Raw genomic sequence first — 144179 nt, forward strand, 5'->3', positions numbered from 1 at the left:
CAAATTAAGCTTGTTTGTGTCATTTTCCTTTGCCTGCAATTTTTTTTTTTACATTTTTTGTCATACGGAGAAAATGTAGGTGAAATTGAATCTTGTTTTATAAGAAATAGAAAAATTTAAGGAAAAATTTCAAGGAAATTTTAGAATTATGCTCATCAAAGCAAGAAAATTGTCTAGTTTTACTGTTACTTGGTTACAGCTTCTTTTGCAAAGGATTCAGGTTCTAGTTCTTATCCTGCCGGTAACCTCACTTATCAGCAGCTCATCATCTGATGATTCATCGCACTCTGTAACTGGCCGAAGATCGCGCACATGGCATCGGGTTCCATCAACAAGGACCGACTGCTGGCTGACCACTTACTTGAACTTGGTGGTGCACTGGATCTTGTATTTGTGATGACACTCCTCGTCGATTGGCTGGACAGTGTCACTCTCCTAATTGCATTCTTTGGTGCCTTTGGTACATTGCTTTCTGGCAGCAATTCTCTTGATGCTGCGATGGCCATGAGCACATCGCAGTCGTAGTCGGACCCCCCACTCAACTGCCGAACTTGGTGGCTACAAAAAGCAGCATCGTTGTCCGTCTTCAGTCGCACTTCGCTCCGAAAAGATGACAATTGGCGGACAACATTCGCCGCCACAACTCAAAACGAATGGGTAATATCCATCGCTATTCGTTGCCACAATTGCTCAGGTGCAGGATCGATAGACATGCCTGACATCTGCCCTTGTTACTGCGTTGGATTAACTGGAGTTGGATTAACACCTTACTGGCTGCGTCCCGAACACCCAGTGGTAGACGCAGAGAGAATCCGTGTACAAGTGCAACTTCTTTGACCCTTCACAACAGCATCCACTTCCTCCAGTGATGCTCAATATGTTTCAGCCAGCACGCGTCTTCAATTACCTTTCCACTGCGTTGGATTAACTGGAGTTGGATTAACACCTTCAATTACCTTTCCACTGCGTTGGATTAACTGGAGTTGGATTAACACCTTACTGGCTGCGTCCCGAACACCCAGTGGTAGACGCAGAGAGAATCCGTGTACAAGTGCAACTTCTTTGACCCTTCACAACAGCATCCACTTCCTCCAGTGATGCTCAATATGTTTCAGCCAGCACGCGTCTTCAATTACCTTTCCACATTGCTCCAATAACACTCCCAATGCCAAAAAAACTAGCGTTTCGCTGGTAAGTTTGTTCTCAGGTAAAATTTTATAACACTAGCCTAGTAAGTTAAAAATTTGGTGATATTTGGTCAAATATAGGAAAAAATATCACCAAATTTTTAAGCAAATCTTTAAATTAGGCTGGTTTCTCCAAGTTTTCCAACCACAGCAATGCTTGTTTGTGTAAATTACATCTGTCAATATTGTTTAGTAATTTTGTATGAAATTGTATGAAATTTTGCTTGTTTTGTCAGAAATAAAAAAATTTGGCTAGTTTTCAAATAGAATGAAATTAAATTCTTATGCTGGAATAAGAAAAAAAATTGGCTAGTGTTATTTTACCCAAATGGAATGTAAACTCTAGTTGGTTTAGAAATAGGAAAAAATTACACCAAATTTTTCAGCAAATTAAGTAATCTCCAACAATTAATTTTGTTTCTCCGTTTCCCTGCATATATATAATGAGGAAATGTAGTTTAAATTTTGCTTGTTTTATCAGAAATAGAAAAATTGTGCTAGGATGAAATTAAATTCTTTCACCAAGGAAATTAAATTCTTTCACAAGGAAATTTTAGAATTAAGCTTATCACAGCAAGAAAATTGGCTAGTGTAATTTTACAACCAAGTTCACTCTAGATAGTTTGGAAATAGGAGTCTGTAAAAGTGGATTGAAATAGTTTTACTCAATTTTCAAGCAAATTAAGCTTGTTTGTGTCATTTTCCTTTGCCTGCAATTTTTTTTTTTTTACAACTACAATTTTTTGTCATACGGAGAAAATGTAGGTGAAATTGAATCTTGTTTTAGAAAAATTTAAGGAAAAATTTCAAGGAAATTTTAGAATTATGCTCATCAAAGCAAGAAAATTGTCTAGTTTTACTGTTACTTGGTTACAGCTTCTTTTGCAAAGGATTCAGGTTCTAGATAGATAAGAATCCTGCCGGTGACCTCACTTATCAGCAGCTCATCATCTGATGATTCATCGCACTCTGTAACTGGCCGAAGATCGCGCACATGGCATCGGGTTCCATCAACAAGGACTGCTGGCTGACCACTTACTTGAACTTGGTGGTGCACTGGATCTTGTATTTGTGATGACACTCCTCGTCGATTGGCTGGACAGTGTCACTCTCCTAATTGCATTCTTTGGTGCCTCCGTAATGGTGCATTGCTTTCTGGCAGCAATTCTCTTGATGACCCTTCACAACAGCATCCACTTCCTCCAGTGATGCTCAATATGTTTCAGCCAGCACGCGTCTTCAATTACGTTTCTACATTGCTCCAATAACACTCCCAATGCCAAAGAAACTAGCGTTTCACTGGTAAGTGACCAATAAGGAAAACCACACAAGTAAAAGATAGTCCGTCGCGTTATGTTTAGGGATGTTTGGAATCTCACTGCCAAGCCTCCATCGTCCTCCGTGCTCCATCCCTCAGATAGAGCTAACTATTAATGTGCGACTTCATTGACGTACACATCGTAAATATAGGCCGATGTAGCGTTCTCAGTGGTATTCATGATTTGTGGTGCGACCAAAGCCAAGTCGAGTCAGGCAGGATCGATAGACAGTGCCTCGCAAAATACAGAGTTCTTTTGATACTTAGATGTCCACTCTTTGTATTTGGCATGGAATTATCCACACTGTCTGGGTACGGCCACAATATTTGTTCGTAAGTACTTTCTCAGGTAAAATTTTATAACACTAGCCCAAAAAAATTTGGTGTAATTTTTTCCTATTTCTAAACCAACTAGATTTTACATTCCATTTGGGTAAAATAACACTAGCCAATTTTTTTTCTAAAAATAAGAATTTAATTTCATTCTATTTGAAAACTAGCCAAATTTTGTTTATTTCTGACAAAACAAGCAAAATTTCATACAAAAACAATATTGACAGGTGTAATTTACAATGACACAAACAAGCACTGCTGTGGTTGGAAAACTTGGAGAAACCAGCCTAATTTGCCTAAAATTTGCTTAAACATTTGGTGATATTTTTTCCTATAGGAAATATTTTTGATATAGGTGATATTTTTGATATAGGTGATATTTTTAATATAGGAAAAAATATCACCAAATTTTTAACTTATTAATTTTTAAGCAAATCTTTAATTTACCAGCGTGTGGCTGGCCCCGAGCAGCTGTGGGCGTCATCAAACGCAGGGCAAACGCAGGTTGGGATGATGTATCTGATGATGCTCTTTTAACTCTGATTACGACGGAAACTCTAGAGAGGAGTTGATAAGGAGGACCTTGCCCGTGGAGAATGGTGGGTTGACGCTAGTTCTTTGGCATTGGGAGTGTTATTGGAGCAACGTGGGAACGTAATTGAAGATGCGTGCTGGCTGCGACCCGTGAATGATGCTCAACATATTGAGCATCACTGGCGGAACTGGATGCTGTTGTGAAGGGTCAAAGAAGTTGCACTTGTACACGGATTCTCTCTGCGTCTACCACTGGGTGTTCGGGACGAACGAGATTCCGCAGCCAGTGAGATGTTAATCCAACTCAAGTTAATCCAAACAGTAACAAGGGCAGATGTCAGGCACTGTCTATCGATCCTGCACCTGAGCAATTGGAGGTTGAGCATGTGTGGCAACGAATAGCGACGGATATTACCCATTGCAGTGGTAAGCCCTGTGGACCCACTCGTTTTGCGTTGTAGCAGCAAATGACCAGACAGCGAATGTTGTCCGCCAACTGTCATCTTTTCTGAGCGAGGTGCGACTGAAGAGACGGACAACGATGCTGCTTTTTGTAGCCACCAAGTTCGGCAGTTGTTGAATGAGTGGGGTGTCCGACAACGACTGCGATGTGCTCATGTGCCGCATTGCTGAGAGGAGCCATCAAGAGAATTGCTGCCAGAAAGCAATGCACCATTACGGAGGCATCACACCAAAGACACTAACAACAGCATCGGCCAATGCCATACACACATACTGTGTTAGGAGAATGACACTGTCCAGCCAATCGACGAGGAGAAGTCATGACAAGGTAGGGGATCCAGTGCACCACCAAGTTCAAGCGAGGATGAATATCTGGAGTGGTCAGCCAGCAGTCAGTCCTTGTTGATAGAACCCGACGCCATGTGCGCGATCTTCGCCCAGCTACAGAGAGCGATGAATCATCAGATGATGAGCTGCTGATAAGTGAGGTCACCGAGCAAGAGAGTGATAGTTGTAGTTCGTCTGATCTGGCAGGATCAGAACCACAACCAGAACCACAACCAGAACCTGAATCTGAGATTGTAAATACCACCCTTGGCAAAACAAGCAAAATTTCAATTACTATACTACAATTGACAGCAAACTAAGAGGCCACCCCCGTCATCAGACGCCCACGTGTTTGTGCCTTGTGTAGGCATGCGCGACAAGAAAAGCGGAAGTCTCCAGGCGCATGCGCAAGAGGAGGGATTGAGAGAGTGGTATAAAAGGCTGGTTGTGGTTGTTGTGGACGTTACAGTGACTCGTGCGTAGGCAGTTTATTAAGTTGGGTTTTTTTTGTGCACCTCGGTGAAAATGTAGTTTACAATCAAGGTAATGACACAAAGAAGCATTTTACAAGAATTGCTGTGGAGACTCCTATTTCTCATCAAGTAACAGTAAAACTTTTATAACACTAGCCAATTTTCTTGCTTTGATGAGCATAATTCTAAAATTTCCTTGAAATTTTTCCTTGAATTTTTTCAATAAAAAAATATAAAACAAGATCATTTTCACCTACATTTTCTCCGTATGACAAAAAATTGTAGTTGTAAAAAAAAAAATTATTTATCATTGCAGGCAAAGGAAAATGACACAAACATTTATTAAACAAGCTTAATTTGCTTGAAAATTGGGTAAAACTTTTTCAATCCACTTTTACAGACTATTTCTAAACTATCTAGAGTGAACTTGGTTGTAAAATTTACACTAGCCAATTTTCTTGCTGTGATAAGCTTAATTCTAAAATTTCCTTGTGAAAGAATTTAATTTCATCCTATTTGAAAACTAGCAAAATCTTTCTATTTCTGATAAAACAAGCAAAATTTAAACTACATTTCCTCAGTATGATTGATCAAACATTGCAGGGAAACGGAGAAACAAAATTAATTGTTGGAGAAACATCCTTAATTTTGTGAAAAATTTGGTGTAATTTTTTCCTATTTCTAAACCAACTAGATTTTACATTCCATTTGGGTAAAATAACACTAGCCAATTTTTTTTTCTTATTCCAGCATAAGAATTTAATTTCATTCTATTTGAAAACTAGCCAAATTTTTTTGTTTCTGACAAAACAAGCAAAATTTCATACAATTTCATACAAAATTACTAAACAATATTGACAGATGTAATTTACAATGACACAAACAAGCATTGCTGTGGTTGGAAAACTTTGAGAAACCAGCCAATTAGGAAAACCACACAAGGAAAAGATAGTCCGCCGCGTAATAACATCAGGGATGTTTGGAATCTCACTGCCACGCCTCCACCGTAAGGTACCGTCTTTCCGCAGACGTCCAATCCCTCTGTGCCTTCGTCCCTCAGACGTTCGGGACTCTAATAGAGCTAACTTTTAATGTGCGACGCAGATTGTATATCTTCATTGATTGATACATCGTAAATATAGGCCGATGTTGCGTTCTCAGTGGTCTTTTCCTGGGACAACACTGCATTTACAATGGTCTTCATGATTTGCGGTATTTGTCATGACTCTCCTCGTCGATTGGCTGGACAGTGTCATTCTCCAAACACAGTATGTGTGTATGACATTGGCCGGTGCTGTTGTTAGTGTCTTCCCATTCTTTGGTGTGATGCTTCTCGTAGCAATTCTCTTGATGCTGCGATGGCTCCTCTCAGCAATGCCATTCCCTGATGGCACATGAGCACATCGCAGTTGTAGTCGGGCACCCCACTCATTCAACAACTGAACTTGCAACGAAAAAGCAGCATCGTTGTCCGCACCTTGCTCAGAAAAGATAGATGACAGTTGGCGGACAACATTCGCTGAGTCCTGTCTGGTCATTTGCCGCCACACCGCAAAACGAGTGGGTCCACAGTCGATAAAATTACCGTTTCCCTCTACACTTGTCAGTGTTATAAAATTTTACTCAAGTGGTTTAGAAATAGGAAAAAATTACACCAAATTTTTCAGAAATCTTAAAATTAAGCTTGTTTCTCCAAGTTAAACCACACTTGTTTGTACCATTACCGTTTCCCTGCAATGATTGTAAACTACATGTCATACTGAGAAAATTTAGTTGAAATTGATCTTGATTTATAAGAAATAGAGAAATTTGGCTGGTTTTCAAATAGGATGAAATTTAATATTTTCAGCAAGTCAAATCAAGGAAATTTTAGAATTAACATCACAGCAAGAAAATTGGCTAAATTGGAAAATTTTACTCTTTAACCAAGTTGATTGTAAAATGTAGCTTATTTGTGTCATTACCGTTTCGCTGCAATGATTGTAAACTACATCTGTCAATTTTTTGTCATACTTAGGTAAATGTAGTTGAAATTTTGCTTGTTTTATCAGACATAGAAATATTTGGATGGTATTCACATGTGATGAAATTAAATTCTTTCACCAAGTCAAATCAAGGAAATTTTAGAATTAGCTTATCACAGCAAGAAAATTGACTAGTGTTATAGAATTTTACTGTTTAACCAAGTGGATTGTAAAATCTACATGGTTTAGAAATAGGAGTCTCCAAGACTTCTTTGTGTCATTACCGTTTCCCTGCAATGATTGCAAACTACATTTGCTATAATATAGTGTTATAAAATTTTACTGTGGATTGTAAAATCTAGACGGTTTTGAAATAGGAAAAAATTCGACCAAATTTTCAAGCAAGCATGTTTCTCCAAGTTAAACCATGCTTGTTTTCCGTAATGCAAGGATTGTAAACTACATTTGTCAATTCTTTGTCATACTGAGGAAATGTAGTTTAAATTTTGCTTGTTTTATCAGAAATAGAAAAATTTGGCTAGTTTTCAAATAGGATGAAAGTAAATTCTTTCACCAAGTCAAATCAACGAAATTTCAAAATTAAACTTATCACAGCAAGAAAATTGACTAGTGTTATGAAATTTTACTGTTTAACCAAGTGGATTGTAAACTCTAGATGGTTTAGAAATAGGAAAAAATTTGAAATTTTCAAGCAAATCTTTAAATTAAGCTTGTTTCTCCAAGTTAAACCACAGCAATGCTTGTTTGTGTCATGCAATGATTGTAAACTACATCTGTCAATTGTTTGTCATATTGAGAAAATTTAGTTGAAATTGATCTTGTTTTATAAAATCATACAAAAATATGGCAGGTTAGGATGAAATTAAGCTTATCACAAGCAAGAAAATTGGCTAGTGTTATAAAATTTTACTGTTTACCAAAGTGCATTGTAAAATCTAGATGGAATAGGAAAAAATTTCACGAAATTTTCAAGCAAATCTTTAAATTAAGCTTGTTTCTCCAAGTTAACTTAAACCACAGCAATGCTTGTAAAATACTTCTTTGTGTAAATAGAAAAATTTGGCTGGGTTTCAAATAGGATGAAATTAAATTCTTTCGCCAAGTAAAATCAAGGAAATTTTAGAATCTTAGTTTTGTGTATTTTATTCAAGGCTATAAAGTTATACGCTTAGTTCGAAAGTTGAGCATATTCGAAAACAATACTTCCTTTATAGAAGAACCATGAACCACATTAATTTTAAGCAAAGATTTTTATTAGTCTCCAAATTAATCTGTAAACATAGTTAATAAACTATGTTTACAGATTAATTTGGAGACTAATAAAAATCTTTGCTTAAAATTAATGTGGTTCATGGTTCTTCTATAAAGGAAGTATTGTTTTCGAATATGCTCAACTTTCGAACTAAGCGTATAATTGTTGATTTAAAAGTAAACAGCCAACAGTTGCTGCTTTTAAGTGAGTAATCAACTCAAATTGTTTACTTTCGTTGAAAAGGTGCTAATATTTTTTAGCAGAAAGAGTAATTTTTTAATTACCTTTGATGCAATAAATTGAAAAGAGAAATCAACACACAATAATAAGTTTAATGCATAAAAAAATAAAAGATTCATCTAGGGCACAAAATATATTTTTTTTAAATTATTCAATATTCATGTCTTATTTTTAAGACTTGTTTTTTCAGCATCTAAATTTGAAGATGTACGTGAGACAAAAATATGAAGATATAAATATTTAAATTTATGTTTATTTTTAAGACTTGTTTGTCTTAAAAATAAACATAAATTTAAATATTTATATCTTCATATTTTTGTCTCACGTACATCTTCAAATTTAGATGCTGAAAATTGCAAAATCTGACATAATTCTTGGTTTTCTAAAAGAATAAATTTATTTTTACATGTGTATTAATGCAAGCAAAAACAAATGGGACAGTTTATTTTGTGAGATTGATGTTTTTCCTGATTGTTTTCCAAATTTCATGATGAAATTCCTTATGGCACCATACCTTTAAAGAAACAGGGAATTCGTAGAAAAAATTACCAAAATTATTTATGCATGTGTATATTTTATTTATGCATATGCATATTTATTTTTGAAATGCTTTTGTTTTTAAAATATATTTTAGTAATACTACTTTCAAATCAAAAGCATTTTATGATTTCAACAGGAAAAATACATGCCCACAACATAATATTGAGACATCATAAAACACGTTTCGAAAGCAACATGTATTTTCATTTGGACAATTCTAAAAGAAATGTTTTCTTTATTTTACACTGTATTAATGAAAATTGCATTTCATATTTCGCAATTTTTTTCTAAATTAGATTATTAATGTCCAGCATCTATGTGAAATGTTAAAATAGGTAATGTTTTCATGCCTCTCCCCACCACACACTGGCACCATACATGAATCTTACCTGTTTTTAGTGTAACCTGCTAGGACCCTCACTGAATCTGATGATGTCAAGTTTTTAGGTGTATGTTGACTTCCTGCCAGACACACACAGGCACAGAAAATGTAACTTTCTTTTATTATAATAATAGATGAAAGATTTCACATAAAATGAATGTACATTGAAATTTATAAAAGAAAATAAATTAAAAATCAATAAATATCTTTTATAAAGAAATCTAAAATAAATATCCTGCCAGCATTAATCTAACACAAGCCAAAATGTAAAACGGACATTAATGATGATGAAAAATGTTAATTAGTTTCCAATTTACTTAGGTAGCTAGAAAACATACACTATCTTTGATATGTACAATAAAAAAATGATAATCTCACAAATCCTACATTTAAAAAAACATTGCATTCCTATATAACAATATTTCAAGCAGTAAAGCACATGTAGCATTTTGCATCAATAAACAACAGAGATCAATACTGGAAAAAAAAAATGAAAATAAAATTTCAAGAACAAAACTATTTTCTTTTACACAAAGTAAAAATTAATTCATTTTTTAATTTCTTTAACTAAATTATCACTTTTCTTAAAGGGGCATAGATGGCAAAAGTGTGTCTTGTGAATAGATAGTTAGGGTACATTCCCGCACTAAATCTAAGCTAACCTTAGAAAATGAACCTGTTTTTGAATGGAGGCAATCAGAAAAAATAAATCAAGTATACATTAAAATTTAAAGAGATGCAAAATTTGAACTCATGCAAAAATTGGGAACATTTAAGCTTATAAGTTATAAAATGTGCTACTCAAATATTTTTAGACAAAAATATTAAAAACAAAAAAATGAACATTACTGAAAATATTTCCTTAGAATTAATTTTGCTTTAAAACTGCTTGAAATCAATTTTATATTTCAATACAGTTAGGAAATAGTTAACTGATAGTTGATAAGAAAAACAAACACAAAACAGTAATTCTTAGGTCACTTTATCACTTTGGTTAAATATATGATGTTGGTATTACCAAATATTTTAGAGAAATTGTATTTACATTCACCTGGAAGGCTGTAGTTTCAAGTTGACTGAAAATGAATAATAAATAAATGATGAGAAATAATTTTTTTCAAGAATACAATTTGTAAGTTAGTTAAAATTTATATCAATGGAAGAATAGTATTCACAGAACTGGTTTCAGTTTTTGAAAAGTAGCTATTTGATGAAGTTGTATTTTGTAATCTTTGTACCATCTTCCTCCCTCAAGCTTTTTATTATTTATGACATCAGTCCAATGTCCACGTGGAAGGTAAATATTCCGAGATGTGTGACCTGGGTCCAAGATGGGAGCAACTAAGAGGTTATCACCAAGCAAAAATTCACAATCAATCCTTAGAGCAATCGGATCCTCAGGAGCAATCCACCAAATTGGCCGGATAATTGGAGCACCTGATCAAAGAAAAACAAATTTAGTTTCAATCAAAATTGCTTTTTGTTGTTTTTATTTTTACTTCTCTTTTAATCACTGATAACTTTGTTTTTTACTTTGTGAATATAAATATCATAGAAAAATGAACTTTTAATTAATAAACATTTAATTAATAAACGGATTTTCACAAAATTGGAATCCTTTTATATTAAATAAAGTTTCAGTTAAAAAAAAGTTAAGGAATTAGAATATGCTACTGAAAACCATCAGAAATTACTGATTTTCAAGTAATCTGCAGGAAATGCACATATGCAGCTGCAATACTTTAAAAGGTTTACATTCAAGAAAAGGCACAAATCCAGAGTTGAACCTGAAAAAAAATTTGGAGGGCTAACTGCTCTGAAAAGGTAAGAATAGCAAGAAAATGGGGTATCATTTTACATTAAATTTATATATGGAACTGATCTTGCTAATTCTAAATTTCAACTTAATCATTTTTGTTATCTTCTTTTTACCAAAACTTTGAAAGTGTTCACACAATCAGGTGAGTAAAGTAAAATTTGAAAAGTCAAATATATTTTTATAATAAAATAATAATAGTTGAAATATTATATAATAAAATGAAATATAAAATATAATACAATATATAAATTGTATTATATAAATATAAAAGCGAAAATGTGTGTATGTATGTTTGTATTGTTATAGAATGGATTGAGAGAGAGAGAGAGGTGAGTAAACGTTGAGTGTAGACACGTTTACCAGAACCGAGGGTCAGCTGACCAGATTACGTATGAGTGACGTGGTCAGGTTGGCTAGATCTGAGAGACTGGATTTGGGCTTTGAAGAAGACGGACGGATTAATAGCTGTTCCCTCCCCTTCACTGGGGGTGGGGGACGCTGACGTGTTCAAAGCAAGCAAGATTCACTTCCATATTCTGTGTCGACATCTGGAAGGAAAATAAAAAACTATAAAACCAATTCATCGTCTTGGAGTAATAAATCTTCGTCTAACAGGTACCAGTCTCCCTCCAAGAGAAGATGAATTCCAGATGGATCACCATCGACGACACATGAAGTAAGGTATGTCGAAGAAAATGTATGTAACACACACAAAAGCATATGAACAATTAAATATGAACACACACAACCGCATATGAAACTAGACGATCATACGCACACGGAATTCTTTTATGACACGCATAATCTCCTTTCATTCTAATAATAATCATTCCATGACAACAAATATAATTATGGTCCTCCCCTATTATGTTATACACCAAACGTCAATTTGGTGCCCCTCTATGATAACTCTAGTGATAACCTCAATCATAACACTATGTAACAAACGTTCAATTTGGTGCCGTAACTGACCAGACCACCTAGCAAGGGTGGGTTTAAAAGAAAAAAAAGAAAAAAAAGAACTTCAGTTACCACGGGGAAAAAAGGAAAAAAAAAAAAGGACAAGAAAAATACAATAAAATGTCTGGAAAAAAAAAAGAAAAAAAAAAAAGAAAGAACAGTAGTAAAAAAAAATACAAATCAACACACACACAACGTAGGGTCCATTAAAACACTAGGCAAATTAGAAAAATAATTAAGAAAAAAAAAAAAGAAAAGAAATACACATTTACACATGAAGAACCTCTTATAAAGAAAGAAAGAAATGGTTCTGAAGAAAAAAACAGACACATTAAAATTATATATAGATAGATTTATATGATAAATTAATAAGAATTAAGGGTAGAACGGTACGTTAAAAAGAAAAGAAAAGAAAAGAAAAAAAAAAGAACGTTTCTGTGTAGAAAAAAACAATAGAAGAAATTGAAAAAAAAAACGAAAACAGCTATGACGATAGACATACAGATAATAAATTGTAAATTTTTAATGAACAGCCAGTGAGTAAACCAGAAAGAAAAAAAAAAAGAAATAGAACATATGACTTTAGTAACAGTGTGGGTTAGGAATGAGCCTTTCAGCTTACCAAAAGATCACAAATATGTGTTATGAATATTTTTGTTGCATTTTTAAACTGTGAAACTAAGTGTAACTTTTAATGAAAAACATTATGTACTTTTGATGATAAGTGAGTCGTTTTATTTTATTTTAGAAACGACTATGTATTTTATTGTAAATGTCTAGGTATTTTTTGTAAACGACTGATTTTTCTTTAATTTTGAATTCTGTGGAATGGTAAAAGAGGATGCACTATGCAGCCGACCTCAGGAGTTGATGACGTGGTCAATTTTGGGTTTCCACGAATCTGTGTTTTGTTATTTGGAATTTTGTTATTAGTGAGATGGGACTTTGTGATTGCTTATAGGATATTTTTGTATTTTTTAATTTATTATTTTTATGTAATTGATGTGTTGTCAAACGGTATTGTGCAGAATTTTCTTGTTCTTTAACATGTATTTTTTTTCGCAGAATGGGGAGGTGGAATCTTTGCTTGTGGGGTCTATTGAAAGAATGATTAATAAAAGAAAGAATGTGTTGTTAATTAATTAATTAATTAATTAATAATCATAATAGTAATAATAAAATTGGGAAAAAGAGAAAGAAATAAGATTTAAACAGTGTAATAAATAATAATAATAATAATAATAATAATAAAAACACTACTGGGTTATGTATAAGGGATCAACTAGTTCTTAAGTTTCGGAAGAGTCAAAGGTTCAGTCGGTATTAATTTTCGAAATGTAGAATAAATGTTCTATTCGACATGAGTGACGTTTTGACCACATAAGTAAGGTAGAAAAAAAAAAGGATAAATATAGGGTTAAATAAACTAGATGAAGAAAGGAAAGAAAAAAGTGGGGCGTGAATGGAATTTAATTTCTGTGGCAAGCATGTTAGAATTTTGGAGAGGTGTTGAATTACATGGGTAGTTATTAATTTCATTATTCTCGAGAAGTGATTCAAATTTTTTTTTTTTATCGTGATTTCTATTAATTTCGAGTAGAATCAACATGGAGCAACTTTGAGTACTTCATGTGTGGAAATCCGATGTTTTCCGTGAAGCTATGTGTCTTCAAGGCAGGTTGCGCTTACCGACTTTGGAAAAAAAAAAGAAGTTTTTTCTGACATAGCAGTAAACGGAATGTATTCTGTCCAGCGTGAGCGGATCTAGTTGTAATCAACTTCAGGGAGCAAATGAAATTCCCTCTGACATGGCGTAAGGGGCAGAGGGGGTGCAATGGCTGACGTGGCCATTATGTTACGAATCGCTCAAGAGAAGATTAATGAAATATGTATGCAAGTACTTAGGAAAATAGAAGGCTACCCACCATAAGGAATGTTAAGAGGTTTTTTGTTTCCCACAAAATACTAGTAATAAGAGTAGGCTTATGATGAATAGGATAAGGCTTGGGATGGGAAAACTTTTTTTTTGTGTGCTACCTATGGGAAGAAAAGCTGATCTGTAAAGCCAAGGATGATGATAGTCCGTTTTGAAGAAGCAGATGGACCTCGATTTTATTATTCGGTTGATTGCCGAGAATTTATCGATCACGTGTAGTGTCGACGGGAGTAAAGGATGCTCCTGAAATTCTGATTTAAATTATGAAGAGACCATGGGGTCACAGGGAGTTGTTGACCTTCGAGGGCGCAAGGATAAGCGCCACATGGTATTATTTGTTGATATTATTTTACTTAGTATATTGAATAAAGGTATGACAGTTTTCTTTGCCAGTGGGGTGAGCATATATATCCCATTCTTAGTAAATGTGGGAAGTAGAATTTTCTACTTCCCACATTTACTAAGAATGGGATATATATGCTCACCCCACTGCCTTCGTGATACATTTTGATAAAAAGGGGGGGAAGGAATGTTATAGAATGGATTGAGAGAGAGAGAGAGAGAGAGAGAGAGAGGTGAGTAAACGTGGAGTGTAGACACGTTTACCAGAACCGAGGGTCAGCTGACCCGATTACGTATGAGTGACGTGGTCAGGTTGGCTAGATCTGAGAGACTGGATTTGGGCTTTGAAGAAGACGGACGGATTAATAGCTGTTCCCTCCCCTTCACTGGGGGTGGGGGACGCTGACGTGTTCAAAGCAAGCAAGATTCACTTCCATATTCTGTGTCGACATCTGGAAGGAAAATAAAAAACTATAAAACCAATTCATCGTCTTGGAGTGATAAATCTTCGTCTAACAGGTACCAGTCTCCCTCCAAGAGAAGATGAATTCCAGATGGATCACCATCGACGACACATGAAGTAAGGTATGTCGAAGAAAATGTATGTAACACACACACATAAAAGCATATGAACAATTAGATATGAACACACACAACCGCACATGAAACTAGACAATCATACGCACACGGAATTCTTTTATGACACGCATAATCTCCTTTCATTCTAATAATAATCATTCCATGACAACAAATATAACTATGGTCCTCCCCTATTATGTTATACACCAAACGTCAATTTAGTGCCCCTCTATGATAACTCTAGTGATAACCTCAATGATAAAGCTATGTAATAGTATGTCTCGCAAAAACTTTCGACATGGGGTCACGGATTTTTGCCAGATCGGTATCATTTTAAACTTCCAACCTTCACCCAACAAATATTGAAAAATTGGCCCAAAACGTTAATTCCTTCACCCTAAAATGATCAGTTTTCTACAGGGGGGGGCAGCAAAAACCGTCCTCTCATGACGATTCCGCTTCTACGCATGCGTCATACGATGTCGTAACCTGATTTCCTTTTCATTAACACCCCCCACTCCCGTCCGCCACACACACCCAAAAACATCCGGGCAACACCGGGTACCCCCCACTGGTTATTTAAGCCAGTGTTTTTTTTTTGTTTTTATTTTTCAGATTTTTTAAAGTTTTAACGTTTGTTTTTCTGTTTTCTTTTTCCCATTTTTACATTTAACATCGTTTGTTTGCCTTATGTTAGTTTTTTTTTACTTCGCTTATTCTTATGTTTTGATTAACACCCCCCACCCCCACCCGAGCACACACACCTCCAAACACCTGGGCAACGCTGGGTACCCTCTGCTAGTCTAATATATAAAAGTGAAAATGTGTGTGTATGTGTGTGTTTGTATGTCCGTCAAAACTTTTGACAGACAACCAAAATTGACAAATTTGGTATCATATTAAAGCTCCAACCTTCGGATGAAAAATATCAAAATTTTGCATCCAATGGTCAACTCTAAGTTGGTCAGCTGGCCGTTTTTATGCAGGACCCCCCCCCCACACACACACCAAAAAAGTGACATTTTAACATTAAATACTGCGTAATTCTTAAATTAAAATAGATTCTAATGTTACCTATATATATAAAAGCGAAAATGTTTGTGTGTCCGCTAAAAACTTTCGACAGACAACGAAAATTCACAAACTCGGTATCATATTGAAGCCCCATCCTTCGCACGAAAAATATCGAAAAATTGGCCAAAAACGTTATTTTTTTTTCACCCTGAAATCGACAATTTTCGACAAAAACAGTCTTCTCGTGACGATGACCGGTTCTACGCATGCGTCAGATGACGTCATGACCTGATTTACTAGTTAAAGAACTGACTAAATTTCAATTTGAATAGTTGAAGAACTGACTAAATTTCATATACGTCATGTTAGCTCAGTTGGTTAGCGCGTTGGTTCATTATCTAAACGTTTTGGGTTCGAATCGTGGTGTGAAATGTCTTTTCTTTTTTTTTCTTTTTTAAATTTAAATATTGAACCAGTGTTATTCAAGCCATTTTTCATGTAACATTCGTTTTTCTGTTTTTTTTTTACTTCGCTTATCACCCCCCCCCCCCGACCACACACCCAAAAACACCCTGGTACCCACCGATTTTTAAAATTTTAATATCAAAACAGGCTTATTTAAGCCATTTTTCACGTGTTCGTTTTTCTGTTTTCTTTTTTTTATTTTTACATTTAACATCGTTCATTTGCCTTACGTTAGTTCTTTTTGTGTTTTTTTTCGATGTTTTGATTACCCCACACCCCCGCTTAAGTTTTAACGTTCGTTTTTATGTTTTCTTTTTTTTTTTTTTACTTCGCTTATAACAAACAAACCTGGTCATTGACCTCATTTGCTGAATAGCTATTGCTTTCGTCTTAGTCGTAACGCTCTACGACTTCCATGCGGGCACCTGTCAATTTGGTTCTTACTTAAATAAATTCAAACATCTTTCAGTAACTCATTCTTGCTGGTTGAACGATCCATGTTTTTTTCACATTTTATCTTCAAACTTCGCCTCAGGGCTTTGGGTTCGATCCTACCAACTTTTACACCCCCCCTCCCGGTTTCTTTTTTATTTGAGCACATACACCTCCAAACACTCGAGCAACGCCAGGTACCCCCGCTAGTTTATACATAATTGAAAAAACGCTTAGTCATGTGATGTGATGTGACGTAAGCATGCTTTAATGGGAACGTTTATTGGTCAGTATCGTACAAATTAAAATATTAACTAACACGTTATGAAAATGTTACCAACGTGATTATCGGGTTAAAAATAGTAAAATACGAGAGTATAACGAAAAATGACGGAAAAATGATAAGGAAAAAAAAATTACACTTAAAAATATTTTGCAATGAAAGGAATGATTGCTATGTTTACACAACAAGAACAAATGGCCATTTTCTTTTAGTATTAGTAACACTATGATCTAACTGTTTAGCGGAATGGTGGGGGGGGGTCAAAAGATGAGACCGCATGAATTCTAAGAACAGATACTACATTTTGATCTTAGCCAAAAGACCAAGTAAACATATTATATAGCATAACTTCCTACAGAACATTATCTTCTATTAAAAAGAAAGATGCATATAATATCTTTATCGGTACTAAATTGAGACAAGATGTCATATTCCAAACATCACATCGCTAAACTTCTGATTCCAAATTCTGAAATAAAAACTTTATTATTTAGAAAGCCATTTTTAGTATTGAGAGGGGATGTTTTTATATAATCTTGAGTTAAGGACGAGGAGTATTAAAGTCAACTGAATGTTGGGACTGATACTACACTAAGGAATTCAAGTTAAAGCAATATGTACTAGTAGATTATCCGGCATCGCCAGGGATTGGATGACAAGATGGATATATGTACTAGCAGAATACCTGGCATAGCCCGGGATTGGATGAAATAGATGTACTAGCAAAATACCTGATGTCGCCCGAGATTGGATGACATAGGTGGATATATATACTAGCAGATTAACCAATGTGGCCTGTGATTGGATGAAATAGGTGGAATGTTTCCTAGCAGAATACCCGGCGTAGCCAGAGATTGGATGAAATAGGTGTATATGTACTAGCAAAATATATGGCATTGACCGGGATTGGATGACATAGCTGGATATACAGTGATGATCATATTTATTGGCACGGTAAAATAAAAGTTAAATTTTGTCTAATAAATTCTAAAAAAGGGATTAAATTAAAGAAAATAACAAAGTATATTATGTATTTTTAACTGGCCTTTCCGATGCAGCAATCGGATTTTAGAAAAAATAAATAACAAAGGAACAACAAACATAATTGCAAAAAACCCTTGTTCAAAATTATTGGCACGGCTTTGTTTTTCTTTTAGTATCAGTATAATATCAATCAATTTCCGGTTTACGTGCTTCCTGAACTTTTTTATAGCCATATTATGCTTGTTTAACGCTAATTCAGTGAATAATTTTTTTCAGATAATTTTTAGATAGCGATTTATTTAAACTATTATAGGTGACTAAATTATAATTTTCAATCGCTATGGTTAAAACTAAGGAACACAGCGAAGACGTCAGGAAGCTTGTTGTAGCATGCCATACCAATGGGGAGGGCTATGATAAGATTTCAAAGAAGCTAAACCTTCCCAAATCCACTGTTAGAGCCATAATAAACAAGTTCAAATCGCAAGGCCACGTTATGAGTTTAGAGGGTAGAGGAAGAAAAAGGATTCTTTCCCCAAGAGATGAACGGAAAATTGTTCGACAAGTAAAACAAAACCCAAGGATCTCTGTTAGGGAGATTGTTGATGAACAGAGCACCTCTGGAGTGAATGTATCTCGACATACAGTTGGTAGAGTTTTGAAGAGAGCTGGTTTAAAAGCATGTCGTCCGAGAAAGACTCCCTTATTGAAGCCTATGCACCTGAAAGCAAGGCTAGCCTTTGCAAAACGTCATATTGATAAAGATGTTGCATTCTGGAAACGTGTTCTATGGACTGACGAAACGAAAATAGAGTTATTTGGCCATAATAAAGTGTCTTATATTTACAGAAAATCTGGCGAAGCTTTCCTGCCTAAGAACACCATACCCACAGTGAAGCACGGTGGAGGCAGTTTGATGTTTTGGGGATCCTTTGCTGCCTCTGGACCAGGGCGACTTGTTAAGGTCACAGGTAGCATAAAAAAGGAAGATTGTGTTAAAACATTGGATGAAAACCTGAAAGACTCTGCTAAAGAGCTCTCACTTGGTCGTCGTTGGTGGTTCATGCAAGATAATGACCCAAAGCATTCGGCTAAACTGACTAAGAAATGGCTTGAGGACAATCATATTAATGTTTTGGAGTGGCCATCACAAAGCCCAGACCTTAATCCAATTTAAAATTTATGGAGAACATTAAAATTGAGGGTAATGCAAAGGAAGCCTAAGAATCTTATTCAATTGGAGGATTATTGTCAGGAAGAGTGGGCTAAAATTACTACTGAAGAGTGCAACAACTTGGTTGTAAACTATGAAAAGCGACTGAGGAAGGTAATCAAGGCCAAAGGCTATACAATTGATTATTAAATAAATCGTGCCAATAATTTTGAACAAGGGTTTTTTGCAATTATGTTTGTTGTTCCTTTGTTATTTATTTTTTCTAAAATCCGATTGCTGCATCGGAAAGGCCAGTTAAAAATACATAATATACTTTGTTATTTTCTTTAATTTAATCCCTTTTTTAGAATTTATTAGACAAAATTTAACTTTTATTTTACCGTGCCAATAAATATGATCATCACTGTATGTACTAGCAGAATAAACATCATTGCCCGGGATTAGATGAAATAGATGGAATGTTTCCTAGCAGAATACCCGGCGTCGCCTGGGATTAAATAACATAGGTGGATATTTATACTAGCAGAATGCCCGGCGTCACCAGGGATTGGATGACATAGGTGTATATATATATATATATATATATATATATATATATATATATATATATATATACTAGCAGAATATCCAGCGTCACCCGGGATTGGATGAAATAGGTGGATATATGTACTAGCAAAATACCCGGCGTCGCCCAGGATTGGATGAAATAGATGGAATGTTTTCTAGCATCACCTGGAATCACTGGGGATTGGATGAGATAGGTGGATATATGTACTTGCCGAATACCTGGCATCGCCTGGTATGTGATGAGATAGGTGGAAATATGTACAAGCAGAATACCTGGTGTCGCTTGCGTTTGGATTAGATAGGTGGAAATATATATTAACAGATTAACTGGCATCGCCCGGTATTGAATTACATAGGCGAAAATATATACAAACAGAATACCCGACGTCGCCCGGGATGTAATGAGATAGGTGGAATTATATACTAGGAGAATACCTGGCGCTGCCCAGGATTAAATGAGACAGGTGTTAATACATACTAGCAGAATACCCAGAATCGCCCTTGCACGTACGTGACATGGTCTGGGATTGAATAACCTTGCTGGAAATATATATTAGTATAATGTATCAAAGTTATTATTTTAATGTAGGTTAAATCATTTAAAATGATTGTCGAAATTAGTAACATATCCAAATATTTTAAAAAATGAGGAAATGAGAGTTATTTTATTGGTGTGTTTGCAATGAAATAACCAGTCTAGACAATGTATCAAAGTTATTATTTTAGTAAGAGGGGTCCCATAATGTGGGTTGAATTGTGGAAAATAATTGTCAAAATTAGTAACATATAAAAGAATTATGAAAAATGATGAAATGTGAGTTATTTGATTGGTGTGTTTTTAATGAAAAAAACAGCCCAGACAATATTTCAAATAATTATTTTAGTAATGGGGGGGGGCATCATGTGCGTTAAATCATGAAAAATGATTGTCTAAATTAGTAACATATCCAAGAATTATGAACAATTATTAAATGTGAGTTATTTGAGTAGTGTGTTTGTTATGACAATGTATCAAAGTTATTATTTTAGTAAGAGGGGGGCGAAATGTGGGTTAAATTATGAAAAATGATTTTTGAAATTAATAACATATCCAAGAATTATGGAATTCAATGAGATATGTAAAAATATATACTAGAAGATTACCCGGAGTCACTCAAGATTGAATGAGATACATGCAAATGTATGGAAGTAGAATATACGGCGCCTGGGATCCAATGAGATAGATGCAAATATATACTAACAGAATACCTGGCGTTGCCTTGGATTGAATGAGATTGATTGAAATATTTACTAACAGAATACCTAGTGTCGCCCAGGATGTAATGAGATTGAGATATATACTAGCCAAATACCCGGCATTTCCTGGGATTGAATGCAGTAGGTGAGAATATATACTAGCAAAATTTCCAGCGTCGCTTGGGATTGAATGCGATAGGTGGAAATATGTATTAGCAGAATACCCTTCATTGCCCCGGATTGAATAATATAGGCAGAAATATATAGAAGCAGAATACCAAGCATCGCCCAAGATTCAATAATGTGCAGGTGCAAATAAATATTAACAGAATACCTGTGTAACACTAAAGAGAGGCCACATCAGACCTGTAGGGTTGATGTGACGTTTATTTTGGTTAAAAGTAATTTTTTGTTCCCAGATGATGATCGGGTTGAAGTAATAAAAATTATTATTAATTTTTATTTGTGAATAAATTCTGAGCTAAGTCTGTTGTTGAAATAGCGGCGGCAAGAGTGCCTTTGTAGCGAAAAGTTGAATCACATTCTAGACATCAAAAGCAAAAAAGAATGCATAAAATATGTTAGCCAAAATACACAGGCGTTTGATCTCCAATGACCGAAATCATAGTGTACATGAGCCGAAGGGGTGGGGATTTCACACCCGCAATTGGCAAAACTGAGCCAAAGTTGACCTGTGAATTTGACAAGTTGAAAAGTCGGGTTGTTTTTGATCTAAGAGAAACACACGCAGTGACTCGGCATTATGTTTAGAACAGAGAAGTGAAGAACGGAAGAGAGTCAGAAGAAGAGAGATAAGTCTCGGCAGAATCACCTCTCTCTCTCTCTCCCCCTCGCTTGTTGCCTGATAACTCAACGCTTATAACGTGTAGATCACTTAACAAGAATTACGCAAAGTCCGCAATACCGACCAGGTATTTCAACAACAGAAGCTCAGTTGTAGAACTAACTGCTTGCTTGAATTAATTGTCAACTCTATGTATATGCTGTAAATACTTCTTTTATGAATTTCCGAAATATATATTATATTAACTAACCTCCGGAATTTTGTTGCTGATGTGCGTTGATCCGTATATATGTACATTCTTTATTTGCCAAATGTGACCACGGTTAAGGTAACACGTGCAAGGTCACATCTGTGGATATTTCGTTATTTGCCATTTGTGACACCGTATCCGTCAACGAACACCCAGGATAACTAGACGGTCCACGGAGGACAGGCCTTGAGGACCGAGCATCCGAGAAGAATCCCCAACGCCTTAACGAAGAACTCACTGGGTGACGCGACGTACTAACGGTTGGCAGACCTAGTTGCCCAGTCGGCATATCATAACTGTAACGACCAGGGTGCAGATCATAACTGGGCCGCGATCAGGGGTCAAGGGCGTGTAAGGCACACGTCGCAAAGGTCACATCTGGTGCCGTGACCAGGATTTGGACCCTGAAAGGCTTCTACGGCACATCAACCGTGAGGAAAAACTCAGCAGAAAAACCACGGCACAACGTTTTTGAAGGAAATCATAAACTACAGCGCAGCGTTATTGAATTGAAGGAGAAAACCAACCAGCCACCAAAAACTGCAACGGCTGCTTGCATTGAAGAACCAATCGACAACAAACACTACCACGGCACAACGTTTTTTGAAGGAAATCATAAACTACAGCGCAGCGTTATTGAGTTGAAGGAGAAAACCAACCAGCCACCAAAAAAACTGCAATGGCTGCTTGCATTGAAGAACCAATCGACAACAAACACTACCACGGCACAACGTCATTGAGGAGACAAACAAACAACAAGAAACTATGACAACGCGTCATTTGGAAGTTAAAGAAGAAAGAAGAAAAAGAAATCACAAACTGAACAGTATAGACTTTTTTCTTGCGCTCTGTGAGTGAGCGTGCAACCCCAAACTACGGGAACTCGACTCTCGGAACCTGAAGCGAAGCGGGATATAGGTGAGACCCTCTTGTTTTTTTTTGTGATTTTTTGACTTGGGTATTTTTTTTTCCGCAGTGGTTTGGGGGCGCCTGGAGGCATTACTTGTGGAAATAGTGAGAAAGGGATAGACAGGCGAATCCCCGTTTGACGAGAATGACGGAGCCGGTGGAACATAAGAGCGAGGCTTTAGGGGGAGCAGAGAGGGTGGTGATGGAGACTGGGACTGAGAGAGATTGGGCGAGGGAGTTACTCAGACTGTTACAGGAGGCAGCTGAGGAAGTGGTGGAACTGGCTGAGAGGGCAACTAAGGTGTTGTCGGAGGGTACCCTGGAAGAAAAAGGGGCCATCCAGGCTAGGCCGGCCAAGGTGCTAGAGAAGGGTAGCACAGAAGGGAAGATAAGGGCAGACAGAGCCCTATCAAACGGCCGAGAATGGACACTGATCCACGCCACATTATCGGGAGAGGCGAGCACACAAGGACCACCTCGGAGGAGGGGGTGCTCGGCCAAGCGGACCCGACAAACCCCGCCCCAGCCCGAAGTCGAGGAAGTTCGAGAGAGGAAGGTCTCGGATGTCCAACTTTGGGGGATCGAGGAGGATTGGGAGACAGAGGCGGAAGCTGATCCCAACATAAGAGAGTGGAGCCTCACGCATGGGTTTTTTCCACCCACTCCTGGCAGATATGGCTTGGTCTGTTGGACCTGCCAGGTTGAAGGGCACCGAGCTGTAGAGTGCCCCACGAGGTATGGGAGACCACCTCGCTCGTTGGGACCGAACGGTGGAAAAAACAGACAGTTCGGTCAAGAGAGCGGACGGTGCAGACCAACAGGGGGAGCGGAGTTGGGGAGCGCTGCAAGGGATGTGTCACTGCAGCCCCAGGAAAGAGGTACGAGGGCCAACAAGGGGCCCCAATCCGGCCTCTGTCAACCGACCCCTGATGAAGGTGAGTGGTATTGTTTCACTTACCACCCTGATGGGCACATAACGAAAGGATGTCCCACCAGGAAGGGGGAGCTGCCCGGGGCGGACCCCAGAGAAAATGTGCCGAGAACGGACGGATCCCAAGGAGGCCTATTGTTGCCGGCCCCTATGTCCGCGGCGGTGGCAGGATACAGGGAGGACCTCTGATAAGAGGGTGCCACTGGCTGAGGGCACTACTGGCAGTGCATCACGAGGCCAGTGTCCGGAGGAGAGTTGGGGGTGACAGGAAGTCGCGACACGCCAACTCTATAAGCACGAAGAGATGGATTAGAGAGAGAGAGCGCCCTAGGTCACGATGAAGACAGATTAGTTGGAACTAGGAATAGAACACTAGGGTAAGCTCTCGGACTAAATCTATTATAAGAGATATGAGAATAAGTCGACCGAAAGCACGAGTATCGGCCGCTTAGTTAAATGCTAGTTGTCTGGAATATGCATTAGTGGAAAGGAAAATCTAACAGGGATCGCATGTTAGGAAGAAGATAAGCACCCTTAACGTTTCAGAAGAAAAGCACAAGAAGGAAGAATTCCTCAGAATGTCTTCTCGTTAATTCGAAGGACGCCAACGGTAGTGGTGTGCACGGGCGGAGACAACCTTCTGTAGCCGTCATAATTGTTGACGGGAGAAACTATAAAATTCGGCAGAAAAGCCGGGAGGTCTCAGTCAAGAATGGTTGACTGGAGAATAAGTAGACTTGGAGGTCGATAGAGTGGGCGATAATACCTATGACAGGTAGGTCCTGAAAGAAGGAGGTGAAAAAAATTCGGCAGAAAAGCCGGGAGGTCTCAGTCAAAAATGGTTGACTGGAGAATAAGTAGACTTGGAGGTCGATAGAGTGGGCGATAATACCTATGACAGGTAGGCCCTGAAAGAAGGAAGTGAATAAAAATTCGGCAGAGAAGCCGGGAGGTATATCAGTCATAAAGGCTGACTATACAATCTAAGGGGACACAGGGTGTGCCCCTTTCCAAAATGCCACGGATGGGCATGCGCATTCTAGGGTTGAATGCCACAAACATCCTCAAGTGATTGAAGTCTGTTGTCTGACGGTCCGCAGTGCATGATTTGAACCCTACGAACCACGAACCAAAAGAGAAAGATTACGAGATTAGCCTATAGGGGTTAGAACTGAGGTAAATCCGAAAGAAGGTGCTCCTTAGAATAGTCGAAAAGGGACAGTTAAGACTAGAGTAGTCTATCGGAATCGGCTGGTTATGATTAGACAGCTTACAACGTCAGTTGGACCACATAATTAAGCAGGAGTCAACGAGCGACCCTCCTAACTTGGTGATGGTGGGGGGTCTGACGGGTGGAATAGGGGTTATAGCAGGGCTATTAGTGGTGGTGATGTGTTATTTGAAGAAGTGGATGTATGGAATTGAGTGTTCGAAATGCCTCTTGGCGACCCATGGCGCTGCGGGGAGCAGCCCTGGTCAGGAATCACAAAGGGTCCGCATTAACCTGGCGATGCTACAGACGAGCGACGAGGAACCCACCCCAAATCCACCCCTACGACAAGAAGCTGAACCTACAGAATATTTTTAAACACTATTAAGTGATAGGACTAATTGCATGCTTAATGTTCCAAAACGAAGAAAAAAAAAAAAAAGACACTTTTCATTATTATCGATTTTGTTACACGAACTTTGTGCTTATGAAACCACCACTACGAACTGTTATTGAACACTCTGAGTTAAGGCAGTAGCCATTTATATGAACTTTCAACTTTTGCATGTTTATTTGTTTTGCATGTAATTCAGCAAATTCTCGCTTTCAGAGTAGGCCAGAATTGTGTTATGAGATGAGAGAATCTCTTTGAGTGTTAACGGACATGGGGCGCCGTTATCCTGTGGAGAGCGTCGCCCCATGGGGGGCGAATGTAACACTAAAGAGAGGCCACATCAGACCTGTAGGGTTGATGTGACGTTTATTTTGGTTAAAAGTAATTTTTTGTTCCCGGACGATGATCGGGTTGAAGTAATAAAAATTATTATTAATTTTTATTTGTGAATAAATTCTGAGCTAAGTCTGTTGTTGAAATAGCGGCGGCAAGAGTGCCTTTGTAGCGAAAAGTTGAATCACATTCTAGACATCAAAAGCAAAAAAGAATGCATAAAATATGTTAGCCAAAATACACAGGCGTTTGATCTCCAATGACCGAAATCATAGTGTACATGAGCCGAAGGGGTGGGGATTTCACACCCGCAATTGGCAAAACTGAGCCAAAGTTGACCTGTGAATTTGACAAGTTGAAAAGTCGGGTTGTTTTTGATCTAAGAGAAACACACGCAGTGACTCGGCATTATGTTTAGAACAGAGAAGTGAAGAACGGAAGAGAGTCAGAAGAAGAGAGATAAGTCTCGGCAGAATCACCTCTCTCTCTCTCTCCCCCTCGCTTGTTGCCTGATAACTCAACGCTTATAACGTGTAGATCACTTAACAAGAATTACGCAAAGTCCGCAATACCGACCAGGTATTTCAACAACAGAAGCTCAGTTGTAGAACTAACTGCTTGCTTGAATTAATTATCAACTCTATGTATATGCTGTAAATACTTCTTTTATGAATTTCCGAAATATATATTATATTAACTAACCTCCAGAGTTTTGTTGCTGATGTGCGTTGATCCGTATATATGTACATTCTTTATTTGCCAAATTGACCACAGTTAAGGTCACACGTGCAAGGTCACATCTGTGGATATTTCGTTATTTGCCATTTGTGACACCGTATCCGTCAACGAACACCCAGGATAACTAGACGATCCAGGACCGAGCATCCGAGAAGAATCCCCAACGCCTTAACAAAGAACTCACTGGGTGACGTGACGTACTAACGGTTGGCAGACCTAGTTGCCCAGTCGACATATCATAACTGTACCGACCAGGGTGCAGATCATAACTGGGCCGCGATCAGGGGTCAAGGGCGTGTAAGCACATGTCCAAAGGTCACACCTGGCATCGCCTGGGGATGACTGAGATAGGTACAAATACGTCATCCTGGATTGTATTAGATAACTGTACATATACACTAGCAGAATACCCGGCGTTGCTCAAGATTGAATGAGATAGGTGAGAAAATTTACTAGCAATATCCTGGGCATCGCCTGGAATTGAAAGAAATTGATGGAAATATATATAAGGAAAATTTATGCCGTTGCTCAGGATTGAATGAGATAGAGGCAAATATATACTAGCAGAATAATCAGCGATGCTCTGGATTAAATGAGGGTGGCAGAATATAAAGTCTGTACCGTAAATGGCGTATCTCAAAATTACTTCATTTGTGAAGCGATTCCGGATATGACTTAAACAGTTTACGATCTCAAAATTAGATTAATACATATATATTGTTGGTTTTCTATGAAAATTAGATTAATACATATATATTGTTGGTTTTCTATGAAAATTAGATTAATACATATATATTGTTGGTTTTCTATGAAAATTAGATTAATACATATATATTGTTGGTTTTCTATGAAAATTAGATTAATACATATATATTGTTGGTTTTCTATGAAAATTAGATTAATATTGTTGGTTTTCTATGAAAGTTTACTAGGCCAGTTTCTTTAGGGAGTAATCTATATTTTTTTAATTTTTTATGTTATCAGGGAATGATGTGATGGTTGTAGTGGTGGGTAGAAAGAAGCATGATTATGTTAATTTTAAATGTGCTCTTGCGTTTTCTTTTGGGGGTTGGGTCGGAGAGAGTAATATCTGTTTTGAGGTAAAAAAAAAAAAGCATGTGAAATTGTTTCATATATGTATTTAAATTACCCGTCTTAGTGTAGGTAAAAATCATTTTAAGTATGTGTTGTATATTAACCTGTCCTTGCAAAGATAAAATTATTTAATATACATGCTGTAAATTACCTACCCTAGGTAAGATGCAATTATTTCATACGTGTAATACCCGTCCTAGGTAGATAAAATATTTTTTTGCTTACGGACATTTTTGCTCTCTTTGCAAAAAACCCTGCTAGGGGCAAGATGCTAAATTAAGTTTCTCCCTAAAAGGAACTGCCTCAAGGTCAACCATGCTTGGAGCTCCATTTCATTTTTTTCCTTTAACCAAGAACTTATTCCTATTGTGATTGGAATTTTTTTAGACGAATATCGTCTTCCCTAGAACTAAAATAGTTCGGCTCCATTAATGGAGTTTTATTCTTCCAGATACCATAAATAAATGGTTTCTGCTCCCTTATACTAGCTTCTCCAAAGACGTGAGAAATGGGCATATTTTTTGCAATCCTACCAAAGAAGACTGAAAATCATCACCTCAGATAAGGCTTGCTTTTATCCGTTGTCTTTTTTCTGCTCTGCCGAGTTCTAAAGCGTGTGAGGAAATTAATTCTCAGTTTAAATGTATGTATGTCTGCCTAAAACTTTCGACATAGGCGACGGATTTTTACAAAATCAGAATCCTTTTGAAGCTTGACCCTTTGGACGACAAATATCGAAAAATTGGCCAAATAGATGAATTCCTTCACTGGGCACTTTTCTACAAGGAGGGTTGGTTTTTTTGATGACATTTTTACAAGACATTCAAACCTTGTGTTGCATAAAACACGTTATTTCGACCGCCTATGATATCACAATCGCGATAGGTGCATCGCTTTTTCTTCAGGTACGTTACTGGTTCAGGCCCTGTTTACTACTCTTTTTTTTTTTTTTTTTTTTTTGTGCTCGCTATTTTTCTTTTTATTTGCTCAACCAACAGCCTTACACCTTTACTTTCTTTTCCACCTTCATGTCATAGCCTGCCTGCCTACTACAACTTTTTCTTTTTGCTCAACACAAACCTACAAACACTCGGGCAACACTAGGAATATATAAATTAAAATAATATTATATATATATATATCTTATATATATCTACCATAAATAAAATTACTTTCACATTAAAAAATTAAAATAGTATATAAGATACAATAAATTAAATTAATTTCACATTAGAAAGTGAAAATATCCTTATGTTTCTAGAGACTTTAAAACATAATTGACAATAGTATTATTTTTTTTTTATTGGTTCCAGAACGTTCCTGGAACCTTCTTCAGCATTTACTATAAAAAATAGGTTTGCCAAACCAGTTATTGATTCATACACCAAATGAAAGGGACACAAAATTGGAGGCGACCTTTTAGTAAAAATCAATTTACCTCCAGCCACAATCAAGAACTGAAATAATTTCTGGTCGTAACAAAAAAAGCAATGCCAAACAAACAACTACAAGCAAAAATAATAACCGCAAGCAATCCAAAGCCAAACAAACAACCGCAAGCAATCCAAAGCCAAACAAACAACCGCAAGCAATCCAAAGCCAAACAAACAACCGCAAGCAATCCAAAGCCAAACAAACAACCGCAAGCAATCCAAAGCCAAACAAACAACCGCAAGCAATCCATAGCAAAACAAACAACCGCAAACAATCAACAATGGACAACACATTGGAAAATAAAGATTTTCCTAAACTTTGATAATGACCAAAGCATAACATATCTGTGAAAGTTATTAAAGTATATCTAAGTATGAGAAAATATATCCAAAGAAAAACAAGTATATCCAAAGAAAAACAAGTATATCCAAAGAAAAACAAGTATATCCAAAGAAAAACAAGTATATCAAAAGAAAAACAAGTATATCAAAAGAAAAACAAGTATATTTCAAAAGAAAAAAAAGTATATTTCAAAAGAAAAAAAAGTATATTTCAAAAGAAAAAAAAGTATATTTCAAAAGAAAAAAAAGTATATCAAAAGAAAAAAGTATATCAAAAGAAAAAAGTATATCAAAAGAAAATATATATAAAAAAGAATATCAAAGACAAAAAAATATATCAAAATAAAATATATATCAAAGAAACAAGTATATCAAAAGAAAAAGTATATAAAAAAGTATATCAAAAGAAAAAAGTTTACAAAAAAGTATATCAAAAGAAAAAAGTTTACAAAAAAGTATATCAAAAGAAAAAAGTTTACAAAAAAGTATATCAAAAGAAAAAAGTTTACAAAAAAGTATATCAAAAGAAAAAAGTTTACAAAAAAGTATATAAAAAAAAAAAAGTTTACAAAAAAGTATATCAAAAGAAAAAAGTTTACAAAAAAGTATATCAAAAGAAAAAAGTTTACAAAAAAGTATATCAAAAGAAAAAAGTTTACAAAAAAGTATATCAAAAGAAAAAAGTTTACAAAAAAGTATATCAAAAGAAAAAAGTTTACAAAAAAGTATATCAAAAGAAAAAAAGTATATAAAAAAGTATATCAAAAAAGTATATTGCAAAAAAAAAAAGTATATCGAAAGAAAAAAAGTATATCGAAAGAAAAAAAGTATATCGAAAGAAAAAAAAGTATATTTCAAAAGAAAAAAAAGTATATTTCATAAGAAAACTAATGGAGAGTAGAAAACGCATTGTGGATGCGTTATCGGCAGCTCCTGTTACTCTCGCTTCTTCTTATTTGTCCCTCAGTCTTCATTTTTTAAATGAGTGATTTTTCGGACAAAGGGAGAAGAAAAAGCTGTTTTCTAGGTTGGCAGTATTTTTGCGAACAGTTGGCTGAGATGGCGGAAATTTTCTGTTTCTATGTCTATCCTTGTAGCCATGTCACTAGTAAGGGTGCTGGAGGTAAACGTTTTGTCTGGGCTGACGTTATCCGCCTGATAGTCAGGGACCCGAACCTTGGATTAACCACTAAGGAGGCTGTCCTATCAGCAGGTGCAAAGTACTGGGGCTGCTGTATTGCCATTTGGTGAATGGATTCTGGACCATGCAGTAGCTTCTGGTGGGGCCTCTCGATGCCATACTAGTGGGTAATTGTTACGGCTTTACCTTATCATTAGCTACAAATAAAAAAAAAAATTCTTCGTTTCTTTTTCTCTCTTAATTTCCCCTCTCTGTCCTGCTCTAAGTAAATCTGTCGACCTAGTCCACAAATTCCAAAATTTCATCATGACAAGTTTCAAGAAAAAATACACGATTAAACCCGGTTCTCCAACTTCCAACGTAGACCCCTACTACCATGTCTCCTTCTCCAACATCAGGGGTCTTCGTTCTAACCTTCCAGAGGTTGAAACCCAATTACAGGAGACTAAACCAGACCTTTTATTTTTAAGTGAAACTGGCATTGGACAGGCTATTTCCCTAGATGAGTTTGCAATTTCAGGATACTCTAACTTAACTTCTAAATCTGACCCCCAAGATCGCCATGGGCATGGAATATGTGCCTATATTAAAGATAGCTTTCCATGTGGTAGGGACATCTCCAGGGAAGATCCTAACTTACCCTATATGTGCTTCCGGGTTGCTTTAGCTCACACTACTGCATTTATATTTACTCTCTATCGCCCCCACAACAGCGGAGTTACTATCTTTCAAAGCATATCTGAGAAAATTGACCAAGTCCTTTCTACTTATCCTTCAGCTAACATTCACATATGTGGAGACTTCAATGTTCACAACGTCGAATGGTTGACCCACTCAAACAAGACCGATGATGAGGGGAGGTTCTGTCATGATTTCTCCATTGCCTATGACCTCACTCAGATTGTTCAGGAACCTACCCGTGTGCCCGATAATGACGGCCAGTATGCGAGCCTACTAGACCTTTTTCTCACAACTTGCCCTGAACTATGTTCAGTTTCTGTTCTGTCGCCTCTTGGATCTTCCGACCACTCTGTTGTATCAATCAAGATAAAAATGAAATGTAATAAGTCCCCAGACGTACCTCTTCATCGTACAGTATATCGATACACTAAGGCTGACTGGGATAGCTTCCGTACATTTATATCTGATCTACATCTGCATTCCATGTTTAAAAAGGATGTGTCCTCTATAGTATTAGACCTAACTGAATGGTTAATTGTAGGTATTGACCATTTCATACCCTCTAAAAAGTTTCAGCAAAAACCTAACAGCCAGCCATGGTTCTCTCCAGAATGTGCTGCTGCCATTGCGCACAGAAATCACTTTTTCCACTGCTTCAAACGTAATAGATGTATGGAAACTAAAGCAGTTTTCAGGACTGCCAGCAACCATTGTAAGTAAGTAATAAGGAACGCAAGAGTGTTGTATGCTCAATCTGTTAAGTCCAAAGTAGCTGAGCAGCGGCTTGGTTCCCACCAGTTTTGGCAAATAGCAAACAGAATCCTGAACAGAAGTGTGTGCTCCATCCCAACTATTATCAATGGACCTGAGGTAATCTCATCAGCATCAGACAAAGCCAAACTCTTTGTCAAGAACTTTGCAGCTAATTCTACCCTTTGCGACCAAGACCGCCAACCCCCAATATTTCCTCCTGTATCAGAAAACACGCTATGTGATATACGTATATCTGTATGTGATGTTGCGAAGCTAATCAAAAACCTTGATTCGAGTAAAGCAACTGGCCCTGACGGTATTCCAATTATAGTACTCAAAAAACATCAACCTGAATTAGCGCCCATACTTACAAAACTGTTTAAACGTTGTCTTAAGGAGAATAGTTTCCCATCTCCCTGGAAAATCTCATCAGTATGCCCTGTATTTAAGAATTCAGGTGATCGCTCATCCCCCTCTCAGTACAGGCCAATAAGTTTCCTGTGCGTCATGAGTAAGTTGCTAGAATCTGTGTTAAATACAGAAGTAATCAAACATCTCAGCAAAAATAACCTTCTTAGTGACACTCAATATGGTTTCCGTTCTGCTAGATCTACAGCAGATGTCCTTACAGTTATATCGCATAGGATTAGCAAATCTCTCGACGGTGGCAATCTTTCTAGGGCAATTGCTCTTGACATATCTAAAGCCTTTGATAGGGTATGGCATAAAGGTTTACTTCATAAGATCGCTAGCTATGGTATAGCTGGAAAAGTCTTCTCAATTATTAAATCATTTCTTTCTGATAGGTTCATAAGAGTAGTAGTTGAGGGGCAAAAATCAGAAGCTCACAGTATTAATGCCGGTGTCCCTCAGGGATCCATCCTGGGCCCAACTCTTTTCCTGATCTACATTAATGATCTTCCAAATCATATCCTTACATCATTTGTAGACATTTATGCTGACGACACTACCATTTATGGTAGCACATCTAAGACAGTAAACGACCAAGTTCTCTCCAATTCTCTCTCCTCTGATCTTGAGCACGTAGTACAATGGGGAAAGGAGTGGCTGGTTACTTTTAATGCATCTAAAACCAAGCTTCTCTCTTTATATCATCAACATTCTAATTCACATTTGTCATCAATTGAAATGAATGGCTCTCGTCTTCAGGAGGCCTCAAGTTTTGACAAGCTTCTGGGCTTGACCATTACTCCTGATCTTAAATGGAACACGTATATCAAATCTGTTGCCAAGGCCGCTGGAAAAATGGTGGGATCTTTCTATCGATCCAGTAGATATCTCACTGCTAATGCTATTCTCTACCTATATAAGAGCCAGGTACGTCCAGGGATGGAATACTGTTGCCACATCTGGGCAGGAGCTGCTAGAAAGGACTTGTCCTGCCTTGATAGAGTTCAAAATAGACTTCGTAGCCTCGTAGGAGATGTCCTTTTCTCCTCCTTGCAACCTCTATCTCACAGAAGAGATGTTGCGAGTTTGTCTCTGATGTATCGTTATTTTCATGGAAAGTGTTCAACTGAGCTTCAATCTATGGTCCCCCCTCGCCAAACTTTCACAAGAAACACTCGTCTAGCTGTAAACACTATCAATAATTTCCCCCACTCTTTATCTGTGCCTAAACCTAAACGTAGATTCCATGAACAAAGCTTCTTTCTTAGAACTGCACGCCTGTGGAATTGTCTTCCGTTTTCCTGCTTTCCGGCTGACTACAATATGGTTGTGTTCAAGTCTAAAGTAAATAAGTTCTTGATGAGCCGTTCCATATAAGTTATTAAATTTACCAAGTTTTCATTACTAATGATTACTATATTGACCAATTTCTACTGTACACTCTTTAACCCTTATCCTTGAGTGGCCTCTGGGCCTTGATAATGTGGTGACGCCTTTGTAAAAAAAAAACCCAAAAAAAAAAACAAAAAAAAAACAGTATATCAAAAGAAAACTAAAGTATATCAAAAGGGAAAAAAAGTATATCAAAAGGGAAAAAAAGTATATCAAAAGGGAAAAAAAGTATATCAAAAGGGAAAAAAAGTATATCAAAAGGGAAAAAAAGTATATCAAAAGGGAAAAAAAGTATATCAAAAGGGAAAAAAAGTATATCAAAAGGGGAAAAAAGTATATCAAAAGGGGAAAAAAGTATATCAAAAGGGAAAAAAAGTATATCAAAAGAAAGAAAGTATATCAAAAGAAACAAAGTACATCAAAAGAAAGAAAGTACATCAAAAGAAAGTATATCAAAAAAAAGTATATCAAAAGAAAGTATATCAAAAGAAAGAAAGTATATCAAAAGAAAGAAAGTATATCAAAAGAAAAAAAGTATATCAAAAGAAAAACATGTATATCAAAAGAAAAAAAGTATATCAAAAGAAAAACAAGTATATAAAAGAAAAACAAGTATATCAAAAGAAAAACAAGTATATCAAAAGAAAAACAAGTATATCAAAAGAAAAACAAGTATATCAAAAGGAAAAAAAAGTATATCAAAAGGAAAAAAAAGTATATCAAAAGGGAAAAAAAGTATATCAAAGGGAAAAAAAGTATATCAAAGGGAAAAAAAGTATATCAAAAGGGGAAAAAAGGTATATCAAAAGGGGAAAAAAAGTATATCAAAAGGGGAAAAAAGTATATCAAAAGGGAAAAAAAGTATATCAAAAGGAAAACAAAGTATATCAAAAGGAAAAAAAAGTATATCAAAAGGAAAAAAAAGTATATCAAAAGGAAAAAAAGTATATCAAAAGGAAAAAAAAGTATATCAAAAGGAAAAAAAAGTATATCAAAAGGAAAAAAAAGTATATCAAAAGGAAAAAAAAGTATATCAATAGGAAAAAAAAGTATATCAATAGGAAAAAAAAGTATATCAAAAGGGGAAAAAAGTATATCAAAAGGGAAAAAAAGTATATCAAAAGGGAAAAAAAGTATATCAAAAGGGAAAAAAGTATATCAAAAGGGAAAAAAGTATATCAAAAGGGGAAAAAAGTTCTATCAAAAGGGAAAAAAGTATATCAAAAGAAAGAAAGTATATCAAAAGAAAGAAAGTATATCAAAAGAAAGAAAGTATATCAAAAGAAAGAAAGTATATCAAAAGAAAGAAAGTATATCAAAAGAAAGTATATCAAAAGAAAGAAAGTATATCAAAAGAAAGAAAGTATATCAAAAGAAAAAAAGTATATCAAAAGAAAGAAAGTATATCAAAAGAAAGAAAGTATATCAAAAGAAAGAAAGTATATCAAAAGAAAGAAAGTATATCAAAAGAAAGAAAGTATATCAAAAGAAAGAAAGTATATCAAAAGAAAGAAAGTATATCAAAAGAAAGAAAGTATATCAAAAGAAAGAAAGTATATCAAAAGAAAGGAAGTATATCAAAAGAAAGAAAGTATATCAAAAGAAAGAAAGTATATAAAAAAAAAGAAAGTATATCAAAAGAAAGAAAGTATATCAAAAGAAAGAAAGTATATCAAAAGAAAGAAAGTATATCAAAAGAAAGAAAGTATATCAAAAGAAAAAAAGTATATCAAAAGAAAGAAAGTATATCAAAAGAAAGAAAGTATATCAAAAGAAAGAAAGTATATCAAAAGAAAGAAAGTATATCAAAAGAAAGAAAGTATATCAAAAGAAAGTATATCAAAAGAAAGTATATCAAAAGAAAGTATATCAAAAGAAAGTATATCAAAAGAAAGTATATCAAAAGAAAGTATATCAAAAGAAAGAAAGTATATCAAAAGAAAGAAAGTATATCAAAAGAAAGAAAGTATATCAAAAGAAAGAAAGTATATCAAAAGAAAGTATATCAAAAAAAAGTATATCAAAAGAAAGTATATCAAAAGAAAGTATATCAAAAGAAAAAGTATATCAAAAGAAAAAGTATATCAAAAGAAAAAGTATATCAAAAAGTATATCTAAAGAAAAAAGTATATCAAAAGAAAACTAAAGTATATCAAAAGAAAACTAAAGTATATCAAAAGAAAACTAAAGTATATCAAAAGAAAGAAGGTATATAAAAAAGTATATACAAAGAAAAAACAAGTATATCAAAATGTATATAAAAAAGTATATCAAAAGGAAAAAAATATACATCACAAGAAAAAAATATACATCACAAGAAAAAAATATACATCACAAGAAAAAAATATACATCACAAGAAAAAAAGTATATCAAAAGAAAAAAAAAGTATATCAAAAGAAAAAAAAAGTATATCAAAAGAAAAAAAAGTATATCAAAAGAAAAAAAAGTATATCAAAAGAAAAAAAAAGTATATCTAAAGAAAAAAAAAGTATATCTAAAGAAAAAAAAAGTATATCAAAAGAAAAAAAAAGTATATCAAAAGAAAAAAAAAGTATATCAAAAGGGAAAAAAAGTATATCAAAAGGGGAAAAAAGTATATCAAAAGGGAAAAAAAGTATATCAAAAGGGAAAAAAAGTATATCAAAAGAAAGAAAGTATATCAAAAGAAAGAAAGTATATCAAAAAAAAGTATATCAAAAGAAAGTATATCAAAAGAAAGAAAGTATATCAAAAGAAAAAAAGTATATCAAAAGAAAAACATGTATATCAAAAGAAAAAAAGTATATCAAAAGAAAAACAAGTATATAACAGAAAAACAAGTATATCAAAAGAAAAACAAGTATATCAAAAGAAAAACAAGTATATCAAAAGAAAAACAAGTATATCAAAAGGAAAAACAAGTATATCAAAAGGAAAAAAAAGTATATCAAAAGAAAAAAAGTATATCAAAAGAAAAACAAGTATATAAAAGAAAAACAAGTATATCAAAGGGAAAAAAAGTATATCAAAAGGGGAAAAAAGTATATCAAAAGGGGAAAAAAGTATATCAAAAGGGAAAAAAAGTATATCAAAAGGGAAAAAAAGTATATCGAAAGGGAAAAAAAGTATATCGAAAGGGAAAAAAAGTATATCGAAAGGGAAAAAAAGTATATCGAAAGGGAAAAAAAGTATATCGAAAGGGAAAAAAAGCATATCGAAAGGAAAAAAAAGTATATCAAAAGGAAAAAAAAGTATATCAAAAGGAAAAAAAAGTATATCAAAAGGAAAAAAAAGTATATCAAAAGGAAAACAAAGTATATCAAAAGGAAAAAAAAGTATATCAAAAGGAAAAAAAAGTATATCAAAAGGAAAAAAAGTATATCAAAAGGAAAAAAAAGTATATCAAAAGAAAAAAGTATATCAAAAGGAAAAAAAAGTATATCAAAAGGAAAAAAAAGTATATCAAAAGAAAAAAGTATATCAAAAGGAAAAAAAAGTATATCAAAAGGAAAAAAAAGTATATCAAAAGGGGAAAAAAGTATATCAAAAGGGAAAAAAAGTATATCAAAAGGGAAAAAAAGTATATCAAAAGGGAAAAAAAGTATATCAAAAGGGAAAAAAAGTATATCAAAAGAAAGAAAGTATATCAAAAGAAAGAAAGTATATCAAAAGAAAGAAAGTATATCAAAAGAAAGAAAGTATATCAAAAGAAAGAAACTATATCAAAAGAAAGAAACTATATCAAAAGAAAGAAAGTATATCAAAAGAAAGAAAGTATATCAAAAGAAAGAAAGTATATCAAAAGAAAGAAAGTATATCAAAAAAAAGTATATCAAAAGAAAGTATATCAAAAGAAAGTATATCAAAAGAAAGTATATCAAAAGAAAGAAAGTATATCAAAAGAAAGAAAGTATATCAAAAGAAAGAAAGTATATCAAAAGAAAAAAAGTATATCAAAAGAAAGAAAGTATATCAAAAGAAAAAAAGTATATCAAAAGAAAAAAAGTATATCAAAAGAAAGAAAGTATATCAAAAGAAAGAAAGTATATCAAAAGAAAGAAAGTATATCAAAAGAAAGAAAGTATATCAAAAGAAAGTATATCAAAAAAAAGTATATCAAAAAAAAGTATATCAAAAGAAAGTATATCAAAAGAAAGTATATCAAAAGAAAGTATATCAAAAGAAAGTATATCAAAAGAAAGAAAGAAAGTATATCAAAAGAAAGAAAGTATATCAAAAGAAAGAAAGTATATCAAAAGAAAGAAAGTATATCAAAAGAAAGAAAGTATATCAAAAGAAAGAAAGTATATCAAAAGAAAGAAAGTATATCAAAAGAAAGAAAGTATATCAAAAGAAAGAAAGTATATCAAAAGAAAGAAAGTATATCAAAAGAAAGAAAGTATATCAAAAGAAAGAAAGTATATCAAAAGAAAGAAAGTATATCAAAAGAAAGAAAGTATATCAAAAGAAAGAAAGTATATCAAAAGAAAGAAAGTATATCAAAAGAAAGAAAGTATATCAAAAAAAAGTATATCAAAAAAAAGTATATCAAAAGAAAGTATATCAAAAGAAAGTATATCAAAAGAAAGTATATCAAAAGAAAGTATATCAAAAGAAAGAAAGTATATCAAAAGAAAGAAAGTATATCAAAAGAAAGAAAGTATATCAAAAGAAAGAAAGTATATCAAAAGAAAGAAAGTATATCAAAAGAAAGAAAGTATATAAAAAAGTATATACAAAGAAAAAAAAAAGTATATCAAAAAGTATATAAAAAAGTATATCAAATGGAAAAAAATATACATCACAAGAAAAAAATATACATCACAAGAAAAAAAGTATATCAAAAGAAAAAAGTATATAAAAAAGTATATCTAAATAAAAAAAAAGTATATAAAAAAGTATATTAAAAGAAAAAAATATATATAAAAAAGTATATCAAAGAAAAAAAGTATATCAAAAGAAGAAAAAAGTATATCAAAAGAAAACTAAAGTATATCAAAAGAAAAAAAAAAGTATATCAAAAGAAAACAAAAGTATATCAAAAGAAAAAAAAAGTATATCAAAAGAAAACAAAAGTATATCAAAAGAAAACAAAAGTATATCAAAAGAAAACAAAAGTATATCAAAAGAAAACAAAAGTATATCAAAAGAAAACAAAAGTATATCAAAAGAAAAAAAAAGTATATGAAAAGAAAAAAAAAGTATATCAAAAGAAAAAAAAAGTATATCAAAAGAAAAAAAAAGTATATCAAAAGAAAAAAAAGTATATCAAAAGAAAAAAGTATATCAAAAGAAAAAGTATATCAAAAGAAAAAGTATATCAAAAGAAAAAGTATATCAAAAGAAAAAGTATATCAAAAGAAAAAGTATATCAAAAAGTATATCTAAAGAAAAAAGTATATCAAAAGAAAACTAAAGTATATCAAAAGAAAACTAAAGTATATCAAAAGAAAGAAAGTATATAAAAAAGTATATACAAAGAAAAAAAAAAGTATATCAAAAAGTATATAAAAAAGTATATCAAAAGGAAAAAAATATACATCACAAGAAAAAAAGTATATCAAAAGAAAAAAAAGTATATCAAAAGAAAAAAAAGTATATCAAAAGAAAAAAAAGTATATCAAAAGAAAAAAAAAGTATATCAAAAGAAAAAAAAGTATATCAAAAGAAAAAAAAGTATATCAAAAGAAAAAAAAGTATATCAAAAGAAAAAAAAGTATATCAAGAGAAAAAAAAAGTATATCAAGAGAAAAAAAAAGTATATCAAGAGAAAAAAAGTATATCAAGAGAAAAAAAGTATATCAAGAAAAAAAAGTATATCAAGAGAAAAAAAAAGTATATCAAGAGAAAAAAAAGTATATCAAAAGAAAAAAAAAGTATATCAAGAGAAAAAAAAAGTATATCAAGAGAAAAAAAAAGTATATCAAGAGTTTTCTCTTGATATACTTTTTTTTTCTCTTGATATACTTTTTTATATCAAAAGAAAAAAAAAGTATATCAAGAGAAAAAAAAAGTATATCGAGAGAAAAAAAAGTATATCAAGAGAAAAAAAAGTATATCCAAAGAAAATAAAGTATATCAAGAGAAAAAAAAGTATATCAAGAGAAAAAATGTATATCAAGAAAAAAAAAAGTATATCAAAAGAAAAAAAAAGTATATCAAGAGAAAAAAAAAGTATATCAAGAGAAAAAAAAGTATATCAAAAGAAAAAAAAGTATATCAAGAGAAAAAAAAGTATATCAAGAGAAAAAAAAGTATATCAAAAGAAAAAAAAGTATATCAAGAGAAAAAAAAAGTATATCAAGAGAAAAAAAAAGTATATCAAGAGAAAAAAAGTATATCAAGAGAAAAAAAAAGTATATCAAAAGGAAAAAAAAGTATATCAAAAGGAAAAAAAAGTATATCAAAAGGAAAAAAAGTATATTAAAAGAAAAAAAAAGTATATCAAGAGAAAAACAAAGTATATCAAAAGGAAAAAAAAGTATATCAAAAGGAAAAAAAAGTATATCAAAAGGAAAAAAAAGTATATCAAAAGGGGAAAAAAGTATATCAAAAGGGAAAAAAAGTATATCAAAAGGGAAAAAAAGTATATCAAAAGGGAAAAAAAGTATATCAAAAGGGAAAAAAAGTATATCAAAAGGGAAAAAAAGTATATCAAAAGGGGAAAAAAGTTCTATCAAAAGGGAAAAAAAGTATATCAAAAGAAAGAAAGTATATCAAAAGAAAGAAAGTATATCAAAAGAAAGAAAGTATATCAAAAGAAAGAAAGTATATCAAAAGAAAGAAAGTATATCAAAAGAAAGAAAGTATATCAAAAGAAAGAAAGTATATCAAAAGAAAGAAAGTATATCAAAAGAAAGAAAGTATATCAAAAGAAAGTATATCAAACGAAAGAAAGTATATCAAAAGAAAGAAAGTATATCAAAAGAAAGAAAGTATATCAAAAGAAAAAAAGTATATCAAAAGAAAGAAAGTATATCAAAAGAAAGAAACTATATCAAAAGAAAGTATATCAAAAAAAAGTATATCAAAAGAAAGTATATCAAAAGAAAGTATATCAAAAGAAAGTATATCAAAAGAAAGAAAGAAAGTATATCAAAAGAAAGAAAGTATATCAAAAGAAAGAAAGTATATCAAAAGAAAGAAAGTATATCAAAAGAAAGAAAGTATATCAAAAGAAAGAAAGTATATCAAAAGAAAGAAAGTATATCAAAAGAAAGAAAGTATATCAAAAGAAAGAAAGTATATCAAAAGAAAGAAAGTATATCAAAAGAAAGAAAGTATATCAAAAGAAAGAAAGTATATCAAAAGAAAGAAAGTATATCAAAAGAAAGAAAGTATATCAAAAAAAAGAAAGTATATCAAAAGAAAGAAAGTATATCAAAAGAAAGAAAGTATATCAAAAGAAAAAAAGTATATCAAAAGAAAGAAAGTATATCAAAAGAAAGAAAGTATATCAAAAGAAAGAAAGTATATCAAAAGAAAGAAAGTATATCAAAAGAAAGAAAGTATATCAAAAGAAAGAAAGTATATCAAAAAAAAGTATATAAAAAAAAAGTATATCAAAAGAAAGTATATCAAAAGAAAGTATATCAAAAGAAAGTATATCAAAAGAAAGTATATCAAAAGAAAGTATATCAAAAGAAAGAAAGTATATCAAAAGAAAGAAAGTATATCAAAAGAAAGAAAGTATATCAAAAGAAAGAAAGTATATCAAAAGAAAGAAAGTATATCAAAAGAAAAAAAAAGTATATCAAAAGAAAGAAAGTATATCAAAAGAAAGAAAGTATATCAAAAGAAAGAAAGTATATCAAAAGAAAGTATATCAAAAGAAAGTATATCAAAAAAAAGTATATCAAAAGAAAGTATATCAAAAGAAAGTATATCAAAAGAAAGTATATCAAAAGAAAGTATATCAAAAGAAAAAGTATATCAAAAGAAAAAGTATATCAAAAGAAAAAGTATATCAAAAGAAAAAGTATATCAAAAAGTATATCTAAAGAAAAAAGTATATCAAAAGAAAACTAAAGTATATCAAAAGAAAACTAAAGTATATCAAAAGAAAACTAAAGTATATCAAAAGAAAGAAAGTATATAAAAAAGTATATACAAAGAAAAAACAAGTATATCAAAATGTATATAAAAAAGTATATCAAAAGGAAAAAAATATACATCACAAGAAAAAAATATACATCACAAGAAAAAAAGTATATCAAAAGAAAAAAAAAGTATATCAAAAGAAAAAAAAAGTATATCAAAAGAAAAAAAAGTATATCAAAAGAAAAAAAAAGTATATCAAAAGAAAAAAAAAGTATATCTAAAGAAAAAAAAAAGTATATCAAAAGAAAAAAAAAGTATATCAAAAGAAAAAAAAAGTATATCAAAAGAAAAAAAAAGTATATCAAAAGGGAAAAAAAGTATATCAAAAGAAAGAAAGTATATCAAAAGAAAGAAAGTATATCAAAAGAAAGAAAGTATATCAAAAGAAAGAAAGTATATCAAAAGAAAGAAAGTATATCAAAAAAAAGTATATCAAAAGAAAGTATATCAAAAGAAAGTATATCAAAAGAAAGTATATCAAAAGAAAGAAAGTATATCAAAAGAAAAAAAGTATATCAAAAGAAAAACATGTATATCAAAAGAAAAACAAGTATATAAAAAGAAAAACAAGTATATAAAAGAAAAACAAGTATATCAAAAGAAAAACAAGTATATCAAAAGAAAAACAAGTATATCAAAAGAAAAACAAGTATATAAAAAGGAAAAACAAGTATATAAAAAGGAAAAACAAGTATATAAAAAGGAAAAAAAAGTATATCAAAAGGAAAAAAAAGTATATCAAAAGGAAAAAAAAGTATATCAAAAGGGAAAAAAAGTATATCAAAGGGAAAAAAAGTATATCAAAGGGAAAAAAAGTATATCAAAGGGAAAAAAAGTATATCAAAAGGGGAAAAAAGTATATCAAAAGGGAAAAAAAGTATATCAAAAGGGAAAAAAAGTATATCAAAAGGGAAAAAAAGTATATCGAAAGGGAAAAAAAGTATATCGAAAGGGAAAAAAAGTATATCGAAAGGGAAAAAAAGTATATCGAAAGGGAAAAAAAGTATATCGAAAGGGAAAAAAAGTATATCGAAAGGGAAAAAAAGTATATCGAAAGGAAAAAAAAGTATATCAAAAGGAAAAAAAAGTATATCAAAAGGAAAAAAAAGTATATCAAAAGGAAAAAAAAGTATATCAAAAGGAAAAAAAAAGTATATCAAAAGGAAAACAAAGTATATCAAAAGGAAAAAAAAGTATATCAAAAGGAAAAAAAAGTATATCAAAAGGAAAAAAAAGTATATCAAAAGGAAAAAAAAGTATATCAAAAGGAAAAAAAAGTATATCAAAAGGAAAAAAAAGTATATCAAAAGGGGAAAAAAGTATATCAAAAGGGAAAAAAAGTATATCAAAAGGGAAAAAAAGTATATCAAAAGGGGAAAAAAGTATATCAAAAGGGAAAAAAAGTATATCAAAAGGGGAAAAAAGTTCTATCAAAAGGGAAAAAAAGTATATCAAAAGAAAGAAAGTATATCAAAAGAAAGAAAGTATATCAAAAGAAAGAAAGTATATCAAAAGAAAGAAAGTATATCAAAAGAAAGAAAGTATATCAAAAGAAAGAAAGTATATCAAAAGAAAGAAAGTATATCAAAAGAAAGAAAGTATATCAAAAGAAAGAAAGTATATCAAAAGAAAGAAAGTATATCAAAAAAAAGTATATCAAAAGAAAGAAAGTATATCAAAAGAAAGAAAGTATATCAAAAGAAAGAAAGTATATCAAAAGAAAAAAAGTATATCAAAAGAAAGAAAGTATATCAAAAGAAAGAAAGTATATCAAAAGAAAAAAAGTATATCAAAAGAAAGAAAGTATATCAAAAGAAAGAAAGTATATCAAAAGAAAGAAAGTATATCAAAAGAAAGAAAGTATATCAAAAGAAAGTATATCAAAAGAAAGTATATCAAAAGAAAGTATATCAAAAGAAAGTATATCAAAAGAAAGTATATCAAAAGAAAGTATATCAAAAGAAAGTATATCAAAAGAAAGAAAGAAAGTATATCAAAAGAAAGAAAGAAAGTATATCAAAAGAAAGAAAGTATATCAAAAGAAAGAAAGTATATCAAAAGAAAGAAAGTATATCAAAAGAAAGAAAGTATATCAAAAGAAAGAAAGTATATCAAAAGAAAGAAAGTATATCAAAAGAAAGAAAGTATATCAAAAGAAAGAAAGTATATCAAAAGAAAGAAAGTATATCAAAAGAAAGAAAGTATATCAAAAGAAAGAAAGTATATCAAAAGAAAGAAAGTATATCAAAAGAAAGAAAGTATATCAAAAGAAAGAAAGTATATCAAAAGAAAGAAAGTATATCAAAAGAAAGAAAGTATATCAAAAGAAAGAAAGTATATCAAAAAAAAGTATATCAAAAAAAAGTATATCAAAAAAAAGTATATCAAAAGAAAGTATATCAAAAGAAAGTATATCAAAAGAAAGTATATCAAAAGAAAGAAAGTATATCAAAAGAAAGAAAGTATATCAAAAGAAAGAAAGTATATCAAAAGAAAGAAAGTATATCAAAAGAAAGTATATCAAAAGAAAGTATATCAAAAGAAAGTATATCAAAAGAAAGTATATCAAAAGAAAGTATATCAAAAGAAAGTATATCAAAAGAAAGTATATCAAAAGAAAGTATATCAAAAGAAAGTATATCAAAAGAAAGTATATCAAAAGAAAGTATATCAAAAGAAAGTATATCAAAAGAAAGTATATCAAAAGAAAAAGTATATCAAAAGAAAAAGTATATCAAAAGAAAAAGTATATCAAAAGAAAAAGTATATCAAAAGAAAAAGTATATCAAAAGAAAAAGTATATCAAAAGAAAAAGTATATCAAAAAAAAGTATATAAAAAAAAAGTATATCAAAAGAAAGTATATCAAAAGAAAGTATATCAAAAGAAAGTATATCAAAAGAAAGTATATCAAAAGAAAGAAAGTATATCAAAAGAAAGAAAGTATATCAAAAGAAAGAAAGTATATCAAAAGAAAGAAAGTATATCAAAAGAAAGAAAGTATATCAAAAGAAAGAAAGTATATCAAAAGAAAGAAAGTATATCAAAAGAAAGAAAGTATATCAAAAGAAAGAAAGTATATAAAAAAGTATATACAAAGAAAAAAAAAGTATATCAAAAAGTATATAAAAAAGTATATCAAATGGAAAAAAATATACATCACAAGAAAAAAATATACATCACAAGAAAAAAAGTATATCAAAAGAAAAAGTATATAAAAAAGTATATCTAAATAAAAAAAAAGTATATAAAAAAGTATATTAAAAGAAAAAAATATATATAAAAAAGTATATCAAAGAAAAAAAGTATATCAAAAGAAGAAAAAGTATATCAAAAGAAAAAAAAGTATATCAAAAGAAAAAAAAGTATATCAAAAGAAAAAAAAGTATATCAAAAGAAAAAAAAAGTATATCAAAAGAAAAAAAAGTATATCAAAAGAAAAAAAAGTATATCAAAAGAAAAAAAAGTATATCAAAAGAAAAAAAAGTATATCAAAAGAAAAAAAAGTATATCAAAAGAAAAAAAAGTATATCAAAAGAAAAAAAAGTATATCAAAAGAAAAAAAAGTATATCAAAAGAAAACTAAAGTATATCAAAAGAAAACTAAAGTATATCAAAAGAAAACTAAAGTATATCAAAAGAAAACTAAAGTATATCAAAAGAAAACTAAAGTATATCAAAAGAAAACTAAAGTATATCAAAAGAAAACTAAAGTATATCAAAAGAAAACTAAAGTATATCAAAAGAAAACTAAAGTATATCAAAAGAAAACTAAAGTATATCAAAAGAAAACTAAAGTATATCAAAAGAAAACTAAAGTATATCAAAAGAAAACTAAAGTATATCAAAAGAAAACTAAAGTATATCAAAAGAAAACTAAAGTATATCAAAAGAAAACTAAAGTATATAAAAGAAAAAAAAAGTATATAAAAGAAAAAAAAAGTATATCAAAAGAAAAAAAAGTATATCAAAAGAAAACTAAAGTATATCAAAAGAAAACTAAAGTATATCAAAAGAAAACTAAAGTATATCAAAAGAAAACTAAAGTATATCAAAAGAAAACTAAAGTATATCAAAAGAAAACTAAAGTATATCAAAAGAAAACTAAAGTATATCAAAAGAAAACTAAAGTATATCAAAAGAAAACTAAAGTATATCAAAAGAAAACTAAAGTATATCAAAAGAAAACTAAAGTATATAAAAAGAAAACTAAAGTATATCAAAAGAAAACTAAAGTATATCAAAAGAAAACTAAAGTATATAAAAGAAAAAAAAAGTATATCAAAAGAAAAAAGTATATCAAAAGAAAAAAGTATATCAAAAGAAAAAAGTATATCAAAAGAAAAAAGTATATCAAAAGAAAAAGTATATCAAAAGAAAAAGTATATCAAAAGAAAAAGTATATCAAAAGAAAAAGTATATCAAAAGAAAAAGTATATCAAAAGAAAAAGTATATCAAAAAGTATATCTAAAGAAAAAAGTATATCAAAAGAAAACTAAAGTATATCAAAAGAAAACTAAAGTATATCAAAAGAAAGAAAGTATATAAAAAAGTATATACAAAGAAAAAAAAAAGTATATCAAAAAGTATATAAAAAAGTATATCAAAAGGAAAAAAATATACATCACAAGAAAAAAAGTATATCAAAAGAAAAAAAAGTATATCAAAAGAAAAAAAAGTATATCAAAAGAAAAAAAAGTATATCAAAAGAAAAAAAAGTATATCAAAAGAAAAAAAAGTATATCAAAAGAAAAAAAAGTATATCAAAAGAAAAAAAAGTATATCAAAAGAAAAAAAAGTATATCAAAAGAAAAAAAAGTATATCAAAAGAAAAAAAAGTATATCAAAAGAAAAAAAAGTATATCAAAAGAAAAAAAAGTATATCAAAAGAAAAAAAAGTATATCAAAAGAAAAAAAAGTATATCAAAAGAAAAAAAAGTATATCAAAAGAAAAAAAAGTATATCAAAAGAAAAAAAAGTATATCAAAAGAAAACTAAAGTATATCAAAAGAAAACTAAAGTATATCAAAAGAAAACTAAAGTATATCAAAAGAAAACTAAAGTATATCAAAAGAAAACTAAAGTATATCAAAAGAAAACTAAAGTATATCAAAAGAAAACTAAAGTATATCAAAAGAAAACTAAAGTATATCAAAAGAAAACTAAAGTATATCAAAAGAAAACTAAAGTATATCAAAAGAAAACTAAAGTATATCAAAAGAAAACTAAAGTATATCAAAAGAAAACTAAAGTATATCAAAAGAAAACTAAAGTATATCAAAAGAAAACTAAAGTATATCAAAAGAAAACTAAAGTATATCAAAAGAAAACTAAAGTATATCAAAAGAAAACTAAAGTATATAAAAAGAAAACTAAAGTATATCAAAAGAAAACTAAAGTATATCAAAAGAAAACTAAAGTATATCAAAAGAAAACTAAAGTATATCAAAAGAAAACTAAAGTATATCAAAAGAAAACTAAAGTATATAAAAAGAAAACTAAAGTATATCAAGAGAAAAAAAAGTATATCAAAAGAAAAAAAAGTATATCAAAAGAAAAAAAAGTATATCAAAAGAAAAAAAAGTATATCAAGAGAAAAAAAAAGTATATCAAGAGAAAAAAAAAGTATATCAAAAGAAAAAAAAGTATATCAAGAGAAAAAAAAAGTATATCAAGAGAAAAAAAAGTATATCAAGAGAAAAAAAAGTATATCAAAAGAAAAAAAAGTATATCAAGAGAAAAAAAAGTATATCAAGAGAAAAAAAAGTATATCAAGAGAAAAAAAAAGTATATCAAGAGAAAAAAAGTATATCAAAAGAAAAAAAAAGTATATCAAGAGAAAAAAAAAGTATATCAAGAGAAAAAAAAGTATATCAAGAGAAAAAAAAGTATATCCAAAGAAAATAAAGTATATCAAGAGAAAAAAAAGTATATCAAGAGAAAAAATGTATATCAAGAGAAAAAAAAGTATATCAAGAGAAAAAAAAAGTATATATAGAGAAAAAAAAAGTATATCAAGAGAAAAAAAAAGTATATCAAGAGAAAAAAAAAGTATATCAAAAGAAAAAAAAAGTATATCAAGAGAAAAAAAAAGTATATCAAAAGAAAAAAAAAGTATATCAAAAGAAAACTAAAGTATATCAAAAGAAAACTAAAGTATATCAAAAGAAAACTAAAGTATATCAAAAGAAAACTAAAGTATATCAAAAGAAAACTAAAGTATATCAAAAGAAAACTAAAGTATATCAAGAGAAAAAAAAGTATATCAAAAGAAAAAAAAGTATATCAAAAGAAAAAAAAGTATATCAAAAGAAAAAAAAGTATATCAAGAGAAAAAAAAAAGTATATCAAGAGAAAAAAAAAGTATATCAAAAGAAAAAAAAAGTATATCAAGAGAAAAAAAAAGTATATCAAAAGAAAAAAAAAGTATATCAAAAGAAAACTAAAGTATATCAAAAGAAAACTAAAGTATATCAAAAGAAAACTAAAGTATATCAAAAGAAAACTAAAGTATATCAAAAGAAAACTAAAGTATATCAAAAGAAAACTAAAGTATATCAAAAGAAAACTAAAGTATATCAAGAGAAAAAAAAGTATATCAAAAGAAAAAAAAGTATATCAAAAGAAAAAAAAGTATATCAAAAGAAAAAAAAGTATATCAAGAGAAAAAAAAAGTATATCAAGAGAAAAAAAAAGTATATCAAAAGAAAAAAAAGTATATCAAGAGAAAAAAAAAGTATATCAAGAGAAAAAAAAGTATATCAAGAGAAAAAAAAGTATATCAAAAGAAAAAAAAGTATATCAAGAGAAAAAAAAGTATATCAAGAGAAAAAAAAGTATATCAAGAGAAAAAAAAAGTATATCAAGAGAAAAAAAGTATATCAAAAGAAAAAAAAAGTATATCAAGAGAAAAAAAAAGTATATCAAGAGAAAAAAAAAGTATATCAAGAGAAAAAAAAGTATATCAAGAGAAAAAAAAGTATATCCAAAGAAAATAAAGTATATCAAGAGAAAAAAAAGTATATCAAGAGAAAAAATGTATATCAAGAGAAAAAAAAGTATATCAAAAGAAAAAAAAAGTATATCAAGAGAAAAAAAAAGTATATCAAGAGAAAAAAAAGTATATCAAAAGAAAAAAAAGTATATCAAGAGAAAAAAAAGTATATCAAGAGAAAAAAAAGTATATCAAAAGAAAAAAAAGTATATCAAGAGAAAAAAAAAGTATATCAAGAGAAAAAAAAAGTATATCAAGAGAAAAAAAGTATATCAAGAGAAAAAAAAAGTATATCAAGAGAAAAAAAGTATATCAAGAGAAAAAAAGTATATCAAGAGAAAAAAAGTATATCAAGAGAAAAAAAGTATATCAAGAGAAAAAAAAAGTATATCAAAAGAAAAAAAAGTATATCAAGAGAAAAAAAAAGTATATCAAGAGAAAAAAAAAGTATATCAAGAGAAAAAAAGTATATCAAGAGAAAAAAAGTATATCAAGAGAAAAAAAGTATATCAAGAGAAAAAAAAAGTATATCAAAAGAAAAAAAAGTATATCAAGAGAAAAAAAAAGTATATCAAAAGAAAAAAGTATATAAATAAAGTATATAAAAAGAAAAAAGTATATCAAAAGAAAAAAAAGTATATTAAAAGAAAAAAAAGTACGAGGGTAAATCAAAAAGTTCTGAGACAAATTGAAGAAAAACTTTATTTATGGAAGTTGAAAACTTTATTTTTCTACATACGATCCGCCTAACTCAATACACTTCTGTAAGCGATGTTTTCATCGATAAATTCCTTCTTCATAAAATTCTGGAACTTGTCTCGTGAACCAGGTCACAACCTCTTTCTTTGCTTCATTTATGGATTGAAATCTTATTCCTTTCAAATGTTCCTTCAGTTTTGGAAATAGGAAGAAATCACTAGGCGCTAAATCAGAACTATAGGGAGGGTGTGAAAGGATTTCCCCGCGAAACTCGCGTAAAATTGTTCTTACAGTCTTGGCCGTGTGTGCTGGAGCGTTGTCATGATGGAACAGAATTTGACGATGGAGCTTTCCTCGTCGTTTCTTAGCCAATGAAGTCTTCAGCTTTCTCAAAACTCCTTCGTAATAGCTGGCGGTGATAGTTTTCTGTCCTTCAAGAAAATCTAATAAAACGATTCCATTTTTATCCCAAAAAACAGTTGCCATTATTTTTTGAGCTGACCTTTCTGCTTTAAACTTGATAGGGCCTGCTGATCCTCTTGGTAACCATTGTTTAGACTGAACTTTGCTTTCAGGATCGTACAGGTAAATCCATGTTTCATCACCGGTTATGACCCGTTCAAAAAGGTTTGCCTCATTTGCTTCAATTCTAGTCAGAAGGGCCAATGAAAGATCTGATCTCAGATTCAACTGATTCTGCTGCAATGCTTTAGGCACTCAACGAGCAGAAAGCTTACTCAGACCAAGATCTTCTTTCAGAATTGAATAGGTTGACCCAAATGAAATGTCAAGCTCCTTAGCAATCTCATTCACTGTTATTCTCCAATCTTCTTCAACAAGATTCCTGACAAGCTCGCTGTTTTGAGCATTTTTTGATGTTGAAGGCCTACCTTCTCTTTGGTCATCTTGAAGATCATTCCTACCATCCTTGAATCGTCTGATCCAACGATAAACAACAGCTCTAGAAGGTGACGAGTCTCCATAAACATTTTGTACAGCTTTAATGATTTCCGTCGGTTTCCATTCCAGTTTTGTTAGAAATTTAATGTTTGCACTAACTTCAAATTGGCTCATTTTGGACTGTTAAAAGTTAATATTATAAAATATTATCTGAAAAAAAAAGAATAAAAGATTTAGAATGCTGTAACTTGTCAAATTTGTTGTTAAGTAATCAGTAGTGCAATTAAACCTTGTTTTGTTGCTCTATTTTCATTTAGATTGAATTTATATCACTTGTCTTAAAACTTTTTGATTTACCCTCGTATATCAAAAGAAAAAAAAGTATATCCAGCGAAAAAAAAGTATATCCAAAGAAAAAAAGTATATCCAAAGAAAAAAAGTATATAAAAAAAGTATATCAAAATAAAAAAAGTATATCAAAATAAAAAAAGTATATCAAAAGAAAAAAATGTATATCAAAAATGTATATCAAAAGAAAAAAATGTATATCAAAAGAAAAAAATTTTTGTTTTAGAAATTAAAAAAAAATTAATTTACTCTAAAAGAAACAGAATAACGACTATTGAACTGACAAGTATTTGGTCTCTGGCACTGGAGTCAAGAGTGGCTAACCATTTCCTGCAATCTGATCCAGGATGGTTGAAACTGAACCGTGATAGTTGTGTTCAGGAGGAAGCCGGCTCAATCCGACCAGGATGATAGCTGCTATAATACTACTTAGTCACGATGACAATAAAGATAATAATGAGAATATTTCTCATGTAAAAGTGTACTTTCAACCAGCCACAGTTCAGTCACTAAGAACCAATTTGGTTGCTGGTGATCAAGAAAATAAGTATTACAGCATTTTTTTTTTTACTATAACTATTGTGTCAGAGGGAAATTGAATCACAACAAAAACACAATTTTGTTTGTTGAATTTTGAGATGAGGATTAATAATTTGGATTTGTTGGATTTTTATTTTCATCTTTAATATTAGGAATTCTCACAATGTACTATTTTGGTTAATGCATATTTTGGTCGTTGGTATAACTTTAAAAGACATCCAGCGGATAGGTCCCATTTGGAGAATGTGGAGTTGTCATTTAGTTAACACTTTGGCCCAAATTGGTAATACCTGTTAGGGCATCAGATCAGGCTGTCTGAACATATTGGCTTCCTGACCAAAAATGCACCACCACTACTACTACTACTACAACAACAACAACAACAACAACAACAACAACATGAATTCATTCTATGTTGATATTACATCATTTTGATTAATTTTATTTAATTGATAATTGGTTTAATTAACAATATTTAAGATAAAAATATACATATTACAAGCGTTGGTTAATCTTATTTTTGGTCAAATAAATTTTGGAGGTAATGAAAAAAGGAAACCCACACATTCAACAAAAAACAAGTGATTGAACAGGTTATTTAAAGATTATTATCCAATTATGAACTGAAAAACAAAGACACACAAAGGGAGAAAAGCAACAAGTTTCCTTCACTTTCAGTTACTGAATCTATCAAATTTATGCAAAAATATATATATATTTAAATATAACAGACAAAACAAAAACATATGTTAATCATGAAATATTGTATACTTCTTCAAGAAAGCATAAAGATGAGTCAAAATTATATCTTATATTGACGAAATTATGCCATGAAAATATTAACGACTGAAAAACTGATAAGGCTGAAATTTTGCATGGAAGTTATATTATCAAAAAGCATCAGATCACTTCAAATTTTGAAAATTTGAAGTGATCTGAATTCCATTAAAATTTGAAGTGATCTGAATTCCATTAAAATTTGAAGTGATCTGAATTCCATTAAAATTTGAAGTGATCTAAATTCCATTAAAATTTCAACCATGACCACATTTTCAAGAACAAGGATGTGAAACCTCATTAGCTACAATATAGGGCAAGTATATACAAATTTAAGGAAAGTTGAAACTGCACAAAATCCTATAGTTTAATATCTCTACACTTCACAAAAAAAGGAAAAGATGGTGGCATCATCCTCAGCTGCAAACATATAGAATGGTGTCAAAGGAATGGTGTGGAAAAACAGGAAGGAAAGCACCATTCCAGAGAGTCAAATTGTCAGGCAATCAATGGTCATTATCTGGCTGGTGTGATTTACAATAATTATCAAAGGCAGCCTTAGAATTCTGGAAATCCAGGTCAACTTGTTCTGAATGTCTGAATGAGACTTTTGGGAACAACACATTATTGCTACTGATAAATAAATCATAATAATCGCAATATTCTTAAAATTCGACAGTATTGTAATTGTCTGTATTTTTGAGATGAGGTGTTTTCATTGATTGAGATTGTCGGACTGACTTCCTCATCTTGGTTTTTATAGTCACAACGTTTTGGCCATTTTGTCCTTCGGCCTTCATCAGGGCAAAACGTCCGAAACGTTGTGACTATAACAACCAAGATGAGGAAGTCAGTCTGACAGTCTCAATTCGATAGTATTCTTTAGAAAATACCAAATAGAAACATAGAAAAGGAGAATGAGCACATTCATTTTTAGATTTCGAGGGCCAACAATGTACATTAGAGAAATAGCTAAAAAAAAGGTAAAAGGTCCAACAGCATGTTAAAAGAATGTCTGCAACAGAAACAATAATCAAACACTTTTCTAATTGTCAAAACATTTTAAAATACATTGTGATGTCATAATAGATTCTCTCTTCCCTCCCTCTTAATTATTCTATATCTCATTCTATTTCTTTCATCAGTTCTCTTATCATTCACTCTTCATTTATGTTATTTGTCCTGCCTCTCACCATGTAAAACATTGACGCACAGACTGAAAGCATTTCAGAATACACTGTGATGTTATAATAAACTATTTTTTGCTTTTTTTCCCCTCTCTCTTAATTATTTTCATCATTCTATTTCTTTCACCAGTTCTGTTTCCATTTATTTATGTTATTATATTCCACTATATAAAACATTTATATCCGGATAAAGTGTATGTGTTGAGCAACATGAAAACAAGCAACATTTACAGATTTTTATTAATATATAGATATACAAATGAGGATATCCTGATGAATATCTGATCTGACCGAATGGTTAATTGTAGGCATAGACCAATTCATACCATCTAAAAAATTCCAACAAAAACCTAACAGCCAGCCATGGTTCTCCCCAGAATGTGCTGCTGTTATCGCGCACAGAAATCACTTTTTCCATAGCTACCAACGTAATAGATGTACTGAGACTAAAGCTGCTTTCAGGACTGCCAGCAACCACTGTAAAAGAGAAATAAAAAATGCAAGAGAGCTATATGCCCAGTCTGTTAAATCCAAGGTAGCTGATCAGCGGCTTGGTTCCCACCAGTTTTGGCAAATAACAAATAGGATTCTGAACAGAAGTGTGCGTTCTATCCCAACCATTATCAATGGACCAGAGGTCATCTTGTCAGCATCAGACAAGGCCAAACTATTTGCAAAGAACTTTGCAGCTAATTCTACCCTATGCGACGAAGGCCATCAACTCCCCATATTTCCTCCTATAACACAACACGCTAGGTAACATACAAATATCCGTGCGTGAGGTCGCCAAGCTAATCAAGAACCTTGATTTCAGTAAAGCAACTGGCCCTGACGGCATCCCAATTATAGTGTTAAAAAAGCTTCAACCAGAACTTGCTCCCATACTTACGAAACTCTTACAGCGCTGCCTTAAAGAGAAGTGCTTTCCGACTCCCTGGAAAACCTCATCAGTTTGCCCTGTATTCAGGTGATAAGTCATCTCCCTCTCAGTACAGACCAATAAGTCTCCTGTGTGTTATGAGTAAGTTGCTGGAATCCATATTAATAGAGAAATAGTCAACCACCTCAGCAGAAACAACCTTCTTAGTGACACACAATATGGTTTCTGCTCTGCAAGATCTACCGCAGATGTGCTGACGGTTATATCTCACAGGATTAGTGAATCTCTTGACAAATACTTCCTTTCTAGGGCAATTGCTCTTGACATATCAAAGGCCTTCGACAAGGTATGGCATAAGGGTCTACTTCACAAGATTTCCAGCTACGATCATTAAATCATTTCTCTCAGATAGGCTCATGAGAGTAGTGGTCGATGGACAAAAATCAGAGGCCTGCAGTATAAATGCTGGAGTCCCTCAGGGGTCAATCCTGGGCCCAACTCTCTTCCTGATCTACATCAATGACCTCCCTAAACACATACTTAAATCATTCGTTGACATCTATGCTGATGACACGACCATCTACGGCAACACATCAAAGGCTGTTAATGACAAAGTTCTCTGATTCTCTCTCCTCTGATCTTGAGCGCGTGGTTCAGTGGGGGAAGTCGTGGCTGGTTACCTTTAATGCATCTAAGACCAAACTCCTATCCTTACATCATCAACGCTCTGATCCCCATCTGAAATCAATTGGGATGGATGGCTCTCGTCTGGGAGAGGCTCCATGTTTTGACAAGCTTCTGGGTTTGACCTTTACTCCTGATCTGAAATGGAACACGTACATCAAGTCTGTTGCCAAGGTCGCTGGAAAGATGGTGGGATCCTTCTACCGCTCCAGAAGATATCTCACTACTGATGCAATTCTCTATCTATATAATAGCCAAGGATGGAATACTGCTGCCATATCTGGGCAGGAGCTGCTAAAAACAGCCTATCCTGCCTTGACAGAGTACAAAATAGACTTCGTGGCTTAGTGGGGGATGCGCTTTTCTCTACCCTGCAACCTCTCTCCCACAGAAGAGACGTTGCGAGCCTATCCTTGTTTCATCGTTATTTCCATGGCAGGTGCTCGTCTGAACTCCAATCTCTGGTCCCCCCTCGCCAATCTTTCACGAAAAACACCCGTCTAGCTGAATCCACTGTGAAAAATTTCCCCCACTCTTTATCTGTGCATAAATCAAAACGTGGATTCCATGAACAAAGCTTCTTTCTTAGAACTGCACGCCTGTGGAACTCTGTTCTGTCTGCCTACTTCCCACCTGACTACAACTTGGATGTGGTCAAGTCCAACATTAACAAATTCCTAATGAACCGCCCCCTTAAGTAAACACTTCATCAAATCTCCACACTAAAGTAATGTACTTGCAAAAAAAAAAAAAAAAAAGAATAAAGAGACCAAAAAAAACTTCTTACCTGTTACTTCAGCTTCTTTCATTAAGTGTTTCAATAAAGGAACAACATTTCTCTGGTGTATTTTCAATAGACTCTGTGTGATTCTGACAGTTTCTTCATCAAAAAACCATGGAGGAATAGAAAAGTGCATGATTGGAAAGTAAGTAGCCATCTCTGCCCACCTGATGAAAAGTTCCTTGCTTGCAGGTGGACTATTTGTGCCATTCGATCCACCAATGGCACTAGGAAGAATAAATGGATAACCAAGTATACCAAGTGTCAGCACACTTGGTATAACATTTTTCAATCCAGAATTATAATCCCATGTTGCATTCTTGACATATGCTTCAACAAATAGTGGAACTTTCTGAGATTGGAAGCCTCCTCGGATAATGGCTTGATGATCAGTTGCATAAGCAAATTCTGCGAGTTTAGTTAAATACTCCGAAGGATTTTTCATTGGTATATTTGATAAGAAATGAAATGGAAGTGCATAAATATTAGCCAGGTCAAATGTAAATGACTGAATGCCATAAGAATTTTTCATGAAAATAATTTTTTCTGAAAACCATTTTCTGGCTTCTGGGTTAGTAAAATCAAGCATGGCAACAGTTTCAAGCCTTGACAAAGTAATCGCAACTTTTTGGGAAGAGTTATTCATTAACCAGTAACTTTGCTCTTTTCCTTCTCTAAAATGTTGTACACGCAAATTTGAACATGCACACATTTTTATACGTACCCTTAAGTTAGTAGCTTTGATTTCATCAATCATCTGCTTTGAATTGGGGAATTTCATAGGAGAAATCATGATATCCCCTGAAAGTGGAGAGTAACTATCAAGTTGTACTTGGGAGTTGAGAAAACCAAATTTAACAATTTTATCCGTATATGTTAAGAATTTGGTCTGGTCAATAGAATTACCAAAAAATTCACCTGTTGTCCATAAGGGTTGACCAAGCATTTCAATTGGTGATTCAATTGGATTCTCAAACCACCTCTTTCTTAAGTATTCATGAAGATTTTTGACATTACTTGCTTTGCACACAGAATAACTTAAAGATGGCAGATTATTTTCTGGATTAGCATAAGGAGAGTTATCATATTCAGCTTTGAAACAAAGTTTAGAATTGTAGCTATGGTTCATGCTTACATGCAAAGGGATTAGATTGTCAACAACAATTCCAGTGCCTTGAGAGTTGATCCAGTATCTCTCCAAAATAGGACTTACAGACAGGTTATTATGAATAATGGTGGAATCAAATCCAGGCACATAAGGGACCATTGGTATACTGCTTTTCTCAATAGGATACATCTGCCGGGGTAATTCAGGGCCACCATACCAGTAAGCTTCATCTAGCTCAAAGCAGTTGTAAGGTATAAAGTCTTTTGATAGAGCTGCCCACACAATGTGATAACATGTGATATGATTGGCTTTTTTAGATTCTGTCACCTAAAAAGAAAAAAAAAAGGAAAATATTTAGATAAAATTAAGAAAGAATATCCTGCTCTCTAGACAGCGTTTAATCAAGCTTTAATAAAAGTTTAAAAATATAGTTTCCTCAATTTTACATTTTTGGGCTATTTTCATTTCTTGGTTTGTAAATTGGGGAAAAAGTGGAAGAGGATTAGTTTTCACCATTGTCTGTTCACAAAATTATTGAAAAAATAAAATGACTTTTTTTACTCACATTTACAAATAAAATATAAAAAGAAAAAACTCAGGATATTTATTTATTAAGACTAATTTTCAAAAATCAATATCTTCTTATCAGCATGCTTCATAGAGTTTCTAGTACTTTTCCAGTACCAAATTTAATTCTATAAAGACATGCCTAGTCCGTTAACTTTCAGGAATAACCTGGATGGTGATTGGAAATAGAGCAGCAACATTTGAAAAAGCAGGGGATGTTGGGAAAGATCAAATGAACTTGTCATTGCACCAACAATCCAGAGTTTGTATAGTATACATTACAGACGAAAATACAGGAAAATGTCCTCAAATTCCACTGAAAGTAAGTGGATCAAAAAGAACGCATTGGAAAAATGACTTGGACACAACAATGGATGAGTAAAGAATAACATGCAGAAAAGCCAAAATTGGAGTGCTAAAACTCGCTTAAAACATACATATTCTAACCGCAACATTGAAACAAAATAATAGACTGGTATGGCTAGAAATCACTCATAAGAGATTCAACATGAACATAATAACGTACAAACAGGTAAAATGTATTGTCAACAAAACCAGAAATCTGCACTGAGACCCAATGGAATACTCTTAATTTTTCGAAGATTCCGTAATCTTATGTGACTATATATAAATCTAAGGTTAGCATTGAAAAACCATCATGTCAGTAACCAGTGGATGAAAGCAGTGTACATACCCAACGGCAAGAACTCAGAACCTATAAACCAACTTTGGCCATTCTCACTTCTTAAAAGAAATATATTTTTAACAGTAATGGCTTAAAGAATAAGCAAATGCCTACTATCAAATGGATATATCAATATTTATGTGGAAAAAAGGTGGTGTCAGACGACAACATTGGTTAATTCTCATTAATTTTAACTGAGAATAAATTTTGAATAGTTTTACTTATGATTTATAACATGGATGAACTTAGCATTTAGCAGCATAGTTGCATAGGATTTCTTACTAGGGTAAAAGTTTTGGGCGGTCAACACCATTCCATTGTAAAATAATGTAGCAGAACAGCATATAAAGGTTCATAATTTTTTCAATAAACATGAAAAGATTGAAATTGTTGAAAATTTCTTAACAGTACTTGTGCATTTAACGAACCAGATGTAACTCAGCATTTGCTCAGCTTTGTCCGACGCATGACGTTAACAGCTGGATAAAACCGAGCGTTGCCGATAAAATAAAAACAACGCTACAAAATATGTAAAATGAAATTGTAAATGTAGAAATACCCCAAAATAAATAAAAAGCAAAAACCTACTGTTCATTTATGTTTTTTTTATTATTAGTATTATTGTTTGAAATTGTTTTCTGTTTGCAAAATAAATACATATAAAACATTTTTTGGCAAAATATATATAAAACATTTTTTGTACACAAATACACAAGTAATTATTTTTTTTAATGAAACATTTTTTTTTTCAACTATTTACATAAAATAACCAACAAAAATATTTTGTAGGATATATTAAACAAATAATAGTAATTGTTTTTTTATGAAACGTTTTTTTTTTCAACTATTTAAAAAAAAGAAAAAATCGTAAGAAAAAGGAAAGGAACTTTTTTTTTTTTTTAAACCAGAATTTTTTATTTTTATTTTTTGCCAGGAACATATTTTCTCAGGAGGATGTATTTTCCTCAGACTTTTGGAAGGCATCAGTCGACAAAGTGAATGGAGATGAGATAGCTAATGTGATAGGTAGCTTTCGGCAATGTGGGTTAATATGGAGTCAAACGGCTGTCTACCAAACTTTTGTCTTCACATAAACTCTAAATGATATGCGTCCAAAAGCTCTCAGTTGGTTCTGTATTCTCGTTTATTGTGCTGCTTTGCTTCCTTCCACATCCGCTCCACCTGATTTGTGTTACAACGGGATCTACAAAATTAAGGCTGTGGTTCACCATTAAACCTCTCTCCTCCCACTTTGCTGTAAGCCCTCCAACTGATACGACCGTGGTCCCTGGCAAAATGTATTTTCTTATTAGTGGAAGGAGGGTTTCGGCATTCCTATTTGGTATGTTAACCAAAAAACCCTCCTCTTTGGCGGGGTCGGCGTATCCACCGAAGACCCAGACCGGTGTTAGGCATTTGCTGACGTTGTGTTTCCCGGCAGTTGAAGACAGACTTGTTGATTTCGATTGTATGGCCTGGGCCTCTTATCTGCCAGGGATTCCTGAGAAAGTAATCCTGGCATATATCTCGCAGGAAATTCTTCCAGTCCACAATTGTGTGGTGTGACCGCAATCCACATTCGCGCTGGAGATTCCTAGTTGCCGCCATCTTGAACGCCCATATTGAAATTCTCGTCTGCTGCTTGGCGCACGCACACACGTTGAGTTGAAACTAAGCGCGCAGCGTTTTGATTGGCTGATGACCATATTTCGTCAGACAGTAGCAAAACCTGAGCTGTTGACGTCATGCCAGACAAAGCCTAGCAAATGCTGAGTTATATCTGGTTCGTTAAATGCACACGTACCTTCTTAACAATGGCATGGATAAAAAGAGCTGGAATCTTTTTCATTTGACTAAAGATAAGATAGTTATGACTATATTTGTACCTGACATGTTTGAATATTTTTCTCTTTTTAAGTTTTCACCTTTTTTACACTTTAAGTAAAATGTTATATCTTTGTTAAAATACAAGATTAAGAAATGAATTTGCCTTATATGTGTACAAGGAACTCCAATTTGGCACTAAAATCTTAGAAATTAATGTCCAAGTAATCTGCAGTAAATCCACATAAATATGCTGCAATACCAAAAACATTCTTTAGATAAAAAAAAGAAGTTGAATCGTAATGCATTTTATGTTAGAAATGAATATATTACAAGATTTTTTTTCTATTATTGTATATTAACACCTTGTGCTAAATTGCCCCTCCTGCCTCCCCCAAAATATGTGGTTCTCCCTTTTTTTATGCATTGCATATATTGGCAGATATGAGAAAAAAAGTAAAATACAATATATATATAATTTAGGAATTTAAATTTATTTAATTTTATTTGCCTGTCTACATATATCTTTTGGTTTTTATTCACAAATTGATTGAAAACTTGAACTGAATTTTGAAACTGATATATGAAAAAAATTTTTTACTGGATCGATATAATCAAAGATTTGCCGGATATCCAATCAAACTAAAGAAAAACTGTGGAAATATGTAAATATTGGATTATTACCAGCTTCCTTGGATTTATTACAATACGTGTTGGATCTTTTTACCTACCGAATACCAAGAACTTCCATTACAGGATTTAGCATACACATTCGATTTGAAGTTCAATATCCTTTTTCTTTTGCTGCATCAATATCCAATTTCCCTTATTCTACGTAGCTAAAATGATTTAAAAACATTGAATTTAATTTTCTATGTTTATTACCTTTAGCAAATTAGGTGCAAACCTTTTATAATATTTGCTAATATTCTTCCTCCAAGGAGATGTATAAACATCGAAAACTCATGGGTTAAGGAAATATATTTTACTATATTGCATACAATAAAATTTCTATATTTGAAGTTTAACTTTTTCGAATCACAAATTTTAAATTCCTAAATTATGATTTATTTGCTCTATCTAGGATATTGAGCAATTTTATTTAGCTGGGATAGTCTTATATAAAATATTACATCCAATAATATTTTGTAAGACCGATAATCACTGGATTTGCACACGAGTAGATTTGTATTTCATTATTCTGAATAGTATATAAGCATTACAAGTGTATGCTGTATTTTCGTAACCATTGGCAATATTACATACCTCATGTGCTTCAACAAGTCGTATCATTTTTATTTGTGGGTCAATTTTTTTACATTGCTGGAAAGAGAATAGAATAAGCATTCCAATGATGTTAATTTATTTTGCTTTTATGCGTTCAATGTTTTTATGCTCCAAGTTTAAAATGAAAAAAAAGGTAAAAAATGATGACAGCAAAAAGGGAAACTGTTTTTTCAATGTTTACATTTACGTTTGGATACACATGTGCGGGGGTCAAATTTGATTGGATATGACTGAAATTTTACAGGCTATATAAACATAGAAGTCCATCTCTACTCGACTTTGATTTATATTTTTATGACCACAGGAAGCAAAGTTACGACCGAGCAAAGTAGACGAAGAATGTTTCCAAATTGATAAGATAAATCAGTATATATCACCCATTTTCATATAGATAATAGTTTCAGAATTATTTTCATGTATAATATGTAAATATTTGATAATCATTGTGTGGAAATTTCTTTAAAATGTTATCTTTTATAGAAATTCAAATCTGCTTAACGGGGAAAAATGGCTTGCTATGCGCTAATGTGCTGACTAGTGCTCAGTGAGTTTTGTTTGTATTCTATTAAAAATAAAAAAACTGTTTTTTCTGCTTTCAAAACAAAAGCAGAAAAATCAGTTTCATTTTTTATTCTGAGTTTGTCAATTGAAAAAAATTATTTTCAATTTTTTCAAATTTGATTTCCAAACAATACTATTTTGTTGTTTTTAACGCTTTTAGTACACATGTATTAGTTAAAAAACAACAAAATGTACCAAGTGCATGCATTTATTTATAACTTCTAACTTGTACTTAAGGTAGAATTGTGTTTTTTAGTGGTAAAAAAAACAAAAAAACAAATATATAACAAATAAGAGGTACTTGTGCACTTATGCTACCATGTTGAAATAATAACATTATTTAGAAACCCATTCTTAACATAAGGAAAGAAGGGTGTTTTGTTAACTATTCTGTACTTTCATCTAACAATTAAATATATTGTGAAACTTGAATTTATTCTTAACTCATTGTCAAGACAATTTTTTCGAATCTGTAAAACAAACCCGTTTTCTTTTTAACTGACGATATCTAAATAATATTAATAAAAATAATAATAATTAGGCGGTCCGATAAAAAATTTCATTGTGATGCATTTTGTAAATTTTTACCTTATTTTCACCTTAACATTTTTCTTTAAAATGACTACCTTTTAAGGTTTTCAGGTATGCTGAAAACGAATATCGCATTTAAATTTTCCGCAAATAAGTAGCTTTCCAGATATTAAGCAATGTAATTTCTTATGTTATTGCTGGTATGTGCATTTGCGTATAGTTTCTTGGGATTATGCTTGTCCACTCACATGTACCAAGATGGCCACCAGCGATAACATAAAAAATGACATTGCTTAATATCCGGAAAACTACTTATTTGAAGAAAATTTAAATGCGATATTCATTTTCAGCATACCCTAGAACCTAGAAAAGTAATCATTCTAAATGTTAAGGTGGAAAGAAGGTAAAAAAAAAATTATAATTTTTTTTTCTTAGCTTACATAGTTGAATTTTCATTAAAACAAGAGAATAGAAATGACAAAAATGATTAAAATAAAAGATTTTGAAGTTTAATTCAGTTTGAAATTATATAACCTTCTATTTAAATTGATTAAAATTAAAGATATAAAAGGTTTATATTGTTTAAAATTATAAAAATTATTTTTTTGATAAAAAAAATGAAAAGTTTTGATGAAATTATAAAAAAGTTCTATTTATATTGATAAAAATAATAAATTAAAATAGGTTGACATTGTTCAAAATTTTTTAAAAATTTATATATCTATACTCCTATAAATTCGTTTTTCTTTTGTGTGTATTGATATTCATATTAAAAACCCTCTTTTCTATTTATTTAAAAAGAAAATACAATTTTCTTATATATGGCTTGTGGAATTGCATTCACTAGCAAAAGATCTAGCTAATTTGCATATTCTTTTAAACATTCATTATTATATATTTATGTATACGTATATATTTTTGTTCAATCTATCTATCTATAAAGTGAACATGTGTGTGTCTGTGTACATTTTCCTATGCAATAACTTAATTTTCAGTCTACAGACTCGAAATTTGATATACAGGGTACTGAGATGTGGGAAAATCTTTGTGATCGGTTTTTGGCCAGAAATTTGGCTGTTAAGGGGTCAAAGTTCAATGATTTGACCTTTGAGAACTCTACCAAACTCCTCCAGCAATTTTGGGTATAAATAATTGAAATTTTAGATATAGGTTCCTTGGACATGGATCTAACTTAATAACTTGATTTGAGCCCAAAACAATAAATCTTAAGGGGTCATAACAGGGGTCAAAGTTTAAAAAAATTGTACATCTGTGGTCTCTACCAACTTACTCAGACATTTTCTGGTCCAAACATTTGAAATTTTACATAAAGGGTATTCAGAGATAGGGCAAGCTGTTATGTAGCGGTTGGCTAGGGCCAACCGATACATAAAGGTTAAAATAAAATCCCTTTTTATTAACTTGATAGGTGAACATCGAATGTTGATAGTCCACTAGTATGAATTAAAGACAAATAAAGAATTCGCAATGTAAATAGAAAAAGTCGGACGATCGTAATTGTTGACAAAACGAGAAAGCAGGTTACTGGAATTCGCATATTTTGCACGGCATTCTACGGCGAACAAAAAAACAATGAATGGAATTTCCTGATGACAGGTGAATTATTGGCACGTGCAGAAGTAATCGCCCGACTAAATAAATAAAACAAAAACGTGCTAAGGACTCACGTGGAAACCAACCTAAATTGTCTGTTGGTTATATGTAAATTAGCTCTAGGACGCGTGACATCAGAAAGTTGAGCTGAATGCCATATAAGGAACAGACGCGCGACAGAGAGAGAGGAGAGAAAAAGGCAACAGAACGTCGCTGAAGACCGTATCGTCGAAACATCATTCCTTCCTCAGATCACTGTGAATTTCAAAACCACCAAAAGAAAAAGACGAACTGTTAAATTGTAAATATGTATGATATTGTAAAATATAATTTTATACAAAAACCAACGCAATTGTGACTTACGTCTTTAATACATGTTTTAAGTTACGACTGATCGTTCTAAGTTGTCACCCGATTTGTTTTCAGGTTCATCACTGTTATGACATTTTTTGACAATTGACGAGAGGCAAGATAAGAAAAAAGTGCCAGTCTAAGGTGAGATAACTCACTAGTCTTAACTCGTTATCATGACAACCACTTAGTAAACAGGTGAAACCACGGACGATCGACGTAATTAAAATTGCTGTGTGCCACAACCAGGGGGTCCTACGAACTATTACGATTAGAGGGCGGCAGTACTAGGGGTCTATCTTCAAAAACCATTTGCATCTAGCTTAATCTCTTCATTAGGATGATAATAGATAGAGAAAAAAAGAATTTTTGAAAAAAAGTCATTTTTGGCATGTGGGGGGCTTTTTTTACGATAGATGTGAGGTGGTAATAAAAGAGTAATAGTTAACAATTGGAATAGAACAATAAATCATCTGAACAATTAATTGAAATACGTTATGAATGATTCAAATTCTTTATTGATCTCATCTTTGTTCTTCAGTGTGAATTTGTTTTTTCTTTCATAGTTCCAACTTCCCTTCACCTCGAGCAACTTCCCATTCTTATAGCGCAGAACCTGGTCACTGGTTACCTCCTCCAGAATGGGTGACGATGGATGAACCCACATCAGATCTGCACCTTTCTCAACCCGGACCAGCTGCTCCACAACAAATGTTTGATCATCCTTAATCGAAGTGAAGAAACCAATGTACCAGGTTGTCTGTTCACCGTCATACCATACACTCACACACATCTTGTTAGGCTGGTAGATTTGGTGCTCTCGTTCTTTTGGATCGTCTGACAGCACTTTCAAGGCATCGTCGTTGGTTGGCAATATCATTTCTGCGATGCTGCTTTGGCTTGCACTGTTGTCTTCGTTGGACAAGAGAACGGACAGATTTTCGAGCTGAGTGGACATGTCTATGCTGATCAGCCTAAATAACTCAGGTCGATGCAGTCGATCTGCTTTGTGAGTGTGAATGTAGAAGGAAAGCTCAGTTTTGACAATTTTCTTGCCAATGTCGCCATTCTTTCTCAATACCTCTTTCAGCTCGTCAACAGAACAACACGGACCACCCCATTGCTTGCAGGTTTTAGCCAGGTTGAGAACGTAATCAACATTCTTCTGTTTCTTGGACAATTTCTTCTCCATTACTTGATTCTGCAGTTCCTTTTGGGATGAGTACCAAGAAACATTCATTGCTGCCAACTCATTACGAATTTTGGAGGCTTTGCTACTCAAATCTTTCCTCTCCGCACTGTGCAACACCATGTTATCTCTGAGTAACTCTCCTGTGTGTCGGTTCTTGCAAATAGCTGTTCGTGATCGCCTGCTGAACACGGACAACTTACGCTCTGCCTTCAAGTTGTGCGTTGGAGCAAACACCAACTCTTCATCGGATATTTTGGTGAGATCAGCTGCTCGCAATTCTTCTTTTGTGTCAGCTGCAAAACCATATTCGCGACCACACTGCAGTTGAATACACTCGGCTGCAGCCATGGTGAGCTTCAACAGCATTTTCATCTCCAAGTCACCACTCAGTTGATCGACGTTTCCAATTTTGGATTTCACAACATACACTTTCAAAGTGTCCACTTTTCCTTGTAGGAGATCTTGATGTAAACGAGGAAGTATTTTCTTCAATTCAGGTGTGGTAACTTTTTCTACAGCATTGAAGGAATGGAAAAACGACATGATGATTGAAGTATGCCAGCAGTCTCAATTCCGAAATGAAAACCTCGCACTTCAGGTAAATTCTACATGCTTGTGCAAGCAAGTTATCTGCTGGTGTTTCTTCAAGGAGCTGTTCAAGGATTGGAAGTAATTCCTTTCACAGTTTTGGGGTGGGGGAGGACACTAAGAGAAATGAAGGACCCAGCAGAAATGAATTTCTGTTGAATAGAATAAGAATCTATTGCAGTGTTATTATGAAGCCATTGCAGTGTTGTTATCAAGAAGCCATTGCCATTGCAGTGTGTTCTAGCCAACTAAGTCCACTCATAGTCATTTGGAATGTTTTAGGAGTAACATAGTAGCCAAATAGCCGATTTTTTAAGTTTTGGGTAATTTTGGGCAAATTTCGGCTCATTTTGGCCCTTCTTTTTATCCTAGGAACCCAAAAATGCCTCAAAAATGGCTAGACATTATGGGGTAATGTAAGTTTTAACCAACTAAGTCCACTCAGTCATTTGGAATGTTTTAGGAGTAACATAGTAGCAAAATAGCCGATTTTTTAAGATTTCGGGTAATTTTGAGCAAATTTCGGCTCATTTTGGCCCTTCTTTTCATCCTATAAACCCAAAAATGCCTCAAAAATGGCTAGAAATCATCAGTCTCAACTATCTATAGCAATTTGTATCCATTTAGGACGTTTAGGTGCATGCAATTTTTCATAATGTAAATTTTTTGCTGCAAATGGTGATTTTGGGCCCCCCGGGGGGGGGGGGGGAATATCGTAAAAAAAGCCCCCCACATGCCAAAAATGACTTTTTTTCAAAAATTCTTTTTTTCTCTATCTATTATCATCCTAATGAAGAGATTAAGCTAGGTGCAAATGGTTTTTGAAGATAGACCCCTAGTACTGCCGCCCTCTATTACGATTCCCAACCTGGGGCCCACACCACAATACAACAAAGCTTTTTAATCGGTTTGGGTCGAAAATTTTTAGTTACAAATATATAAATGCATGTATGTATGTATGTTTGCATGTCTGCCTAAAACTTTCGACAGAGGCGACGGATTTTTACAAGATCTGTATCGTTTTGAAGTTTGACCTTTCAGACGACAAATATCGAAAAATTGGCTAAAAACATTAATATCTTCACCTTCAACGGGGCACTTTTCTACAGGGGGGTGGCGCTTTTTTCGCCAATATTTTTTAAAGTTATCCTCTCCTTTTGATTGTCTAGCCTTAATTAAAACGTACATCATTTCCGTTTTTGCGGTGGTCGTAACAGCAAAGATGTCAGGTTTTTTCCCTGTTCTTTTTCCTTCTTCGCAGTACGAGTTCAAGCCTGCCTTCCCACTACCACTTTATTTTTTTGTGTTTGTTCAACCCCGGGCAACGCTGGGCTGAAATGCTAGTACTGACTAAAATCAAAAATTAAAAAGGTTTACAATGTTTAAAATTATAAAAATTTCTATTTACTTCTAATTACAAGTTAAAAAGGTTTATATTGTTTAAATTATAAAAAGTTTTATTTATAATTATTAAAATTAAAAATTGAAAATGTTTCTATTGTTTAAAATTATAAAAAGTTCTATTTATATTGATTTAAATTAAAAATAAAAAAGGTTTATCTTGTGTAAAGTTAAATTTTTTTTCTATATATATATATATATATATATATATATATATATATATTAAAAAAAGGTTTATTAATTTTTTTTTCTATATATATATATATATATATATATATTAAAAAAAGGTTTATACTGCTAAAAATTATAAAAATTTCTATATTTGTTGTGGTTGAATTTACCTAATTAGCATAAGTGGAGTGTCAACTATATGGTTTATATGGTAAAGACAGGAGAGCCCCCACAAGAGACCCAGAGAGACAACAAGATTGAGAGTGGATAACTACCCAGCCGACACCTCCAGGGATGATCTGTAAATATTGCATATACTTTCTTGCTCTCAATATATCAGTTCTATTTTACTTATGTGTTGTAGTTATTTATTTCCATGTGTTCAGTAGAATTTCAACAATATTGATTAAAATTTTAAAATAAAAAAGGTTTATATTGTTTAAAATTATAAAAATTTCTATTTATATTATTTAAAATTAAAAATAAAATATTTATATTGTTTAAAATTATTCAAATTTTTATTGATACTGATTACAATTTAAAATAAAAGGTTATATTGTTCAAAATATGAAAAATTTCTATTTATATTGATTAAAATTAAAAAGGGCTATATTGTTTTAAATTATCAAAATTTCTATTCATATTAATTGAAATTAAAAAAGATTATATTGTGTAAAATTATAAAATATTCTATTTATATTGATTAAAATTAAAAAGGTTTTTCTAGTTTTAAATTATAAAAAGATATGTTTATACTGATTAGAATTAAAGATTAAAAACGTTTATATTGTTAAAAATCATAAATATTTCTATGTATATTAAGTATCCCAAACTAGCCTAGTTTAGGATATGAAAACTCGTAAATAAAGTTAAATCTTCCTTAACTTCAACTGATATCTCGTTTATTTTTTGGGTTATTTTGATAAAGTTTTGATATAAATAAAATTTAATCGTTTTGCTTTATAGATATATAAATCTTTTTCTTGTGTCTTTAACAGTTTTTTTTTTTTTCAGGTTACTTCAAGTTATGTCACTAATTTTGGTGAACTCTGGTTTATTTTATACACACAAAAAAGTTGGTGTTTTTCAAATTTGATGCATGCGATATTGTGAGTCTCTAGGTAAAAAAAAATAGTACCATTTTAAAGGAAAAAGGTCACTTATCAATATGTTGAGCTTTAAAAAAAAAAGATTTTAGGTTTTTTTTTTTACAAAAAAAAAAACAAAAACAAAAATCAACTTGAAAACTTCAGTGAAAGAAATATGAAAGAAATTCAATTGAAAAAAAATTACGAAACTGGCACCGTTTTGTAGAGAAATATCTCCTCTTTAATAATGTAGTGTCATATTACTACACTCATAAATAAGGAGCGCCACTAATAAAAGTGACTGTACCTACACATCGAGATTTACAACTTAATCCCAAGTGACAGAAGTACAAAATATCATCATGAAAATCAACTGTCAGCATGAACAAGCTCCATGACCAATGAAAACATAAACAAACTTGTTTCACTATGGATATATCAAAGTTCTTAGTTATAGAAAGTTAGTGTTTAAAATAATATTTTTAGTGTGGCAATAAAAGAAATGAAAATTTACAATTTAAAAAATAATGTCAGTTGTTTATATATCTTCTTACAATCTTTCATATGTTCTTTGCTTTATCTTCTTTCAGTTGGATAAACTTCAGCATTGTTAAATTATCTTTATCATTTTTTTTTTTTGTTTATTTAATAATTCCTGAGACGGTACTTCTACAGTTTATCGCCGAGAATGAAGATGCTATTGTTTTTTCGTGCACCTATCATTAAAATCCGAGGGAGAAATCAGTATTTTTAGGTCATACTAAGTTAGAAATAAATAAAAAAAAGAATTAAACTAGATATTAATTACTTGTCGAAAGAACTATGAAAAAAGTAAATAATGTCAAAGAGAACATATATCCGTCATTGTTTAATTGAAAATGTTTCGATTTAATTAATGAAAACGGGAACGTTTTATGAAACATGTATACATTTTTATTATTAAAAACAGAAAATGAAAAAATTATTAAAAACAGAAAATAAAATGACATATTCATAATTGTCTAAACATATTCATAATTGTCTAAACTGGATGAGCGCCATTTGAAAACCAAAATATTTATTGTATAAAGATTTATCAAAATATAATTGTAAAAACATTTGAAAAGTTTGCATAAGAAAATATAATTTTAATAAAACAATTTTGTAATGAAAGCAACATTGGATTTTTATAAAATAGATGTGTTTTTTTTTTTTTTCGAACAAATAAATAATCTTAATGAAACATTTTTTTTGAATTAAAGCAACTTTAAAGGGTCAGCAATAAGTTAATTTAAATGAAACCGAAAAATCATTATCTAGTTTAATTTTTTTGTTATTTATTTCATGCTTCGGTCATAGTTTAAAAAACTGATTTCTTCCTCGGATTTTAACGACAGGTGTGCAAAAAAAATGGTGTCTCCATTTTCGGCGATAAACTGTAGACCTATATGTTCTATCAGGTGTTTTTGATAAACTTGAACTGAAATAGCTCAAGGTTGTGTTAGGTGTCAAAATCAACACCAGTGAAAATAAAGCTAAACTAGAAGCTGCTTTCTCTAACTACTTAAGAAATCCAGTTAATTCATTTCCACCTCCAAAGCAACAAAAAAAGTCCCTTAGTGAATTTGCTGAACATTCAGATAACTCCTGCAGTTGTGATGAAGAACCATCTCAGGATATTTTCAGTTATGAGCATTAAGGACAATGGGTTGCTGTCTACTATGACACCAACTTTTACATTGGCCAAGTCATTGAGATTATATCTGCATCCAGCGCTATAATAAAATTTTTATCGCAAACCAAAGATAGAAAAGATTTTTTTTCGATGGCCTTTGTCAGATGACATTGCACAGGTAGAGTCAGCATTTGTTTACAGATGGGGTTTTGATATGCCAGTTTCAAGTGATTTGGATATATCTACCATAGCAGAAACCTATGAAAGAATTCTGAGAGAAAATCATTAAAGAAAGAAATTGTAGTAAGACCCCTGCCTATAAAATATCTTACTTGTTTACTTGTCTTTTAAGTTGAAAGATTTTCAATGCTTTGAAAAAAAAAAAAAAAAAAAAAAAAAAAAAAAAAGACATGTGGTAGCAATACACATGAAAAAATTTAAATGATTTAAATATTTCCATATTGGTATATATAGAAAGAGCTTGATAAGCTAAGAAAGAATCTTTTTAAATTTTTTAAATCCAATTAAAATCAAGGAAGTTATGACTATTTTTATGCCCTGCGTGTTTGGATATTTTTCCCTCTTTAAGACCATATGCATTTTGTCACATTTTTTGCACTACTTTTTCAGTAAAAATGCTATATCTTTGTTAAAACACAAGACTAAGCAATGAAATTTGCCATATAAGTGTATTTTTGTTCAAGGAATCTGAATATGCTACTGAAAATCTCCAGAAATGAATGGTTTCCAAATAATCTGCAGTAAATGCACATAAATATGCTGCGATTGCTTAAAAATGCCATGTATTCATTAAAAGAAAAGAAGTTAGAGAACTCAAAGTTTAGTTGTAATGCATTTTATGTGCCAAAAACTGAAACCGAAATCTAGAATTGGTTAAAAATGAATATATTGCAATATTTCTTTGGTATTATTGTAGATTAATACCTTCTGCTACCCCTTCCCCATCTGACCACTTCTCCAAAATATGTGATTCTACCTTTATAGACAATTGCATGTGAACAACTTGAAAAACTTTAATAAAAGATAAACAAAAATTATTTTAGAATTCAATGTAAAATGATTTCTCATTTTGAATCATTCGAGCGTTTTAGGTAAGTTAACCCCCCCCCCTTTTCCTATGATAGATAAATCCTGGGTGTTTTTTTGTTTGTTTGTTTTCTAAAAGGTGATTATGCATGGTTTTAAGAGGGTCTTTGTGCAATTATGAGAAGGTGGGGAGGTTGCCACTCTGACTTTGGGTTAATGATAGGGCTAAGGAAAATTATGTGTGAACATCCTGAAGACTTGATAGAAACAAAACAAAAACAATTTTAGAATTTAGAGTGGGGGTTGGTTTCACATAAATGTAAAATAATTCACCATTTCAAGATGATCCTAGCGTTTTAGGACAGTTGACCAATTTATTGTTTTATGGGAGATTAATCATGTGCACTTTCTTTAAACGTTTTTTATGCTTTTTTTTACGCTTATATGAGCTCATAGAGGAAGTTTGTTTAGTGGGGAGGTCTGCCACTTGTACTTAGCGTTATTGTTAAGGCTAAAGGTTTTAGGAGGAGGTTTGCCACTCATACCTAGGATTAGACATAGAATTAAGCGAGTTTAAAAAAAAAAATTTTTTTTTTTTAAAGGGGTGTTTCATACCCATTGTGAAACTTTACAAGAATTATGACAGACAAAAATAAATGTTATTTAAAAAAGTGACGTCCCTCTAACAGAAAACATGATGCTTGGAAAAATATCAAGTATTTAAATTCTATTTAAATATAAAAAAAGAAACAAGTTTTTGCTAAAGCTAACAAAATGTTAAAAATTTGGAATTAATGTTATTTTGATTTTTAATTACATTTCATGTCTTTTCCTACCGATTTTATTTTTTAACTGAGCACCTCCTACAAATATTTAAATATTGATTATTTAAAAAAAAAATTTTTTTTTTCATAATCGGGTAGTTCCATTTTTTTTCATAATCGGGTAGTTTCCATTCGATAATAATTCACTGAAAACATTTTTTAAGGGACGAAGGGTTTGTATTACTGTACACATAGATTCGAAAAAGTTGTCAAAAAACAAATAAATGTTATCAAAGGCAAGATAAGTTACTTTTCTACCTAACTGGATATATTTTTTGTGTTTTTATTCAATGTAACATATTTATTCAGCTCGAAAAAGATACAGTGTTTACCGATGTATTCGAAAATTCAAGATGGCATCTTATTCTCTCTTTAATACGGTAAGTGTGGGAAAAGATGTTATAAATAAAAAACCGGATAAAATACTGTTAAAAACTCGCTCAATATATGTTACCGTGACATAGGTTGACATATATTCGGCGGGTTTTTAATAGTATTTTGTATAGTTTTTTTTATTTTTATTTATAACACCTTTTTCCATACTTACGGCGTTAAAGAGGGTGTGAGACGGCGAGACGCTATCTTGAATTTTCGAATACATCGGTAAACACTGTATGTTTTTCGAGCTGAATAAATATGTTACATTGAATAAAAACACAAAAAATATATCCAGTTAGGTAGAAAAGTAACTTATCTTGCCTTTGATAACATTTATTTGTTATATATTTGTTTTTTGACAACTTTTCGAATCTATGTGTATAGTAATACAAACCCGAATTTGGGTTAACCAGATTTTCAATTAAAAAAAAATCGATTTGAAATAAAAATAAACAACAAAAACAAAACGTCTGTTTACGCCATGTTATCGCTGCTGCTGCTACTATCACTAATACTACAGAAATCTTGATTCACATTCATAACGATTTTTTCGGATACTATGTTTTTAAATTGCTATGTACCACTAGAGAAAACACTGTTCAATTATCTTTTTAACGAATAAACATAGTAAAAAGATTGTTTTATTTAATAGTGAGTGTCCGAAGTAAATTTTTTTCAAAATTTTCAATACTCGTCATTTTGAAATCTTTTTTTTTAACACAACAAAAAAAAAAAAACGAGTCGTCAAATGAATTTCGGACACTCGAAATTATTAAAAATGACATCTCTTTTGGCTAATTTCCAAATTTCATTAAAAAATTCTTCACAGAAACACGGCACGAATGTTTAGAAATCGTTACAAAATCTTACCGAAAATGCCGTTTTATGATGTTCACATTTTTATTACTTTATTTGCTTAAAACTCTAAAAATATATAATGTATGTTATTGTTTACTAATTCATTTGAAATTATATTCATTTCTGAACAAAACGGTGGTATTTTGAAAACTTAAAGTGCTTTGGTTTTTAAAATATGACTATTTTAGCAGAAACCCTTTGAAATCTGTGATTATCCAAAGCGTTTTAACGGCCATGATGTGTATTGTTAGTAAGTAAAATTCCGGCCAAAGGTGCAATTTCTATCTTCCAGTGGAAGTTATAATATCAACCAATCAGGAGTGCTGTCTTATCCATGTTATATCTGACGATCATCTTACTGCGCGCGAGCACGTGCAATAAATGATCTCCCAAAACACATACTTAAATCATTCGTTGACATCTATGCTGATGACACGACCATCTATGGCAACATATCAAAGGCCGTAAATGGCTTCTAAATATTGCGCCATCTCAAGATTGATTAAACCGAAGAGAACCGTGAGAATTTTTAGAGGTTCATAAATGCTGCAAACATTGTATCCTCACCACATGCAGTTTATTATTTGTGATTGGCCAATTTTTGAGGTTCGATTGGGAACTATCCGGTTACTTGGCTTTACCTGCTACTTGCATCCTTGCATCAAACAAAAAAACAAACAAAATAGTTTCAGGCAACTTAAAGAAACACCAGAAAGCAGCAATATCACTTCTTAAATGAATAGGAAATCAAAATAAAATTCAGGATTTCCTGTTTATGGTGAAGTCAAGTGACTCCTTGTACACTGCTCTGTCTGGAAGTGAGGCCCGTAAATCTGCCCATCTAGAAACCGTTCATTTTCAGAGATTTTAAACGTGATTTTGGGATTCCTTGTTTTCAAGGTTCTGCCTAGTCTAGAAATTGATTCATGCCCAAAAACGTAATTTCATAATTTCGCAAATTTGCGCCTCGACGCGATATATGTAAAATACCAAAATTGCTATATTTCCGGAACCGCTTAGAGTTAAAAGCTCAAATTTTCAGAATTCTCTAGTTGTTATGATACCAACATATGGTGAAAGTTTGGAAAAAATCTGAGAGGTAAGGGTGTCATGGTCTGGATGATTTGAGATGGAATTACCCAAAATAGACTTCGTAGCCTAGTGGGGGATGCCCTTTTCTCTTCCCTGCAACCTCTCTCCCACAGAAGGGACGTTGTGAGACTGTCGTTTTTATCGTTATTTCCATGGGAAGTGTTCGTCTAAGCTCCAATCTTTGGTTCCCCCCCCTCGCCAATATTTCACGAAAAACACTTATCTAGCTGTCAGTAATTTTCCCCACTCTTTATCTGTGCCTAAATCAAAATGTAGATTCCATGAACAAAGCTTCTTTCTTAGAAGTGCATGCCTGTGGAACTCTTTTCCGTTTGCCTGTTTCCCACCTGACTACAACTTGGATGTCTTCAAGTTCCTGTTGAACCACCCCCCTTAAGGAAGACACTTTATCAGATCTCCATTACTAGCGATTACTACGATATTATCCCATTGATTACTGTACATGCAATAGCCATTATCCCCGAGTGGCCTCCGGGCCTTGATAAGTGGTGACTTCCTTGTAAAAAAAATGCAAACAATAACATCAGTGTTTCAGAAATTACGTTTTAAATTAGCAGAATTCCTTTTCCAAAAATAAATAATTTTCTTTTTGCCTTTAAAAATTTTTTTCAGCGGATTATTATTGATAAGATTGGCAAAATACTCTTGATCCCTACATCACATAAAGCGATAGGTATAGCATAAAAAAAGCAATTTTAAATTTCTTCACCAAATATTTAATGAATTCCTTTGGAATAGTGATAATAATAATGCTCATTTTATTGTGCTTTATTTAAGATTTTTTTCATATATTTTGATATAATACTGATTTAAAAAGAAAAATATACTTTACAGATTTGTATATTATGGTTTTTCCACCGTAACTATTTATACTAACCTTTCTGTCAAACCACGCTAAGCGACTATTAATACTACCTTTACACAATAGCTGCTGGCTGCAACTACGCATATACTAACTGATCGCTTGTTAGGACATTTGATGTTATCTTTTCGTTTTAATCAAAGCTGCTTGTGTGCCCAGCTGTTTGTAAATAACTATTCTGTACTTCCACCTAACAATTTAATGAACAAAAAGGTATCGTAAAACTTGAAAATACTATTCCAATAATGTAATCCTTAAAAAGGGACTCTTTATGTACAACACAGGTATCGATTTATTTAACCAGAAGTTTTACATTTTAAAATGAATAATAGGTAAAATTTAATCACACTATTATTTCAAATGTAAGTATGAGATCATAATTTAATCTTAATTAACCATGTGTTTAACAAATAAAAAAATAAAACAGGATGAAGTTATAAAATGTGATTGGCTGACATACACAAGTACTACGCCACTAGCGAATTACGCATCGGTTCCGATGTTGTATGTTGTTCAACTCAGGGAGCTGTTATTATTTTTACAAGAAAAAATTTTTTGTGTGTGACCTAATTTATTTTTCATTTATTTTGGCTTGAACTTTGCACACTATTTTGTTATTATAATTTTATGTTTTTTTTTTTTTTTTTTTTTTTTGCCGGAGTTTTCATTATAGGTAATTATTAACAGGAAAATTGGTGAAAGTCAAAATTAGCACTTGTGCCGATAAACAAAAATAAACAAAAAGCTTCAGCGTGTACGTACATGGCTACCGAGAGTAAAGAAGGCCGATGCACATGACAGCGTGACGTCATTATCAGATTCACAGATATGATCTAGGTTATCAGCAGCAGTTTCGTCTAGTTTTCAGTTTTCTGTCTAACATAGTGTATTCTTGCGTTGTTACAAATTGCCGGGGAAATTATCCAAAAGGCCCCAAAGTACATATATTTTCTTATCCTAAACTTTCTCAATTTGGATACATGCCATTAGAAGGGAAAATTTTATTCCAACCAAATATAGTAAAGTAAGTGATGTTATTTGTTAATAATTAAACGTGTATTGAATTAGAACTGTATTCATTTCAAGTGCTTTCATAATGTTTGATAACATTGTTAATATAAATTAAAGAAACAATACTATTTATTGCTAATACAGCAAATATGTTGATATTTTTAATTGTCTATTTTCTTATAAGGCTAAAAAGTCTATCAGGAAGGTTGAAAATTTAATTTAATTTTGTTTTAGGTTTTAAAATTATAAAGAAATAATTTTTACATGAGAATAATTGTCAAAATGTTTTTTTAATAATAAATAAAACCTTTCATTGAGTATGTCCAAATATTTGAAAGTTCTATATTTTTTTCTATAGACGTTTTGAAAATTATTCACCTCGTGGTTATTAATGAAATTAGCCGTGACTGAGCATTAGTTATTAAAATTGATTGTTTCTTTTTAGAATTATAAACAAATAATTTTTACATGAAAATATTTGTCAAAAATATTTCTTTTTAATTTATTTACTTGCTTCCCCACGAGGACACAGTTAGACACAAGGTCGGATTTTAATGTGGGAAAATTTAGCTCCCCAAAAAGGGGCACTCTGGATAGGAACAAAAATAAAATAAAAAGGATTTCTCCTCCACTGACCGAGAACAGAACAAATGAAGTGTAGCATCAGAACAGATACTACACTGTGATTATTATTGTAAATGTTTGTTTACTATCTTTTCTTAGATTTTAGCAATAGTTTACATTATAGTATAAATGTTTTCTTTAATTATGTTTTTAGATATGTGAACATCATTTTCGACCTGAGGATGTAATTAAGAAATCAAGATTCGATGATAAAACGTGAAATAAACACGCAAGATGAGAACATTAGTCCGAATAATCTCTAAAGTTCCAAAAAATAACATTCAACCCATGTGATTTTTCTTTAAATTAAATTAAAAAAATATTTCTGCACGAGTAACTTTTGTTATTATTATTAATTATTTGTTTGATTTCAATTTTTTGTATTTTATCGTTTGTTTTCATACTTAAAATTATTTATCGATGGTTTTCACTTTTAAAATTATTCATTGTTGTTTTTTAATTCTTTGTTTCCTAACTTCATAATTCAGTTTTATCAGTATTAAATTGTATATTTCTTTAAAATTACTTAATTTTACATAGATAATATTTATATTTTATATTGAATAAAGTTCAGTTTCAGTATTAATCGAACTGTGTTCCTTTTTAAAAATGTTTCATTGCTCTTTTTCAAATGGCCCTCATATAGTACTGACAGTCTGACAAATCTTACCTACATTGCCTGCATGCATTTTTCAGTTAACAGGCCTTCTTCTTACTCTCGGTGGCCATGGTACGTACCTCTAATGGAATGTCGTAGATCAAACACAGTGAAATGTTATTTGGTGCTAGTACACTTATTGACCCGCGCTATTTTAAATAGTACTTTTAAGTTTAATTAAAGTTTTATAATACCTGTTTTTATTAAATTGTTAGGTGAACGTGTTACAGGAAAAAGGGCTGTCCCTTTCCATGTAAATCAGAACATTAGATAAGTGAAAATGAGATTAGGTTAAGCCGAGACTTGAACCTTGTAAGCAAGGTTAAGAAATAGAATGTTAGAAATCGGAATGTTAAGAAGGCCTAGTATTAAATTCTATTATAAACAGTAGATAGTTTATATTGTAAAAAGAATTGATTGTTCATTCTCTCTCTCTTTCTATCTCTCTGTAAAAATCAATGTGCAAGCGATAAGAAAATATAAACCGCTTGAAATAGTAAGCAGTCAGTCTGATGCTGTTAGAAATAAAGAGTAGTAGTAACGGTAATAGTTCCAACGGACAGTTATTAAATGTTACGTTATAGTAGTAAGAATAGTTGCCCAGTTGGAAAACTCGTAAGGAATGATTTTATAAAAAAGATTTTTTTTTTTAAAATCAATATTATATCAAATTATATAAAATAATATCTGAAATGAAACAGAAAAAGATTATTTTTATCACTATTCCACAGGAATTCATTAAATATTTTGCGAGGAAATAAAAATTTGTTTTTTCAAACGGTACCTACGGCTTCATTACTCAATAGTAGTCTTCAAGAAACATTTTGTTTGTCGAGCAGTTACTTGCTCGACTAATATATATAACCATGAAATTCAAACAAAACATTCATTCAAATGTTAGAACATCATAAAGTTGAGGTTTTTTAGTACAAAAATAAATCAAGATATAGAATAGTCAATATTCATTTTTATAATCACACACTTATGTTTTCTAAATAATAAAAATAAAAATGTAATTCATTGCTTTAAACCACTTTGTAAACAGACATTTTGTTATGAATTTACATGAGCGACACTTGTGTGAAAAGTACTTAATCAATTCATTTCAAGTTTTATAACAAAAGTAATAAATTGTTTTTATTTGCCGATTTCAAACAACAGCATTTGGTAACCAGTACTTTTCAGCTTTGTTGCTTTGAAATGTTTTTATTTTAGATAGGTCCTTTTCTAAATGTTAAAAATCAATTATCAACAAAAAAATAAATAACTAAAATATTTAATTTTTTTCATCATAAGTTAAAATATTCAAATGTTGAGAAAATAAATATCAACCGTATGGAAAACAAAGCTGGCCTTGTCGATTTTTTACAAGTTATCAACCTGGATTATTGTTGCTTGCTGCTGCTGGAAAAATGAACGCTGTCCGAAAGATTTCTACTCCAAAATTCTTATATATATATGTGTTTGTTCAAACAGTTTTCAAAAAAACTTGATATATTTTTATGATACATACATGAAAAAAAAGGTTTTTACACTAACCTGTGCATGTTTGAAATCTTTTCAATGAAAATTGTTTATGCTATAAAGCCTGAACTTGGAGGAACGGCATGGTCCAAACCAAATGACCAATTCGATTAGGACAAAAACTAAGATTAAGAAAATACTTTATTCTGATTGGTTGCCAAATTTGAGTATTTTCCCTCTTCACAGAACTTTGGAAATCAACTAGATTTCGCAAGGGTAACGCACATGATGCTAAGGTGTAACACACGCGACACAAATACCTTAATTCTCAGGGGTTCAATAAATAAAAATTTACTAAAAGACTATTGTAATAATTAGAAGACTCCACAAAAATTTAGAAAAACACATTTTTATAAAAATATAAAGGCACAATTCACAGAGTTTATACATTGCTTAAAAAAGTTTAAAATATCCTTCCCATCTGAATGACGCTAGATACAAGACTATTATAAAAAATGGTCATATGTATGTTTTTTTTTTTATGTACTACATGAAAGAGTAATGCTTTAAGATGAAACAAGCCAAAAAGAAAAGAGTAAAGTATTATAAGGGCGATTTTAAATAAATGTTATCGCTAAAAAGCCTTCCAAACTGTAACACACGACATGGAATGGCCCAATAGAGAAAGTGATTGATGATATTTCTCCTGCCATCATTAAATCGAGTATTTTGGACATTAAGAGATGGTTGCAAGACTGTAAAGGTCTGGTAGACTAAATCTTGAACAAATGTTCAATTGTAGAAAGATTGGATGTATGTCAGGAGGATCATGCATTTACCATGTCTGTTAGAGAAACTGTTCTTAAATTTGAAACGCCATCCATTAGGAGAGAGGATAAACAGTCCAGAAGGAAATCCACAATGTGGATTGTCCCATATTTGAGGACAACCCCCCATCTAACCAATTTTATTTTAGAACCTTTCTTAAAAGGTCAAATTTTATACATCATCGTTAGAAGACGACGCTGACAAATTTCTCTTTTTCAAGACCAAAATGGTGTCCGAGCTTGATATTAAACCGGAAAACGGATCAGAGAGCTCTAAATGTTTTGAGAGAAAAATTTTGTAATCCAGCCGATATCAAAAATAAAATTTTTAATGAAATGTTTTCTTGTTCCAAAACTATCATGCCAAAGTGGACTTGCTGAAGCTAGATAACTCTTTCAATGGAGATTTTTTTAAAGACAGCTCACTTTCTGGTGAGCTTGTTGGTCACCTATAATTAAAAAAGCTTCCTTCTGAATGTTGTAAGGAGTTAATGTCACGGGTCAGAACAAGATACCCTTCTCTGGCGATGATAATGGAAACCGTTCTAGAAATCATTGAAATCGGCATGGCGACGCCAACCTTAAAAGGGGGTGGGGAAATTAGTCTGCCCAAATCATCCGCCATCTTGTCCAGCAAGCAACAAGGAGAAAATACAAATCCTCTTAAATATTCCTATCCACCTTGAAAAGAAATTACCTCGGTCATACCCACTTTTCTGAACAACAATAATAATGACCTTAATTATAAATCGTGGAAATTGTGCAATAAAATGGGGCGTAAAGTAAAAGCTTGTTTTTTTTTCAAAACTTTTAAGGCTAGGCTTAGAGTGGGAAAAGTAAATTATGTAAAAACAGCTTGGGTTCACATAAGAAAACCAAATGCCCAGGTATAAGAGGATTTGGACTTAAGACACATTATTCTGTCAGGTGTCCTAGGGGTGTTAAACCCTTTGTGGGATAAACGAGTTGGAACAAGACAACTATATATTCCCTATTCTAAAAATTTCCATGAAAGGAAAGGGGACACCCTGTCACCTTTAATTGTACACTGCATACTGGTAGTTAAAAATCCTTTTTTTCCCAGTGTTATCCTAAAGAAAAGAAGTTCTCGGGAGAAATAGACTGCCAATTCCATTGTAATGACAATTAATATAGTAATACACACGGACGAAAAAACGCTTTGGATAATCACAGATTTCAAGGTAGTTCTACTAAAATAGCCATATTTTTTAAACCAAAGCACTTCAAGTCTTCAAATTACTACTGTTTTGTTCGGAAATGAATATACTTTCAAATGAATTAATAAATATGAATGTACATTATATATTTTAAGAGTTTTAAGCAAATAAAGTGATAAAAATGTGAACGTCATAAAATGGCGTTTTCGGTAAGGTTTTGTAACGACCCTCTAGGTGTGTCAGAAATTTCGTGAAAATAGTGAATAATTCCACCCCATCTTTCCAAGCTTATAACTCCTCGAAAAATGCAATTCAAGCCCTAATTTTTTTTTCAATTAAAGGAGCAAGGACCAAGGTTTCATTAAAAAAAAAAACAAACAAAAAAAAAACGTGTTTTTTTTTAAAAAGGTTTTAAACTTCGGACTTTACAGGTAAATTCCTAAAAAACAATACTTTTTTTTTGTTTTAAATTTGAATATATTATTTATTGACCTTTTCTCTTCAATTTGTGATATATAAGACTTTGGTACATAAATTAATTAGTTACTTTTTAATAGACATTTCAAAATGGGAGGCGTGAATTATTCGACCCTCTGTCTTTCCAAGCTCATAACTCCTCGAAAAATGTAATTCAAGCCCTAATTTTTTTTTTTCAATTAAAGGAGCAAGGACCAAGGTTTCATTAAAAAAAAAAAAAAAAAAAAAAAAAAAAAAAAAACGTGTTTTTTTTTTTAAAAAGGTTTTAAACTTCGGACTTTACAGGTAAATTTCTAAAAAACAATACTTTTTTTTGTTTTAAATTAGAATATATTATTTATTGATCTTTTATCTTCAATTTGTGATATATAAAACTTTGGCACATAAATTATTTACTTTTTAATAGACATTTCAAAATAGTGGGGGGGGGCGTGAATTAAAAAAAAAACGTTTGTCTAAAATATTATATTCGATTTATTGGAAAGAACATAAAATTTCACATTGACCCTGAAAATATCGTAAAAATAGAATCAATAGAAAACTTTTGATAGATTTTTAAAGTTTAAAAATTGAAAAATATTGAGTTCGGAAAATTCATTACTGTTTAAAAAAAAAAAAAAAAAAAAATATTTCTATTATTTTTAAAACAACTTTAATAGTTTATTTTGGAAGTATAATCACTAAAGAAAATAAACAACCCACTTTTAACAGAGAAATTACGAGATTTTTATATTTTATTCGCAGTTTCGTGTTAGAGGTGTCAAAAATTCCTACAAAAATTCTGACCCTTCCTGTTTTCTAAAGGTCCGTACCGTGATTGTATGAAGAATTTCGTCATGAAATTTGGGAACCAATCAGTAGAGGTGTTAATCTTAATACTGTCAAGTGTCCGAAATATTTTTGACCATTTCTTTTTTTTGTCGTGTTAAAAATAAGACTTTAATATGACGAGTATCGAACATTTTGAAAAAAAAATTCTTCGGACACCCAGTAGTAAGTAAATCAATCTTTTTACTATCTTTATCAATTAAAAGTATTATTTTATGTTGAGTAGGACCGCGGTAATTGATAATTTAAAAGGACCTACCCGAAAAAAAAATTGTTTCTATTTCTCGAATTTGGTCAAATGAAGTTAGTATTACTAGAAGCAGCAGCAGCAGCTCCAGCCTGTAGAATCAGCGATAGCACAGTGTAAACACGCGTTCTTTAATTTTTATTCCAGAACGAATTAAGAAAAACATGAAAATATGAATATAAATGTTCTGATGTTTAATTAGAGCTATTTTGTTATCAGAATAACATTAGTTTAGAACTATTCGGTTTTCAGAATGTATAATAACAATCCCAACCAATTCGGCATTATGAATCTGTTGCAATTTCTCACATTTCTTGTCAAATTTAAAAACATGGTTAAAAAAAACAAAATAAACTTTTGTAGATATATAGCTTGCATGCACTTTTATTCTTTAAATTTGTTTTGAACAGCGAATTAAAACAATGTTTTACTGCGAACAGCCACAAATGTTTTTTTTCAAAATCAAAATAAGTATCAAAATCTCGTTTATACATAGATTCGAAAAAGTTGTCAAAAAACAAATATATAACAAATAAATGTTATCAAAGGCAGGATAAGTTACTTTTCTACCTAACTGGATAATTTTCTAGTGTTTTTATTTAATGTAACATGTTTATTCAGTTCGAAAAACGTACAGTGTTTACCGATGTATTGGAAAATTAAAAATGGCGCCCGGCCCGGCCCGGCCCTCTTTAACACGGTAAGTTTGAGAAAAGGAGTTAAAAATAAAAAAAAACTATACAAAATACTGTTAAAAACTCACCGAATATATGTCAGCCTATGTCACGGTAACATATATTGAGCGAGTTTCTAGCAGTATTTTGTCTACTTTTTTATTTTTAACTCTTTTCCCCAAACTTACCGCTTCAAGAGTCGGGTGCCATTTTAAATTTTCCAAAACATCGGTAAACACTGTTTTCAAGCTGAATAAACATGTTACATTAAATAAAAACACTAAAAAATTATCCAGTTAGGTAGAAAAGTAACTTGCTTTTGATAACATTTATTTGTTATATATTTGTTTTTTTGACAACTTTTTCGAATCTATGTGTATAGTAATACAAACCCTCAAAATCTATATCAATATTCTTGAAATTTTAAAAGAAAACACATCAAACTACAATTAGGAAGCTTTTTATTTCGTTATTTTTTTTTCTACTTATTAAGCGAAAGATATTTTTACAACCTGCTCCAGCGTAGTATAAATGGCCTATGGAATTAACACCTTCAACCTCGAAAATAGAAATCAACAAATTTATGGAATTTTCTTTGAAATTTCGCAACGCAGTTTCTTATTAAATTAAAACTAAATATAATATTTGCTGACTTATTTACCTGTCGAATACACACACACACACATATATATATATAACTTTCTGTAAAATATTTATTTGAAATGGAAACGGCATTTTGCAGTTAGGACAACAAAACAAAAATGAAGTAACGGTTTGTATTCCTAAAACACTCTTTAACCCTAACAATAACACTAAGTTCGATGTGCAAGCCCCCCCCCCCAACAAAATACCTCTGTAAGCCACATACAAGCATCTAAAACAAACAAACAAAAAATAGATCCTTCCTTAAAGAAAAATACACATAAAAATAAATTGGTTAACTGTCCTAAAATGCTAGAATGGCCAGGAAATGGTGAATTATTTTACATTAAATTTTTGTGAAACTAACCGCTCCCCCCTCTAATATTGTTTTTGTTAGCTTTGTCTGTCAAGTTTTCAGTATGTTCACACATAATTTTCCTTAGCCCCTACAATTAATTCAAAGTCCGAATGGCAACCCTCCCCATATTCTCATTGCATAGAAACCCCCTTAAAACTACACAATCATCTTAAAAAAAAAAAAAAAAAGCATGCATATTTTCCCATAGAAAAAAAAACAGTTAACTGCCCTAAAATGCTAGAATGACCTATATTAGGAAATTATTTTACATTCAATTCTAAAATAATTTGTTTATCTTTCATTAAAGTTTTTCATGGCATTTTATACATAATTTCCTAAAAAGGTAGAATCACATTTTGGAGGGGTGGTCAGAAGGAGTTGAGTGGGGTTAAACAGAAGGTGTTAATCTACAATAATACCAAAGAAATATTGCAATATATTCATTTTTAAATGGTCTTATGTTTAGATTTAAGTTTTTTATAAAGCACATTACAATTCAACTTTGAGTTCTCCAACTTCTTTTCTGTTTATGAATACATGGCATTTTTAAGGAACTGCTGCATATTTATGCACATTTACTGCAGATTATTTGGAAACCATAAACTTTGGGAGATTTTCAGTTGCATATTCTGATTCCTTGTACAAAAATACACTTATATGGTAAATTTCATTTCTTAGTCTTGTGTTTTAACAAAGATATGACATTTTTACTGAAAAAGTAGTGTAAAAAATGTGACGAAACACATATGGTCTTAAAGAGGGAAAAATATCCAAACGTGTGAGGCACAAAAATAGTCATAGCTCCCTTAAATTTTAATCAGATTTAAAAAATTTAAAAAGATTCTTTCTTAGCTCATCAAGCTCTTTCTATGCATACCAATATTGAAATATTTCAAGCTATTTCAATTTTTTCATGTGTATTGCTAATTAATACCTATATTATAGATACAAAATCCATAAATCTTTTAGAATTTGGAGTTTCCTTAAAATTGGGGTCCCAAAAACTATTTAACTACACTGCTCTTTTCACAGACCATTTGAATTTGAAATTTAAGGTGTCACCGTTCAATGAAGTAATGACCAATATTAAAAAAGCTGGATTTAATCTCTGTCAAGGTTATGAGAAGTTGGATAACACCACACCGTGTTACACGGTCTTATTTGTTTGGACAGGATCCAACATTTGAAGAAATGCCAGTTTGTTAGCTGTCTTAATGGAACAGGTTGGCAAAAATTTCAAACAGAATTATTTCCTTTGGAAACGTAAGCATAACACTAACACAAAAAAATCCCAACTAGATTCTCCCCCCCCCTTTAACCAAGTCGTCCAGTCCTTGCCCAAATGTTCAAATTATCTCATAGAAAGTGTATTAAATCTTGATTTCATCCTCTTCAGACACCAAAAGTACCTATTTTGAAGACTCTTCAGTTGCGCGTTGCGTCAAAAATTTCTTTTCCCTTGATTATTGGAATCAATGAGGATTATAAATTGTCTTCCTATGAGGAATCCTGATTGGTTGATAACTTCTGCCGGAAGACAGGGCTTACATCTTTGCCAGGAATTTGACTTTGCAGGTAGTTACTAACAAGATGTTTAGACTGAAAGGCAGCTCATTAATGGATCCTCTATTTTGAACTAATGATACTTTTCTTTTCAACGATGGGATTGACAAAGAAATATGAACTCTCTGGAATTGGGCTTTATAAAATATTATTATACCAGTTAATGGAAATTGAACAATTGATTAAATCTTAAACTGTTTATTCATGCTTCTTTTCTCAAACTAACATGCTTACAAACGACCCAGCTAAATGCCAACTAAATTCTGTTACCTTGATTTAGCAAGATGAAACCAAAATGGAGACAATCAAGCAGGTAAGTCCCTGTTCTTTATCTTGGGTTATTTCTGGCAAAGAGGGCGATAGCTGTGTTAGCCAATTTCTCACGTAACACAAGAAATTACATTGCTTAATACGTGGAAAACTAATTATTTGCAGGAAATTTAAATGCAATATTCGTTTTTAGCATACTCGAAAATTTATAAATTCGTCATTTTAAAGGAAAATGTTAAGGTGGAAACACACCCTTCTTATATGAAGACATTTTCATTTATAATATATATATATATATATATATATATATATGTCAGGTATCCCAAATGAGCCTAGTTTAGGATGCAAAAACTGGTAAATAAAGTTAATCTGTTGGTGTCATATTACTACGCTCAGAAATCAAGGAGCGCCACTAATAAAAGTGAGTGTACCTACTAGTGTTGAGATGATTCCTAAATTTTTTTCCGATTTCGATTCCAGGAAAATGTTGATTAACGATTCTGATACCAAGTATGATTCCGATTCCCGTGGAATTGTTGTTTTGAAATATACCATTATATAATTGGAAGTTTTTGTGTAACAAAAAATTTGGTACAGCGAAAAAGTGTAAATACAATTAAGGGAATTTCAAAAGCGATTTTTTCATAAAATTTCTTTCATTGAAGATAAAAGAAAACAAATATTTTAACCATGAATTAAACATGCACCATGAAATTAATAGCATCAATTTCAGAAGTTATTTTATATATTAAAAAATATAAAGAAAAAGTCATGATTAATTCAACAAAAATACAATAACATCAAATTTCAAGGAGAATAACATGTTTTGTTTATCTTTTGATATTCATTTTTTTTGTTTTATTTTCTCTTTATCTTCAGTAACTCTTTAAAATTTAACTGTTTTTTTTGCAGCTTCAATCGCTTACTAATTTTTATTCCAATTTCTAGAATATTATTTCTAAATTAAATTTTTAGCCTTTTATATTCAATCCTCTCAAATTATTCCTATTTGTTTACTTGACTTTTTAAAAAATATTTTAACAATAATAATGTTATTTTTTAAAATCTAAATAAATTGGTTTATTTCTATATTCATTTTTATTATATATTATATTTTAAACTATGACCGAAACGTGAAATAAATAAAAAAATTAAACTAGATAATTATTTTTCGGTTTCATTTAAATTAATTTGTTGTTAACCCTTCAAAGTGGCTTTAATTCCAAAAAATGTTTCATTATAATTATTTGTTTGTTCGAAAAAAACAAAAAAAAACAAAAAAAAAACTTTTATAAAAAGTCAATGTTGCTTTCATTCCAAAATTGTTTTATTAAAATTATATTTTCTTACGCAAACTTTTCAAGAAATGTTTTTACAATTATATTTTAATAAATTTTTATACAGTAAATGTTTTGGTTTTCAAATGGTGCTCGCCCAGTGTAGGCAATTTTGAATATGTCCTTTTTATTTTCTGTTTTTTAATAATATATACACAAGACGGTCATTGGCATACATACATATCTATAAATATAAAAGCGAAAATGTACGTATGTATGTGTGTTCGCTTTTTCTGTGTGCCTACAAAAGGCTTCTTTCAGAGAAGCGGTCGCTTGCTTCACAACTTTTTAAAACTTTTTATATCACATATAAAGCATAATATCTCACAGTTAACGAAGCTCGCCTGTCTATTTAATTTGCTCGATTTCGGGAAGATAAATATTCAAGATTTGTCGCTCGCCGCATGTGAGTTAGTCTTTTTCCTATAACATTTTGGGGGGAAAAAAAAGCGTTCAGCAGTAAATGAAATCCTGTAGTCAAACTTGACCTCATTAACTCATTAAAACGAGCACCTGCTAAATCCAAGTAATTAAATAAATTCAAACGTGTTTCCATAAGCATGTCACAGTGGGGCAATGGTTAACATTGCACGTTTTTTTTTCACACTTTAATTGACAACTTTGCCTCAACGGTTCGGGTTTGATCCTCATACTTGCTTTTTTTTTTAACCCCCCCCCCCACACCTCCAAACACCTGGGCAACGCCAGGTACCCCTCGCTAGTATATATATAAACGCAAATACACATACACACATATATACATACACCATGAATAATACACAAATACGTATACAGACACACATGCATACATACATACACATATACAAATACATACATATACCCATACGTACACATATACATACACGTACATAAATATGCACTCATACACATATACATACACATGCATACATCTACATACATACACACATGCATAAATACACATACACATGCCTATATACATAAACATACATACACCTATACATAGATACATATAATGAAGGCAGATCAATTATTACATGCTTCCAGCATTTCAGACCTACACGCGTCACAACTTTCCCATAGCAATAGGACCATTTTTTTTTTTTTTTATAGAGAAATACCTGATGGTGTTACAGAGTTTTAGCTTTGTACGACAGCTAAATCTCTCTCTCTCGGTTCAAAATGTTGACATCCAGCAACAAGCAAGAGCAAGATAGCCAGCAACAAGTCAAACTGCAGACCAGCTTAATGCGGGTACTGGTCTCCCGCTTTATGTTTTTTAACTCAGAGATTTGCTCTAGAGGGGTTGCCTTCCCCACAGCTTACGGGAGACCCCTCCACCCCACATACACATGGAAATAAACACATGCGTACATACAAATGTATGCCAACATACGTATGCTTGTGCACATACATACAAACAATCACATAGAGGCACACACATACGCATATACACACATGCACACACACATACATGCAAAATACACACGAATAGTCCAAAAGTCATAAATAGTAAGTGATCAGTACATAATTTTCCAAACAAATCAATGTACGAACCGACGAGAAAACAGTCCAACTGAAAATGATTTAAAGACGCTTGGATTTTTTTTTTTTTTTAAATAAAGTTTGTTTTAGACTCATTCTTCTGCAGCACATGACAATATAAACTCACACATAATTTTCCAAACAAATCAATGTACGAACCGACGAGAAAACAATTTCATATATATATATATATATATATATATATATATACACATACGTTTCATGAAAAACTTTCTCGTTTTCATTAATTAAATCGAAACATTTCAATTAAACAAGTTAAACAAGTACCCGGATATATGTTCGCTTTCATTTTCTTTATTTACTTTTTTTCATAGTTCTTTCCATAAGTAATTAATATCTAGTTTAATTTTTTTGTTATTTATTTCTAACTTCGTTCATAGTTAAAAATACTGATTTCTCCCTTGGATTTCAACGACAGGTGCGTGAAATAAAATGGCGTTTCCAGTTTCGGTGATAAAGTGTAGAAGTACCAACGTTTTTATCATAAATTTTGAACAGCATTAATCTCACTTCAAACAAACAGTTCAACTTATAAGTATAAGAGAATTATAATGAAAGAATCGTAAATCTAAAGTATTTTTTAATGATGCGATTACGATTCCCCTCCAAAATACACAATTCTTATGATTAACGATTTCGATTAATCATCCCATCACTAGTATCTACACATTGAGATTTACAACTTAATGCCGAGTGACCGAAGTATCATCAGAAAATCAACTGTCAGCACGAACATGCTGCACGAAAACGTAAACAAACAACTTGTTCCACTATGGATATATTAACGTTCTTAGGTGACTTTGATTTTTTTTATTTAAAAGTTATTATTTAAAATTAGTCAAGCAAGTAACTGCTCGGCAAAACAAAATGTTACTTGTAGACTACTATTGAGTAATGAAGCCGTAGGTACTGTATGAAAAGACAAATTTTTTATTTTCTCGACAAATATTTAATGAATTCCTTTGGAATAGTGATAATAATAATATCCATCTTTCATTTCAGATATTATTTTATATAATTTGATATAATATTGATTTTAAAAAAATCTTTTTTACAAAATCAATTCTTAAGAGTTTTCCAACCAGGCAACTATTCATACTACCATAACATTTAATAACTGTCCACTGGAAGTATTATTATTACTACTACTACTCTTTATTTCTAACAGCATCAAACTGACTGCTTGTCAGAATTATTGATGCTACCCTTTTTATTCTCATTTTAAGCGGTTTATGATATAAAAATCATTTTAAATAAACTCAAAAGCTGTTATTAACATAAGGAGGTTGCTGTAGCAGCGAGAGCCCCAGCACCATCTTTAACACCAGGAAAAAAAGTGTAAATTCCACATTTTTCATGTTAATCTTATCGATTAAAAATTTAACTTTCAGATTTAAAAAACAATGAAAAATACAAACATTTTTATGACTTTTCGTCAGGGATCGGTTTTCAATTATAACGTTCTACTTTGTGACCATTACCGAGAAAATATTGTCGCCCTGTAAAAAAAATGCATAAGTTCCAATAAAGTGATTTTTAATATAGTATTCAGCTAAATCCATAACAATTTCTCCCTCTCCTTCGCTTTTTTTCTTATCACTTGCACACTGGGAGAGGGGGGGGAGAAGCGAGGAAAAGTAATGAAGCTGTAGGTACCACATAAAAAAAAAAAACAAATTTTAAATTTCTTCACCAAATATTTTATGAATTCTTTGGAATAGTGATAATAATAACGCTCATTTTATTCTGATTTATTTGAGATATTTTTTTTTATATTTTTATTTATTTTTATTATCGATTAAATCGAAAAGAAAAATATACTTTACAGATTTGGTTATTAAGGTTTTTCCGCTGTAACTAAGCTTTCTGTCAAAACACGTTGAGCAACTATTAATACTAACTTTCCTGACTGCCGGCTGCAACTATGCATACTAACTGATCACTTGTTAGAACTATTGATGCTATCTTTTTCGTTTTAATCAAAGCTGCCTGTGTTGCCGGGCTGCTTGTAAATAACTATTCTGTACTTCCAACTAACAATTTAATGAACAAAAATATATCGTAAAACTTGAATTTAACTTGAAAATACTGTTACATGATAAGGGCTGTCCCGTTTTTATGTAAGTATGAAAATAGAGAGATTTAGTTAAATGTAAAAATGAAATAGAATAGACGAAATTCGAACCTCGTAATTTAGGTTTAGAAATAGATTACGAGAGAGAATTAGCAAATGAAATGTAAAAACAAACCATTGTTTAGCTTAGAGATAAAATAGTTTTAAGAAAAGAATGTGCATTTGTCAATTCTGTTATGAAATTCAATTGAAGAATGCAACTATAAGATAATTTAATAAACATGTTTTTAACATATTGGAAATATAGGTTACTAGGAATATAGGTTAAAATTCCTTTTGTAAACAAAGGAAAAAGTTTTAGACACGCATTTCCAGAACACGTGAAAGAAGACACATGTTTTAACATGTGTATGACGTCATGGAAAATGGGAAGTTCTCGATATAGTTAGAAACTTTAGAGTTAAGTGGAGAGAGTTTGAGAGAGAGTCTGAGGACGAGAGACGACAGTCTGGAGTCGAACGTCTGGAAGCGAGACGGTCACCTTTGAAACATAGAATGTAAAACTTTGAGTTCCTGACTAAGAAAACCACGACTGGTCGAAGAAGAAATAAACCCATCATGTGTTTTTATAAACGTCGTCTTTGTGTTGTAATTCTACCAAAAAGGTAAAGTGAAATTGTCATTATATGTCTTATATATCATGTGTTTTAAAATGTCTTTACATACACAATGTCTCGACATCACATATCTACAATGTGAACTCCACATCTCATATCTACAATGTGAACACTAAGACTGTCTCAACACTGTCTCCTCACTACACTTCTAAGTATGAACATTTTATATATATGAATGTCCTCATAACACGAACACAGAACGCAACATCTCACTTAATAAGACTCTAAGACTCACCTTTAATAATAACTATATAACAAATACTAGTCGAACAATATAATCCTTAAAGAGATACTCTTTACGTTCAACACTGGTATCGATTGATTTAATCAGAAGTTTGTTTACATTTTGAAATGAACAATAGGTAGAATTTAATCGTACTATTATTTCAAAAGTAAGTATGTGATTATAATTTTATTTTAATTAACCACGTTTAACAAATAAAAAATAAAGCAGGATGAAGTTTTAAAATTATTATGTGTTTTATTTTACGATTTAAAAAAATAAACATTGCAAAGTACAATTTTAGGTACTAATGTATTTTTGGTACCATGCTGAAATAATAATTTTATTATTTTGAAAGCCATTCTTAAGATGGAGAGGAGAGGGTGTTTTGTATCTATTCTGTGCCTCCACCTTACAATTGAATAAAAAGCAGATATTGTGAAAACTTGAATTGCACATGAAAACACTATTTACAAATAGCATGGCACCAAAAATGCATACGCACATTTAAGGACCATTGTTGAAGGAGATATTGTTTTTAAAAGAGACTACCCCTTCCCCCAATATTTTTTAAGCATATTTTTAGTTAATTACTGTTTTAAAAGAGGTAAAATCGATTTTCTAAGTGTTCATTTTCTACCAAGCTGGCTAAGTTGTAAGTGGTTCAACTTATTTTAAAGTGCTTATTTAGTAAGAAAAACAAGTCAACAAGGATTTCTTGTCTGCTAAATGAAGACAGAAAAGGTGGTGTAGTCTCAGAACAGATACTAAACTTTGGTGCTAATAAATAATAATAATAATAAATAAATAAATTTACCTCTGGATGAAACAAAGTTTTACTCACTGATGATATTAAATTTAAATAGTTAAACTTAACGAAAATTATACTTAATTATAAATTGAATACAGTGTAAAATTTAGGAAAACTCGTCCATTTTTGATAGGTAGTTAAACTTTCCATTATTGAATACATATCGATTGAAAACACGTTTTAGGACCGTTCTTGAAGGGGTATTGTTTTTAAAAGAGACTATGCCCCCATAATATATATTTTTTAAAAATATATTTACTTGTTAATAAAATCGATTTTCTAAGTGTTCATTTTCTACCTAGCTTTGTAAGTTTTTAATGGTTCAACTTATTTTAAAACGTTATTTAGTTTTAAAAAAGTAGTGTTGAGTGTTACTTTAGAACAAAAAAATTGTTTGACATGAAAACATCACGTCTCGGGAATCTTGATAATCGCTTAAAAATAGAAATTAAAAAAAAAATACTGAAGTAGATATAGATTTAAAAATAGCCTCCTCCTCCAAAAGAAAATAAATTTGTATATTTTTTAAAGCAATGTCTAAGATCAGTGTTCGGCCAAAATCAAACTATCAGAAGTGGATACAGTTGATTATGTAATGCAACTGTACAGAATGGAATCATGGAGTCCAGACACGAAAAAAATACAATATATTTATTAAAAAAAATTATGTTATTTTTTAACACATCTTGTGTTATTACGAAAAAAAAAAGAAAAAAAAAAGCTTCTTGTATTATTGAATAATAAAACATCATGTGATGATACTTTTCAGGTTATTCTTAGCATGTTTTATTAATTAATAAATATCATTTTATTATTTTTGTTGTTATTAATGTCATTGATAAATATAATGTTAAAATGTTAGGTATATTTTTGAAAAAAGATTTCTGCTTCAACAGAAAAATATTCAACAAAATGTTTACCCGGAAAATTATTTTACCGAAAACTATTAATATTAAACTTTAAAAAGGTAGATACCAGAATTTTAAAAAAAACTATTTTATTTACATCAGATGGCACATCTGATGTAAATAAAATAGTTGTTTTTTTTTTTGCACTAATAAAAATGTAATTGGAATTTTGTTGCACTTTTTAAGATTTAAGATTTATAAATTTTCTCATCATAAAAAACGATTATTATATTGATTATAATTTTTTGACAGAAGCAATAAAATTAAAACATTAGAAGAAAAATTTTAAATCGTGAGAAAAATCTAAAATCATTAAACTATCAATAAATTTTGTCATCATAAAAATATGATTATTAGATTAATTTGAAAAAAGAAAAAAATATGATTATTAGATTAATTTGCAAAAGAAATAAACATTGCTAAAAAACATATTAGCGAATTATTAATATATTGTCATAAAAACGATTATTGGTTTATTTTAATAATTATAATGAGAAAAATGTTTTATTTCATTAAAATTAAATAGTATACATAAATTATGTCAAATGCACATAAATAAATTGTTTATGACAAAATCTATTGATGTTACAAGGAAAGGCTGTCTCCTTTCCATGTAAGCCGATAGGCGAACCTTGTAGGCAAGGTTCAGATCTCTGAACCTTGCCTACAAGGTTCGCGTCTCGGCTTATCCTTATCTAATTTTCTTATTTACATGGAAAGGAGACAGCCTTTCCTTGTAACATCAAGAATGTTAGAATCGGAATGTTAAAAAAACCTATCATTAAATTCTATTAATAAATAGTTAGATATTGTTTATATTGTAAAAAGAATTGATTGTTCGTTCTTTTATGAAAACTGAATTAAAAATGTCAGCTAAATAGAATGAACAATACAAATTAAAAATGTATTGTTAAAAAATAGGTTAGTTGAGAATTCTTTGTTGTCGAAGGTGTGTTTGGAAAATGTGTGCTTAGCCACGTGAGTTGGTCACGTTTTGGAACCACTTTTCTAACGTCATAGCAAAAAGGGAATTCTCAATATAGGAGCTAGAATTAGTCAGATTAGAGCAGTCAGGCAGTCGAGTTCGAGCAGTTAGCAGAGTTGATCGAAAAGAACTGACGTCGTCAGAGGAGGGTCCCCTTAGAGGCGAAGGGGTAGAAGTTTAACCATGTAGAACAAATGTGAATTCCTGACGTTATCATCATTCCACCAGTCCAATGAAATAAAAAATCACGATCGATTTTTGTAACTGTTTGTCTTCGTGTCATCATTCCACAAATTGAAGGTAATGTGTTAATCATCTTAATATAAACATTGTATAACCTTCAAAGAATATGTATCTCTTCTCCTCTCTATATGTGCTAAACGAAATATAAGAACTGTGCATCTACACCCCCTTCTCGCTAATATGTTATAAGAAATATCCCAGAACTGTATAAATGTCTCCCTCTCACCATTGTTATATATATGTCCGCCGTCTCTCTTCAATATGAATGCCCCCATCATATCTTTTCAATATGGACTCAGCGTCATCCTTTAATACGAGTCCCCTACACAATATGACAGATCACAGGGAGTCGACAGACCTTCAGTGGTCGATCTTGTTTCCTGACTAGGGCAATGAATGCCATTTTCCCCACTCCTGACACATCCCATCCCTTAAACTGGGCACTTGGGAGTGCTCGAATGCCATAATGACAGTATAAGTAGATTGGGTTGACCATCGTCTGATGGGTGGAGGGTACCGGATAGACAGTTCCTGGCTGTTGTTTCCAACTGGTAGTACAGGAGCCTAACTCTTTGGTAGCGCTTAGAGCGGCTGCTCCATCAACAGTTGTATAATATCAGATTGTTTGTAGTGCCATGTCGCGCATGGAAAGGGACCCTGCACTCACCCCGGTGGGCTATCCCGAGGCCGCAATCCTAGTAGATGGCAGGACAACTGATGGTCTGCTTGTGTTGCATGTCTGGTATTCTGCATAACCACATGTTCAGCATCCCTTACCTAAACTGAAACTCTTAAAAAAAAAAAAAAAAAAAAAAAAAAAAATATGACAGTAAAATAAAAAATTACGCTAAAACCAGGCTCAAACTCAAACAAAATCAACCTGCCTTCTCCCTTGAGGCTTGCATTTACGAACATCCGTGGGCTTAGAACTAATTTAAATGATGTCAAAGCAGTTCTCCTAACAAACACCACGGATATCTTAGCACTAAGTGAGACTAACCTACACTCCTTCATCCCCTCTAACTACTTTAACATGCCTGGATATCTCCCACTCTGCCATAAGGAATCTGACAGATATATGCACGGGCTTGGAGTATATATTTGAAACACACTCCCCTTGACTAGAGAAACTAAACTAGAATCTGACGATCAAGCCTTTATGTGCAACATAACATTAGCTACTTTTATTTTCTCTATTATTCGCCCTCGACCCAGGACTGTACCCTAATAAACAAAGTCTCTGACAGCATAGATACAGCACTTTCCCTCGACACTAGCGCACAAGTGCATGTGTTTGGTGACTTCAATGTCCACCACAGCAACTGGCTTGGATTTTCTACTCACACAGACGCAGCTGGTATGACTACATATAACTTCTCTATATCTCATTCCCTATCACAGATGGTTACGTTTCCAACCTGTTTCCCAGACCAGCAAGAACAACACGCATCACTTCTAGATCTGTTTCTGACCACAGTTTCCGATGACTGTAACTAATGCCCACAGCCCACTTGGGAACGTCGATCATGCAGTGGTAATAGTTGAAATAGCTCTAAACTTTAGAGCCAAAACTGAAGAGCCATTGTTCAAAACAACGAGATATTATAAAAAGGTTGACTGGGAAGCCATCAGGGATCTCACTAGGGATGCCCCATGGCAAAATATCTTTTCACTCCTGCTGAACAGTGCGCAAATGAAACCACTGAATGGTTCAAAACGGCAATTGAAGCACATGTTCCCACATGGAAATTTTATAGCAAGCCCCACTCTCCCCAATAGTTTATTTCTACTTGTGCAGCCGCCATCGCGCAAAGGCAGCATGCGTACCGCAGATTTAACTGACATAAGTCCAGTTCAAACAGACAGAAGTATATAGAAGCCAGAAGTAACTGTAAGAAAGAAATAGCGACAGCTAAGAGAGAATTTACTGAAACCACCAAAAAATGCATCGAAGCACAGAAATTAGGAACCCGCGACTTCTGGAAAATCTACAACAGTGTAGTAAATAATGGGCAATCAACAATCCCCCCACTATCCAACAATCATGAGGTTGTTTGCTCTGCAACTGAGAAGGCTAACATGCTTGCCAGTCGGTTTGCCTCCAACTCCACACTGGACCCTGCTAACCACCCCATCCCTGACTTTCCTTTGCGGACAGACGCCACACTAGACGATCTGAAAATCACCCCTTCTCAGGTGCATGCTATCATAAGAAATCTTGACACTACAAAAGCATGTGGACCTGATTTCATCCCGGCTGTGCTATTAAAAAAGTGCTCCGCCGAAGTAGCTCCAGTTCTCTCCAAACTTTACAACAAATGCCTTAATGAATCTTTCCTGCCTTCCTGGAAAACTGCTTCTGTAGTACCAGTTTTCAAGAATTCTGGCGAAAGAACTGACCCAGTACATTATCGCCCCATTAGCCTCCTCCCACTTTTCGCCAAAATATTTGAGACAATAATTAACCAAGCTCTAGTCACCTTACAGATGCTAAACTTCTGACTAACCAACAATATGGATTTAGACAAGCTCGTTCAACAGCAGACATCCTAACTGTAATCTCAGAACGTATATACCAGTCACTGGACAAAGCGGAGGAGGATAGAGCAGTAGCTCTAGATATATCTAAGGCTTTTGACAGGGTATGGCATTAAGGTCTTCTCAGAAAAATCAGATCATATGGTATCACTGGAAGAATATGACATAATTAAATCCTTCTTAGATAAGAGAAAAATCCAGGTGATCATCGACGGTCGTACATCTAAACAATACGATATAAATGCGGGAGTGCCTCAGGGGTCTATCCTGGGACCTCTGTTATTCCTAATGTTCATAAATGACCTCCCTGACAAAATTACCTGTGAGATGGGTATATATGCTGATGACACCACACTCTATAACAGACACAACAGGAAAACAAATGAACACATAACTAAAAAAATGGCAGAAGCACGAGAGGATGACCTCCGATCTGTAGTGGAATGGGGACATAAATGGATGGTCACATTCAATGCTGCCAAGACTAAACTTGTTTCCTTCAATAATTACAAGAAACCTTCTCTTACCACCAATAGCAATGGCCAATGACTCTTTATCTGAAAGTACATCTTTTAAACTCCTCGGCCTAACGCTCTCAGGAAACAGGAGTTGGAACAATTACATAGAGAGTATTGCCAGGACCGCTGCGAAGAAGGTAGGTTCTCTCTACCGTGCTAGAAAGATACTAACGCCCGAAAGTATCCTATACCTATATAAAGCCACCATTCGCCCATGTATGGAGTATTGTTGTCATATTTGGGCTGGTGCATCTACCACTAGTCTCTCGCTCCTAGACAAGGTTCAAAAGAGAATCACCAATCTGATAGGTCCTGAACTGTCATCTAAACTTCCTATCGACGAAATGTTGCATCCCTCTGCCTTTTCTACAAGTACTTTAACGGTGAATGCTCTGACGAACTGCAAGCACTTATGCCCCCTCGACGTAAATACCCCAGACAAACCCAACAAGCAGCTAAATCCCACCCCTTCACAGTAGAAATCCCTAGATGTAAGAGAGCCTTCTATTCCAGTAGTTTCTTCCCCAGGACAGCTAGACTTTGCAATTCCCTGCCGGGTCCCTGCTTCTCCAACTGTACTGACATGCAGAAGTTCAAGTGCAACGTGAACCGACATCTTGCTGCCCAACTCCCTACACAGTACCTCTGATGCCTATGTCCCTGATAGTAGCCCCCTAACAAAAAAGTGGCAATATGCCTTGTTTGGGGTGAAAATGTAATAATAATAATAAAAAACAACAAAAAAAAAAACATTGATAATTGGTTGATTTTGGATTTTAGAGTAGTTTTTTCTTTTGCCAATTAAAATGAATTCAATCATCCTTTTTTATAATGACAAAATGTATTGATAATTTTACTGATTTAAAATTTTTCAATCCATGTTTTTTTTCTTTAAAAATCAAATAAATTTCAGATCAATTTACTAAATCATTTTTTACAAAATATATTTACATAATTTGCCAAAATTTATTGATATAATTGGATAATTTTGCATTTTTCTTCTAATGTTTTATATGCAATTAATTTTATTTCTTTTGATAAAAAAATTTAAATCAATATAATAAAAATGAAAGTTTTTCATGAAATGTATATATTTTTTTTTTAATTAAAAACAGAAAATGAAAAAATTATTAAAAACAGAAAATGAAAAGGACATATTCATAATTGTCTAAACTGGGCAAGCACCATTTGAAAACCAAAACATTTACTGTATAAAAATTTATTAAAATATAATTGTAAAAACATTTATTGAAAAGTTTGCGTAAGAAAATTTAAGTTTAATAAAATAATTTTGTAATGAAAGCAATATTGGATTTATATAAAATATTTTTTTTTTTTTTTTTTTTTTAGAAATAAATAATTTTAATGACACATTTTAAATAAAACCAAAAAGTCATTATCTAGTTTAATTATTTTGTTATTCATTTCATGCTTCGGTCATAGTTTAAAATACTGATTTCTCCCTCGGATTTTAATGACAGATGTGTGAAAAAAAAAAATTTTACAGTTAGTTGAGAGACAGAAAAGTGACAAAGAGCCAATTGTATTAAAAAAATTATACTTTGAAACAAGTCACAAGAGACAGTTGAATGAAAATCTTAGAAAACAATTTGTTGCTTCTTCAATAAACTAAGCTGAAAGCTGAAAAGATAGCTCTACAGAAAAGATCAAATCTCTACAAAAGAAGTGTAAAAAGTTGAGGATAGAGAAGATAAAGAAGCCATCCAGCAAATACTGGAAGAAAATAAAAAAGAGATTAGAGTAACAGGGAACAGTTTCTGCAATCGATTTACTGATAATGTCAGGATGACAATTATAGGCCCCCAGGAAGTAGGTATTGCTGCTTAAAAATGTTCTAAAGTAATTGACATTGTTGGTCGCAATATATTTGAAGAAAAGCTGAAGGATTTTCCCTCAATATCCACATTGGCAAATATCAGTGATGAATCCCATTTGATTTCTAAATTTCATGCTACAGAAAAGATTCTGCAATCACCAAGTGTCACACTCCATACAGATGAAAGTAGTAGACAAAAATAAAGGTATCTGGGTCAACAGGTGACACTGAGTGATGGAACTCTGGTTAGTCTGGGTTTTACTAAAGTTGCTTCAGAGGATTCTGATACACTGCTCTCTACAACCATCAATCTATTTGAGAAGTTGAGTGATGTCTACTGCCTAGTTACAGATGAGGAAAAAAATGTTTTTAAGCAGCTTCGGGAAAGAATCACCAGTTTTAATGTCTGACTGGGCAGCAGTCATGCAATGTTACAACAAGAAATTTAGTTTTTACCAGTCAACTACCTTACAGAAGGACACTCAGATTCATTTTCTTTATTGTAATGCACATTTTTTACTCGGCTTATCTTCTTAAAAGACATAGAGCAAAGTATGTGCAGTTTTGCCAGTGCCCTTGGAAGGGATTCTTCCATCCAATTTAAAAATTGGACTTCATCAGAATCAGCTACAGCAAGGCTGATTAGAACTACTGCTGATGTTCTTGGAGCCCGTGGAGACGATAAAAGTGATTGCAGAACTGAATGGCTGGCATTCTGCAGAAGAAGAGTACCGATCTCAAATCACAAGTTATCGGGCAAATACGTTTAATTCTCTATTTGAAAATGCACTGGCAATATATCACCATAAAGTGCACATAAAATTATTTTTATCAGTGTTTGCAACATCTTGCAATTTGAAATTACAAAGTGTTTTGGCTGACATTTCTGATGAGAGACTACATTCCCTTCTTGCTGCAGTTGGTCTGCTGAACAAAAAGCCTTGACAAAAGCCTTCTGGAATCTTGGCAACAGCATTGTTCAGTATGTTGACTTCCATCACTATATCAAGAAAATAACTCTAAATTTAAAATGCTGGATCAACAGTCCACAGTTATTAGACTGACTGTAGAGGTGTATATGATGGGGAATTCTTTGAGGGATTCTGTGTCGGTCTCACGGCTCTTGAACTTGTTTTAGAATGTCTGCACAAGGTACTCAGTAAGTTCCTCATTGTCACTAAGCACCAGTTGCATGACTTTTTAGAAGGAGGTGCTTTTGGAAGAGATGTAGATCAGGAGACAAGAAATGCCTTGAAGAGCTGCCTTCTAACAAATCTGTCAGGTGAGCATGCCTTTAGAGATTTAGATTTTAGCATGCAAACAAAACGACATGCATCGCTACATAATCGATCATCTTCAAATATGCTCAAGTACAATCGGACAACAGCTTGGTTGGAAGTAATACCATCAACTAAGCTGCTCTCTCTGACTACTTGAGAAAAAATCCAGTTAATTCATTTCCACCTCCAAAGCAACAAAAAAAGTCCCTTAGTGAATTTGCTGAACATTCAGATAACTCCTGCAGTTGTGATGAAGAACCATCTCTGGATATCTTCAGTTACGAGCATCAAGGACAATGGGTTGCTGTCTACTATGACACCAATTTTTACATTGGCCAAGTCGTTGAGGTTATATCTGCATCCAGCGCTGTAATAAGTTTTTATCAAAAACCAAAAGGTAGAAAAGATTTTTTTCGATGGCCTTTGGTCAGATGACATTGCACAGGTAGAGTCAGCATTTGTTTACAGATGGGGTTTGGAGATAATGCCAGTTTCAAGTGATGGTAGGATTTGGAGTGTTCCTGATATATCTACCATAGCAGAAGCCTATGAAAGAACTCTGAGAGAAAATCAATAAAGATAGGAATTGTAGTAAGACCTCTCCCTATAAAATATCTCACTTGTTTGTTAAAAGACAAGTGTCTTTTAAGTTGAAAGTTTTTCAATGCTTGAAAAAAATGACTTGTAATATTTTGTATGACAAATTTCTAAATCTTGTTGTCGGTTCTTTTTTGACGAGTTTAAATTCCCCAAAGTAAAAATATTTCTGTGGCAAAAAGTTATTAGAAACAAGGCAAACATTTTTTTTTTTAGTCCCTCACCCAAAAATTAGTAAAGTTACAAAGTTTTAAGCTTCTACTTGCAATGGTTACATTTTTTACAGCAATTTCAGTAACGTATACTTTTGACTCATTTTTTTTGCCCTTTTTACCAAATTGTCTGTTCCACTGCTTTTATATAGTCCACAATTGAGTGGTTTTATCAATTTATAATTAAAAAAAAAAAATTATCTTGATCTCTAATGTGTTATGAATCATACTAAGAAGATTCAATACATTAGCCATTGAAATGAAATTGATATGAACAGTCAAAGTTGCATTTCCATGTCATATTTGCACTTTTTTCCTGTTGGTAGTGGGATTTTGTCTAGTCTTTAGGTTGGTTTCATCTAATAAGTATTGCTTTCATTAGTATTAATTTTCATTTACCACAAGATGACATTGCATTTATAAGGATTCTTCACTTATTAGGAGCTTACATTTTTAGTTATATACTATGAAATTTGGCTTCTGGACAATGATAGCAAATTTTCAACTTTCCGACAAAATTTGAACGATCATAACTTGATGGCTAATTGAGCTACCAAAATAAATTTGGTACTTTTTGTTTATGGTTTACAAAAATCTATATGACCATATTAATTTTTTTTAGATATAATGAAAATAAAATTTTGGTTTGGGATACCTATTTATATTATATTATATATATTTATATTGTGTAAAGTTATAAAATTTTCTATTACGATTGTTTAAAATTAATTAAAAAATTTATATTGCTTAAAATAAAAAAAATTCTATTTATATTATACATACAGTGTTTACCGTTTTATTGGAAAATTTTAAATAGCGCCAGAGTCTTGACTCTCTGATGAACACGATAAGTTTAGGAAAATGAGTTAAAAAAATATACAAAATAATGTTAGATACTCACTCGATATATGTTACCATAGGCTGACATATATTCGGTGGGTTTTTAACAGCATTTCATTTATTTCTAATTTTTAACTCATTTTTCCAAACTTACCGTGTTCAGCAGAGAGTTCAGCGCCATTTCAAATTTTCCAATACATTGGTAAACACTGTATTTTCGAGCTGAATAAACATGTCAAATTAAATAAAAACACAAAAAAATTATCCAGTTAGGTAGAAAATAAACTTATGTTGCCTTTGATAACATTTATTTTTTATATATTTGTTTTTTTGACAACTTTTTCCGAATCGAAGATGAATAACAGGACAATTTTTTAGTGTTTTTATTTAATGCAACATTCAGCTTGAAAAACATACAATGTTTACCGATGTATTGGAAAATTAAAGGCGGAGTTGTACAGCCATCACCCCCCCTCCCCTCTGCGTAATTTGTATACTGATAGGTTTTTTGAAATTTTTTTTATTGGATTATTATTGATTGGACACTAATTAACCAGATTATGAAAAAAAAAAATCATTATTTCGACATTTGAAAGGGGTGCTCACTTTTTAGTTACAACATTCTGGCAAATCAGTCACCCATTTTGTAACCAATAAAAACGCGAGTCTATCAAAACCACAGAAAGTAAAAATGACATGAGCCTACCGCATTTGGAAGCCAGAAATATTTTTGTTTCTCAGAGAAAAAAAAAAGATAGGGTAAATATGTTACAACAGAACACCGACCACTCTAATTTGTTTTTAGGGTTAATCGAGGTCGCTTGACAGGGAATCTGATAATCAAACCCGGGGCAAATTTACCGTTTGCATTGTATTAACCCCTGAGCCCACGAACTACTTTCCGCCATTTTACAGCTTCTGTTCACTAACGCCGTTTTTAATGTGGGGTAAAAACCAGCTCCCCTAAAAGTAGGCAAAAAGGGAGCACTCACTCGGGTTACCAAAAATAATAATTGTCCCAGTATAGAGCCCCCCCCCATTGACTGGTACAAATTATCTTAAGTGCAGCATCTGTGGAACAGATACTACACTTTGATCCCGAAGGCCAAGAACAATAAAAAAAAAAGGTAAGCCTCGCTCGCGGCAGCATAAACAACGGTTGTTGAATGTGCCTTCACGTAGAGTATGTAGCAGACACAAATGGACCCCTTTTCTTCTCGCGCATTCGCTTCCTCTGAGTGAGTGATGAGGCGCTAGACTGTCCAATCTGAGGACTTGCGCACGAATACAAATTGACCTCTAGGGACCAGACAGCTTCCGGTCCCAGAAGAAAACTCTCGCTTACGCTACCAGCCTTCGTCGGTGCTAGACGCCTGTTCTCTTCGCTGCTCCTACTAAAGGTATTGACGACAGCCGCGCCCGCGGGTTGTAACTACCTCGTAAGGCAGTGGAGACCCGACTCTACTTTCTTCCTTCAGTACGCTTTGCAAATAAACCTTTACCTTGTTAAGTTGAAGAAGTTGTTTGTCATTGTTCATAGAATTGTTTTATTTTATTTTATTAGGGAAATTCCCTAAAATGGTGACTCCGTCGTGATAACACATTTCCGAACAGACACTTCTTTCGCTTTTTAACAGGGTAAGGCGCGCATTTTAAAAACCAGCACATGGTTTCCAACCACACACATAAACAGACAACGGATTCGGGAGAGCACATTTAAAACTTAAAAAAAAAAAAAAGACGTTATTTCCCTCTCTTCCTTATCGTTTTTTTCCCCGTTATATATATATATATATATATATATATATATTATAAACTAAGGAGCATACAAAAAAAAAAAACAAAAAACAAAACAAAGAAAAAACACCCTTTTCTTTCGCAACGGCGGGCTACACATAAAAAAAAAAAGAACGCCAACCTACAAAAAGAGGTGACACTTTCTTGGTGTACGAAAAAGAAAAAACTCGACAACAAAAAAAAAAAAAAAAAAAAAAAAAAAAAAAGAACTTTCACGAAGCTTTTCCGCATTAGCACTCTTCGGCCAAAATGTAAGTACTTAAAGAGTTCATTTATCTTCAGGTTCACACACATTTATAAAAAAAAAAAAAAAAAAAAAAAAAAACCCATATTGTCCACATTTTTTTTTTTGCTTCACGGCTCTTCCTGATATAATTTTGTTTTAGCTTTATTTCATGGTAATTTTGTTTCTTTCTTCTCCTCCCCCATTAGCCTGTTAAAAATTTTTTTTTTGTATTGTCTCTGTTTAAAGATTTTCTCCATATTTCTCCTTTCTTCTCCACGTGGTCCATATTCGGCGTCCTTTCAGATTTCGGATACATTATATATATATATTTTTTTTTAAAAATGTTTGGTATCTACTTTCGGTAGTGTCGATGACAACGTTGCCTGCCTTCGCTGGGGACGTCCGGGTCTGGTTTGCTCAACTCTAGTCTTATTTTGCGGCGAACAACGTGTCAGAGCAAACGAAGCTGCACATTTTATTCAGTGCCTTCCCCGCGTCATTGACTCCTGCGGTCAAGGACTTAATAACGGACACCCCGTTAAACTCCACTTACGATAGCATAAAACGGGAGGTGCTACTACGGACGTCCGTGTCGGCGGAAAAGCGTTTTCAAACGCTGGTCCATGACGAGCACTTAGGTGACCGCAGGCCGACGGAACTACTCCGTAGAATGAGGGAACTGGCAGAGGACGTCCCTCCTGACAGTGCCTTAATTAAGCAGCTCTTTTTCTCAAGGCTGCCGGCGCAGGTAAAGGCCATACTTGCGCCAATGTTTGAAAAACACACCGTCGATGTAGTAGCAGCATCGGCGGACAAGGTCATGGACTTTGTGAGGGGGCCTACCACCGCGGCGATTCCACAACAGCCTGCTGAGGTACCCGCAGGCACCGCAAATGTAAGACAGGATGCTACATCGGTGGCTATACTAACGGCCATCGAACGCCTCACTAGAGAGGTGAGCAAGCTCAATATGGGCAGGTCGCACTCACCCAGACGCCGCTACAAAAGCCGCTCATCTTCCCCGCACCACCGTCGCCGTGTAAACATGCCGGGACTATGTTTTTATCATAGTCGCTATGGCGCTGAAGCACGGAATTGTAAAATGCCCTGCACTTTTAACAACCAGGGAAACTAAATTGTGGAAAGACGAGCACGGCAAACTTTCCACAAAATGCAAATAACCGTGCCTATTTCGTCACTGACGTAAAATCTCAAGCACGTTGCTTGGTAGACACTGGCGCTGTTTGTAGTATATGGCCACTTAGGCTACTTAAAGAAAGGCCACCAGTGTCATTGATAACACTGCAAGCGGTGAACCATTCACCTATCCCCACGTACGGTCAAATTTCACGTTCTCTGGACTTGAATTTACGGAGAGACTTTACGTGGGTTTTCACTGTAGCAGATCTACCGTACCCCATACTAGGCGCGGATTTCTTGCATAATTTTAATTTAATGGTCGACATGCGCAGACGCCGGCTGATAGACGCTAGCACGGAACTTTCCGTCCCTGGCTCGTTATCTAATGCCCCATCTATCAGCCCGGTATTTTTCATTGCCGCTGCAAATGACCCATACCATGAGGTGCTACACTCCTACCCGGAGTTAACCAATTTAAATTTTGTGGTGAGCAAACCCACGCACACCACAAAACATCATATTGAGACCACAGGTGCTCCTGTGTTCTCACGCCCTCGTCGCCTTCCTGTGGATAAACTTAAAGCAGCGAAGGCAGAATTTAATCATATGCTACAGTTGGGAATTATACGCCCCTCGTCCAGTCCTTGGGCTTCCCCTCTGCATATGGTTCCAAAACGAGACGGAGATTGGCGTCCAACTGGGGACTATAGACGACTCAATGCCATGACGGTACCTGATCGTTACCCAATCCCGCATATTCAGGACTTTGCTTCCTCTCTGCATGGCTGTAAGACTTTCTCTAAGCTAGATCTGGTTAAGGCTTACCATCAGATCCCGGTGAATCCGGCCGACATACCCAAGACTGCGGTTACAACCCCATTTGGAGCGTTTGAATTTCTTACTATGCCTTTCGGCCTACGTAACGCTGCCAGTACTTTTCAGCGCTTTATGGATGAAGTAGTGCGTGATTTAGATTTCGTCTATAACTATATAGATGACATTCTCGTGGCTAGTGCCTCACCTGAGGAACACGTCACTCACCTCCGCCTACTTTTTGAACGGTTTCAGCAATACCAAGTGAGGATTAACCCTGGTAAATGCGTTTTCGGTGTTACGTCACTAGTTTTCCTGGGCCACATTATCAGCCCAGACGGTATATCTCCGTTGCCGGAAAAGGTGAAGGCTCTACAAGACCTTCAACCGCCCACTTCACTTCGCCAACTTAGGCACTTCCTTGGTCTGTTGAATTACTACAGACGCTTTATCCCACGCTGTGCGGATCTCTTAGCTCCTCTTTCCGACCTGTTACGTAACAGGAAGAAGAAAAACGAGCAGATCTCACTTAATGAGATCCAACTTAGAGCATTTGCTGAAGTGAAAAATAAACTAGCGACGACATCTTTGCTGGCACATCCTGTACCCGATGCCCAGTTTTCACTGGTCGTTGATGCATCGGGCACAGCTGTAGGTGCAGTGCTGCAACAGCAGCACCAACAACAGTTACAACCTCTAGCATACTTTTCGCGACAGCTGAAACCGGCCGAACAACGTTACAGCACGTTTGGCCGCGAACTACTGGCAATATACCTCGCAGTGAAACACTTCCAACATTCACTCGAGGGCCGACAATTTGTGATCTACACCGATCACCGTCCGCTTACATACGCACTGCGTGCTAAGCCGGACAAATATTCTCCCCGCGAAACACGTCATTTGGACTTTGTTTCGCAGTTTACTAGTGATATCCGACATATCGCGGGTGAGCAGAACGCAGCAGCAGACGCATTGTCTCGCCTGCCCATCAATTCTCTGTCCTCACCATCGGATATCGATTTGCAACAGATGGCCTTGGACCAGCCAAGTCTGGACACGTTGGATCCATCGTCACCTGAATTAGGGACATGCAAATTCGCATATCTGCCCGTGCCTACTTCTGACACGCAGATCATCTGTGACACCTCAACGGATTCACCTCGACCATTCGTTCCAACGACCCACCGTAGAGTTGTTTTCGACACTCTACACAACCTGGCACACCCCGGACGCAAAGCCACAGTAAAGCTGATTACAGCTAGATTTTTCTGGCCTAACATGAGGCGTGACATCATTGCTTGGTCACGTTCCTGTGTATCCTGCCAAAAATCAAAGGTGCACGAGCATATCCGCGCACCCCTTGGAACATTCAGCACCCCAGACGCTCGGTTTAGCCATGTTCACATTGACTTGGTTGGACCATGGCCGGTCAGTCAGGGATTCACTTATCTCCTGACCTGCATAGACCGTTTCACACGGTGGCCAGAAGCCATCCCACTTAGTGACATTTCGGCTGAATCTGTAGCGCGAGCCCTTATATCAGGCTGGATATCGCGCTACGGAGTTCCCACTACAATCACCACTGATCGTGGTGCACAATTCGAATCCCACCTATTCCGGGAACTGTCCAAGATCCTCGGGATCACTCGCATTCGGACAACAAGCTATCACCCTGCTTCAAATGGGATGATAGAACGCTTCCATCGCCAATTGAAAGCTGCATTACGCGCTTACCCTGATCAACAGCGATGGAGCGAGTACATACCGGTCATCCTTCTTGGCTGTCGGGCATCAATCAAGGAGGACCTGGGATATTCCGCAGCCGAACTGGTCTATGGAGCACCTCTATCGTTGCCAGGTCAGATGCTGACCCCGATAGAGGATATATCAACTGACACAGCTCTATATGTCAACAGACTACGAGCTTATCTCAGTAAGCTACCGCCGATGCACCCTAGGGAACAGACCATTAAATCTTTGGTTCCGAAGGACATAGCGACATGGACTCACGTGTTCCTTAGAAAGGACGCAGTAAAAGCCCCCCTAACTCCACCTTACACTGGCCCTTATCGCGTGCTTTCACGCACTGATAAAACTTTTATCCTAGACATTAGTGGTAAAAAAGAGACAGTATCGGTAGATAGGGTAAAAAGAGCCTTTCTGGACACATTAACACCTGAGCCACACATTCCTCCAACATACACACAGCATAATCATACACCTGAGGTAAATGTTCCACGTGAGAACAATTATGTGACCACTACACGTAGTGGTCGACGGGTACATTGGCCGAAGAGACTTTGCAAAACAGTGTATTTCTGTTGAAAAAGAACATTTTTTCTTCTCTCCTTTTTAGAGCAGAACGTTTTGTGCAAATATTCCAACTTTTCACAGAAAAGTAAGAACATTTTTTTTTCTGCAAGAAAATAACCTAAAGAGACGGACATTTCTTATTGTATTTTTCTTTCTGCTATTTGTTATGCTACCTTTCTCTCTGTCGGCTTTCAGCCTAAGCAGGGGGTTATGTAGCAGACACAAATGGACCCCTTTTCTTCTCGCGCATTCGCTTCCTCTGAGTGAGTGATGAGGCGCTAGACTGTCCAATCTGAGGACTTGCGCACGAATACAAATTGACCCCTAGGGACCAGACAGCTTCCGGTCCCAGAAGAAAACTCTCGCTTACGCTACCAGCCTTCGTCGGTGCTAGACGCCTGTTCTCTTCGCTGCTCCTACTAAAGGTATTGACGACAGCCGCGCCCGCGGGTTGTAACTACCTCGTAAGGCAGTGGAGACCCGACTCTACTTTCTTCCTTCAGTACGCTTTGCAAATAAACCTTTACCTTGTTAAGTTGAAGAAGTTGTTTGTCATTGTTCATAGAATTGTGTTATTTTATTTTATTAGGGAAATTCCCTAAAAGTACTCCAAGTGTGCGTGTGTGGGGTAATGTCGGAAAGACTTTTTTTTTCAGAACAGAATTAAAAATTCTTTTTTTTTTTTGTTTGTTCATTGGCGGACAATTTAAAATTCGAAGAAAAAAATTTACGAATTCGAATACACTGCTTTATGTTTACGCGCGCCCCCCCCCCCGCTAATGTAAACAGTAAAATCTCTGAAAAGTGTTAAATGATGTTCTAATCGGTAAATGTCGGTGCATTACTTACGGGAAAACGGTTAATTAAACTGCAGAAGCATCTGTTAAGCCACACAAGTTCTATAATTGAATCAGTGAATCACCCTCCCGCAAAAAAAGAACAAAAAACATAAAAATGTTTGATGCTTATGTTTTTGTAAACCGCATTAAAAACTACGTAAAAAAATGTTACATTGAATAAAAACACAAAAATATATCCAGTTAGGTAGAAAAGTAACTTATCTTGCCTTTGATAACATTTATTTGTTATATATTTGTTTTTTGACAACTTTTTCGAATCTATGTGTACACACAGTAATACAAACCCAAAAAATCTCATAAAAGTAATATTGTGTAGTTTTTTTAAATTTTGTTTTAGACAATTTTTTCTTCGAATTTTTAAATTGTCCGCCAATGAAAAAGAAAAAAAAAAGGCACTAATGAATGCAGAGTGATCCGCGCTATTTTTTAAATCGTATTTCCACGTTTAATTAAAGTTTTATATGTTTTTTTTTATTCAATTGTAAGGTACAGAATAGGTACAAGACACCCTCCCCATGTTAAGAATGGCTTTTTAAGTAATAACGTTATTATTTCAGCACTCAGCAGTGAGTTATTTCATGCAGAGAATGATCCGTGCGGATAACTCCTGCATGAGTGTGTCGCGGCTTGGCCGCTAACAAACAACAACAACAATAACGACGGCATTACAAACGACCAGCAATTAATAGACTCTACCAAAATCAGCAGTAGCAAGTAAAACAACAACAACAACAACGACAGCATTACAAACGAACAGCAATTAATAGACTCTACCAAAATCATCAGCAGCAGCAATGTCGGCGGCTGTCACGTGATTTCAGGGCCCCGTTGTAGAAAAGAAATTTAAAAAAAACATCTTTTCTACAACAATAACAAAAACAACAAACTTTAATTTCCTGGAAAAAACTTTGAAATACAAACAACGAAATCCTTCAGCATCGACTGCTCGTAAAGAACACATCCGGGAATTAATATTAACTGTTGTTTATAAATAGAAACAATTTCCTGCCCGTCCCCGGTATCTAGCAGCCCTCTGAATATTTTCGGCGATATTTTCGCCGCTCGTTGGCTTGGTTCTCATGCAAAGCTCCGCACTTGCTCACGGTTCCCTAACCGTTCGACGCTCGCGCAATCACTGTGACTCCAGTCTCACCACTGTAGCAGTCCAGTCCACTACCACTACAGTGGCTCCGGTCTCCACGCCGTAGAAGTCCACTACCACTACAGTGGCTCCGGTCTCCACGCCGTAGAAGTCCACTACCACTACAGTGGCTCCGGTCTCCACGCCGTAGAAGTCCACTACCACTACAGTGGCTCCGGTCTCCACGCCGTAGAAGTCCACATCATCACCACGACTCTGGCCTCCATGTCGTCTGTACCTTTCATACACTGACTTCTTCCTTCAGTGTCAGTCCGATCCGAGCGTCCGTCCGTACTTGATGAACACTGAACCCTCAGTGTTGCTAATTCGTTCGTCTGTACCTCTCATACACTGACTTCTTCCTTCAGTGTCAGTCCGATCCGAGCGTCCGTCCGTGCTTGATGAACACTGAACCCTCAGTGTTGCTAATTCGTTCGTCTGTACCTTTCATACACTGACTTCTTCCTTCAGTGTCAGTCCGATCCGAACGTCCGTCCGTACTTGATGAACACTGAACCCTCAGTGTTGCTAATTCGTTCGTCTGTACCTCTCATACACTGACTTCTTCCTTCAGTGTCAGTCCGATCCGAGCGCCCGTCCGTACTTGATGAACACTGAACCCTCAGTGTTTGCTAATTCGTTCGTCTGTACCTCTCATACACTGACTTCTTCCTTCAGTGTCAGTCCGATCCGAGCGCCCGTCCGTACCTAGTGGATGCTGAAAACTCAGTGTTGCCAATTGTCCGTCCGTTCCTCTCATAGCCTGAGGCTAACGTATCAGTAACATCTCAGTCGGACCCAAGTCAAACAATCACCCGCATCAGTTACCACGCCGATTCCTCCGACGTCATTCCAGCTTACGGCGAACCGACAAGCATCCCCCTTACCGAATACACCGGCGACGGATCCCGGACCAGCATCGCCCAGTGAACCAAATTTGCATTTGCCACCCTTTCGTTTGTTTAAATAAAAGGCGAATCTTCGTCTTTAAACTAAACCACCAGAGTTTGTCATTTCTTCTTTGTCCTGTTGTTTCATTCCTTGTCCTTGTGTCTGATATATATTTAGTTGCACGGTCAGTTGGCTAACCACCTTCAGGCCTCCCCGCAACAAGTGGTGACCCCGACGTGATACTACAGACACAGGCTTGGAAAAATAGACAGGCAGAGAAGATGGCAGAAAGCACAGAGCCAGAGATTAACTTTTCTGCCCCGCTGGTCCAGTTACCGCCTTACAATCCAGTGAACCCCAGGAGTTGGTTCATCCAGCTCGAAGCAATTTTTGCAGCCCGGAGGGTCGTTCGCCAGGACTCGAAATACGCCTCAGTGGTGCAGGCACTACCTCCATCTATGGTAGAAGAAGTAGAGGACATCCTCCTCAACACTCCAGAGCAACTCCCATATACCTGCCTTAAGGAAGCAATCCTCAAGCGAACCGGCCGTTCAGACGAGGATCTCATCAGAGACCTATTTTCGAATGTGACCCTCGGGGACAGAACCCCATCCCAGCTCCTGCGACTGATGAAGAGCCGACTCGGCAACAACAGCATGGCAGAGCCCATTCTCCGCGGTCTTTGGTTGGATCGGCTTCCGCAAAACATTACCCAGGTCCTGGCACTAGTACCCGTAGAGACGCCCCTGGAAATAGTGGCAGACTCGGCCGACAAAGTATACTCACAGGCACACCAACGGATACATCATGTCGAGAGTGACCCCGGGCACCGCTCACGACGATTGGAAGACGAACTTACTCGACTGCGAGCAGAGCTGAGAGAGCTCAAACTCTCCCTACGCCAGAGACAACGTAGCCCAATACCCCACACCCGGAACCGAAGCCGTACCCGCTCCCCAAGCCGAGGACAAAGGAACCTCCCAGGCACATGTTGGTACCACCAATCCTTCGGTGACCGGGCCCAAAAATGCCAACCTCCTTGCAATTACAATAAGGCCCAGGGAAACGAATAAACCGACAGACAGCGACGACTACTCCTGTCGGGACACATCCACACAGTCGTCTTTTCTATGTGTGGGACCGTAATAACAGTCTCAAATTCTTAGTGGACACCGGCGCCGCTATCAGTGTTATACCACCCACCAACAGACCCACCCTGAAACCCACCTCCTTTCAACTTCGAGCAGCAAATGGATCAACCATACAAACCTTCGGCAACAAGGAACTAACCCTCAACCTCAACCTCAGGCGGGATTTCAAATGGTCATTTACATTGGCCGATGTGAAAACACCATTACTCGGTGCCGATTTCCTGGCCTATTACAACCTGTCCGTCCACATGAGGACAAGGACCCTGTCTGACGGCGTGACCTCGATAAAAATCATAGGAACCCCTTCAAGCCTCAACACGACGGGAATCAGCGTGGCAACACAACACGATCCACGGTACGCAACCATCCTGCACCGGTACAAGGACCTAACTCAGCCCATTAAATCTACCGATGCAGGGGAACACCAGACGCAACACCACATTAAGACGACCGGACAACCAGCATTTTCCCGACCCAGAAGACTACCTCCACACAAACTAGCTTACGCCAAGAAAGCATTTGAAGAGATGTTGGCGGACAACACCATCCGCCCATCGGACAGCCCATATGCTTCACCACTGCACCTGGTACCCAAACCGAACGGCGAGTTCCGTATATGCGTGGACTATCGGAAACTAAATTCATCCACGGTCCCCGACCGGTACCCCGTTCCTCACATCCATGACTTCGCCGCCGGCCTACAGGGAACCAGAATTTTTTCGAAAATAGACCTGACTAAGGCCTACTATCAGGTCCCAGTGGCCTCAGAGGACATCCCAAAGACAGCAGTGACAACTCCCTTTGGACTCTTTGAGTTTACCAAAATGCCTTTCGGATTACGCAACGCAGCCCAAACATTTCAGAGACTCATAGACGAAGTCTTGCGTGGACTACCTTACGTCTATGCTTACATTGACGACATCCTGGTGGCTAGCAGAGATGCTGACCTACACGAGAAACATCTGGATGAAGTGTTCCGCCGCCTAGCACATTACGGCCTCCGGATCAACCCAGACAAATGCGAATTCGGAGCACAACACATTGACTTTTTAGGCCATCACACCGACGCTCGTGGAATCACCCCTCTGCCAGAGAAAGTAGAAGCTATCCAGAATTTTCCGGTACCCACATCAATCAAGCAGCTGCGACGTTTCCTGGGAATGATAAATTTTTACCGAAGATTCATCCCAGGATGCTCAAGTCTCCTCACCCCTCTGACGAATATCATACAGAGAAAAAACAAACCCATCTCTCTGGAAGGCGACCAGCTGAAGTCCTTCCACACAGCAAAAGCATCACTGGCTAACTTCACGAAATTAGCACACCTTGACCAGGACGTCCGAACGCGGATATTCCTCACGACAGACGCTTCAGACACTGGAGTCGGGGCCGTGGTAGAACAAGAAATCGATAATCAGCGAAGTCCAATCGCATTCTTCTCAGCTAAATTATCGTCGGCACAGTCGAGGTACAGCACCTTCTCAAAAGAACTCCTGGCAATATACCTTGCCATCAAGCACTTCCGGCACCTATTGGAAGGAAGACATTTCACGGTTCTTACAGATCACAAACCGTTAACAACCTCCCTGTCAAACAACTCTGACAAGTATTCGACACGCGAAATCAGGCATTTGGACTACATTTCGCAGTTCACGTCCGACATCCAATACGTGAAAGGAAGAGACAATGCTGTTGCCGACGCCCTGTCCCGCTCTGACGTCAACTCTATTGAAGACGGCCCACTCAGCCAAGAGATGATAGCGACAGCTCAGGAATCCGACACAACCCTCCCTGAGGCCTTAGAAAACACATCTCTGCAACTAAAGGAATTTCCGGCACCGTTCAGCAGTAAGACCTTGTACTGCGACACAAAGTTGAGCAATCCCAGGCCCTACGTACCACCGGCACTAAGGAAACAAATCTTCAACCACTTTCATGGATTATCACACCCCAGCAAACGGGCAACCGTTAAACTTATCGCTGACCGTTTCGTCTGGCCTAACATGAACTTCGATGTCCGGAACTGGGTAGCGACTTGCCTTGAGTGTCAGAAATGCAAAGTCCAACGACACACGAAATCTCCACCAGGCACATTCAACAACCCTGACGCACGATTTAGCCATATTCATGTCGACATCGTCGGACCCCTCCCGATGTGCCAGGACTTTCAATACCTCCTCACCATAGTCGACCGATTCTCCAGGTGGCCAGTAGCAGTACCCATCAGTGACACCTCTGCTAACACTGTAGCAAAGACAGTACTGCGAGAATGGATAGCCATCTTCGGCGTACCCGGTATCATTACCACAGACCGAGGTGCGCAGTTCCAATCCTCACTTTTCCAAGGATTTACGCAGATGCTCGGCGTTAAACATATAAAAACCACCGCCTATCACCCATGCGCCAACGGTCTCGTCGAACGATTTCATCGAACACTCAAAGTTTCTCTATCTACGAAACACCCCACTAACAACTGGGTGGATGAACTCCCCCTAATACTCCTATCTATCCGGAACTCTCTCAAAGAGGATTTGGAATGTTCACCAGCGGAAATAGTATTTGGCACACCACTCTCCTTGCCCGGTCAATTTTTCGATGATACGAAGCTTGACCTCACTGCTACAAACTCTTTCACCCAAGAACTACGCCATAAAATGGCCCAGTTAAAGTACTCACAGCCAAGGCAACCCACACCAAACACCCACGTTCCACAACAGCTCCGGGATTGCGAATTTATTTTCATCCGTAATGACGCGGTCAAGAAGCCCCTGACACCGACATACCAGGGTCCCTTTAGAGTCCAGAAACGCTCGGACAAGCACCTCACCATCGAGCGAGGAAATCGAACAGACACCGTCTCGATCGATAGAGTAAAACCTGCTCGACTAGAGAAATCCATACACGAGCCTGAACGCAGCTCAATCCATAGAGATCCCCCATCTGCACCAGAAAGCATCCGGGTACAACCTGCTCCACCAGAGCCAGCAGCGGATCATGAAGCACACACCATCCCACCAAGAAAAACCCGTGTAGGAAGGAAAGTCACCTTCCCAGAAAAATACAAATCGTACATTTACTTTAATTGATAACGATCAATTATCCAGGGAGGGGGCCTTGTCGCGGCTTGGCCGCTAACAAACAACAACAACAACAACGACGGCATTACAAACGACCAGCAATTAATAGACTCTACCAAAATCAGCAGTAGCAAGTAAAACAACAACAACAACAACGACAGCATTACAAACGAACAGCAATTAATAGACTCTACCAAAATCATCAGCAGCAGCAATGTCGGCGGCTGTCACGTGATTTCAGGGCCCCGTTGTAGAAAAGAAATTTAAAAAAAACATCTTTTCTACAACAATAACAAAAACAACAAACTTTAATTTCCTGGAAAAAACTTTGAAATACAAACAACGAAATCCTTCAGCATCGACTGCTCGTAAAGAACACATCCGGGAATTAATATTAACTGTTGTTTATAAATAGAAACAATTTCCTGCCCGTCCCCGGTATCTAGCAGCCCTCTGAATATTTTCGGCGATATTTTCGCCGCTCGTTGGCTTGGTTCTCATGCAAAGCTCCGCACTTGCTCACGGTTCCCTAACCGTTCGACGCTCGCGCAATCACTGTGACTCCAGTCTCACCACTGTAGCAGTCCAGTCCACTACCACTACAGTGGCTCCGGTCTCCACGCCGTAGAAGTCCACTACCACTACAGTGGCTCCGGTCTCCACGCCGTAGAAGTCCACTACCACTACAGTGGCTCCGGTCTCCACGCCGTAGAAGTCCACATCATCACCACGACTCTGGCCTCCATGTCGTCTGTACCTTTCATACACTGACTTCTTCCTTCAGTGTCAGTCCGATCCGAGCGTCCGTCCGTACTTGATGAACACTGAACCCTCAGTGTTGCTAATTCGTTCGTCTGTACCTCTCATACACTGACTTCTTCCTTCAGTGTCAGTCCGATCCGAGCGTCCGTCCGTGCTTGATGAACACTGAACCCTCAGTGTTGCTAATTCGTTCGTCTGTACCTTTCATACACTGACTTCTTCCTTCAGTGTCAGTCCGATCCGAACGTCCGTCCGTACTTGATGAACACTGAACCCTCAGTGTTGCTAATTCGTTCGTCTGTACCTCTCATACACTGACTTCTTCCTTCAGTGTCAGTCCGATCCGAGCGCCCGTCCGTACTTGATGAACACTGAACCCTCAGTGTTTGCTAATTCGTTCGTCTGTACCTCTCATACACTGACTTCTTCCTTCAGTGTCAGTCCGATCCGAGCGCCCGTCCGTACCTAGTGGATGCTGAAAACTCAGTGTTGCCAATTGTCCGTCCGTTCCTCTCATAGCCTGAGGCTAACGTATCAGTAACATCTCAGTCGGACCCAAGTCAAACAATCACCCGCATCAGTTACCACGCCGATTCCTCCGACGTCATTCCAGCTTACGGCGAACCGACAAGCATCCCCCTTACCGAATACACCGGCGACGGATCCCGGACCAGCATCGCCCAGTGAACCAAATTTGCATTTGCCACCCTTTCGTTTGTTTAAATAAAAGGCGAATCTTCGTCTTTAAACTAAACCACCAGAGTTTGTCATTTCTTCTTTGTCCTGTTGTTTCATTCCTTGTCCTTGTGTCTGATATATATTTAGTTGCACGGTCAGTTGGCTAACCACCTTCAGGCCTCCCCGCAACAAGTGCATATCACTGCATAAGTACCGAAAAAAAAAAAAAAATTTTTTTTTTTAATTCTGTTCTGAAAAAAAAAAAAAAAGTCTTTCCGACATTAAACCCCCCCCACACACACACACTTGAGTGCTTTTCTTCTTTTTCGTATAAGTTTAAATATTCCACATTCGAAAAGGCAGTTTTCTCTACGTGAAGGAAGGTACATTCAACAACCGTTGTTTATGCTGCCACGCGCGTAGCGTAAACGGAAGCTGTAAAATGGCGGAAAGTAGTTCGTGGGTTCAGGGGCTAATACCATGCAAACGGTAAATTTGCCCCCGGTTTGAATATCAGATTCGCTGTCAGCAACCTCGATAACCTCTAAAATAAAACAAAAACAAATTAGAGTGGTCGGGGTTCTGTTGTAACGTACCCCTATATTTACCTTCTCTTTTCATATAATTCATAAAAGGCAATAAACGTATTAGGCAAAAAAAAAAAAAAAAAAATCATTTTTTTAGGAGTTATCTCCTATAAAATTAACCTAATAATTTTGGATATATTACTATTTTCGACATGATAATTAAGTACATAATATGGTAATCTCCAAAAATACCGTTAGGGCTTACAACATGGCCGCCAGAAGAGTCAACAAAAAACTGCGAATAAAATATATAAAACTCGTAATTTCTGTTTTTAAAGTGGGTTGTCAATTTTCTTTATGAAATATACTTCCAAAATAAACTATTACAGTCGTTTAAAACATAATAGAAGTATTATTTTTTATTTTTTAAAAACAATGTTTACAAAATGTCTACGAACGTGCGTAGACATTTTGTAAACATTATTTTTACGGTAATTAAATATTAAACGGTATTTTTGGAGATTACCCATAATATATTGTTTTTGCTTAAAACGACATATTTAAAAAATGGATCTGTCGATTCTACTTTACTTATTAAAGTAGATCCAGAATGAATAATTTTTAAATAAAAAACATGGGAAAAAATTAGTGCTTAAAACAAATATTGAAAATATCTTTAAATGGAAGATACGGCATTTATAATAATCAAAGTAAAATATTTACATTAACTAACCTTTAGTTGGACATGTTCTCCAAACAGACGGCATATTGAAGCTGTTGTTTCAAAATTGTCCGAAGGTCCGCAGTCTTTGGTTTCTTTACTAAAATCCTTAATCGAAGAAGGGAATGTGGCCCTGAGATAGCTGCCATCTCCAACCTCATCTTCTTCCCCCTGGGCAGCGGCTTCGGCAGCGGCTGCTGCAGCAGCGGCCGGATTAGCTACCCACAAAGGGTCCGTGAATATCATGGTGGAAGTAACTAAATCGACACTTAAATGGCCGACTCGAATAAAACCCGGATCGCTACCAAGGAGACGAAGGACTGGCACAGTAAATAGACTGCCTTTCCCATGCCCACTCATTACACCAATGCTCGGCCTCACATACTGCTTCAGAAATTCGGCCAAATTAACAACAATTACAAGAAATAATAATAGAAAAAGCACGATTTTTAATAGCCGGGTTCGGTGCGGTTTAAGTATCATATTTTTTTTGTTCTTTTCGTTATCTCGTAAAGTTGGAAGTAGTTTCATCTGGCTGTCTGGATTATCGTTATTTTGTCGCCATTTTAAACTGGGCAGTGTGAACATACCTCCTTTGCTGAAAGATAATCCCATTCAGGAAGTAAATAATAGAAATACCGAACGGGAAAGCGAAAAAGGGTATAGTTGAAATCGGAAATAACCGGTGTTGTGTGAAAATATATTCCCTTAAAAAAAAAAATCATCTGATATGGACATGTCATAATGACAATGTTCGGAATTTTCTAATCAATATAAAACTAGTTACCAAATTATCATTGCCAGTAAATAAAGCTATATTACGAGAAACTGAAACTGGTTGAAGGTAAGAAGCGGCTTTATTCCTCGAGCGTACACCTGTAGTGGTAGGTGTACTGACTGTACTGTATCAGAATTTTTGTAGGAATTTTTGACACCCCTAACACGAAACTGCGAATAAAATATAAAAAACTCGTAATTTCTCTTTTAAAAGTGGGTTGTTTATTTTCTTTATGGATTATGCTTCCAAAATAAACTATTAAAGTTGTTTTAAAAGTAATAGAAATATTTTTTTTAGTTTTTAAAAAACAGTAATGAATTTTACGAACTCAATATTTTTCAATTTTTAACCTTTAAAAATCTATTAAAATTTTTCTATTGATTCTATTTTTACGATATTTTCTTGTGAAATTTTATGCTCTTTCCAATAAACCGAATGTAATATTTTAGACAAACGTTTTTTTTTATTCACGCCCCCCCCTCATTTTCAAGTGTCTATTAAAAAGTAAATAATGAATTTACTCACCAAAGTTTTATATATCACAAATTGAAGAGAAAAGGTCAATAAATAATATATTCAAATTTAAAACAAAAAAGTAGTGTTTTTTAGAGATTGACCTGTAAAGTTCGAAGTTTAAAACCTTTTTTTTAACCACGTTGTTTGTTTTTTCTTTTTTTTTTTTTTTTTAATGAAACCTTCGTCCTTGCTCCTTTAATTGAAAAAAACAATTAAGGCTTGAATGACATTTTTCGAGTAGTTATAAGCTTGGAAAGACAGGGGTCGAATAATTCACGCCTCCCATTTTGAAATGTCTATTAAAATTTACTCACCAAAGTGTTATATATCACAAATTGAAGAGAAAAGGTCAATAAATAATATATTCAAATTTAAAACAAAAAAAGTAGTGTTTTTTAGAAATTTACCTGTAAAGTCCAAAGTTTAAAACCTTTAAAAAAAACCCACGTTGTTTTTTTTTTTTTTAATTGAAAAAAATTAGGGCTTGAATTACATTTTTCGAGGAGTTATAAGCTTGGAAAGACGGGGTGGAATTATTCACTATTTTTCACGAAATTTCTGACACACCTACTGTAGTGCACTAGTGCAGTGGTGGTAGGTGTGTCAGAATTTTTTTGGAATTTTTGACATCCTTAACACAAAACTGCGAATAAAATATACAAAACTCATAATTTCTCTTTTTAAAGTAATTTCTTTATGGAATATACTTCCAAAATAAACTATTAAAGTTTTTTGAAAAATAATAGAAATATTAAAACAATGTTTACAAAGTGCATGCGCGTGCTCATGCAGCCATTTTTTTCTACGTAATGAAATGAATTGAATTTTACGAGTTAAATTTTTTCCAATTTTTTCAATTTAAAAATCTATCAAAATTTTTCTATTGGTTCAATTTTTACAATATTGGCAGGTTTAATGTGAAATTTTATGCTCTTTCCAATAAAACGAATATAATATTCTAGGCAAACGTTTTTTTTTTATTTACCGCCCCCCCATTTTGAAATGTCAATTAAAATGAAAATAATTAATTATCTCATCTCAGATTTATGCATCACAAATTGAAGTGTGCGAGCCTTTTCTAGTCTCACAGAAAAACATGCGTTCACATCTCAAGCTATATTACTTGTCACATATATGCACGCACACAAACATATGCGTGCACGTCCACACACGCACATATATTCACGTTCGCGTACATACACTCACATTCACGTGTATGCACACACGCTAAGGTACGCACATGTACGCACAGATGGACGACGTCACTTCCCTTTCAAAGGAAATCCACACTTGCGCAAAAGACCACCGAAAACAATTATAAAAGCAAGAGACAAACTGTTTCCAGCCCTTTTTGCGGACCAGCTCTCGAGCTGAGAGGTTCGGCTAACCAGCCGCCTCCCTTTCGGGAGGTGCACGCTCGCGCGCGTCACGTCCCCTGCGACTATGTATGGGGCACGAGCTAACAGACAGTATGTACACTTTATACGTTTTTTATCTCCATGGCCTGGATTGACTTTTTCTCATTCTCTATACTACAATACACTTTCCTCCTCACCAGCTAACAGCGAGAGACGCACACCAAACTGGATTGACTTTCTTTCTTTCTCTCTCTACAACAATAGACTTTCTCCTTCTCACCAGTAAACAGCGAGAGACGAACGCGGACATGAAAACGTGTTGTACCCTTTTCTTTCACTTGTTTCTTCACAAAATAAATCCTAGTTCGTTTAATTCAAGTAAACGCGTTATTCGTTCCTTCCTCAAAGCAATTCATTTTTCCAAATCCAATTCAAATCATTTTTCCTATTTTGTATGACTGGTGGATGTATAATATATCCACCAGTCCACTACAGAAGATTGTAAGAAATTCTGCAGAAATAAGCTTTTTATTGGACGGTTTCTCTGCCCATGGATTTGTTTTAACCAATTAGATTGCATGTTATAATTGGCTGCCAAGAATGTTCTTTGGCGCCAATATTCCTTTTCAGATTAGATTCCAGAAAGATGCCGAAGTGAACACATGTGGATTTCTTACTTGAATTCTAAAAGACGCAGGACGGAACAGACTCACTCTCACTCGAATCGAAGCTACGAAATTACTTGTTGTTTTGAGGTATTTTAAATGCTCAAATGTGGAGCGGAACTTAATCATTGCAATTATCAAGTAGGGCGAAGTTATATCTGCATGCTTGTGCTACAATTTATTGTCTGTAAAGACAAAATTAAGGTTTACTGTTTGACCTGTCATTTGTCCGTAATTGGACAGCATTCTACAAGGATTCCTCGTGTGTGCCCATCTAGCAGCATCCTTCGAGGAAGATATGACTTCTCCGACCTGCGCATACTTTGTCAGTGGGAATTCTATCCAGCCTTTATCGAAGAAGAACTATTATCCCCTTCGAGAATGTTACCAGCCCAAAATGGCAGATAGCTGAAGATGACGCATCTTTTGCAACATGGACCTTTTTTTACTTTAATAAAATTTACGTTGAAGTTATAAGGTGAGCTTGTTGTAATTTCTGCTTGGTTTTCTTCCATTCTGCCAAGGGCAAAAACCTTGTGAGAGAAATCTCACATGATAAAAAAATCAATAAATAAAATAATCTAATTTAAAACAAAACAAAAAAAGAACAGTTTTGTGCAAATTTACCTGTAAATCAAAAGTTAACTTTTTTTTCAAAAAAACTATGTTGATTTTTTTTTTAAGTGAACCCTCACATTTTTAAAATATTGTCCTGAAAAAATTGAACACCTACAACAATTTTTTCTGTTTCATTCAGTGTTTTTTTTTTTAGATTTAAAAAAGAAATCACTGCGTGAAGAAGAAATAAAATATATTCAATCAAAAACTCGTATTTTTTTAAGAGAATAAAAAAATGGAAAATTGGTCGAGTGCATTGTGTTTAAACGGCAAAAACTGATAAGTGAAATGTGATCATTTTTCATATTTTCACACAAGGCACGACGACTCACGTGTATGTGTTGTTTTTACATTTTTGAAATAATTAATTATGGCCCTTTTAGCCATCTGTATTTTACAACTGGAAGAAAGACGGGAAACACCAGTTTGCTAACACCAGGTAATCGCTTACATAATGGCGGTCATTTTGAATGGTTGCTTAAAAAAATTCTTTTATTTAAAAAGTACATGGAATATAAAATATAAATATGGACAAATTCTTACAAACGAAGAATGGAAGCACCCATTGATTAGTATTTTATATAGGTAAGTGATTTTTTTGAATTTATATATATTTATTATATTTAGATTAAGTTAAAATTCGTTGAATTTTATGAAATCTTTTTTAAAGAAAACCGATTTAAAAAAAAATATTGTATATTTTTTGATTAAACCTTTTATTATTTTCAAATTTGGTCTTTGCTCCTTTTATTGAAAAAAAATAGGGTTTAAATTACATTATTCATGTTGTTATAAGCTTTGAAAGATAGAGAGTCTAATTAATCACTCCTTTTTAATGGCGACTTCTGACACTCCTACTGTAGCGGCTAACAAACTATTTTATATACACCTCATGCCAGAATTATATGCAAATATATTTTTGTTCTAACTTCGATAGGTTTCAATGGAAATTTGTGAAATTTAGCACGTTATATGGCAACTGTAACACAAGCGCAGATCTAAAATTTTAAGCTAATCTGCACAGTAATAAACAATTAGCATTTGGTGATTTGCATTTTTTTTCAGCATGCCAACTTTATATGCAAACCAATGCTAAAATATGGTGAAGTGCTAAAAGATCATCGAAACATTGATTATTCTATGATTTTGTAAATTGAGAACAAACAACTTCAATATGGTTTCATAGTACAATTAATATTGCCATTTTTATTGACAAGAGTAAAAAGCCTTTTGGTCCATTGAAGATTTCATCTGATGAAATCTCTTTGGCAGCAGTTAGAATAGCATTCCAGTCATCTTTGGAGTTGTACTGCCTTCCTCCAGATTAAATATTTTGTTTCAAGATGCTCCACAGATTTTCGATGGGATTTAAATCTGGAGAACAGGCTGGCCATCACATTATTTTCCCATGTCTGGCAAAAACTGTCTCCAAATATTCAGTGGCTATCCTTGCAGAATGAGACGGTGAATTATCATGCATGAATATCTTTTTCCGGAATGCCAAATTCTTCTTCTTGTGCCAGGGTTCCAAGTGTTCCTTAATGAAGTCAATGTAGAGTTTGGCAGTAATTTTCACTCCATCTGCGGCCCTGAATGGCCCTATCAGCTCATTGCCAATGATTGCAGCCCAGAACATCACACCACCACCTCTTTGTTGACGCCTGATCCTTTGAGGACGTAGACCCTCATTATGGTACCATCCTCCCCTTCACCCATCGGGTCCATCAAGGGTCATCAGTGAACAAAACAGTTTGAAAATTCACCTTCATGTGATCTCTGGTTCACTCCATCCTCTTTTTCTTGTGGATTCCTTCAATTGAGGGTGGACCTCTGGCTTTCCAAATTTTGCAATCATCCTCAAGATATAGCAACGAGTCCAGCTTTTTCAAAAACTTGTTTGCTTGTTTCAAGTGGGTTACAGTGAACTTCTCTCTTGATTTTGCTCATTGTTCGATGTGACAGATATGATTTCTTACGAATTTTCCCTTTGTCAGCATGTGCGTTGCAAAGTTGAGGGTTAGAACAATTTTAGACTTCTCAGCTTGACTTAAAGCACCTTTATGTTCCATCCTGCATATAAAGTTGGCACGCTGAAAAAACTGCAAATCACCAAAATGGCTGCCGTTTGCTCGCTATTGCGCAGATCAGCTTAAAATATTATATCTGCGCATGCGTTAGTGTTGCCGTATAACATGCGAAGTTTCACAAATTTTCATTGAAAACTATCGGAATTAGAACAAAAATATCGATTTGCAATGTAATTCTGGCATGAGCTGTATGCGGATCAATGCCCTTTGCCAATGTGATTCGGCAAGACTGGCCAATCGGTTGGCCGAACGCATTGATTTTAGCTGTCCCCTAAAGGATTATTTTTAGCCCTTTGGAAACTCAGCTGATTTGGGCAGAGAGACACCAGCCAGCGACCAGAACAGATCTCTCTCACAGCACTCCTAACCTAACACCACTACTCACTGGCTACTGCGATCCGTCACTCACCTACCCGACCATCAGCAGATGACATCCAACCAGGCAGATTCCTTTGCCCTTTCTTTCTTTTCAGTTCGAGAAACAATCTTGTCTTCTGCAATAAACCCCCTTTGTTGTTATTTGTTTCAAGGAGTTGTTTCGTTGTTTTTGTTATTATTAATTTAATAATTATCAGGAGAGTAATGCACCTACATTTCTTCTCCTAAAAAATGGTAACCCGAAATAACGCAGATCTTCTCACAAAACATTTCTTCCTTGCAAAAAAAAAAAAAAAAAAATTCCCCAAATATTTTTATTTTTTTTAACGGCCAACTACACTGTAAGTACCGTATTCACTTCATTTTTTCACACCCACACCCACACTTCTTAAATCTTTCTACTGTCTATACTATTGCTTTCTAGAAGTGTAAGCCATGTTTAGTTTCAGAACAGTTTCCGATGGTTCATTGTTCTAAACAAATCTTGAGAGGTTACTGGTTTGCAGTAGACAGAACAGTTTCTGATGGTTCGTTGTTCTAAACAAGTCTTGAGAGGTGACTGGTTTGCAGTAGACAGTTCCACAGAGCAAAAGATTCTTACCGTGTCAAGACGGAAAAAAACATGCGAAATTGCTACAGAAAAGGTTTAATATTTATGGAGCAATTCTGGTTTCTGATTGGTTGGTAGCAGAACGTGAATTAATTTGATTTGTCAGTTCCTAGCAGCATCGTTTATAAATAGAATCGTCCGACTGTGTGGGATCATACCCCATTATGAGCCAAAAATATTGCAACATCCCCCTATTTTTTATAATGGGGAAGTCCCTTGTGTTTCTCCTGCTCAAGAATAAATATATATATATTTTTATATTCAATTATACATAACAAAAATTAGAAATCATTTAGATCTTAAAATTTTAGCACGTAAAAAGACGCCATTTTTAATTGTGTTCAAATGTCAAAGCAGATATATATGTGTACAGAGAAGAGAAATAGAAGAAATGGAAGGTATTTTTACCTTAAAAAGGGGTGGGTATGTGAAAAAGAAGCCATTTCTTAAATTGATTATGCATTTTTGTAAAAAAAAGAAAGAAAAAGAAAACGCATACATATATACATAGAAATAAATATACATAAAAATAAACATACATGCAATATGTACCCGTTTAAAGAGTTTTCTTTGTTTTGTTTTGTTTTTTTTTTTGTTTTTTTGTTTTTTGTTAATTAAAACAATGCAAAAAAATAGGACATTTTTGAAAAATAAGAAAGAAAACTAATGTGCACAAAAAAATAAATAAAAGTCAATTGTAATTTCTGCGCACCTTAAAATAACCATGAAAAAAGTATTTGTCGAAAAGGAAAATTACAAAGAATAGGGTTTTTTTTTTTAAAAGTTACTTTTTTTTTAAAATTACAAAAAAATTTTTTTTTTATTTCAGCAAAAGTATTAGTTACGCATTAGTAGGTTAAAGTGTTAATACAAATAAAATAGATACAGTTTAATGTCTTGTCCAGGACTATTTTTTTTTTTGATATATAGAAATTTATATACATACAGGGCGGTGAAAAAAAAAAAATTTATTCAGTCGAATCCCCCAGCAAGTTTTGAGAAAAAACGCTTTAACTTTATTCTTGTTGCGGGTTTCGTGAATACATCAACGATATTTTGTTCTGATGATATGTAATTCAAAATAATGGATTCCTTTTTCACCTCGTTTTTTATGAAATAGTATTTTATATCTTTATGCTTAGATCTTTGGTTGATTATCGTGTTCTGTGCTAAGACTTGATTATCACAATTAATTACTATGGAGCTTTTAGTTAATTCTGGCTCTAAAATAGTCTTTAGGATATTTTTAAGGTAGAGTGCTTCCTGGGTCGTGTGTGTGATCGGGATAAATTCTGCTTCACATGTAGATAGAGATACAATCTGTTGTTTTTTAGATTTCCATGTTCTGAATTAATTGTTTCGTTAAAGCTTTTTGGCGCATTTTCCATTGTCGATTTGATAATCTTTTATATTGTCGACCACAAAAAAAATCGGGTTGCCTTCTATTTCTTTTGGGATATCTTTCGCCTTTATCATCATCATCATCATCATCATCATCATCATGGATACTCTTGTCTCCGTCATTTTTATTGTCTTCGTTTGTTTTAATTATTTGAGGAAATATAATTTCATCTTCTTCATATGACAGGATTTCGCCTGTAAAATTAAACGTGTCTGTGAATTTTACACATCGGATTCTTTTTATTTTATTTTTCTCTGGAAAAAAATACTAAATTGGCTGGACTGTTTTTATCATATCCAAGAAATATACCTCTGTCGGCTTTAATATTCAATTTACTCTTTTTATCTATATATGCAAAGCAAGTTGAACCAAATATATGCATTCTGTTTAAATTTGTTTTTTTTACCACAGAAAGATTCATATGGAGTTTTAGATAGTGTTTTGTTAAAACACCTGTTGTGTATATAGGCTGCTGCCATAAGTGCATACGTCCAGAGGTTTTTGTGAATAATTTTTTTCAATGAGTAGGCATCTTGCCATTTCAAAAAGTGTCCGCCACGCTCTTTCAGCAGTCCCGTTTTGGTGTGGCGATCTAGGAGCTGATTTTTCATGCCTGATATGATGGTTAATTAGTAAAAGTTCAAAGTCTTCATAGGTGAATTCCATACCGTTGTCAGAGCGAATACGCTTGACTTCATAGGGAGCCATGTTGGCTAAATATTTTTTAGTTGCTAGCAGAGTATCAGATTTGTTATTTAAAAAGTAAACCATTTATTAAACCTGAATCTACGAAATTCAACACATATCTATAATGTTCTCTGGCCATCGGTTCCATGGGACTATTCAAGTCACAATGCACCATTTATAGGATTTTTTTGGCCTTCTTGTCTGGTATCTTGCTTTGATAGTTTTTCATTTTCCCTTGCGACGTTGATTTTACAGACGTCGCAGTTGAAGTTTTTTGATGTTTCTATTTTCATTCCATCAACTACAGTCGGCAACTTTTTGATATCAGGAATATTGCAATGTCCAAGAATTTTATGCCATGTCTGTAGATCATGGCAGGCAGTTTTTGATGGGACTACGCTATTTAAATAATATAGTCTTCCATTTTCTTTAATATCGAATACAGTTTCATTCAGGTATGCTAGTTTTGATTTATTGGGGCTAAATTTTATATTTGCACCTTGTTTAGTGGCAGCTTGTACAGAAAATATATTTTGTTTAAATTTTGGGATTAGAAGAGCGTTTTCTAGAATACAGAAACATAGTTCACCTTTATTGTTCTTTAGATTTTAGCATTGCCTTTTTCAAAACAATATCATTTACTCGACTCCTGTCAGCTAGTTCTACAAAATGATTTTGTGGCTTAAAGTTGGGTCAAAATTGATAAAATCAGATTCCTTTGTAATCACATGTGCCGTGGCCCCACAATCGACAAGAAAATTATTATTGTTTGTTGAAGCATTAAACGAAAATAAAAATGTATGTTCGCTAACAGAGCTCTCCACATTTTTAATGGAGTCGCCATTTTGAGTCCTTTAGGAAACTCTTGTGATTAGGTCGTCCACAATTATAGCAAATAATTTTTGTACTTTTCTTAGGAGAAAAATTATTTTTGGCAAAGTTGCAGTTTTTATTCCTGGCATGGGTATAATTTAATTTTGGTGTTTTTATGTGTGTATTTTTAAATTTCATGATATTTGTGGATTCGTTTATTTCTGTGATCATTTTTTTCAGTTTCTTTGTAACTTCTGAGTGCTACCTTGAATTAGCTAAAAGTCATGGGTTTTTCTTTCTGGGTTATCACAGTGGTAAATGGCTTGAAATCACTCGGTAATCCCTTAAGGACCATGGAAATTAACAGACTGTCACGTATAACTTCACCAGACATTTTAAAAGAATTTGCAGTCATTTCAGCTCTTATAATATAATCAGTAATAGTTTTGGCTTCCATTCGTTTTAGAGAGGTCAGTTCAGTGTATAAAGAAATAATTTTGGGTTTTCCTTTCGATAAATAATGCTCTCTCAATATGTTCAATACTTTGCTGCCATCGTCCAGGGCTTCTCTCATTACCAGTGATAGACTTCGGTCATCTAAACACTGTATTAATTCCGCAAAGACAGTTATGTTCTTTTCAATGAAGTCGGGGTCGTTTCTGTTTTCAGGTTGTGTTTGAAGTACTTTGTGTAGCTTTTGGATTCGTAGATATCCTAGAAATTTAACTTGTCACAATTCGAATTTTGATTCGGATCCATCGAAATAAAGACGCATGCTGGGCCCATAACCTCTAGAAGTGTAAGCCATGTTTAGTTTCAGAACAGTTTCCGATGGTTTGTTGTTCTAAACAAGTCTTGAGAGGTGACTGGTTTGCGAAATTACTACAGAAAAGGTTTAATATTTATGAAGCAATTCTGGTTTCTGATTGGTTGGTAGCAGAACGTGAATTAATTCGATTCGTCAGTTCCTAGCAACATAGTTTATAAAAAGAATCGCCCGACTGTGTGGGATCATACCCCCATTATGAGTCAAAAATATTGCAACATGCTTTTATTTATTTATTTTTATTTATTTTTTTTTTACTTCTGATTTATTTTTCTTCGTTTTTCTATCTCGCATTCGTGTCTCTATGAGAGTGTCTTTTTCACTTTTTGACTTTTGATTTTTTTTGGTCTGTTCGTTTTACTTGTCAACTTAATGTCTACCGCCCGCTTATGCAGGTGACGTCCAAGTTTGGTTCGCATTTTATAGCAAATGATGTCAAAGAGCACCAGCAATTACCGATATTATTTCGTGCATTCCCTGTTAATGCCAGTGGTGAAGAACTTGATTACCGACACCTACCCTAACTCCATATACAACTCGATTAAACAGGAGGTCCTACTCCGGACGTCAGTGTCAGCAGAAAAACGCTTCCAAACATTAGTCCACGATGAGCTCTTGGGAGACCGCTCGCCTAGTGAGTTACTCCGCCATATGAGAGAGCTAGCTGAAAACGTCCCCACTGACAGTGCCCTTATAAAGCAGCTTTTCTTTTCAAGGCTGTCGGCGCACGTAAAAGTCATATTAACTCCCATGTTGGAGAAGAACTCTGTCGATGTTGTAGTAGAATCGGCAGATAAAGTCATGGACTTTACTAAGGGGCCCACCACTGCAGCTATCTCTCAGACTTCAGCTGAAGTCTCTATGCTCTCAGCCAAAGTTAGGGATACAAGTCAAGAAGCCATTTCTTTGACTATACTTGACGCTATCGAGCGGCTAACCAGAGAGGTGAGGAAGCTAAGTATGGCCAGGTTACAATCGCCCACACACCGCTACAAGAGCCATTCACCATCTCCACATCACCGCCGTCACTTTAACAAGCCAGAACTATGCTTCTATCACGTTTTGGTGTAGAGGCACAGTGCTGTAAAATGCTTTGTTCATATTCGAACCAGGGACATTCTCCACAGAACTCCCACAACTGTGCCTATTTTATCACTGACTCTTTATCCCAAGCATGTTGCTTGGTTCATATAGGAGCAGTTTGCAGTATTTGGCCACTGAAACTCCTCACCGAGAAGCCGCCAGTTTCGCTCATCACACTACAAGCGGTAAATCACTTGTCTATTCCCACGTACGGTCAAATTTCTCATTCTCTTGACTTGGAATTACGTAGAGACTTTACATGGGTTTTTACGATAGCTAATTTACCCTATCCCATTCTAGGCACGGACTTTCTGCATCACTTCAACTTGTTAGTTGATATATGCAGATAACAGCTGATAGATGCTAGTACAGAACTTTCCGTCATGGGTTCAAAATCAAACACTACATCTATCAGCCCAGTATTTTTCATCGCTTCTGCCGATGACCCATATCAAACTTTGCTACACTCCCACCCGGATTTAACAAACTTGAATTTTGTTGTGAGTGGGCCAACTCACTCAACAACTCATCATATTGAGACCACAGGTGCTTCTGTATCCGCATGACCTCGACGCCTCCCTGCTAACAAACTTAAAGCAGCGAGTTCAACCATATGCTGCAACTGGGAATCATATGCCCCTCGTCCAGTCCATGGGCTTCCCCTTTGCATATGGTCTCGAAACGTTCCGGAGATTGGCGTCCGACTGGGGACTACCGACGATTGAATACCACTACGGTACCTGATCGTTACCCAATCCCACACATACAGGACTTTGTTTCTTCACTGCATGGTTGTAAGACCTTCTCAAACTTGATTTGGTTAAGCTGACATACCGAAAACTGCGGTAACAACTCCGTTTGGAACGTTTGAGTTTTTGACTATGTCTTTCGGTTTGCAAAACACGGCTAATACCTTTCAACGCTTCATGGATGAGGTAGTGCGTGATTTAGACTTATAGACTATAACTACATAGACGACATTCTAGTGGCAAATGCCTCACCTGCAACAACAGCATCAACAACAACTACAACCACTTGCATATTTTTTGAGGCAGCTGAAACAGGCAGAACAACGTTACAGCAAGTTTGGCCGTGAACTCCTGGCTATATACCTTGCAGTGAAACACTTTCAGCATACACTCGAGGGTTGACGATTTGTGATCTGAAAAAATATAAAATCGTCGGTCCCCAAAGACATTTCTACATGGACACGCGTGTTTCTTAGAAAAAACACTGTATAAGCCCCTCTAACTCCACCCTACACTGGCCCTTATTGCATGCTTCCACGCACTGATAAAATTTTTACATTAGACATTAGTGGCAAAAAAGAGACAATTTCAATAGACAGGATGAAAAGAGCTTTTATCGACACCGAAACACAAGAGCCACATATTCCCCCTACTTACACACAGCATCAAAATATACGTACACTTGAAGGGAATGTTAAAAATGACAATTATGTAGTGGCCACCGTGTACATTGGTCAAAAAAACTATATAAAACTTTGTACATATGAAACTTTACATATTCTGTTTATTATATAAAAAAAGAAATTTTCACTGAAAAGGCACGTCTGCCACACATATTGTATTTAAAAAAAACCCCAAAAAACTGCTACCTTTTTATTTTCTTCATCAGCTTTCTGCCTAAGCAGAAGATGATGTAGTGGTTAATGAACTATTTTATATATCAATGCCCTTTGCCAATGTGATTCAGCAAGACTGGCCAATCGGTTGGCAGAACGCATTGATTTTAGCTGTCCCCTAAAGGATTATTTTTAGCCCTTTGGAAACTCAGCTGATTTGGGCAGAGAGACACCAGCCAGCGACCAGAACAGATCTCTCTCACAGCACTTCTAACACCGCTACTCACTGGCTACTGCGATCCGTCACTCACCTACCCGACCATCAGCAGACAACACCCAGCCAGGCAGATTCCTTTGCCCTTTCTTTCTTTTCAGTTTGAGAAACAATCTTGTCTTTCTTTTGTAACAAACCTCTTTTGTTGTTATTTGTTTAAAGGAGTTGTTTCGTTGTTTTTGTTATTATTAATTAAATGATTATCAGGAGAGTAATGCACCTACTTTTCTTCTCCTAAACACCAAACACCAAACAAAAACAAAATGGAAGAACCAGACGATAAGATTGAATAACTTTGTCAAACATCTCCATCGGTCGATAAGTTTTCTTATACTAGTGTGATGCCCCAATTTTTTTTTTCATTATCTCCTGTTTTTTCTTTTTTTAGAGCTGGTCACTAAAGGTTAGTAAAATAGTCTTTTAAGGCAGGATAGTCTGACTAAGGAGGCGAGCATGTCCATATTTAGTGTCCATCAAGGAGACGGAGAGTTGTCTCGAATTTAGGAAAACTTTTGTCGTTAGCAGTCGAGATATGAACAGGAATTGGTTCCAAGTTAATTCTATTTACTACGGAAAGTGGTAAAATGGAAATACTGTATCTAGAATAAAATTTACTTTAGACGCTCCTATTTTTGCAGTAATTTCTAGTAATGGTGGCACTACCAGAGCAAATGCAATCCGCCTTTTAAGTTTTTTGAATCGCTAGGAGCGGGAGATGAAGAATGCGAGTTAGGTAGTATTTGTATATTGCTCTTTTTCTTCAGCCATTTACACCACGGCTTATATGTACGTACCTCTTCTGCGAAATAAATATGGGCTCTACATACCCTTGGTTGCTGTTTCCTTCTATACGAGCGTAGACTGTTGCGGACCAGGATATAAAAATAATGAAACAAATTGAATGAAAGAAACAAAGAACTCAAATGCTGGAATAAAATAAACATTTCGTTTATTTTCTGTTGAGAAGTGTTCATTCAGCCGTTGACGACTACGCGCATAGAAGGAAAGGCGGAATGCAATAGAGAAACGCAAAGTGGCAAGCCGTCTGTAGAAAGAAAGGGTTAAGCTCTGTAGAACGTTGCGCACATGTCTGTGTTGATGGGCCAAAGCGAAGGGGAGATAGAGTGACGTTAGAGAACGCAGTCAGTTCGTCGACTCAACAGGTCGAACGCTGGTCCAGACAAAAAAAAGGGAAGTTGACAGGTTTTGTTGACTTTTATACTGGAGTTAGTGTTCTGGGTGCGCATGTCTGGTTTTCACTTTAAAAGAAGCGACGTCACAGCTCGGGTGTGTGTGTGTGCACGTTAGTGTGTGTGTGTGTGTGTATGCGCATGAATGTGAGTGTGTGTATGAGGATGTGTATATGCATGTGTGTGTGTGTACGTATGTGCGTGCGTACATGTGGGTGTTTATATGTAAGGGAAAACATGTTTGAACAAAACTCCCCCTCCTGGGGAGAAAAAAATATATATACAAGAGAAACGTATTTCGTTTTTTATGTATATATTTTTTTTTAATAAGTTACATATTGTTTGAAATGTTTTGGCCAATGAACTTTTCGACCAGTTTTTGTTGTTGTTTGTGGTGTGTTGTTTTTTGTAATTTCTTTGTCCGTTTCTGAGTGTGTATGTTCTTGCATTGGAGTGGGAGAAACGTGTAATTGTTCGTCTATGAATGCAGGTTTAAGTCTGTCTATTGCTATAGTGTCTTTTTTTTTTCTCTTTTTAAAATAGTAAAATACTTTTTACTCCTGTCGAGAACTAAATAAGATCTGGAATAGTTTGGACATAGTGGTTTTTTTACTGCGTCGTTCCTGATAAAAACGTATTTACATGTGTAAATATCGCTTGGGACGAAAATGTTTGTGTCTGGCTTTTTCATCGGAGTAAATATTAATCGTGACATTTTATGTTTCAAGTCCGTCACAAAAGTTGTCGTTGGGGAAATGTCTGTATTGTTTTCGCAAAATTGTCCTGGTAAAATCAGTGTTGATCCAAAAACTAATTTTGCAGGTGTGCTTTGCAAATCTTCCTTCACAATGTTGCGAATTGCTAAGAGAATGAGTGGCAAATTGTCTGACCAGTCTGATTTGTTTTCGTTCATAGCCAAAGATGCTTTCAATTGTCTATGCAATCGTTCCACTATACCGTTTGAGCAAGGATGATAGGCAGTAGTCTTAATGTGCTTTGTTCCCAACAAATGGTTGAATTCAGTGAAAAGAGTTGATTGGAACTGTGAGCCCCTATCCGTTGTGATTACGGAAGGCACTCCGAAAATTGCTATCCAATCTTGTAAAATCGCTCTGGCTATTGTTGCAGCTGATGTGTCTTTCACTGGTATTGGCCATTTGCTGAATCTATCGACTATAGTAAGGATGTGGTATGTCCTTTTGAAGTGGGCAAGGGTCCAACCAAGTCGATATGCACATGAGTAAACCTAGCGTCTGGTACACTGAAAGTTCCTGAAGGTGATTTTGTGTGCCTGTGAACTTTGTTTTTTTGGCAAGGAATGCAAGTTTTGGTGCAACTACGGATGTCCGTATTCATATTTGGCCAAACAAAACGTTCCACTGTTAATTTCACGGTGGCACGTTTTCCTGGATGGGACAAATTGTGGAAGTGCTGGAAAACTTGTCGTCTGAGGCTGGGTGAAATATAAGGGCGAGGGTGTTTTTGTGAAACATCGCAATAGAAAGTTGTTGTTCCAAATGGTATCGGCATTTCTTTCAGCTTCAGTGAAGTTTTGTCCATTATAGCTGGGAGTGTGGTATCAGTTAATTGCTTTTGTGCTATTAATTCCATACTTAGTGGAGTGGAATTTACAGAAGCAATTGTTGCGAGAGATAAAGCGTCAGCTACAATGTTTTCTTGTCCTTTTACGTACCGTATATCGGTATAATATTGGGCTATAAAGTCCAGGTGTCAAATTTCTCGTGGACCATATTTGTTGACATGTGTGTGTAGAGCAAATGTTAGAGGCTTATGATCCGTATAAATGGAAAATTTTCTGCCCTCGAGGTTGGTTGGGTGGTTGTTTTTGTTTTACGGCATATCAACCCTTTTCAGGTTATTTAATGCCGAATCCAAAGATTTTGTAGAAAAATTTTTTCTAATAGAATATATTTGTTGTTTTCACGTCAGTTTCTATTTAACCCATAGTTGGGACCCTAACAGGTACTACCACTCCGGGTCAGAGTGGACCTGGGAGCAATGGTAGTTAAAGGGTGGCTCCACACTCCCCAAAGCTCACAAGCTGGGGCCTCACCACTGGATATAGTTTAAGGTCATATCCAGGATCCCCATTGAGGGACTTTTACCCTCTGCAGGGGGGTAGTCGGCATATTCTAATGCCCCACCGACAGGGCCTCTGCCCTCGAGGAGATGTTTAAAGTGCTTAATTGCAAGGTAAATTGCAAGTAACTCTCTCGAGAAAGTACTATATTTAGTCTGGGCTTTGTTTAACTTGGCAGAGAAGAATGAAATTGTTGTCAGAAATTTGGTGAATGACAGCTCCTACTGCTATTTCCGATGCATCCGTCGTAAGCGTAAGTTCTGTTGTATCGCTATCTTGGATATATGTAAGTTTGGTGAAGTTTGTCAAAGAAGTTTTCGAATGTTCGAAGGCCTGTACAAAACTAACTGTTGGTTTTTGGTTCAGTTTTTTAACAAGTCCGTTAAAGGTGTGAGTAATGTGGAACAGTTTGGCAAAAAACGTTGGTAATAGTTAATTATGCCTACAAAACGGCGTACTTGTCTGACAGATGTTGGTAGAGGGAAATTCGAAATAGCACTTACTTTTTCAGGCAAAGGGGAGATTCCATCCTTGTCAATTAAATGACCGAGAAATTAAACTTCCTGGTGGCCAAAAACACATTTATCGGTGTTTAGTTTAAGACTGAAATGTGACAGTCTTTCAAAAGTTTGTTCCAGGTGTAGCCGGTGTTCTTCGAGGTTTCTGCTGGTGATTAAAACGTCGTCCATATAAGCGAATATGAACAGCAGACCCCTCAAAACTTTGTCAATCAAACGTTGGAAAGTTTGACAGGCGTTTCTCAACCCGAAAGGCATCCTTAGGAACTCATAAAGGCCAAATGGTGTGGTTAGTGTGGTTTTATGGATGTCTTCTTCCGCGACTGGAATTTGAAAATATGCCTTAACGAGGTCCAGTTTGGAGAAAATTGTGGCGCCTTGGAGTCCATTGCCGAAGTCATGGATATGGGGAATAGGATATCTATCTGGAACAGATTTTGCATTTAAGTGTCTAAAATCTCCGCCCGGTCGCCATGTGGTGTTGTCAGCTTTCTGTACCATGTGGAGTGGTGATGACCAAGCACTTTTCGAGGGCCATATTATTCCCATGTGGAGTAGGTTTTGAAACTCGGATTTTGCCAATTTATCTGGTTTCAAGCGTCTGGGAGTTGAATAGATGGGCAGTCCTGTTGTCTTAATATAGTACTTAGTGCTGTGTTTGATGGGGTCCGTGTTTTTAAATGGCTGGGAAAGTTGAGGAAATTTTTGGAGTAACCGGCGGACATATAAATCTTTGGGTAAGGCAGTGCTGATTCTGGTGGTTAAAAATTTCGAGGTAGTTCCTCTCACTGAAATCTTCGTTTCGTTGTCTGTCAATGTGTGATGAGTCATGTCGACAGACAGGTTGAAATATGCTAAAAAATCTGCCCCCAAAATTGGAGTGGTCATGCTGGCTATGGTGAAATTCCATAAAAAATTCCTCCACATTCCAAGGTTCAAATTCAAGGTTTTTTCGCCAAAAGTGGGTATTTTTGTACCGTTGGCGGCTTGTAAGTTGAAAAATTGGGTCCCTGTTGGATAGCCATGCGGTGTCGGTATGACGCTGATTTCTGCTTCGGTGTCTATTAAAAAGTTATATCCGTGAATTTTATCTCGGATATAAAATAGACGACCTTTTTTGTGTGCTCCAGTTACTGGCTGGAAGGTTCGTTTCCCTGTGCCGGTTTTTTGAATGCGCAGGGTTTAGTGCATCTTCTCGCGTCAACGCTGAATCTCTTGTGGTAGAAACACACATCTTGTCTATGTCGTGACGTGGATCAGTTCCTGCTTGAACTTCTTCGCCTGTAATTTTGCCACATGTCGTCGTGAGAATGTTGACGCGTTTGAAGTGCGTCGGCTAGCTACTTCGAAAGCTTCTCAACTGCAAACACTGCTAATTCCTCGTCTCGGTTTTGGTCAGGTTGCCGAATGTTTAATGCCATGGTTTCGTTGTAGAAGTCCATCTGTTGAAGTTCCATTTTGTTTTGAAATTTTTATATTTCAATTTCATGTGTGCAGTTTGAAATTGTTCCTCCTCGTGGTCGACGAGTTTGCTTGTTTGTTAGAGAAAAATTATATTTCGTGCGTGCCGTGAATTTTGTGTGGAAGGGTTTAGCTTACACCGCGTGTTTCATTCACTCTCATTCATTTCATTTTAAATAAAAGGGGTCACCATTTCATGTTGCGGACCAGGATATAAAATACCCTAACTCGCTACAAGAAAAAATAATGAAACGAATTGAATGAAAGAAACAAAGAACTCAAATGCTGGAATAAAATAAACATGTCATTTATTTTCTGTTGAGAAATGAAAGTCTTGGGTGTACACATGTTCATTCAGCCGTTGACGACTACGCGCATAGAAGGAAAGGCGGAATGCAATAGAGAAACGCAAAGTGGCAAGCCGTCTGTAGAAAGAAAGGGTTAAGCTCTGTAGAACGTTGCGCACATGTCTGTGTCGATGGGCCAAAGCGAAGGGGAGATAGAGTGACGTTAGAGAACGCAGTCAGTTCGTCGACTCAACAGGTCGAACGCTGGTCCAGACGAAAAAAAGGGAAGTTGACAGGTTTTGTTGACTTTTATACTGGAGTTAGTGTTCTGGGTGCGCATGTCTGGTTTTCAATTTAAAGGAAGCGACGTCACAGCTCGGGTGTGTGTGTGTGCACGTTAGCGTGTGTGTGTGTGTATGCGCATGAATGTGAGTGTGTGTATGAGGATGTGTATATGCGTGCGTGTGTGTGTGTATGTGCGTGCGTACATGTGGGTGTTTATATGTAAGGGAAAACATGTTCAAACAAGACCGACTGGTGTTATTTCGCCTGTATGTCTAGTACCATGGTGACTTGTTCGAGCCTGACTCTCTACAGTCTGAAATACCGGTGTATGTTCTATTAACGGCAACAAGTTGTCAGACAGTCGAATTAACTCTACCAAGGGCATCTCGGTGTGAGCCGCTATCATCGGGGCAATTTGCTTCAGCAGTGTGCGTATAAACTTATGGCGCACTATTTTGTCGCTTGCTCCTATTCTATTTGTGACTGTTAACATCTGGAGGTTATTGATGGACGACCCACCAATGTAGTGGTCCTCATCAATTTCTCCATGAGTTCAAGTTTAGTCTTTTCGTAGGCAGACAATACCGACTCCTTAATTTAGCATAATCTAACGAGTGTAAAACCGCTGGCGATATATTCGTCACTACGTCAGGTGGCAATGCACTTATAACTGTATAAAATTTAGTATCGTCCGCAGTAATAGATGGAACTGCGCTTCTAATATTGCAAATCATCCCTCGACACTAGTTTCCATAAATTGTGGGAATTTTACGCTTACTTATTGAGCATCCATTATGATTTTACGGGTGTGTATTACTGTACACATAGATTCGAAAAAGTTGTCAAAAAACAAATATATAACAAATAAATGTTATCAAAGGCAAGATAAGTTACTTTTCTGCCAAAGTGGATATATTTTTTGTGTTTTTATTCAATGTAACATATTTATTCAGCTCGAAAAACATACAGTGTTTACCGATGTATTCAAAAATTCAAGATGGCGTCTCACACCCTCTTTAACACCGTAAGTTTGGGAAAAGGTGTTATAAATAAAAAACTATACAAAATACTATTAAAAACCCGCCGAATATATGTCAACCTATGTCACGGTAACATATATTGAGCGAGTTTTTAACAGTATTTTATCCGGTTTTTTATTTATAACACCTTTTCCCAAACTTGCCGTGTTAAAGAGAGAATCAGACGCCATCTTGAATGTTCCAATACATCGGTAAACACTAGGCACCGCCAAAACTGGGGGGGGGGCAGGTCAGTACTTTTTGACGGACCGTCTTTTTAAAAATCTACCAAAAATCAGGTAATTATCCGATCAATACGAAATTTTCAGCGATTATTAGAAGAATGAACTTTATAACAGTGTACTTATTTTTCATAAACGATATTTATATATATATATATTTTTGCTTACAAAACCCCCCTTGTTTTGAAGTGGGAACAAATATGCTTAAAATAATCATCTGAAACTGAAATCAACATATTGTGTTGTTGTAAGGGACAGAATTATAGATTAAAAAAAAAAAAAAAAAAAAAAAAATTGTTTGCATACCTTATTTTGACGTCTGAATATCAGAACTTCGATTGTGTTTAATTATCCCGCTTTTGAGTTTTGAAGTGTGAAATTCGGTGAATATGTTAAGTAAAATAATTAATTTAAGTTAAGCAAAACAAAAAAAAAAAATTTTTTAATATTTATACGAAAAAAGCTATTTTAAAATTTTTGATAAATAAATTAACAATTTTTTTTTAGCGAGCCGAATAATGCATGACCATTATTAAACAGGGCATGCTTTGAATAATCGATACCAAAAAAAAAAAATTCGATAAATATTGTGCCCTTTGTGTTAAAAATAGCATCATTTTTTTCGATCCCGTTTGAAAACGTTTGCCGCCTTTCGACTACGGTGGACCAAACGCGCTGAAATAATTTTTTTTTATTCAGCTTTAAATTGCCCCCCCCCCCCCATTTTTGGGAGCCTGCCCCCCACACACATACACATTAAAAACCAAACGCATACAAATGGTCACCCATCTGGTACTGGCCAGCCTCAGCTTAATAATACATTGAAATTTTCGTCACCGAAAAATAAGTTTTTTTTGGCCTGTTTGGTCTTCCATAGTTTTCTTATCATCCAAAGAAAACGTAAACAGAGTCGATCTGAACTCTACGTCAACGCGAAATATTTGGTTACCTATATGAATAAGTGGAATTATTTGAAATTCAGGTACTTATATTATAATATTTTTGCATATTTTCTTAGAAAATCATCCTAAATCTTAGTTAGACAATAAATAAATTAATTAATTATTTCAAAAACCCTTTTTTTTAAATATTTAAGTACGTTTTTTGTGCAAGACAAAAAATGTCAATTGTTAACTTTTTGGGAAAATTTAACATTTAAAATTGAATTAAAAATAGTAGAAAAAGTTTTACATTATTCTGTTTTCTATATGATAAAATTCAGGGTTTTATCTTTCTGGAAAAAAAAAGTTACTCAGAAATAATGGATTTTAATAAATGTAATTTCGTTTTAAAAAACAACAACAACTTGATTTTTCGGCCATTTTTGGCGGTGCCTAGTAAACACTGTATGGTTTTCGAGCTGAATAAACATGTTACATTGAATAAAAACACGAAAAATATATCCACTTTGGTAGAAAAGTAACTTATCTTACCTTTGATAACATTTATTTGTTATATATTTGTTTTTTGAAAACTTTTTCGAATCTATGTGTACAGTAATACAAACCCTTTTATTTTTATTTTATTTTTTATTTTTATTTTATCATCATCATCATCATCATCATCATTTTTTGTTAATATTTTTCGTAGCCGCGACCAAAAGAAATGGCGGGTGGGGGTGGGGGGGGCTAGGTATGATAGAAAGGAAAGAACAGCGTTTACTCACCAGAGGTTGAATTTTAATCAAGAGACTTGTGTTTCAAACTGTTATTGATAAAAAAAAAAATTATATATATATATATATATACTAGCAAAAGTTGACTGGGTTCAAAAAACAGCCTACAGAAAATGGACTCTGATTTATGAAAGTATGAAAAGGAAGGGTTGTATTTGGGGGTATTAAAACCAAAGCAAAATATGGTGAAAGTAAAAATAAAATAGATAAACCCCATAATTTATTGTACCATACCTGTTCACACTGAAACACTTATCACAATATTCTTGTTAAACTTTGTGACATATTTCCATTCTATGGAGGTCAGGTGCGAACGAACACCCAATAATTTTATTATACCATATTTCTTCAAATTGAAACATAATTATCAAAGTATACTTACACAGATAGATATGAAAAGTCTTTATTAAAGTTTGTGACTATTTCCATTCTATGGAGACCAGGCGCGAACGCAGAGCCCACAATTTTATTATACCATCCCTATTTAAGTTAAAACATACTTATCAAAGTATTCTTATGTACATCTATATCAAAAACACTTGTAAACGTTTTTTTTTTTAATTTTTAAATTTTTTATTTCCATACTTTATGGACCAGGCACGAACGCAGACCCCACAATTTTAATGAACCACCGTTCTGCCAGATCAAACATACCCATTCCTGTGTCTCGATACATCTTCTATCATTATACGTAATCAGTTTTTTTAAAATAGTCAACCATATAGGAGCCTATTTGTGACCGACCGACCACACACACACACACACACACACACACACACACACACACACACACACACGTTCAGCTTTATATTATAATAAGATATATATATATATATATATATATATATATATATATATATATATATATATATAAATATAAAGTTGAACGTCTGTGTGTGTGTCTGGTCATGAATAGGCTCCTCTATGGTTGACTATTATGGAAAACTGATCACATATAATGATAGAAGATGTATCGAGACACAGAGATGGGTATGTTGTCTGGCATAATGATGATTCATTAAAATTGTGGGGTCTGTGTACGCGCCTGATCCACACAGTATGAAAATAAAAAATTAAAAAAAAGCGTTTACAAGTGTTTTTGATATAAATGTATATAATAATACTTTGATAAGTATAAGGAAGGTATAATAAAATTGTGGGGTCTGCGTTCGCGCCTTGTCTCCATAGAATGGAAATAGTCACAAACTTTAATAAAGACTTTTCATATCTATCTGTGTAAGTATACTTTGATAATTATGTTTCAGTTTGAAGAAATATGGTATAATAAAATTATGGGGTGTTCGTTCATGCCTGACCTCCATAGAATGGAAATATGTCACAAAGTTTAATAAGTTTTTTTTTAATATAGATCCACAGAATATTGTGCTAAGTGTTTCAGTGTGAACAGGTATGGTATAATAAATTATGGGGTTTATCTATTTTATTTTTACTTTCATCATATTTTGCTTTGGTTTTGATACCCCCAAATTCGAAGCTATCTCTTTACAACTCTTCCTTTTCATAACCTATCATACTTTCATAAATCAGAGTCCATTTTCTGTAGGCTGTTTTTGAACCCAGTCAACGACGGGTACTTTTGCTAGTATATATATATATATATATATATATATATATATATATATATATATATATATATATATATATAAATTAAAAATTTTTTTTTTTTAGAAATATTATATAGTTTTCATCAATGTCTTTGACACAACACTGTGTTATTGTCTGGGCGAATTTCTACACGTGCTTAAAATGGCAACAATTAAATGTTCTATTTTTGTATGCGTGTTTGAAAATTTGTTGGTTTTTTTTTGTGTATCCGAGCAAAATTTTAGAATTTTGTACAACTGCGTCCTACCATTAATTTGGACTTTTTTTTTTTGTATTTTACACGACATCTCAGGCCGAATCCTATTTGAATCACGTAAATTACTCGGAGGGAATCACGTAATTTCTTTTTTCTTTTTGTTTTCTCCTATTGATAGGGTGAGTCGTGTCACAAAACAGTAAAAATATATTTTATCGGCACTTCCTTAGGCGGATTTATATATATATTTACTTTTTTTTTTTTTGTGTTTGTCCTCGGATTTTGCTGTTACGTCGCCATCGTTTGTCCGTGTCTATATGGACATCGGACGTTCAGCAAATTATGGCGGTTACCATAATGTAACTCTTGTTGGGTAGTTCACCATTTCAGTGGGCCCCCCTTCTGGGGAGTCGTCGAAATTAATAAGAAAACAGGAGTGTTGGAACGGTCTAGAAACCGACCTGGGAATAATAATAAAGAAAAAAGACATTTATGTATATAAAACCGATACTACTTGTAAAACCGATACTACTTGTATAGTATTTTTATATACATATAAAACCGATACTACTTGTATACTTATACATATAAAACCGATACTACTTGTATAACCGATACTACTTTTATATACATATAAAACCGATACTACTTGTATACTTTTACGTATAAAACCGATACTACTTGTACGCTGAAGTGTACAAGTAGTATCGGGTCATGGAATGTTGGGATTTTCATTTGTCCCCTGACTCTGGAACAACTCATCATCTCTCCGTCTTTTTGCTTCCCAAACTTTTTGTATCTCCTTCTTTCTCACCAGAACTGTTTTCCGTCCTGATTGGCTACAACCTCTGGTCACATAGAGGGAAAAGAAGGAAGGAAGGGAAAAGTAGAGAGAAAGAAATGTATTGGAGAATAGTCGTCTTGGCTTCACTACACTTTCTCATAGCAGCGCAAGCCAATTGCACAATGACGACAGCAAACATCACAATTACAGGATTTTTCTAGTTCTCTTATTAGAACTTTTTGTTAACAAGGGACATTTTTAATTAATTTCAATTTAACTAACCTTGATGCTATAGGACCCTTCTATGTTTTCTTCTCTAAACTCGTTTTTTTTTTTCAGCAAAGACAATTTTAATT

The 144179-nt window shown here is 34.0% G+C and overlaps 2 protein-coding genes across 3 annotated transcripts; one reads left to right on the forward strand and one right to left on the reverse strand.

Moving 5' to 3' along the window:
* Positions 1–9998: 9998 nt before the first annotated feature.
* Positions 9999–119760, reverse strand: LOC145239859 (alpha-galactosidase MYORG-like). 2 transcript variants are annotated; one of them, XM_080103419.1, is made up of 3 exons: positions 118772–119760; positions 55519–56947; positions 9999–10470 (listed from the first exon to the last, which is right to left on the reverse strand). In XM_080103419.1, the coding sequence occupies exons 1-3, from the start codon at positions 119372–119374 to the stop codon at positions 10205–10207; spliced, it is 2298 nt and encodes a 765-aa protein (XP_079959545.1). In that variant the 5' UTR covers positions 119375–119760; the 3' UTR covers positions 9999–10204. The 2 variants fall into 2 exon arrangements, with proteins under 2 accessions (XP_079959545.1, XP_079959546.1); XM_080103420.1 differs by lacking the exon at positions 118772–119760 and adding an exon at positions 60963–61004.
* A 10169-nt stretch (positions 119761–129929) lies between these two features.
* On the forward strand, positions 129930–130568 carry LOC145240293 (uncharacterized). Its single transcript, XM_080103874.1, has one exon. The coding sequence runs from the start codon at positions 129930–129932 to the stop codon at positions 130566–130568; it is 639 nt and encodes a 212-aa protein (XP_079960000.1).
* Positions 130569–144179: the final 13611 nt, after the last annotated feature.

Source organism: Euprymna scolopes, chromosome 19, assembly GCF_053919585.1.
Source record: "Euprymna scolopes isolate OS-2025 chromosome 19, ASM5391958v1, whole genome shotgun sequence".
In the NCBI taxonomy this organism is placed as follows: domain Eukaryota; kingdom Metazoa; phylum Mollusca; class Cephalopoda; order Sepiida; family Sepiolidae; genus Euprymna; species Euprymna scolopes.

Bases quoted from the DNA above. Each gene is read 5' to 3' on its own strand.
- LOC145239859 (XM_080103419.1), bottom strand. From the start codon at position 119,374: ATGGGATTATCTTTCAGCAAAGGAGGTATGTTCACACTGCCCAGTTTA. The intron at 56,948-118,771 runs GTTAGTTAATGT...TTTTCTTTTTAG, and splicing joins GAGAACATGTCCAACTAAAG to GTGACAGAATCTAAAAAAGC. The intron at 10,471-55,518 runs GTAAGAAGTTTT...TTCTTTGATCAG, and splicing joins GAAAGAAGCTGAAGTAACAG to GTGCTCCAATTATCCGGCCA.
- LOC145240293 (XM_080103874.1), top strand. From the start codon at position 129,930: ATGTCAAAGAGCACCAGCAATTACCGATATTATTTCGTGCATTCCCTG.